This window comes from Lepidochelys kempii, chromosome 10 (genome assembly GCF_965140265.1).
Source record: "Lepidochelys kempii isolate rLepKem1 chromosome 10, rLepKem1.hap2, whole genome shotgun sequence".
NCBI classification, from domain to species: domain Eukaryota; kingdom Metazoa; phylum Chordata; order Testudines; family Cheloniidae; genus Lepidochelys; species Lepidochelys kempii.
Genome location: NC_133265.1, coordinates 20,004,062 through 20,108,157, shown reverse-complemented (window position 1 = coordinate 20,108,157; position 104,096 = coordinate 20,004,062). Strand labels below are relative to the sequence as shown.

The following is a 104,096-nucleotide window of genomic DNA, read 5'->3' as shown; positions in this document are numbered from 1 at the left end:
GCCAAAGGAGAGATCTGTGTATTGTACTAATATGGCCCCCCCATTACTATAGTAGCTGAGGGACAGATAGAGGAATTTAAAGATGCAGATAAGCACTTTTGAAAACCCCAGTAGGTGCCTATCCACATCTTTAGGAGACTAAATATCTTTAAAAATTTGTCTCTGACAGCCTCTGTCTTTAATGTATTTATCCTCAATGCTCTTATGAGGTCAGGCAGTACTATTATCCCTATTTTACAAATGGGGGACTGAAGCAGAGAGGCAAAGGATATTGTTTACACTTGAAAATTTACCAAAGTATCTATTTTGGAATAGCTCCCTGTGTGGACACTCTTATTCTGGAATAAGTGTCCCCAGGGGGTCTTATACTGAATACAGTATTCTGGAATAATTACTCTGGTAAATTTCAAAGTGCAGATAAACCCTCTGACCTGCCCAGTATCACACAGGATGTGTAGAACAAGGGCTTGAACCCAGGACTTCCAAATGCTAGGACAGTGCCCTAACTACTGGACCCTCATTCATCTCTCAGGCCTTGCTCTGAAGCACATTTTGCATGTTAGTACACTGTCACTCTCTCTCCCCTCCCCCCGCCATGGGCCTGAAGACTTCCTGAAACCTTCAGCATCTACTGTGCTGCTCCCACTCCAGGTCTCTGTGCTTAGGCCCATTCTCAGCTCAGCAGTTTCAAGCCTGACTGCCTCAATCTCCCTTCTTCCTGCACGCTGGGTCACCAGCCATATGAGCTGCAAAGCCAAACTTGGAAGCATGTTTACAGAATTAGGGTTGGACTGTAATAAGTGGCTGACCAGAGAAATCAGCCAAACACCAATTCAGTGTTAACTCTTTAAAATCATCCTCTGTTGTAGCATCTCTCAGCCTAATGGCCCCAGCTGGGTTCTCATTTAATCAGTTTGGTCTTTTTATAAACAGAATGTGGCTGCCCTCTGAATTCCTTGGACTCACTGCTGCTGGCTGAAATGGGGCTTGGGTTCACTTTTTTTTTTAAGTTACTGATCTGAATGCATATTCACCGCCTTGGAATCTACACCCAAGTTATTTCCTGGCCTTCAGGGCTTGCTCTTTAAGGATCATCTGTCCTAAAATCTAAAATGTCTAACTGTCTGCTCTCACTTAATTGTGTCACATTAACTTGCCGTGCTGTGTGTGCGCTCCTGCTGGACTGCTAGCACGCTTTCCCAGCTGCTGGAAGTACCAGCGTGTCTGTGGGGCTTCTGTGGTGCCTGTCCAATAGTTCCTGGCACTTCCCTGAACGGGGGGTTGCAGTCCAGCTGGAGCACTGCAGCCAGTGCTAAACGACTTCAAGCTAGTACGTGAATGTGCAGAATTAGCAAGGTATTGATCATTGTATTAAATACCTCTTCTAAAAGGCTTCAAAATTGCACGAGAGGTATTGAGTATGACCGCTAGTCTCTGAGAAGGATACATAAAGGAAAACGTCAACAGTCATGTGTAGCCTAAAAGAAAAGTCCTCAGAGTTGTTTAGCAATGAACAGTATATGATAAAGCAGTGGTTGGTTCTCCAACTTTTTTTTTTTCACGGCCCACTTGAAAATTGCTGAGGGTCTCGGACCACTTAATGATCTTTCCCAATGTTGTTCATGCCGTTAGCTAACTATTGTAAACCTTAAAAACCGCACACAACTCATATTAATATCCGTAGTCTTACCTTTCTAATGCGATGGATGTGCCCTCTCACCCCCACCACAGCAGCCCCGGAGCTGGGGCTGGGAAGGAGGGCCATCTCTTCCCAGCAGCGGCAGCCCTGGAGCTGGGGAAAGTCGCCTCTTTCTCTGGCCGCCGCAGCCCTGCAAGTCCCAAACTTCCCTGCCGCCTCTTCTCACCCCACTGCCCTCCCACCTACCCCCTATTCCTCCCAAGGCCACCACCTTACCTTACATGTGCTTCTTCTCCAGGGTCCAGGCACCTAATTAGTGGAGCCATGCCCACGCAGCTTCACTAATTAGGTGGGTGGCCCTTCGTTCTCTCGTGTGCCACCATCCAGGTGCTCGCCTTAGAGGGAGCTATCTGCGGACCACTGGTCCACAGACCACAGTTTGAGAACCTCTTTGCTAAGGAATATAAAGAATTAAATGTTGAATTTTTCATACAAAATCACTTTGTAATTTGACTTTTTTCAAAAAGGTATGTGAATACTAACAAGGTCAACAGCAGCTTAAGTTCCTGCTCAGTATATCAGATTGCACCCAACTGATTCCTAAAGAGAAATACTTAAATGTAATGATGTATAACCTATTCGTGTTTGTGTCTGAAGTGCGTATAAAACAATAACAGTTTGACTTCATTTGAACAATTGATACTTTATTTTTGAAAAGTGACTGAAGAAGGCACTTCCATTTTGTGACCAGTGCATCAGGGTGTAGCATCCAGGAAAAGAAAATGCCTATACTGTATTAATTGAACAGGAAGACGAAAGGAAGGGTCGGCTGGATTAGGAAAGGATTAGCTGGCCAATGGCTCTCTGTAGCATAACTGCACATATACTCTGTCCATTGGGATTTAAGTTGACTCTCTCTCTCTCTCGAATTTGCATTTCTGACTGAGTTCTCAAGGTGAATTACTCAATGTAAACCTTTTCAAAATACCTTTCTTAATAAAATAAGTTTTTGCAACACCTAAAACTTCCATTTATACATTGGAGAGAAGGCAGCTGTGTGCTTATCATTGCCATCAGAGTGGGTGGGTGTGGCATTGGAACTAAGTTGATTTATGCAGTGCTAAATATTGTATTCTCTTCCACCTTGCTGCAGTGTAGTTTGTGAGCGTGTTATCTATTCACTGGCTTTCGTTCCATTGAAATCTCCATCTCTTGCATCAGCTTCCTCTTCTGAACCTTCTGCTGCATTTTCAATTATTCTTCTGCCTCCAGATCTACGGGAGGGGGCAAAAGATGCTGGCTCATTTCCCCTCCTGCATAAGAAAACAGGCTTTAGTTTGTTTAAACTCTTTACACATTAAGACTGGACGAAGTGTACAAAGCCCAGTAACTGCATCGGTGGGATTGAAGATCGTAAATGCAAAGTAGTCAGGGAAGTTATGGCTTCAAGGCAACTTTCTGTAGCCCTTGTTGGTACTTTGTATTGGTGTCTATGGCTGGGTGGGGCTTTTGAGTCTGTGTAACATGGGACTGTAACTGGAGTTCTGACTTTGTTCATGCAAAATTGCAGCCCCCAGTGTAGCTATTGCACTTGTTTGTTTTGAAAAGCTCAGTCCAAACAGAGAGACTAAGTCACTCATTTTGCACATAAAGGTGTGGTGTTGCGTGTATGTGAAGGAGGGGAGTGGAAATGCAAGTACTTGGATCTAGCAGCAGTTGGAACTGCATCCCTGCTGCCAGGGGAAGATTCAGAGGGATTGCCCTGGACTTCTGAACAGAGCATGAATATACCCTTCCTGTTGAAGGCCTTTAGTGTGTTGGAACTGTAATATTACAGCTGCTTTTCTGCAGTAGTCACACCTCCCACCACAGAGGTGCACAAGGGTTTATCTTTTTCTATCGTAGCGAATGAAGAGCTTCCCTCTGCTTGCTTAGTAGGTAGGGAGGGGAAATTGATTTGTGTAGAACAGTGAAGCTCCCGCTCCCTGCATGCACCCCCTTAAGGACTCTACCACTGTGCACAGGAGTGGAGTGCCGCTCATTCAGCACTGAGCAATGCACTCCTTCCTCCGCAGGGACTACATCCATGCCTCTCGTTAAATTAATGGGATGTGCGTTTCACAGAGAAGCTCATTGAATGCACTTTCTTCCAGCTTGCTCCTTTTCCCCACCCCCCCAAAATCTCACCGTCACAGACCAAGCATGGAGAATTCCCCCCACATCCTAGTTTCATTGTGGGGCTAGAGTATAAGAGGTGGGGGGGAGGGGAGAGAGAGAGGAGAAGAAGCAAGGTACTACAAGTGGCAGCTTAGAAGTAAAAACAGCTTCTCAGCCATAGTGTTGTTACTTCAACATGACAGTAAAATTGCTAGTAAAATGGTGGCTGCTATCACCTTCCCATTGTTAAGCAAACCTTCTGTAAAGGCTTGAGAGCTCAGATATAAGCAAGGAAATTCATGATCACTGAACAATGTGCAAAGATTACTAATGTGAGGCTAAACATCCAACTACTCATTTTGGGGTATAGCAATCATGCCTAAATACTTAAGGTTTCTTTTGTCCTAGCAAAAGTCTAAGTCAGTTTCACTTATACTGAAGCCACTAATCAAGCCCAAAAGTAAATCTACCATAATGGGTAAGCATGTGAGAATGTTAGCTGAATTCTAAAGTTGTTAGAAGGGTACAAAAAGCCTATTATGTCCATTGTGACACTCTGTGGTATCTAGGCTGCTCAGTATGTCACTACCCTTAAATTAAGCTTTCATTTTGATGTCCGCTCTCTCTGCTACAGCAAGCAATTAACTAGCCACTAAAACCTAGTTTGAGAACTAGTTAGTTATCCTGTCACTGATAACATGCAATGTAAAACAAAGGGGGCATCCATTTCTGTTCTGTTACACACTTGGCAAACAGCTCTCTCTCCTGTACAGTTTGTCTCAATCTGCAACATTTAAGATTCACTTCTACTGTTTAAGATATCAAAGGTGCTAAAGTGCTGGTCTTGTAAATGTCCAATGAATGCACTGAATTGGGGGGGGGGGAGCCCTAAGCTCTGTAGTAGATACAACCTCAGACTACTATACTTACTTTGACTTCAAAGAGTTGCATCAGTGTGACAGAAGAATTTGGGATGGGAGAATAATAATGGGGCTGGACTGAAGGGGGACGAGCCCAACCCAGACTTGCAATGAAACCTCCGCCTAGATTAGATAATGCAAACTACACATATCCTAACACGCTATAGACCAAGCCCTAGTTTACATATATAAATTGCAATAATGGCACTGAAGTCCAGGTTGTTAAATTGGTGCAAACCCCTATGTAATGCTTATTTCAGTTTAGCTTAAATCATGCTTCTTAAACTAACTGGGATATAAACCAGGTTTATATTTATTTAAGAATGTCCACACAGTCATCTGTGCTGGTTTACCTAAAATCAACTTTAATCACACCACTAGATAGACTGGTGCAGCTTTGCATGTGGACAAAGGGCAAAAGGGAAATTGTTATGCCAGAGGTAAAGCCCCCCCATGTCTACTGCAAGATGAAAACCCCTTGCGAAGCACTTCGTTTTGTTTGTATTTCGCTTTCCATTTAATCGAGCTTTGGACAAGCACTTCTACACCTCAGCCGCTAACTGTATAGCCCTGCACTCATCACATGCAAACATGTTAAATTGATTTAAAGGCAGTTGCTAGGACAAAATGTCATCTTTAAATATTTGTGTAACAAGAACAAAGCCCCATATTTGTAAAAAGAGAAGATCCACAAATATTACAGAATGCTATTTGCTTAGCATCACTTCTGCAGGTGTAAAGTAAGATGCTATTTAGCTTAAAGCATCAAAGCAATACGACTTCAATAGGGTATTTCCATGCGTTAAACAGCAGTGACTCTATCCTATCTCAGAACACGTAGGCATGCCTCGTAATATACACAAATAGCTGCTCTATACGTTATGTATAGTAGCTATTCAATACAGGCATATATTGATGTGCTTTGGAGGGCAGGAGCTTATCCTTAATCTATGATTAGATTGCTTTGTTTGTATGGCAGACTTCATGCAAATTTTTTTTCCAAAGCACATGTAAGATTAGATATTTTTACCAACTGATTACATTAAAGAATTCACCATATGAAATGTGCATTGGTAGTACTGTGAAATTCTAACATGCTGCAATATCTCTGTTCATATCCATGTGCCTTTAATGGTTTCAGCTGTTTTAATTAATCAAAGCTATATTTTGTTTGCAAAACTTCCATGTTTAATGGGGACTTTAAAAAGTGCAAGGAAGACTATTTTCATGCAGAAATTTTAAAAAAGAGCAACTCATATGTCTTCTGTCAGCAGAGCTTATGAGAAAAGTGAGAATGCAATGTTTGCAAATCCATGTCATAACACAACCTAGCTGTAAGAAAGATGAATAACTGACAAACAGCTGATGGAAAAGAGTTATTGTAATATTTGTCTCCTTTGATACAACAAATTGATGACAAGATATCCAAGCCTTCACAGTTTGCAGAAATCTCACATAAAAATTACTTGAGCAAAAGGAAAATGGAAATTTGTGCACCACAAGCTAGCTGCAAAGTTGAAGGCATGATACCTGCTTAGTCACTGCGAAGGTTCCTGTGTCCCTCTGAAACAGAGATAGAGAGTCCCGAGCAGTTATGCTAAGCACATGGTCATTATCACTTTCAGTTAAGTTACTTTAAAATAATTAAACAAAGTATATCATAGCATATTATTGAAAACCCTGGTGAGCAGAAATGAGCCTTGGACTGCATTATGAAAATGTACTACCCCTACGTCTAGCAGTCACTTGGACAATAGCTGGAAGGGTTTGATTAGGCAGATAGTTTAATTTTTTTAAAAAATTTTTATTAAAGAGCATGAACTAAAGTTACCCAGGAAGATGTTGTAGGGGCAGCTGTTTCTCCTTTAACCAATTGGTCTCTTTGTTCATGCCACTGGTATCACAGGCTCGACAGCTGTATTAAAGCTTAGGAGTGCATGACTACTGTATTATTTGGCGTGTTATATTTAATGAGAAAATGGAAGTGGCTAGTTTGACACTTTTCTCAGTTACACAGTGATGCTGAAACCCGACTGGTCAATGTATGAAATAGGGAGGCAACTTGGGCAAGTGTCACAGGGTGCATGTGGTTTGCCTTTGCCCTGGTTTACACTATAAACTTACCTTGGTATAACAATGTCACTCGGGGGTGGAAATCCACCCCCCTGAGCGACGCAGTTATACCAGCCTAACTCCTGGCATAGACAGTGCTATATGGACAGGAGGACTTCTCCTGTGGCCCTAGCTACTGCCTCGGGGAGGTAGAGTACCTACACCGATGGGAGACACTTTCCTGTTGGCATAGATGGTGTCTTCACTAAGCGCTACAGCATCAAAACTGCATGCTGCAGCACTGTAAGTGTTGACAAGCCCTTTGACTCCCTACAGAACTTCAAGTCTCTGAACTTCAGGGGTATCACTTCAGTCATCTCTCCAGTGTGAGTGGGGCGAGGAGGGACAGGTGACTAGCTTTAAGAGTGCTAACTAGTACTGCACATAATAAATATCATGGCAGGCAGGTCCGTCGATGGCTACTAGCCAAGATGATCAGGGATGCAACCCCATGGTCTGGGTATCCCTAAACCTGACTGCCAGGAGCTGTCCGGGACTGAACAACAGGGGACAGATCACTTGATAAATTGCCCTGTTCTGTTCATTCCGTCTGAAACATCTGGCACTGGCCCCTGGTAGGAAGACAGGATACTGGGTTAGATGGACCACTGGTCTCACCCAGAATGGCCATTCTTATATGTTCTTAATATCACCCTCAAGGGTCTCAACTCCAGCATAAGATTTTCAAAAAGTCACTGTTGGCCTAACTCAGCTCCTATTCAAGCCAATAGAAGTTTTATCATTAACTGCAATGGGAGCAGAGGTAGTTGAGTGCTGAATGCTTTTGAAACATCTCATTCCTGAAGGGTGAATCCCTGGCCCTATTGAAGTCGAGAAGAGTGTTGCCATTGATTTTGATTGGGTCATAATTTCACCTCAAGTCTTTGACCCATGAGTAGCATTTTTATGATGTTAATTGGGCGGATGTGGGGAACCCATAACTCCCCAGCATCAACAGGGTGTTTCTTCTAAACTAAGTTTCTTTCCTCAAATTCTGCTATAGTTTAGAATTCTAAATCTCTCCTTAGTAGACAGAAAAAAGCTAGTAAAAAACAAAGCCACCCTACCTGAGTTTGCTCTTCAGTGAAGCCATCTCCCGGCCCATGGCCTCGTTACTTTCAGCTGCTTCGTCCAACTCTCTCTGCAGTTTCCTGCGGTTTGCATTGATGCGCTGGGCCTCTTCCTCTGCCTCTTCCAGCTGTCTTTTCAGTTGTTTTACTCGGGCGGTGCTCTTATCGGCCTGAGCGAGAAGTAAGAGTAATGCTTAGAGTCTTGAGTTTCCTTTAAAGAGATCAGAGCATTTTACGTTCCTCCATCTGCACCCCTTTATTCACGATGATGTACTTTCCTGACTCTCTACACTTGCAAGTATCTGCTGTGGCCGCTATTGTGACATTCCAGTAAGATTAGCTTTGCTCTTTTGGACTGCATGTATTTGATATGTCTCAACTGAAATTAACACTTTAGGTTCTGAGATGAAGAGTGGTCTCTGTGAAAAGCTCAGAGGGCTACAGGAGGCCAGTTGGGACAGGCACCTGAACCCAGTAAGTTATGACCCAGTGCCAGGTTAGGCTGTTCTGGCTGGTTGGCCAGGACGTCGGCGGAAGGACTCTACATAGAAGTCCAGCACAGGCTGAAATTGTGGAAAAGCAGCATCACTTGCCCCATAACCTCAGCCGTGCAGAACACAATGCCATCCACAGCCTCAGAAACAACTCTGACATCATAATCAAAAAGGCTGACAAAGGAGGTGCTGTTGTCATCATGAATAGGTCAGAATATGAACAAGAGGCTGCTCGGCACCTCTCCAACACCACTTTCTACAAGCCATTACCCTCTGATCCCACTGAGAGTTACCAAAAGAAACTACAGCATTTGCTCAAGAAACTCCCTGAAAAAGCACAAGATCAAATCCGCACAGACACACCCCTGGAACCCCGACCTGGGATATTCTATCTACTACCCAAGATCCATAAACCTGGAAATCCTGGGCGCCCCATCATCTCAGGCATTGGCACCCTGACAGCAGGATTGTCTGGCTATGTAGACTCCCTCCTCAGGCCCTACGCTACCAGCACTCCCAGCTACCTTCGAGACACCACTGACTTCCTGAAGAAACTACAATCCATCAGTGATCTTCCTGATAACACCATCCTGAGAAGCCCTCTACACCAACATTCCACACAAAGATGGACTACAAGCCGTCAAGAACACTATCCCCGATAATGTCACGGCTAACCTGGTGGCTGAACTTTGTGACTTTGTCCTTACCCATAACTATTTTACATTTGGGGACAATGTATATCTTCAGATCAGCGGCACTGCTATGGGTGGGGGAGAAAACCTGGATTTGTGCTGGAAATGGCCGAACTTGATTATCATACACATTGTAAGGAGAGTGGTCACTTTAGATAAGCTATTACCAGCAGGAGAGTGGGGTGGCAGGAGGTATTTTTTCATACTTTGTGTGTATATAAAAAGATCTTCTACACTTTCCACAGTATGCATCCGATGAAGTGAGCTGTAGCTCACGAAAGCTTATGCTCAAATAAATTGGTTAGTCTCTAAGGTGCCAAAAGTTTACTCCTTTTCTTTTTGCGAATACAGACTAACACGGCTGTTACTCTGAAACCTGTCAAAGTTTTCATAGTATTTATCTATAAAGAATGTCATTGAGATCTTAAATGAAAGCCAGGATAACACTGGTCATTAATATCATTGTGAAATGTATGTAAGGAATTTATGTATATACTGAAAAATATTTTTTAAGTCTGAATCCAGGCAGGTTGACAAACAGGTTTTTGCAAGACAAAGGATGTAGATTCACCCATCTGCCTTGGTTCACATGCACATTAAGCATTGTAAGCCAACACAATGGAACCCCCCCTTTGCATTCAAAGTCAAAATGAGGATGTAAAGTCAACATGAAGTCTGCATGTCAGGGAATAAAGCCGGGGGGAGGGTGGGGGGAGGAGCATCCTGACTCTGGGGACCAACAATGAATTTGGGAGGATATAGAAATGCAAAAGGACATTACTTTATCCTTCACCAAGGAAGCAAAAAGGGCAGTGCTTTTGGCATTCCTGAAAGAGATCACAGCCAGGGTGGTGGGAGATGCTGGGAGATTCTCTCACCTAAGGCAAACTACTTTAGACCAGGATTTAGCCTGTTAAAGAGGAGTTTAGACTCTAGGAAGCATTATACTTTGTTTTATATGTACCCATTTATGTCTCCATTATTATCTTAAGATCTCAGAGCTGCGAGGTTATTAGGAGCAGATCCTCACTTGAATCCAACAAGCTAGTGTATGTCCCCTCTGGGGATAGCAAACCTGGTAGGACTTGGGTTGGCGTATGCCTAACACTAGCCTGCATAAAGGTCTGGAGGCTAGGTAGGCAGTGCTTGTGTCAGGGAGCACAGACGACTACTTCATGCTAGAGGCAGGTAGTGATGAGGTGCCTCACAAGCCTGGGTATTCACAGCAGCCCCTTCCTCCCCTGCTGGATCCCCATCACAGCGTGCATTACCTGGTCCTTGTATTGTTCCGCTTGCTTTCTTTCATCTTCAACCTGCAGCAAGGCCTCTTTCAGCTTCTTGTCCTTCTGACGCAGTGTCTTGGCTGTGGTCTGCTTCTCTCTGCAAATGACAGCATGACACTTACTGATCTGGAAAACGGAGAATTCTTAGGAGCACAGGGCTTGTGAAAAGAAGCATGAGTAGGTTTAGGTTGGATATTAGGAAAAATCTTTTTCACTAGGTGGGTGGTGAAACACTGGAATGCGTTACCTAGGGAGGTGGTGGAATCTCCTTCCTTAAAAGTTTTTAAGGTCAGGCTTGACAAAGCCCTGGCTGGGATGATTTAGTTAGGGACTGGGTCCTGCTTTGAGCAGGGGGTTGGACTAGATGACCTCCTGAGGTCCCTGAGGTCTATGATTCTATGAGTGATCCTCATATTAAAAGCCTTCCTCAGAATAATGCTATTGACTTTTGTAAAAACTGAAGGAAGCAGCAGCTTCTCCCATGGGTCAACTCATTATACACCTGTCCTGTGTGTGTTTCTAGATGTGAGAGCAGGGAGCGTTTGCCCGCCCTGGTATCTTTGTATAGCCATCTGCCACATTTCTAATGGTTGGGATTTTTTGTTTGTTTTGCTTTTTTGAGGTGTTGTGTTTTTTGTTTTTTTTTACTAGTTATTTACTAGTTTTCTGCTTACAGCCAAACCCTGCTTCTTTAGTCAGAAAGTGAATAAAAATGGGGAACTGCAAGAGTGTTTTTTGGGGGAAGGACAGAACACTTTCCGTCCTCCCCAGATGGCAGGTGTGGAGCAAGTGCTCAGCGCAGCTCTACTCCAGCTCATAGCTTACTAGGTCTTCTCCATGCAGGATTATGGTCCAGCAGATCTATGCATCCTATGGAGCCACTGGCCTGGCCCCTAACCCTGCTGGCCTGTTCACAATCCACTCCCCTCTCTCCATGTATTCCCACTGGACAGCTTGGCTTCATAGCATGCGAGAGATGCAGTGTTGGCTCATTTTACCTGTCCCTACTCATGCATCATTTCCACTGTGATTTAGGCCTCCTGCTGCCATAGAATGGAGTCATTTACCACCTCACCTGTGCAGGCTTTTGCCAATTAAATGGGCTAGAAAAGAGAGTTAAGACAGACAGCAGCCTGGCTTCTTATCACAGGCAATTGACAACGGCTGGGTATTCTCAAATATTTACTTTGAATAGTCTACAGTTCTCAGAATCACACTAGTGTCTGAGATAACAGCTGCACTGAGAGAACTAGAGGCTCTGGCCTGATGCAGACACCAACAGCGCCCCCAACCTGCAACAAGCAAATGCAGCTGAGAGTCCAAAGTGACGACTGTGCAGACCCACACCACTGACCACAATCCTGGACAGTTTGGCAGCTAGTTGGCTATGCTGCACTGGAGGTGCAAGAAGGATGGCAATTACTGTATGTGCACAATGAGGCCTGAAATGATGCCCAGTTGCATCAGCATGCGTAAAGGGCCAAGTCTAGCCCCCAGCCAGAATAAATGGTCTGGTCCTTGTTGTATTGAGACAGAAGGAATCTTTCCCTTTGTCCTCAAATTTCAAAACTCTGCTCCGTCCCCCTGCTTAAATGTTACCCTCCGTTGATAGTAGCCTGGGGAGAGAGGGGAGGAGGTAAATAGAACCAGACAGCCATGCACCCTGGCAGGCAGAGAACTCCCTTGAGGCTGAGTACCATGCTAACTAGACACCTTTACAGAACTTGCTGTCCTGCCAGTGGAGTCAGGATCTGGCCCAAAACAACAAGACTATAGTGCTAATGAACTGGTCCTACTGCCAGTATAGAATGTAAAGGAGGGTAAACCAATAGGTTTCTACGGAAACTACTCTGAAAACCTAGAGAATAAGATGCTTCATCTAGGCTTTTTGGCAAGCCTGTACAATTCTACAGCAGGGAAACTGTTTTCTATTACATTCTAGAAGACTTTTCAATAATAAATCCTTCCCAAAGCTGGTCCTATGCAAGGTTTTGATACGAACCAATCATTTTCCAAAGAAACACTGCTCATGTGTGTGAGACTCTTTACCAAACCTTAATGCCACTAATAGGATCCTGGAAAACCTTTTAGTATTTTTGGTATTCATATATTAAAACATGGGTAGTCAATAGGTGGAGTGTTGGCCAAACCCAGACTGCCAGACACGTTTGAATGGATAGTGAAAGCTTTTTATTTACTTATTACCATTATTATTGTTGTTGTTTTTGTATTATTTTCTCTGAAGTCTGGACTTTGACTATACCTTGACCAAGAAATTTGGACCTTGACAAAAATAATTGATTATCTGTATTAAAATTAAATAAAAGGATGGCTTTGTCAGTGAGGGCTGAGTTGTAGTGTCCAAGTACCTGGATTCCTGTTCCACTTGGTCCTCAAGCTGAGAAATTTTGGCCTCCAGAGAAGCAATTGTAGCCTTAAACTTGGACTTCACAGCTCCTTCCATTTCCTGCAGTTTACTCTTCAGCTCTTTGTTCTGCCTCTCCAGTTGCTGCCGAGCGCTTTCATTCTTCTGTGCCGCAGCGCGCTCTGTTACCAACTCATTATTCAGCTGCTCTGACTGAAATATTTAGGGAGAGCCCTTTAAAATCTACAGCTGTTACCTTAGACTTGGGAAAAGGGAGTTAGAGCAATTTAATATAAAATATGAAGTCTCTTTCTGGATGCTCTCTGAAGGTGTGTCCAAAAACAAGCTCACCCTTGGATGGGTACAGACAGAAACACACATGTATCAATAATACATACGTACACCTTACACCCCTCTTACTTATAGACACACTCAAATGGACTGTACCTGCTGTACTGCTTTCCTGAAGCGATCACTCATTCCCTCCATATTACTTTGTTCCTCTTCTAGCTCTTCCTCCAGTTGGGAGATTCTAGCTTCCAGACGACGTTTCTCATCCTGGAGGCTAGTCCTGTAAATTTAAATTTGTAAAACATGTAGTTTTTGGTTTTGAGCAGTTGACCATGTCTTGCAACACACTGGAAGGTGCTGAAGACTCATGGAGAACCTGGAAGTATTCTTGAAATGAGTCTTGTGCTGCCATCTTATTTATGTTCCTGGAGACCTCACTTGCTCCTCCCTGCTGGCCTTCATATCTATGAGTAACTTATAAGTAGTCCCAATGATTTTAATGAAATTAGCCACATATTTGTAACTAAGCATATATGTATGCGTTGGCAAGGTTGGAGCTACAGATCGCTTTTCAGGACAGAAACATTGGCTACTGAGAGGTATTTAGCAAGGCTTTGGTACACTTGAAAATAATTACCAATTCTTACCTCCCAGAAGCAGCACTTGCAAGTTCTTCAGCCAGTTCCTCTTTCTCCAGATCAGCCTGTTTGCGAGCCCTTTCGGCAGCAGCCAGATCCTAGGGGAAACAAACAGCCAGTGTATTAAAGAAATGAAGAGGGTTAAACAAAGTACAGTCCAAACATGGAGTGAGAGACTGATCAGCCATGATGTCTCTTTAAACCCAACCTCTGTCAGATGTTTCTGTCACCAGAATATCAATTTATGATTCTATAGTCATAGACTAATGGAACAAAAATATGCATTACCCAACCCGTGCGCAGTTTGTGTTTTATTGTGCTTCCAGATACAAGGATTGTATCCATTTAAAACATGATGAAAGATGTCAGGAGTACAATATTATTGAAAAGGTCATAAGGGTTGTAACAGACAGTACATTTTTCTTTTCCATCCAGTGAAAAATATCTTCTTATAGGCTAATGGTTTTAAAGGAAGCTCTTGGCACTCAGCATCTCTAAGCACCGTGGCCCATTTAAATGGAAGCCATGTGCCTAAATTCCTTTGAGGGTCTGGGCCTTGGTTTTTACTGAGGTCCACAGAACCTGTTATAAGAGGTTCTGACTGTAGCTTTCCCTGCACCATGGCCAATATCACTTCTTTTTTCTTTAATGATTTGGTTCCCTCAGGTACAACTCTGTTTTGTTCCCAAAGATCTTGTGCAGCCTGCACTCTAGTACTCTCTAAGAGTCACACTTTACCTCTTGCAGCTGCATAAGTTCTGCTTCCAGGTTCTTGGCTTTTTTCTCATTTTCTCTAGCGGTCGCAAATATCTCTTCTCTTGCGGCACGGGCATCATCAAGCTCTCGTTGGAAGTCCTTCATCTGACCCTGGTTTCAGACGGTTAAAAAAAAAAAAAGGATGGATTTGTATTTGTCTGTGTTTATCACAGTTTTGTTGAAAAGAAAATTGAACAAAACAAATACTAATTTCCATGTAATTACAAAACTGTCCATGTGGACCCTTCTGTCACGCACTAACAGTTCCATAATGCACTTTGATTTACTCTGCTTTGAAACAGGACTGGGAACTTTTAGTGCACAGTTACAGCATCCACCCAGATAGTTAGTATGCTACAGGCTATCGTGCTGTAGATTTATACTCCAGCTTGCCGCACACTAACTCACCATCTAGACAATCCCTTCATGTGTTTAAGAGTTGTCCTGTCAAGTCTCAATCCTGCCCTCGATCACTGATCATTATATACAACGTCTTTGAAAACTGGCTACTATTCATGCAGGTGCAAATGTGATAGCTGGTTTTTCAAAAATACACAGTGCTACGTCCATGTAGTGGAGAGCCAATTTTGAGTCCTATCGACACATCTGGCCTTTTTTGCTTCACCTCTTTGATGGAACCCTTAGGTTTTCCACAGAGATGCCAATAGCACATCCGTGCTGATCAATTAGTTGTGGCATTTCTGTCTACTGCAAAACATGATATTTTTCACTCTCTAAGCCAGCTACCTCAAGGTCACTCAAATTACATTAACTAAGCATTTTGGATCTGGGGTCTTGATTCAAACCCCTCTCTAATATTATATCTGTTATATCTATTTAGCATCGAGGTCACAAATGACATCTAATTTCCACTTGCTGTTATACAAGTCACATCAATGACCCAACAGAAAACTATTCAGTCTCGGGAGCCACAAACCTGTAGTTTACGAAGTTGCTTAATGGCTTCTTCCCGAGCCTTGTTAGCAGAGTCAGCCTGACCTTCCAGATTCTTAATGTCAACTTCTAATTTCTTTTTAGCTGCAGTTGCCAGGCCACGTTGCTTACGCTCATCTTCCAGTTCTGTTTCATACTCATGGAGCTAACCAATAGCAAAGAAGATTTTCTTTAGGATTACTAGTACACTTTAGCACCCTTAGACACACTTTACTTACTCCCGACTTATGTGTACTATGCTGTTCTAGGGGCTTGCCGACAGGTAATAAAAGCTCCAGTAGTTTTACAATATCACTGACTGCTGAAATAAATCCTCGTTTGGCTCAAATACTGGAGTTCGGGGTGGTAAAAGACCAAAGTTTGATTCTGTCCTGAGGGATACATGTGTAGTACAGTTGATGAATGGAATATTTGTGTTGTAGTCACAATATCACCTCTACCAACAGGTTCAGCATTGTTTGTTTTCCCTGCCAGAATTTTTGGATCAGTTCACTGTCATTAATGATTCATCCAGGGAAGCCAGGTATTATATTTGGGACCTATCTTTTACTACTTGCACTGAAAGCCTGGGGAGCATTTTAGCCATTATGTCAGAGTTCATTATTCAGGTGATTTACACTAAATGGAATCTCACTGTTAAATCACTATCTTCTACAGTCAAATTCCTTATACTGAAATACCCACGAGCATTAACACTGCTATAACTGCAGCTTATTTTTTAAGCAAAGCAAAATGGTCTATATAACTTTTATTCACCCAAGCAGAAGGAAGAAGAATGTTTGGTTCTTATTATCCTGAAGCACTTACTAATAATGGTTTAAGCCAGGGGATTTGCAGTTACTTTGAGTAAGCATTTACAGTGTCACTGATAACGAATTATACCTGTTTAAGCAGCTGTCTCCTCTTCTCCTCATTCTGTTCATCTCGAGCTTGCAAGTCTCTTTCAAACTGTCCTTTTAGGGCCTGCATGTTAACCTCCAATCTGAGCTTGGCATCTTCAGTAGCCTGTAGCTCATCCTCCAGCTCTTCTAACTGTGTCTTCATCTCCTCCACTTGTTGTTCCAGGGCACGTTTGGACTTCTCCAAATCATGGACCTTTCATGCAATGAGAAATCAATACAATGTTTTTACTGATTGTAATCAATCTAAAAATACATGTAATGTAATGTGATCATTCTATAGCATGGAAAAAATTGGAATATACGAATTGTGGAGAGAGGATGGATTAAGTTTCAAGAGCACACACAAAAAAGTGGCAAACTAGCATTTTTTGTACCCTTATAAATCTATTTTAAAAGGCAAAATTCAGCTTATTCATAGACTGAGACCCTGGATACCAAATGTTATCCTAGGATTCATTTTTAGTCTAAACACCAACAACTGTGAAAATAAACCCTTAGTGGTAGTGATGTGATCATGCTGCTAGAATAAGAGATAGGAAGAAATATCCCCTTTCAAATCAAGTTAACAGGGTTCCTTTTAATTTTTATTTCCTTCTGAAGCTCTTAGCTCAAAGACACAGACACCTGTTAGAGCCATCACACTGCTTTGGATCCTGTCACAACTGAACTCTGCCAAGTCAGCTGTGGACATATCTTTTATTCACAGTGGTAGCTGTCGGCAAAATCAAATCCAATTAATCAATTCAGATTTGTGAACTGCACAACTTGGAAGCTGCTTACGGGGTTAGCAAATACTTCTCAATCTCTGCTTTAATTTTGTCTTCTCTCAGAAATGAGGCAAATAGTCCTCTTCAAGATCAATAACTTGCTGTTGATCAAGACTAAAGAAGGCTTGTAAGCATAATTCATTGCTGAGTCTCTGATAGGACTGGATGCAGATGGAATTGCTCACGAAATTCTGCATAAAACTTCTGACACTGTTGAATGGATTTTACACTGTGAAGAACTTTCCACACTGAAAATGTAGATCTTTGTGTTAACTATTAATTTAAGTGATTATCCCTGAAATAGTTATATGGGATATATATTGTGAGACTTACATTCTTGCCTACATCATCCTTGGAGCTAACTAGATCTTCCATTTCCACTTTCAACAATTTGTTGATTCTCTCCAGTTCTTCTTTGGCTTCCAAAGCTTCCTCAAGAGCCCGGGCCAAGGACAAAGCTTTTGTTTCTTTTTCTCTAGCTTCAGCTTCTGCTCTGTCCCTTTCGTCTGCATATTTGGAAGAGATGTTTTTCTCTTCAGCAAGCATCTATAAATCAATAATATAAAAATGTTCAGTTTGAGCACAGTAATCCTATTAATACAGAAAGCCATTAAGTGTAGGGTTTTCTATTGCATTAGTCTTGTCGATTACTAATGACTACAGAGAAAGGCCCCTGTATATGCAGATACAAAATTAATCATGGCGTAAATAATGCAACTTTAATCTTTTTCTATAACTATGTTAATTCCCACTCAACAACTTACTCTCTGCACCCATGACTCCCAGCAGAGTTAGGTTATAACATGAAGGGAGTTGACCATAAGCTCATACCTGATCAAACTTCTTCTGCTTTTTCTCCAGGTTGGAGACCAGCTGGCGTTGGTTGTCCAAGTCCACTATCAGATCATCCAGCTCCTGCTGGAGTCTGTTCTTGGTTTTTTCCAGTTTGTCATAAGAAGCAGCTTTTTCCTCAAACTGCTGCGTGAGCCCTTCAATTTCCTTCTGGAGCTTCTTTTTGCCTTCCTCCATACTCTCTATTGTGCTGGTATATTCCTGGAGCTTCTTCTTTGAGTCAGAAAGCTGAAATTTGAATTCAAGGAATGAAATAAGTCTGTATAGCAGAGCCACTCTAAGTTTGCACAGCAGTGGGCTGCACCTGACATAGTCCAAGGAACCCACAGGCGTGCACCTAACGCACTCAATATGAGGCTGATGGCAGTCACTCATCTTTAACATCATGAGGCAGCCTACAGAGGCTATAGGCCCATTGCTCCAGACTCCATCATGAGGCGAGTGATCTTGCACCAAGGTATCGCCAGTCGTCCTGTGGTCACACTCTCCTCTGCATTAAAGAGGGTGGCTACTGGCTGCCCTGTAGAATTCCACAGGCTACAGTTGGCCTACAGGTCCTATACTTGGTGCTTCTGGCCTAGTAACAATAGTTCACTGGCTAAGATGTATAGGGATAACTAGAGATCTGTAATCTATGGATCTATTGTAAAGACTGAGCACCAGAGCTAATGTTCTAACTGTGCCACTGTACCTGTACTGTCAGTGTCGAAATATGTCGCTCTAGGTTTTGTTTTGCTTCTGCTTCTTCCTCCAACTGCTCTTGCAGGCTGTTATTTTCCTCCTCCAGTTGGCGAAGCTTGGTAGCTACATTCAGTTTCTGCCGAGTTTCCTCCTGAAGCAGCTCCTACAGAGATCATCATAATAGAACATGGTCATTTTTTGTTCTTTTTCAATATGTTTTATACAGGTTATCCCAGTGGGAAGCCTACCTGTGTATCCTGTAGCTGAGCTCCCAAGCTTGCAACATCCTTAGTGAGTTTGATTGTCTTGGTTTCTGCTTCACTGAGCAAACTGGTAACATTTTCCACTTCAACCTAAAGAAAAATCACATTGAATGTTTTCAGTCATTTTGTATAGCTTCAATCTCATCTACCCCAGCTATGTTTGAGATGGGTCCAGACTGGACTCCTGAATCACAGTTTGAATTTGAATGCCAGGACCAGAAACTGCTCCTGTGCTTCCTGGTCACTTCCAGAATCCAAGAAGAGGCCTGTTTTCCAGTTCAGATGTAATTCAAGACAGCAAAAATCATGTCAGAATGGTGGATGTTGCCAAAGTTTTGCTAAGAGAATTTGTGAGATTTCAGGGCTGTGGAACCAATCCACAGCAGGTAGGCTTATGTTTGGGGTGGAGGTTTCTTGGAATTCTGTCACCTGCAACTTTATTGAACCTCCATTTGTCCAGCACTGCTGTAGAACAGCTCCATGCAAAGGGTGCCTTGCTTTTGTGCCCCACTCCCTCTGTCACGCTCCCTAGTTGAGTGGAGAGGTCTATACCCAATGGAATGCAACTTGTTATGAAGAAATTGATTTGGAAAAGTTGGTTTTCAAATGCAAATACAAAATAAAACCGTATTCTATTTTTACCACATAACCTGCTAAGAAGCCTTTTTTTGCTGCATTTGTGAGTTAACAGTTGTTGGGAATGGGCATTTAGTTAGAAATGAGTAATGGTTTGTACCAGCACCACCATTGTGTGGGACCCAGAATAAGTCAGTCACTCCATATCCAGTTGTCCCACTGAGCCTCTCAGGTCACTGAAGAAGGTATTTCTTACCTGCAACTTATGGACTTTTTCATTGAGTTCCACCCGGACGCGCTCGCCATCGGTGTATTTGGATTGTAGCTCCTGAAGTTGCACTTCCAGCTTCTTTTTTTTGTACTCCACCTCTTGTTTGGCCTGATTTAGTGACCTGATTTCAGTACTCAGGTCAGCATTTTCTTTCTCTAGTGTCTGCTTGGTCTTGTCCAAGTTTACTTTGGCCTGAATGCATAGGGCAAAGAAAAATACGCTGTGTAAAAGAAATCCACAATGTCTAATAGATAAACCCATTTTCAGGGTCGTGGTTTCAGTTTACCCGTTTAAATTGCTCCAGCTGTTCTGTTAGCTCTTCCACAGCCTGACTATGCTTTTGCCTCATCTCCTGGACCTGGGCTTCATGAGTCCGAGTTTCCTCGTCCAGAGCTCTCTTCAGCACTGTGACTTCCTGTTCCCTCTTTGCTCTGGAAAGCAATACACACACGAATGGAACAGCTGGGAGACAATCTAATCACACAGGATACTGTGTTATTGTACAGCTGAGTGATAATAAATAATGGCGGCAGCAGCAGCACGTTTATAGTAGCACTTTAGAATTATTAGTTAATTAAGTGACTTGTCCAATCCTACGTAGGGCAACACTGTCAGAGCCTGAATAAGAATCCAAGAGTTCCTCGCACTGGGGTTTGTGCATGTTGTTCCCTCCAGATGTGCAGATCTTTACATATCACTAGATATGTGTTATGCAATATTTTACTGAAATAGTGCTTTCTGATTTTATGTCTTTTTACAGTGATTTTTGGCTACATTTGTTTTTCTACCATATGCTAGGTCTTTATACCTGAGTTCTTGCTGTGTAGCTGTGCTATCCAATGTATCTTCAAGTTCTGTTTTCAGGGCCTCCAGCTCTTCACCCAGGTCTCTCTTTTGTTTTTCTGCTTTGTTTCTTGCTGCTCTCTCAGAATCCAAGTCTTCCTGGAGATCAGAGATGTGACCTTCCAGCTCACGGATTTTTTTGAGGGCATTATTCTTCTGAGCAATTTCATCTTCAAGCCTGGACAAAAAAAAGTATGATGTAAATATAAAAAAAATTTCAAGTGTGTTGAGCTGTTGGGAGCTGGTGGTATGATTTCAATCCAAATAACCTAAATGAATCCATTGTTTTTTAATTTTAATTTTACTAGGAAATGTAATTAATCTACACCAGATAATAGATAAGATAACACAACATCTTATGTTAGTATAGCTTAAACTGTGTATTTAAGGGTAAGGTTTTCTGAGTGACCTAACTCTTAGTCTTTTAGAAAGCCATAGGAGCTTTTACTATTGACCTCGGTATGAACAGAATTAGGCCAACTCCAAGAGTTTTTGAAAATCCCATCCTAAATATATGTTTGAATGTATGTGCTAGGTTCAGCTTTTAACTCATTGTGCAGACAGTCCTAACCAGCATGGAGAGAGAATGACAGAAGTAGATGCGGTGTCCTCATCTCTTGGATGACATAGACAATTGGGAGGATCACTGGTATCTGCAGAGTAAGACTTTCTCAACTGTTTGACATGTAAGAAACTGGGCCCCCAATGCAGGAAAGAAATATGGAAAGAAGGGGAGGGGAGGCTTGGGAAAATGATTGTTGCACCTGTCTGGAGAGACAGTATCCCAGAGGATATTGAGGTGTGGAAGGATCTTACTGCTCAGTGGGGGCTTGGTGGCCAGTGACATTTCAAGCCCTGATTTCTCATGGCCTGAGGATCCTGCTTCTATTTAAGTCTATCGGAAACCCTCCCCTCCCTCCCCCATTTATTTGAATGATTCATGGTCGGGGCAGACCTGTAGTAATTTGCCGTGTATTTTGTCTATAGCCTGCACTTCAAAGTGCAGAGATCAGATTCAGAGCTGAACTTTCCCAAAGTGTGAGCGGGGATTGGTGTGTGCAGGTCCAGATCTGCACTTTCAGCTAAGGCCCTTCTGTCTGTAGGAGCTGGATACCTAGCAAGAGCGGCCTGCAGCTCTTCCTCCTTTTTGGCCAGCTGCATCTTTAGTTCGGCAATCTGCGCTTGTAGGTCTGCAATCTGCTCATGCAGATCACTAGCTTCTCCCTCTAGCTTCCTCTTTGTTTTCTCCAGTTCTTGTCTGCTCTTCTCTTCTTTCTTCAGTCGCACTGGAAAAATAAGGATTCTTGTCAGGGTAGTGAGTCAGCCCAAGGAATTCTCAAAGTGATCCTGAACATAGGAACGTATACATGGAAAACCAGTGAGGTCACTGTATTTCTCCACTTGCTTATACACGGAATTACAAGTCAATTTTCTTTTGTGGTGAAGGGCTAGTGACTTGCAACTAGCACACAAACTTTACTTTCTGTCCATCCATAAATTATGAGCTCATTGCTCCCCAGTATTCTGAAGCACTACTTTTTGCCATATTTTCTTTGTGCTGACTTCGTAACAAAATAGGGACCTCTGTTTTGCTTATGCATTGTTCCCATCCCATAGCTTTTGTAGATTGGGTTCATTCTCCAAGAAACACAAATGAAATTGTTCATTTCTTTTACCTTTGTCTGACTTGGATTTAAAAAAAATGATTTGTAATAAATGAAAGCCTGGGTTTCTCATAAATATTGTAATACGTAGTTCTAACTGGCCCCAGAATATTGAATCTGGCAAATACCATTTGAAATTAAAAGTGAAAAACAAACTAACAAAACAATTAAAATTACATTTGGGCCTACTTGGAAAGAGCTCACCAGGACGGTCATTAAAAATAATTTTTACTTGGTAATTACTACAGAATTTCTTGTTCCGGAATTTCAGAAAACCTAGATGGTAAATGTATTATCTCTATTTTTTAAAGGAGTCTTTTAAAAATACAAGTCAAATAAGCAATTGATATAAAACCACATTTGGTTTACAATACCTTCCAGTTCTGAAATCATTGATTCATGTTTGTTTTTCAGCTTTGTAAGGTTTTTGGCTTTTTCTTCTTCTTCTGCAAGATTTGTTGTTAAATCACTTATTCTCTCTTCAAGGAGTTTTCTTTCCTTAAGAAAAAGAAGTTTCCATTTACAGATAGAACATATATTATTCATACTTATGAAATGCCAATGTACACACTAAAAAATAAATCAGGTCTTTTTAAATGCCACATTTCCTGACAGTGTCATGTAGCACTTTGATTATAGAGGCAATGGAAAGTGGTGGATGCTTTTTATGAGATGAACTAGACGATTAGATTCTTTATAACCACTCTATGCTAGTAAGCACTTGGGTGCCGATTTAGGAAAGTATTTTAACACATGTGTACTTCAAGTGCATTTCTGAATCATGGCCTTAGGGTTTATGGGTGAAATACCTCCCGTCCAGAGGACCAGCACAAGGCCTATGCATAATTAAAGCCCTCAAAATAGGAGGTAAGTGGTGCATGAAGTGTTGGCCCTCTGCATGAGGTGACCCTATATACTTAGCTTGATGCATAAGAAGTTATACCAATTATCCCAGATTGGGAGGAACACGCAGATATCCTTTAGCAAAGTTTATTGCTCAACTGTCTTATCTCTTAGTATTCAGTTATTTTAGAAAGTAAGTGGTATAGACGTTAATGGAGGTAGCATCAAGACATAGCAGTAATATAGTTAAACAACAGTTAGATGATTATGTACAATTTTACAAGTTAAAAGGAATTAGTAAGTTTTGTGCATAGGGGGAGCTGTCTGTTCTTTCTAGGAGCTAAAGGGGAATGTTTCCACTGATCTTGCTTAACTGCTATGGGGTTTTTTGCTTGGAAATATTTTTTGCCATTAGAGGACTCAAAAAGCCAACAACATTTAGATTTTTAATAAGATTTAAAATGGTCTAGGATAAACATGGCAACGTTGTCACCAGCCCATTCCAGACACGAAGGGCTTACGGCCTGCTAGCTACGTGACTATGAAGTGTTAAGTTATTGTTACCATTGTAGCTGAAGAGGAGATCTTTTCATCTTACATTGATTTTGCACTAAGTAGAAAACTGGGCCCATGACACTGACCTTGGTCAGCTTGTTGTTCTGATCATCCATTACGAGAATTTCGTCTTCCATTTTCTTTATCTTGGCCTCTGCTGTTACTTTCTCAAGTTGTAGTTTTTGCCTTGCAGCTTCTTCTTCTTCCAGCTGGTCCTCAAGGTCCTTTTTGTTGGGGAAAAAAGCCCCCAAAAACATGAACTCTAGAAATGAATGTACTACAGGGCCTATTTCAGGCCTGCCCAAACAGATATGGATATATTAAAAACTTTTCTAGTTTTAAGAAATGGGTGAACCATAAGGAGGAAGGAAAGATTTAGTAATCTAGCTATTTAGAAAAGATACTCTTTTAAATATTTTAAATAGGGATAGGGGAAGAATGTGCCTGTATACTATAAAGAATTACATGGAGGGGAAAACAGCAGAAAAGCATTCCTACTACTGTGTAGCACAGGGGTTCTCCAACTGGGGGTTGTGACCCCTCAGGGGGCCGTGAAGTTATTACATGGGGGGTCACAAGCTGTCGGCCTCCCCCCAAAACCCCTCTCCGCCTTCAGCATTTACAATAGTGTTAAATGTAAAAAAGGTTTTTTAATTTATAAGGGGGGGCTGCACTAAGAGGCTTGCTGTGTGAAGGGGGTCACCAGTACAAATGTGTGAGAACCACTCGTGCAGCGGATACATATTCCATAAAGCACTATATAGCAGCCACTTTCACAGGATCAGTAGTTGCCGATTTTTTTCAGCGAGGTGCAAGTGCATGACCTGTACATAGGTTACAGTACCAGCATTTGTTGTTGCAACTTTTTCTTCTCTGTTTGCAATTGATGACTGCGGTCCTCCTCCTCTTCAATCCTGGCCTCCATTTCATGCAGGATCTCCTCCAGCTCTTGCTTTTTAGCAGCTAGGCGGACTCTCATCTCTTCAGCTTCAGCATATAGCTCGGTCTCGGCCTGAAGCTGTTCCTGAAGGAGATTCTTTTCTTCACATAGCTATGCAGATAAATGGATATGCATTTCAAACTTAGCTCACAAGTTACCCAGTGCTGCTTTCTTTAAGAAATATATGGACAAATGGGAGAGACTGTCCAGAGGAGAACAACCAGAGTAATAAAAAGTTTAGAAAACCTGACCTATGATGAAAGGTTAAAAAAAGTTTGTTTGTTCACTCTTGAGAAAAGAAGACAAGTGGCGACGTGTTAAGTCAAACATGTTACGGGCTGTTATAAAGAGGACGATGACCTATTTATTGTTCTCCATGTCCACCAAAGATAGGACAAGAAGTAATCAGTTTAATTTGCAGCAAGAGATATTTAGATTAGATATTAGGAAAAGCGTTCTAATTATAAGGGTAGTTAAACTCTGGAATAGGTTTCCAAGGTAAATTGTGAAATCCTCATCATTGGAGCTTTTTAAGAACAGTTTAGAAAAATGCTTATCAGGGATGGTCTAGGTTTACTTGGTCCTGTCTCAGTGCAGGAGGCTGGACTAGATGATCTTGTAAGCTCCCCTCCAACCCTACATTTCTATGATTCCATGGTTCTCCTAGATTGCCAGTAAATAGAGATTATTACACTGACAGGAGATCTAGGGGTCCAGGCTCTTGAAGTCTGGCAGTGGACTGCAGAGTGCTTTGGTTCAGGTCCATTGACATTAAGAGGATCAGAAGCATAAGGAGAACAGACCCTTTTGATGTATTTTGTAACATTTAATAAGCTTCTAAAAATAAAATAATTGATAAAGTTTCCAGTAGTGGTCCACAACTGTATGTCACCTGATTATGTTTCAGCTCCAGTTCCTTCAATTCACTCTCTGCTTTTTGTTGCCTTTCCTTTGTTCTCTGTAGCTCCTCATCTTTGGCCTGCATTTCTTCCTCTTGGCGGGTGACTTGTAACAGTGGTTTCACCTGAAAAAACAAGTGTGAATGTTCCTTTTCAGCATTTATTTTAGTGAATGCAATATTTATCAAGGATGCCAGACTGACAGCCCTACAGACGAACTTTTCTATTATGAAGGTAGTGGACAAATACAACACAGTCAATTGCACTGCAAGCTTCCTCACACCATTGAGCTTCAGCAACGCTCATGGAAGGCCACTTCTCTGTTAAAAAGGCTATTTGATTCTTTGGGTCATGTCAGTCCTTTGACTCTCCGGTGAGACTTATGAAGCGGGACAATTAGAACAAGATTTGTTGGGGAGTTGTGATGCAGGGCACCTCTTCACTAACTCATTTCAACTTCTGATATGAAATTAAAGATCTAAACATGCTAATTCTTCTTGTGTGGATCCTTTTCAGGGGCTTATTTTGATCATCTGAATAAAGACCGAATGACCCATACTTTTAATAACATTCCAGAAATATGCTCAAAACTTTTCTGACAATGAGCCTAATCTTAAACCCTCTGAAATCAATGTGACTCTTTTACTGATTACAATGGACTTTGGAGCAGGCCCTATAAATCAGTAAAAGTCCTTCCTCCTAACATGACTTGGAATCCTAGACAATCTCTCTCATTTGGAAGGCTGAAGAGAAATTCACTGAATGACAATCACTTACTTTAGTGAACAGTCTCCACCATTGCCAGTTCCTTAGCTTCAGGTAAGCAGAACAGTTTCTCTGAATGACCTTCATTGCTGTTAACTGCTGCTGTCTCTTGGCAAAGGCCCTGTAATTAAATACAAAGCAACTTCCTTCAAATAATTTGAAAATAGTGAGCACAAGTTGTCTGCACAACACATTTCAAAAAAAGCAACACTGGTGAACGAATCTGTGTGAAAGTTTGGGATGTCTGGTGCAAGCTCTCACTTTAAAAGTGTCTCATTATTTGTGGTACCCGTAGGAAAGGTGGTAATTTTGTCTGTCTTTTCAATATTTTATTCTGCTGTTTTTTACAATGGCTTAATTGTAGAGATGGGATCAAACCACAAAATCCAGATCTGAGTATGGACGTCTCCAGAATCCTGGGTATGCAGGCAGTCAGATCTAGGCTTTTTATTCAGGTCCTCACTCTTTAATCATATCATATTTAAAACTGTTTGCTCAGAAGTCTGAGGGCTTTGATGGCAGGGCCCAAGGGAAGAACCTTTACTGTTAATATTTAAAAAATGGACTTTTACTTCTTAGAGTGCTTAGTTGGGTTCAAATTAATTGGACGTATGGTCAGGTGACTCAAGTGCCCAGTGCTTCAGGTTCAAGCTCTGTATCAATGGGGTTTAACACTTTGCAAATGGCATCAGCTTTATTATTTGTATTGTGGTAGAATCTAGCATTCCTAGTCATGGACCAGAACGCTGTTGTGTCAAGGGTGATACAAAGACAGAACAAAAAAGATAGTACTTACAGTTTACAGTCTAAGTAGTTGAAGTACATCTATTCTATGTAATTGATCTTCGGGGGAAGGAGTATGCCGTCTTATGTAATGTACTGCATCTGATACCTTTGCATTACAGTGGCACCCAAAATGTCACAATAACCATAAACCTCATTTTAAAAAAAAGCCTCAATTTGCAATGCAGATAACTACACACCATAATATACATTGTCATAGACTTATTGTGTTTCTGACAGTGCAGTCTTACTTTCTTGCCAGGTAGCCTCGACTCTGAGCTTGGAAAGCAATAATGATATCTGTGATTTTCAAGTCTCTTTCCTCTTCCAGATGAGCCAGAACACCAGTTCTGAAGAAGATTTTACTTTGTCCAATCCTGTACAAGTTGGGATCAAGTTCTAATGCTTTGATCTATTGGGAGGGAAACAAAGATATTTTGTTGACACTGTCATTACAGTACAGTCTTATGTACTTTTCATTGGAATGGTTTTTACACTGTTAGCAGAAAAATTAACCATTTCCATGTAAAATGTATGTTCCTGACTTCATTAATTTTGGTTGAAAACACTCTGCTCACCATCAATATACAAGCCTGTTTCCCATCCATAAATCCTTTAGGAATAGCATTTGCGGCAAGAATTTCATATCTGTAAACAGAAATGGCATAGAAAAGGAAAACTGATTATTTAGCACAGCCGTGATCTTAGTTTCAGCACAGATGAATGTGTATTACAACACTCCAAATCATATGGTACTATAGCAGTGTCCTACCGCTGGCGGAATTCCTGGAAGACAATTCTGTTAGGGAATCCTTGCCGACAGATACGAATCCCTTCCAAGACACCATTGCATCGTAACTGCTCCAGCACCAAATGGGCATCAAGTTTGCCAGCCTTTGGAATAAAGATATTTTCAGTTTTAGCATATAAAATAAATGAGGAAGGAAGATAGACGTTTGGAAAGTGTATTACTGGCATAGCATTATAATGGAAGATATGACCTATGAGGAAAGGTTAAAAAAATTGGGCATGTTTAGTCTTGAGAAAAGAAGATTGAGGGGAGACCTGATACCAGTTTTCAGACATGCTAAGGGCTGTTCTAAAGAGGATGGGGATCGGTTGTTCTCTGCGTCCCTGAAGGTAGGACTAGAAGTAATCGGCTATATCTGTAGCAAAGGAGATTTAGGTAAAACTTTCTAACTACAAGAGTATTTAAGCTCTGGAATAGACTTCCAAGGGAGGTTGCAGAATCCCTATTATGGGAGGTTTTAAGAACAGGTTGGACAAACACCTGTCAGGGATGGTCTAGGTTTACTTGGTCCTGCCTCAGCATAGGGGACTGGGCTTGATGACCTCTTAAGGTCCCTTCCAGCCCTACATTTCTTTCTATACTTCTATATTACTGTCATCTACAACAGTGTTTTCCAGGCAGTAGGTCATGATCTAGCAGTGGGTCATGGGAAGCTGTACATGGATTGTGGGCCTGCTGTAGAGGCCTCAAGGGGGCAGGTTGGGAGACCAACACTGCCCCACACTCACCCCACAGTGGTGGCTCCTGTCCCGGGAGCCTGGGCCTGGGCCTGACTCCCTTGTCTCGGTGTTGTGACCTGTGTTGAAATCCAGTGCACCAGTTTACAGTGCCACTCACTCAAATTTGGCCTGGCTGCCCCCCTGTCATGATGGAGAGGTGGCCAGGCCAAATCTGAGTGGTTCTGTGACCCTGTGCACCAGGTTGCAATGCCACTCACACAAATGAGGTCTGGCTTTCCCTCTGTCATGACATTAGGGGCAGCTGGGCCAAACCTGAGTGCTGCTGTGATCCCATGTGCCAGGTAACACCACTCACTGCCATTTCCAACACCATGGACAGGAGCTGCCATTGTGGGGCGAGTATGGGGTAGCTTCCTCTCCAACCCATCCCCACTCCTGGAGCCTCCCCTCCGCATGAGGCTGGGATAGGATTTCCTTAGTAAAAAGTCTGGGAATTAGTGGAGTCTACAGTATACTGTTAGAGTTACTAGAACATGACAAGAATAATGGGCTCTGTGCCAAGGTTTTGAAACCTGAGCATTTGAAACGTACCCTTTTTTCATGATTTGGAATGATACAACGGACAAAGTTTGGATTTGTATTCCTTAGGGTGGTCATCAGCTTGGTCAGTTGCTCCTTATAGAGTTGCCCAACAGTACGGAACATGCCCTTCTTGGTTTTTGAAGCACTAGGGAGTGAACTTTCAGTCATCTTTGCCATCTGGTCCAGCCCCACTATGCGGTCCACTGAAACATAAAAACAAGTGTGAATGGAACCTCTCGGACAGACCATCTTCAAAGTTCATTGCTTCTGGCATGATTGCACATATTAAAAGCTAGTATAATCTAACCGTATATTGTGGTACTATATAAAAGTTTAGTGGCAATAGTCATAGATATAGAGAAGATTAAATATCTGGTAAGGTCTACTACTTCTGTGTCAATGCTGAAAATACAACTTCTCAGGGACTGATGACTGAATACATTGCTGTTGAACGCATGGCTATTAATATAGAACACTTAGCCCTTATGTATGGGCTACATTTACATTTAGTCTACAAAAACATTAATGTCTCCTCACAACACCCCTATATAGAATTACCTAGCAAGTTAGAACTGGGAAAACTCCCCACCACACCTCCTGATTCCCACCCCAGTGTTGCACACACTGGACCACACTCTCTTCTGGGTCATTTCCCCTGATTATCTGAATGTTTGGGGTATCCTCCAAGTCCTTTGGAAAAATTAGGGTTCTACTGTTTATATTACACATATGTTTGTACAGCTCCTTGTGATTCTTTTAGATTAAAAGTGCTATGTAACAGAAGATCATACTCGCAGGGGCCAGTGAAATTACGTCTTCTTAGCAATGCCCATGGGACACTCATTTGAGAGGTGGGAGTGAGATATGGATTGTACATGATCACTCTTCAGAAGTAACAATAATATAAGCTGCTCAATGTTACAAGTTCAATAACAGCTACATGCTGAACCTTCATTTTCATGATCTTTTTGGATGGCATTTTTAAGTAAGTAATTGATTTGATGGAGCTTACACACTGTCTCTGAGGAGTATAGTTTGAAGATTTAATAAGTTTAGGGAAAAGGAGTTTAATGCCCTCGGTACCTAACACTGATAAGGGACAGAAAGCCATCAGAATAGTTCCTAAAGGATCATTGTCAGCTCTTTATACAACGTTACAAGCTTAGAGTTCAGATTCATACCATCTTTCCAAAGATCTGCCACAAATTTGTCTGAAGACTGATTCAGCAGAGAAGTCACATTGTCATTTAGTGGATCCATGTTCTTCGTTAGCCAGGCACTTGCACTGTAGTTAACCTTTAGAAAATATCACTCATGTAAAAATCTGTTGTCAGTCAGGAATTTTGCTAGCGAGGGCCCTGAACCTGACTGGGAACTTTGGGCACTACAACTCTCCAAATAATAATAATAATAATAATAATTAATAATAATGTGAAATGCCCTGTGTAGATAGGATTTGCTCACATGGATTAAGGTTGGTACATGCCCAGCTCTTCAAGGTTAATGCACTCATATTTCAGGGCCCCAATCCTCCTGCCATATCCACATCAGTGGACCCCTACTATCTTTGTGAATTTATTTGGCGAATCCAAAGTAGTGGCATTTTGAGAAACACTCAGCTTTGGGCTAACTCTGCTCAGATTGAAATCAGTGGATTTCACCAGGGATGGACTTCAATGGGAGCAGAATTAGACCAGTTCTGAGCGCTTTCTATATGTTACAGAATGAAAGCACTTTTTCAGCAAACTAAGTCACTCTCAGTACTTTGATTCTATTTCTTGGCAATCTATCACATTTTGGCTGTATATTTCACTGTTTGGACATCAAAGAGGTACAAGTTTTATATAGTGAGAGAGCTTAGTCCTGTCCAGTACCCTTCCTGCATAGTGGATTATGGAGAACTCAGTTTTGTCCTTGAGTTGTTTAGGCTTCTGGAACTTGGCATGACTGCCTTGTTCTTGACATAGTTTCTCTACGAAGGATGTATCTGTAGCTTTGGGGAACCAGCACTCTTCATCCAGGAGAGCCAGGACGCCAGGCGGGTTGTTCTGCAACATGAGCAGTAGACACATCAGTCACATGCAATGAAAGAAAACCACCTTCAGTTTCCTCTAGGTTATTTATAATCATACTCTGAAACAATTGAGCCAAAAAGTCTAAGGTTACCCAAACTCCCTGTTGGACTGAGATATAAACATCCCTTATCCTACCTACAGAATGTTGTCCCCCAGAAAGACATGTAATCTTACTGGTCTTTCAATCAGCTCAATGCAAGGTTGCAGATCAAGGCCAAAGTCAATGAAATTCCATTCAATGCCCTCACGCTGATACTCCTCCTGCTCCAGTATGAACATTGTGTGGTTGAAGAGCTGCTGAAGTTTCTCGTTTGTGTAATTGATACACAATTGTTCAAAAGAATTGACCTGAAAATGGGATGAAAGAACTGAATGATTACATTTAAAAATAAATGTACAAGAGAAATTTGAATAGTAAGATAACATTTTGTATCATCTAGTACTTTCATTAGCAATAATCGTTACATTATAAGGGAGTAGATTTTACTACCCTTACCTTGGCTTTACATGAAAATTTACATTAAACTTTTAGACATTAGGTTAACCAGTTATAGTTAAGTTTGTTTTTTCAACTCAATGTAATTCTCAGTAGTTTTATGTAGGTGCCGCTTTATCACTGAAGTAGTACGAGTTTATAATCCACTTACTGCATTCCTTAAATTTCTGAGTACCCAGGTGGACTCTTTACAAACTTCACAGAACAATATTCAGTGTATTCCCACCCCACACAGGTCTAGAGCGCTGCTTAAGGTCCCAGTGCTCCACTGAGGATGGAGCAGGTTGATCCCTGCATCCATACAGAGCCCAGTGGTGCTGCACAGTTGCAGAGGGTCTGCCCACCTGGTTCACAGTGCAGGATCAGGGTTTAAGACTTTTAAAAAAAGACAGATAATGAGACTAACTAAAACGAAAGAGTGAAATACACGAGTGGGAAGTTAAAATGTTCAGATCATCTTGTGCCAAAATAGCACATACCTCAAAAATCTCAAATCCAGCGATATCAAGGATCCCCAAGAAAGAAGCTCCTTGTCTTTTTGTTTTATCCAGAGCTTTGTTCACACGACTAAGAATCCAACGGAACAGACGTTCATATGTTGCTTTGGCTAAAGCCTCTACCGCAAAGTCTGCCTATTAAAGCAGGGCAGGGAAGAAGAAATGAAATGAAAGAACAAATCAAAATCAAACTTTATCTTCCATATAGAACAGTACATGGGGTGCAAGGGATAGAGTTGCCATTTCTCCCCCACACCGATTTTTAAAGAAGAAGGTTAGTGGAGTTAAGGAGATCACAAATTGATACCTGCTCTTTCGTCTGAGCTTTCTGAACAACGTCTCGTCCAACTTTGATCCGTGGTGTTAGAATTGCCCTTGTGAAATCAGTCACATTAATACCACTCAGGTGACACACTTTCTGTGCAGCTACAATAAAGAGAATAAAACTCTATTTCACGCTGGATTTTCTCATGGTAGATCAATAAATGTTCATGCTAGCAGTATGAGTAGTGATGAACACATTATCCCTCCATTCCATGAAAATATCTTCCTCATGCATACGCAAAAGAGACTCCACAAGTGTCATTCACAACACCAGCAGCATATGTATTGTTCAGCCACCTAGGAACTCAAGATCACCAGATACAATGCATGTTAATTTTGTTAATTTAAAGTGTAGAATCTCTTTTTCAATAGTTGCAGCATCAGTGAAAATCAACAATGAAAATGAGAAGACTGGTACAAATTACATTTACTTAACAGTCTGTCTTGGGGTGTGTTTCCACACTGGCAGTGAAAGGATTAATAGGAGTCAGAGAGCAATTAGCACCCCTGGTTGCACCTGGAGGGTGGGTCAGGCCCAATTAAAGTCAAGACCCAGCAAGGGAGAAGCTGGGTGGTTAGTATAAAGAGAAGAAGCCTAGACTAGAAAGAAGGTCAGGAGGAACACTTGAAAGATAGGAGAGTGGTAGAAGCTGCTATGATGATCCCCGAAAAAGAGTAGGAATTGGACTTCTGGGGAGGAAGCTCTGGGAGGTGTTGCTCATTACAAGAGCTGGAAGGAACGTTGTAGAACCTAGAGAGGGCAAAAGGGGCCTACAGATGGACCAACGTAGAAAACAGTCTAGGGAGGCAGCAAGGGGTCTAAAGGAGCAGAACTTGTCTACTCACTACAGTAGTACTGAGCTGTAGAGGGAGGACCTAGGCACCCCTATCAGTGATTGGGGAAAGGTGGTGTGAACCTCCCTCTCACACACATCCTTGAGGCAAGGGCTATGGAGAGCCTTGAGACAAGGGGAGTGAAGATGACAGGGCTCAGAGTTGGGAGTCAGACACCTGATGTAAGGTCACTAGCCAATTGTTTTGTGGGATTCTGTTACCCTGGAAAGGGTTGGACTGAATGCGACCTGGCTGGTGGGCTGAGTGGTGAGAAGAGGCAGAGCCTTGAAGGTCTGAACCAGCTGTCAGCAGAGGGTACTGGATGAGGAGAGCCTGCTATGCTACATTATGCCACACTACGAGGCTGTGCACAAGCAGTGAGTCCACCTTTGACACAGTCATTTTATTATGCTATTCATGGTTTTCAATTTAAATTTTGAGGAGATAAAATTATACCAGTGTCATCTGGCATAGAAGCTTGATCAGTATTTCTCTCCTTCTTGAAGATAATATTACCCAGCTGTAGGACACATGAAACAACCTTCAGCATATCTGTAAAATAAATTAGAGTAAAATGTCAGGAATTCTATCAATAGAAATAATACATATATAATCAAATATGTTCCCTACAAGAGCTATTTTATAGTGTAGACCATATCTTTATAGAGTGTCTCTTGTGGGTTCACCTCCCCTTCCGTTCGTGATTATCAGGGCCATCTCCCTGCCTTGGTGACTGCAAAGCGCCAGGAGCAACTAAAGCAATTGCTTACCGGGGAAGTCATTGATGCCAGTGAAAGGTACAGGCATCATCTCCTCCTGCATGCCTTGATGGGAGATGAGACCTGCCACCTTTATTAAAATAGACACTTTTAAATCCAATCCTGAGAGGTCCTATGCTGAGTTTAGCACCCTCCATTCCTAATGAAATCAGTGGGAGTTGATGGAGTTCACAGCACCCCACAGGCTCAGTTTTGATAGAAGTGGTCAGTAATGAGATCTCCATTGTCCTGACCACCAGGTGTCACTTCAGGTATGAAGACTAACACTACCCCGGGGGGGAGAAGCATACATACAGTGTCATGACAATTAAAACCACAAATCTACTATTAAGATGGTTCTTCTATGTCTGCATTGTGTACATTTTCATGATAGTTTAGGTGGTTGTTCATTTCCCTCTGCCCTGAACCTGCAGGTAATACTAGTATTAACTGCTCAAGGCAGGCCCAATTACTTCAAATTTAAGTAATAATATTTTGCAACTTTTTTTTTTGGTCATCATTGTTGGAAAGTGCCTAAAAAGTAGCGTTAAATGGTCTTTAATAGTGAGCATTTGTGAAGTTCTGTCAGATAGGATGCTTAAAAGTCTGTGCTATGTTTTACCTTTCAAGACCCAATTTTTAAAATACTACTGGATGTTGACAACTGTATTGATGGTTTGGCATTCAAATGGGTTCGGAATGCATGTGATGTTCCCTCTCCAAGCAGCTCTCATGGGATTTGTCACTTCTGACATTGATGGGAAAAAACCTTTTTTTTTTTTGCTGTCTGTGTGACAAATTACAAATGTAGAAATTTCAGCTGATCCACATTTAAGATACATATGCACTACATCTCTGTGTTTGTTCTATGCATTATATTTTGTATATAATCTAATAGTTTATTTTTTCATTCTAATGTACATAGTAACTCTTCTCCTCTTATAACTTATTCCATTTTCAGTCATGGAACTCCTGCCAGTTTAATCACATTCTGGGTGGGACTTTCAAGATGTTCAGTTTGACCATTATTTCTGTGGGGACAGAATTAGGCCAATGCTAAGTGTTTCTGAAAACCTCCACCCTAAAACAACATAGCACTTACATAGCAATTTCTATTTTTGTCAGTCTTTTCAAACATTAAATCAATTAGGCCTCCTTGCATAGCAAATCCAACATTCACCCCAGACATCCTGCTGCATCATCCTTCCCCTTTCTTTTTGTATGAAAAGTTTAGAGAGCTGAGGTGAGGCTGATAATGACTGTTTGCCAGGGTTCTAGTGGTCTCTCTGATCCCAAACCCCATAGATCACCAGCCAGACTGACACACACAGGAGCTGTCTCCTAGTTTTTTAGGGGTTTTCCTCAAGCATTGGCAGTATGAGCAATTTAATCACCATGCTGTTAGCTGCTGACCAGCGCTTGTTATATCATCTCCTACAATGGGTTTCAGAGATTTTATGGGGAATTAATGCTGTTCCAGTACCACTAACTAATTCTGCTTTGCATGCTATGTGGTCCACAATGGAGAGGAGAGCATGCCATGTAGTACAGCTGTCCTCCAACATCATCCCTTATCCATCTGATTATATCTCCCTTGATCATACAGCATTGAGTTCCCATGTTATTCTTGCAGATGGAAAAGAGGCAACTGTATGTCTGGGAAGATTTTCTCTATGGGGAAAACCCTGGATCCATTTCCATGGAATTTGTCTGGTTTTATTCACCTCCTCAGCATGCAGTAGAAGGGAACATAGTGCCATTAGTTCTTGGAGCACAAGTGCACTTTGGAGGGAGAGAGGTATTACCCCATTCAAAAGATGGTGAATCTGAGATAGAGGCTGAATGACTTGCAGAGGGAGTCAAAGGTAGGTTTAGAACTCTGGGATTTCTGGTTCCTAGTCCAGTGACAAGACCATGCATCTCCAGAGAGGCCTGGACTTGAGCCTTGAATAATATTAACTTCCTAATATGAAACTAGATGTTCATTTACATGCAGCTCACATAGTGGCACATCTTGAGAAGACTCCATTGCTGTAAAAGTGTGCACAGGGATTACAGCAATATTTCTTAGAGCTATAAGCTGATGCTTGTAAAAGTACTTGCTTTACTTGACCTAAAGCTTGCTATCAGTTCTTACCATGCTGCTCCTCTTCATTAAAACCCATAATTGTCATGGCTTCCAAGGTCTCCTGGAACATCTCATCATCTTGCTGACCAGGAATAGGCACATTGCCATTAGATAAAAAGGTATAGTTGTTGAAACTTTCCAGCAATAAATCCTCTATAAAAGGTGAAGAAAAAAATCTACTAAGAGAAAAGATAAACACCCCCCCCCCCCCGCATATGAGAAATCTGAATCCCATTGATTGTTCAGAGTATAAAGTCATTTTAAGTTCTCAAATCTTTGGACCGTTAAGTCCATTCCCTTGATGCAAATCAGACCCCCCTCAAAAAAATCAATCAGTGGTTTGACAACTGGGGACTTCCCTGGTGTATGGAATTTTGGGTGGTGTAGAGTTACCAGGACCTAATTTTTCAAAACTTACGAGTGAGTTTGGGTGTCTCCACTCACTGGTAGCTTTTAAAAATGTATTCTCACAGCTGCCAGTGAAGTTGGAATGGCTATAGGAAAGAGGGCATTTGTCCTGGCAATTCCTGATTGCTGGAATGATGCTAAAAAACAGGCGTGTACTATATCCCTGAGCAGTGCTGTGAGCTTCCTGACCATCTGGGATCTGATCCATTGTTTCCATAAAGCTTTTTCAAATTTAATGTTCTAAAAAATCCCACATTTCTACTTGTTTTAGAAGTAGGCCTTTTTAGACCTGGGGACTTGCACCTGATCTATTAGTGGACCCTTCCCTATTTGCGCTGGGGTGACCTATGAACTACAAACCACCAGTAACAGATGCACATAAGTTGGGACATTTCTACAACTCTTAAGTAGAATTGTTTAGAATAGCCAAGTAACTCATTACTTATAGCAAGGATTGAATGAAATTACAGTTTCAGACATTAAGGTCAATTACGGAACTCAGCCCTTCACAACTGCTGCTCAGATAGTCACCTGTCTTAAGCTGAACTTACTTTTCATTTGTTCCCCAGAGCCAGCGATCATATAGTAAAAGATATGAAAGGTCCGCTCATCTCTAGCCTGGCGAATAGCACGAGACTTTTCAAGCAAATCTGGGCGTTATGTAGGTTAAAAAAAAATCTTACTGGCATATTTCACTCCGTGCATCCTAACACTGCCAATTGCCTTTGTACAATCAGTGGCACATGTTGGATGTTAGCATGTCTAACATCCAACGGTCTGATTCTGCAATCACTTGCTACCATATACGGTGCTTATTGATTATGTCAATTGAAATACTCAGAAGAAGTGATATGAATGTTCAGTTGAGTACTTAGTACCATGAGTAGTCCCATTTTATATCTGATCAATGGCACTAAACATGGTAGCATCCGTTTCATGTAGGCCTAGCTGTTTACAGAACCAGGCCTAATCTGAATAGTTTACATGATATCTGTCATGTCATGATGTGATGTCCTTCTTCCTCATGAATAACCAGTCCGGGAATCAGATCCTAGCATAAATCTTTCAACATCAACCAGTGTCTTCGCACCTTTCCAGAAGTACTGCTTTCAAGGTTGGTGTAGGAGATATAAAAGTAAAAAATAATTAACTATTTTAATGAATATCTAATCTGCTAAAATTAGAGTAGGCAACACGTACATATGGCACAGCATCTGCCAATGATGAATTGTGAAGAATAGTGCCGTAATGGTTCTTTTAAGTCCTTGGTTCTACACCAGGGTCTCCTGAAGGAACAGGATCAGACCTTTAGTTCAGGCTGGGGCAAACTTTAAAGCTTTCGGCTTATGAACATCTTCACTGCAATGAAAGTCCCTTATCCTAAGCCCCCAAGTCAGCTGACACAGGTCAGCCACAGGTTTTTAACCGCAGTGTAGACATACCCTCAGTCTGCCATTTGAAATGGAGCAGGGGGGGAAAGGATGTGAAGACCAGGTACGGGACTCTGCAGAATCTGCACCAGAAAACCTGTTTGCAAATGTCCAGCATTTGGACATAGGTGGTGCACTCCAGTGCCAGAAATATTGGCACGGAACAAATATTTTATGAGCTCCAAGGATAAGTCATGTCTGGCAAGGCTGGGTTAGCAGTACAGATACAGAAAAGGTGATTCCAGAGGAATGGAAATCCTCCCATCAGTTTGGCAGGAGAAGTTTAACAAGGGGTGGGGAATTGTAGATTTCAACGCATTCCTGCTGGAGAGCACCTCTTGTCGGTTTAATCCTGATTCCTGCATCTTTCCTATTGTAACTTTGCTGAAGAAAAAGTAAATGTCTTATGTATTGGTATTGAGATAGCACCTAGGCACCCCAGTCATGGATTAGGACCTTGTTGTAGTAGACACTGTACAAAAGACAGTCTCCAACAGCATATTATCACTAGTGTTTTCTTTGAGTCCATCTATTCTAGTACTTCATAGATTTATAGATATTAAGGTCAGAAGGGACCATTATGATCATCTAGTCTGACCTCCTGCACAATGCAGGCCACAGAATCTCGCCCACCCAGTCCTGCGATAAACCTCACCTATGTCTGAGCTATTGAAGTCCTCAAATCATGGTTTAAAGACTTCAAGGTCCAGAGAATCCTCCAGCAAGTGACCTGTGCCCCATGCTACAGAGGAAGGCAAAAAAAACCCCAGGGCCTCTTCCAATCTGCCCTGAAGGAAAATTCCTTCCCGACCCCAAATATGGCAATCAGCTGAACCCTAAGCATGTGGGCAAGATTCACCACCAGATGCCCAGGAAAGAATTCTCTGTCGTAACTCAGATCCCACCCCATCTAACATCCTCATCACAGGCCATTGGGCCTACTTACCATGAATATTTAAAGATCAATTAATTGCCAAAATCATGTTATCCCATCATACCATCTCCTCCATAAATTTATCGAGTTTAATCTAATCTTATATGGGCTTCAATGCCTTAGTACCGAAGCATCTCATACACAATGAATTTATCTGCACAGCCCCATAGAGAGGCGAGGAAGTATTAGCCCTCTTTTACAGATGGGGAAAACTAAGCCACAGGAGTTAAGTGACCTGCCCTAGTCACACAGATACAGAGCTGAAACTGAACCCCTATCTCCCAAGTTGGGTCTTAACCACAAGACATTACCATAACACATGGTTTATTTGACTGACTCTGATAGTAAAGGTTTCAGAGTAACAGCCGTGTTAGTCTGTATTCGCAAAAAGAAAAGGAGTACTTGTGGCACCTTAGAGACTAACCAATTTATTTTATAAAAATTTTATAAATTGGTTAGTCTCTAAGGTGCCACAAGTACTCCTTTTCTTTTTGCGAATACAGACTAACACGGCTGTTACTCTGAAACCTGTCATTATGCAAGGCACTGCATTTAACCGTATGGAGTGGAAATCTATCAACTGAATAAATTGGTTAGTCTCTAAGGTGCCACAAGTACTCCTTTTCTTTTTTCTGATAGTAAAGTATACTCTGATTGGGTGGGATGTTCTGTCAGTATTTTCTGAGATGCTGCGTGGGGAATAGTGTGCTCTGTCCAGATAGCTGAGAAAACAAACTGATTAGTCTGAACAGAAAATGTAAACGTGAGAGTGAGACAAACTGCAAAATTGGTATCAGCATAAATGGAGCTAATTCCCTCCCTGCCCTTTGTTTATATCAGTCTTAGTGATATTTGCCTTTCTTAGGCATGCAAGGAAGTCTGTTTATGTTACTTTTGCTCCCCCTAGTTAGTTTCCCATGGAGCTCACTGAAAAGGATACAAGTTTCTATGTTTGCTCCAACGATGTAGCCGGTGACATCAAAATTAATGCGGATGAACTTACCCTGTCAACGAGAAGAGGACATAGCTTGGGCTCTTTCTGTGTTTTATAGCATATTTTAAGAGGCATGTTACAACATTGTCTGCTCTGTAACAACAGGCCCAATTGCTGCCTCCTGTAGCAAAACCTCCTGGAAAGAGCCTGAAGGGAAGCAAGCCTCTGAGGTTCTCCTTGCAGAGATTTGCCTCTGTTTCATCTGGGTAGTATGAAAAGGAAGGACCCAGGTCTGGCAGGCTGGGGGCCAGTTCACAAACCCCAGGGATCCTGCAAGTGGCCATGGAATTTATAGTTCCACCTTGATTTCTGAAAGGTCAGTGGAGAGATGGTGTGAATCTCTTCTTTCTCCTCAACACCGATCCCTGGAGCCATAGAAAGATATCTTCGGGTTGGGGGGCAGGCAGGGAAATACCATGGCAGTAGCTAATTCTTCAACAAAAGAGGACCCTCCACATGCTGAGCAGGGTACAGATATAACCACTACTATCTTGGCTGTCACTGGGAACTGAACCTGGTACCTCACAAGCTAGGTCAGGAGCATGAGCCATGCTAAAGGGCTAACAGAGGATTATACCCAAACAAGCTGAATATTAGTGACCATTAAAATTCTTACTACTTTTATTTACTTTAAAGTTATAGCTAAGTTAATGGTAAAATGCTCTGGGCTTGAGTCTAGTTATTTTATAAGCCTTCCACTGTTGTAGCATTTCTACCTCCTACTAAAATTAGTGATTTTTGGTTGCAAATGTTTGTTTTTAACATGTAAATTAATATTCTGAGATCTTGCATCCCCAACTCCTTAATTAAAAATCAGAACAAATTTGTTTTCTTCTAATATCTATTATCCATGAAAGAATACACAAGATCATAGCGCTATCTTTACACAGAAGCATCATCTATTTTAAGACTCTTTTAAGAAATAAATGGGACAATCCAAGCCAGTGAAGATCAGAGATCCTGGCTCCATTCGAGACTAAATTATTCAATGAAAACTGGCCAAATGGGAAGGTTACTGAAAGGAAGTGGGCAGTTTTTGAGAATAAAATAAAGTCTATTTTAAGGCTTGTGCACATTTGAGAAGAGTAGTCTGATTTTCCTGGGATTTTCACCCTCATTTTTTACAGTGTAGTATTGTCACAGGTATTTATTGTGAAAGCCACTTTAGTATCTTATCTTAGTAGTGTATTGCAATAAAAAAAAAACCTTGAATAGTGTACCCTGCTTATGAGTGATGTTATGTATCTCCCTCTGTGCCCAAACCACTTATAGTCTCTAGTCGCAGTCTTGGCTCTCTAACTCAAGTTTGTGCTTTTAGTTCTGCAAGTGCTGAGTTCAATCCCTAGTGTGATGGCTGCCATCTTGACCATCACACACGCACACAAGGAGGAAAGGTTGGGTTAATGCTGCTCCCACAGAAGTTACTACTTCATCAAGAGCAGACTTAGATAATGTTTGTTTAAAAAAACCCCAATCCCAGCCTGTATCATGTCAAGTTGAAACTTCATGATTTTCCCTTCTCTTCCTTACAGTCATTAATTCACATGTTAACACTCCTGCTAAATAAGTCATGCCAGAAGAAAACTGACCTTGTTGGCAAAATGTTCTGAAAGTGAATATTAAGCCAAATAGCTCTGGCAGAGGCCAGGTGCGTGTACTGCTAAACGCTGAGTAGACTATGACACAGCCAACTTTTAGTGTGTTTTGTTCTTTTTCTAACATGCCAAAATAATGATTCAGGGAGAAATCCTAAATCACTTCTTTAAGGGGAGTAATTATGGAGAATCTCTTAAAAACAAAACAAAAAAAAAAAACACATCTCCCCCAATGTTTGAGGGTTTTTAGCCATCTGCACACTGTCATTATGGGGCACTCAGAGAGCATTTCTACTACTTACAAATCTGGAGGAGTTGTCGTTCTTCACAGTTTTGGCATTGCCAAAAGCTTCAAGAATCGGATTTGCCTGAAGAAGCTGCTTTTCCAGCTCACCCTAAAATTCAGGCAGATGCAAGTTAACCTTGAATTAATCAGTTATTTAAATGAAAACAGAAAATGCACATACCTGAGAAACTCAAATTGATTTAAGCCTAAGTGTATTTTTGCACTCCTTGTAAATTTATTTTTTCCTCTAGTAATCTTTGTGTTTATTATAATGGTGCACTGCAGTCTATTGCTGTTCTGTACACAAAATAAATAAGACCCTTTTCCAGCATTGTTGCTTGTTGAGGATCAAAGTCTGCTTATCTTTTTAGCCTCTTTACTGATTTGCCTTAATGAAAAGGGTCGTTCTGTGTCAAATATGGATATTTTTACTTTATTACCAGAAATACTTAGAACCTGCTGACTTTTTCCAAGTTAGTGTACTTAGATCTCATGATAGAAAATGATGTAATTAGAAAAAAACTTGCTGAGAATTTTAATGTAATGCTGCACAAAGGTATAAAGCAGATTACACCAAGTCTATTAATCACATTACATGCAGGGCTATTTAGGTTGAATATGGAAATGAATTACTTTATTTCAAAACATGACCATGAATTCCCATGCAAATTTACACACACTCTTATATTGCTCATTTTGATTAGTAATTGTGAATTAAGCAAATCATGCAATGAAAGCAAATATGCACTTAATCCTATTTCTAGCACAATGATGCTAACAATTAGTAATTCTGCCTGAGGCGAGTTGCATCTGAATTCCTCCTCCTCATCTATACTAATCATTCATTGTCACATTCTGAATCCGTATTAACCTTTATTTCCAGGTGTCCTATTCTTTTATTTTTCTCCTGCTATGTGCCGCTCTTTATACAATGCTCTGTATACCACTTCAAACATAGCTTTTAAAGCAGAAATTTCTTGTAAAAGCTTAATATTTTTTTAACAATGTAAATTCCAAAAGTTGCCTTCGTTAACTGTTAACTGAGTACTGAGTCCAGAGGGAATAACTTAGAAAACTACCACTTGCCATGAAACAGAAAAATGTACACTCTGTATACATCTGTTTATAAGGCCATCCCCGATGCAAGGCTAGCTCCCTCTCGATCAAAACATCAGTTTTGTGCGATTAGAAGGTTGGCTAACCCTAACACCCTAGCCCCACCCCTTCGGAGTCCCCTCCCCGGCTCACTGCATTCCGCCTCCCTCGGTGGCTCACTCTCCCCCACCCTCACTCACTTACCCCCTGCCCCAGTTCAGTGAAGGTGGTGTGGAAGGGGGTGAGATCTCTAACTGGGGATATGAGCTCCAGGGTGGGGCCAGAAATAAGAGGTTCAGGGTGCAGGAGGGGGCTCTGAGCTGGGGCAGGGATTTGGAATGAAGGAGTGGGTGAGGGTTTTGGCTGGGGGTGCAGGCTCTGGGGTTGGGCTAGGGATGAGGGATTTGGGGTGCAGGAAGGTGCTCCAAGCTGGGGGGGGGTGGAGCCAAGGGATTCAGAGTAAGGGAGGGGGTTGTGCATTGAGGCAGGGATTGGAGTGCAGGAGGGGTTATGGGCTCTGGGCTGGGGGTGTGAACTCTGGAGTGGGGGTGGGGCCAGGGATGAGGGGTTCATGGTGTGGAAGGGGGCTTGGGGCAGGGGTTTGTGTGCAGGGTGAGGGCTCTGGCTGGGGGTGCAGGCTCTGGGATGGGCCTGGGGATGAGGGGTTTGGGGAGGCTCAGGGCTGGGGCTGGGGCAGGGGGTCAGGGCGCAGGCTTTTCTTGGGCAGCTCCCGGTCAGTGGCGCAGCAGAGCTAAGGCAGGCTCCCTGCCTGTCCTAGCTCCACACTGAGCCCCAGAAGCAACCACAGGCACTGCCCCCCCAGCTCCCATTGGCCACAGTTCTCCGCCAATGGGAATGTGGAGCTGGTGCTCAGGGCATGGAAGGTGCGTGGAGTCCCATGGCCCTCCCTGCCTAGGAGCCGGACCAGCTGGTTGCTTCTAGGGCACAGCATGGTGCCAGGACAGGTAGGGACTAGCCTGCCTTAGCCCTGCAGTACCGCTGACTGGACTTTTAACGGCCCAGTTGGCGGTGCTGACTGGAGCCCCCGGGGTCCCATTTCAACCAGGCATTCCAGTCAAAAACCAGACACCTGGCAACCCTATCCAAACACTATCACTGTCATTCATAGATGCCCTGTACTATGTGTGACAGGGAAGAGGCCTGACTATAGAAAAGGCAACAGCTCATTAACATCTTGCTAAACTCCTCTGTTTGGACATGGTTGGTGTATAGGTGTAGGAGTCCTGGTTATTCAGCTCAGGGTCTCAACCAGGCTGAACTATGAAAATATCTAGCTAGTAGTTTGGAAGAAGAGGAATAGAAATTAGCTAATTTAAGAGCCCTAGAGAAAAAATAACTGCCTGGAAATAAAACCCTGAGAGGTTCCTTGTGCAAAGCTGCTACCATGCTACACTGGGTTGAGCAATTCTTTCCAATTATACTCTGCCATTATAACAACCCCAGTTGTGCCAAGAGCAGGGTTTGATCCTAGGACCTTCTAGAACAGTGGTTCTCAACCAGGGGTATAGGTATAGGTCCAGTGCCCCCTGGGGGGGGTCACAAGCAGGTTTCAGGGGGTCAACCAAGCAGAGCTGGTATTAGACTTGTTGGGACCTGGGGCAGAAAGCCAAAGCCCCACCACACAGGGCTGAAACCGGGGCCTGGAGCCCCACCATCCAGGGCTGATGCTACAGCCTAAGCAACTTAGCTTTGTGGGCCCCCTGTGGCAGGGGGCCCCAGGCAATTGCCCTGCTTGCTACCCACTAATGTGTGCCCTGGCTTTTCTATGCATAAAAACAGCTGTTGTGGCACTGGTGGGCCATGGAGTTTTTATAGCCTGTTGGGGTGGGATGGGGGCTCAGAAAGAAAATGGTTGAGAACCCATGTTCTAGAGCACTGTAAGCACAGACCTCCACTGCTTGAGTTAAAGAAGCAACCTCATTAATGGAGAGCTATAACAGAGCTTTGGATCAGCCACTAGAGTGGTACAATGACCTATACTTTACAGTGTCAAGCCCCACTTGGATAGTACAAATCATTGGTTATCTAATCATAGTTCCAAATTTGCAGCTAGTGTAAGCAGGTATATCTCCACTAACCTCCGTTGTCTACCCTAGCAGTTAATTTAGTCCATCATACATGAGATTTCAAAGCAGCTTGTCAAATGAAATATTAAATACAATCAACAGAGGTTAAATTAACATGATCCTCAATCTTAACCTAAATCTGAGTGGAAATTCATAAGCAACACTGCATCTCAAGAACCACACTAATAAAAGAGCAGAAGACATACTGAAACCCTTTTGTACTATTACTAATTGTAGGAGCAAGTTGGGAAACATGCAAAGTTTTGCAGACAGGCATAATTTTCCATGGTTGTAGGAAAATGCAGAATTATAAACAATATCAAATGGAAAGCATGCAGAGTTACAAATCAATCACACACTGTGATGGATTGGGAATTATTTCACAACAGTCCTAAAAAGTTCAACCTGAAGCACAGAAAGTCTCTGGGTACTTTCATTCAGAAACCATATGGTTAAATTTCAGGCTGATTGGCTCTTTCAGGATCGTGGGAAAATTCATTCAAACTATGAAAATCTGGATACACACACACGCGCGCACACAGAGAAAACGGTGCCACTTGAAAGACAACCCTCTGTGTCAGACTTCAACTTTTCCTGGAGTTTGACACAGTTAGGGTTAATACATGTGAACATTGGTGCTATTGTTGCTTTTTTGTCATGTGATACAAGAACTACATGTTCCAACAAAAATCTTAATTTTTTGGGTGCAACAATAGCATGCAGATCTACACTCAGTGCCTTTAACACACATCGAACAGTCTAAGTTACTCACGTAAGCAAAAGATGGACCTTGCTGTAGTTGAATAATGTGGTATAAAACAAACATCAGTATTTCCATCACACATACATTTGTGGCTCTTTTGTTTTATTTTTCTACATAAAAATAACCAACAAACAGTTTCTCTATACAAATTAAACTGGGGGAAACAAATGGGAACAATCTGTTATAGACATACCAAGAGTCTAACTATAGTGCGCACACGGTTCATTTGAGAAGGAGTTGATTTATAAAAGACCTGATCCAAACTCCATTTGAGTCCAGCAGGAGTTTGTCCATGGACTTCAATGGACTTTGGATCAGGCATAAAATTAGTCCCTCAATACAAACCAAAGAATATTTTTTTCAGGATAAATTCCTAAGCCTCCTCTGGGGCATTTAATGCAGCCAGAGATTTTTAGGGTGAATATAAGTGAGTCAGCAGCCCCAGACATGGAAGTCTTCTATTTGCCCATAGAACAGAGAGCAGTTTGGGTTTTCCTCACCATTCTGCCTCGTCCTTACTTGACAGGATTCATTTTCAGGGGTGAGAGTCTCAGGACCAGATCAGTCTCAGGGCCAGTTCAGTGCTTAGCCCTTGAGTCTTCCCAAAAAAGTATGAGTCAGCACCAGCTGTAGTGGCAAAGTGGCTAGCTGGCCCTTAGGAATGGCCTTGAAACCATTTGTTTGTTTCCCATAGGCCACTGAACACTTACACATTTAGGGCCTGATTTTTCAGAAGTGTTCCACCTCAGGAATACCAGGCCTTTATTCTCAGTTTCTTTTCAGTGAACATAATGCCGGTGAAAGGTGCCAGACTGAAACCCTGGATGCTGGAGTTCTCGATATGTCTGCATAATAGGTATAGGAACAGCAAGGGCAGCACAAGCTTCCCCACGCTTGTTGTGTGCTGTGGATACTTATCTATCAAGGACTGGTAAGACTGTCTCATTCACATAGTCTAAACAGCCATCTAATGGTTCAACTTCCAGTCACTACCAACCTGAACTAAATTTTAACTGATGACCTGAAAAAGAAAAGTGCTTCATATTCTATTATCAAACCCCTGTCTGAGCCAGCCAGACCTGCATGTTGGGCCTAATGCTGCATTCCTGGTACGTGGAAATCTTACTGAAGCAGGCCCATTATGTCTGTGATGGACTGACTATCCCCCACTCATCCTGTAAGGGGTTTAAGACAGGCCAGATGGGCCAATTAAAACAATAAGCAGCTGATTAAGTAAGTAGGATCAGCTGGACAGGAATAGGTGGGGCTTATAAAGCCCAGGAGCTGCTGGGGGGAAAGGTGGACACTGTGAGAAGAGAGGGAGGAATAAGTAGAGCTAGTACTCTTCCTAAGAAGAGGGAGGAGTCTGTTAGGAACTGGTAAGCCTAGGAAGAAAAGGGGCATCTTCAGTAGGAAGAAGCCTAGGGTTATGGCAGTGAGGCTATGAAGAGAGAAGGCACAGACTGCTGAGCTGAGGGAACCTAGGCTAGAACCTGGAAAAGACAATAGGACTGGATTCCCTGACTAGCCACTGGGTGGGGGGCACAGAGGCAGTGAGTGGAAAGACTGCCTAGGACTATTGAGGTGCTAAACCTCCCTGAAGGGGGGAACATGGGCATTAAGACAGCTGGAGGGCTGAGCCATGAAGAGATCACTAGGGTTCCTGAGGCTGAGAGAAGCTGCAGGCAGACAGCAGAGACTGAGTGATGGTGTGCAAACCACAGATGGGAGGGATCTCAGCCTCCAGTATATCAGGAGGAGGTACCAGTCTGGCGGTGAGTGGTGCACCCTGTGACAGTGTCATAAATTTGAATTGCTACAGCTTTTATAAAATTGATGTTGGGTAAACTTTTCAAAAACCTAAAAATTGGATCAACTTCATTTCATCACACAGGTTTATGAAACATTCCTCCTCTTGTGTGAGGTAGGTAGGTTGGTTGACCTAACCCCTAGTGTAGATGCAGCTAAACCAACATGAATTCCTCCACTGAGCTAGCCTCTGCCTCTTTGGGTGGCGTAGATCCTCTACAGTGAGAGAAGAATCCTTCTGTTGCTGTTATGCTACAGAGATGTAGCTGGAATGCTGCGGCTGTGCTGCTGTAATGCTTGTAGGGTAGACATAGCCCTTATCACTTTGAAGATCACTGGGACATAGGCTCCCAGGTGCCTTGCTGCTTTTGATCTTGCTCAAATACTTTTCCCTAGTAGAGCTGAACAATACTATTTAATGGCATTTCTACTTCTTTTTTTAGTTGCCAAGAGGCAAAGGTAGGGAAAATAGGGAACATAACTCCTTGTGAAGCTCATGCAGTCCATTCTAGGCTGTAAATAGATGATATCCCCATGGAAAGCTATGAATACTCTCTTCCAGCTCAGTACATTCTGACTTTGTGCCTAAAGGGATGCCAAACAAAGTTGTTGGTTTTTTTCCATAAACATGAAACTGTGATTGTGTACTCTTAATATGTCAACTATTTGGCAAGACATGGAAGTAGCAAACATTTTGATCACTTAATTGACTTGCTGTTAACATAGCTGGCTAAGTACAGTCCTGATAAACTACAAGTTAAACAAAAAAGGAAAGCAGCAAGCTATTGAATATGGAAGAGGTCACTTACAGTGATACTGGTGTCCTTCTTGCCCTTATGCGAGGAAGCAACAAAAGCCAGGTATTGAATGACCTTCTTGGTATTTTCTGTTTTACCTGCACCAGATTCACCTCTGGGGGGAGGGGATTTAAAAGAGAAAAACACAGGTGACTCTTGGGTTCCCTCCATGATGTGATTAGGTATGTAGGGTAAATAGTAAGAGTGTGAATACTATACTAATCAAGTTCAGCATTCTACCCCAACCTGCCATCTCTTGCACACCCCACATTCTACCTGAATTCAGGATGCCATGAATGCAGTATGAGGGCCATAGCTTTGTTCTTTTTGTATCTTGACTGGCTATTGGTCCATTTAAGGTGATTCTAAGATGTCATGCATGTTTGAAAGACTGTTCTTCTCACTCTGGGAATATTTGAGCATTTATAAAGGGAAGGGGATAAGTCTGCAAATATTCTGAAGTGGGAAGGTGGGGGACTCAACAGCAGTGGCAAGAATCATTTGCACTCCATAGTTTATTTTAATCCTAGAGCTAATTGCTCAGATTTTTTAAAAATCTCAGATAATATGGGAATGATCTGACTCCCCGCAAAGACAGTGGTGAAACTCCCATTGAGCTTGGATCATACAGAGGCCAGGATCTAGCCTAATAAGATTGCTGTGTGCAACTCTCACAGAGGGCTCCTTGATGCAGGGAAACCCCAACTGATGCAGTTCTAGATAGTATAGCAACTGTGAATTGGTACAGTGGGGCTCTATTTCCACACTGACACTCTCAATGGATTTCCAGATCAAGTTTGTTTACGAATAAAATAATGTCCTTCTCCCCCGCCTCCCCCAACAACAGCAAAATCAGCCAAAAATTCAGGATGTGGAAGCCAAGCTGGGTTCTTTTGGACTCCCCAGCTTTGCCGCTAAATTTTTAATACATCTCTATAGCTCTGTTTTCAACACAGCTAAACAGATAAAAGTGAGGGGCACATCTGGCCCTGCAACTGAAACTTAGCTCACTTTACTGAGCATGTGTGAGCCAGAAAAGAATCCAGCTCATTCTGCCCAGAGCTCTGCTGGGCTAACTGTCAAAAGCATCAGACATTTATCTTTTGCACTTGACTCTGAAATCAGACCGTTGGGAGCAGATCTGAATGAGAGGGTACCATTTTTACATAGTCACTTTTCAGAATTGAGCTACACTGTGAGCCCAACTATTCCTTCCCTACACCTAATGTTACTCTACCTTGCCTCTTCTAGATTTCTTTGGCCCTGGTCTCATTTTAATAAAAGGTAGTCTACACAGCAATCCTGGAGTGTAATGGCAGCTTGTGTAGACCTATCTGAGCTAGCTTTAATCTAGCTAGCTTGGGTACTGCCAGTGAAGATGTGGTGGCATGGCTTCAGTGTGGGCAAGCCTGCCTAGAATCCTGAGTAACTACTTGACGTCAGCACAGGCCAGCCACCCCATGCTGCCACGGTCCGTTCTCCAGGACCTGTGACAGTACTTCACGAGCTAGGCTAAAACTAGTCTGGATGTATTTACATGAGCTGAGTCATAACCAGCGATATAACCTAAGGTGTCCCTTTGCGCTCCCCTGGCCATTTGAAAGGGCCTTAAAGTGGGTATGAATATAATTTAAACTCCCTTTAACGCCCCTTCACGCTACCAAACCAGCATCAAGGGATCTTAGGGGCCTGATTCTTATTTAGACGTTGTTTTTTGCATTAAGTGGGTTTACAAAAGCATATACAAACTCCCATTGACATTTAATCAGGTCCTTTGAAGTTGGACCTATTTCACTGCATCAATTATGGTTCTTTTCCTAATTAGGAAATATAACTTTTTCTGTACAATTCCCTCCTATGGTAGGTACTCCATGATAAGTGTTCTTGTTTGCAGAAGTTTAACAAGATTAACAGGCTCCTTTTCACAGGACTAGGTTAGTTTGCACAATTTAGAAGACAGATCCCTCCTTGCATGGGCTTCAGAGTTGAAACATTTCCATGTTTTATTGATAAAAAATTAAGTGTCCTGGGAATGATTCCAAGCTAAGCACACCAATTTGAAATCTTCTGCATACAGACTTTTCAAACAAATCTACCTTACAACTTTGTCTTTTGGAAAAATAAAAAACTTTCTTCTAACAAGCCCTGAGCTTTGAACTATTTCATTTAGGAAAGGTTATTTGCAGTTCATCACTACGTGAACTGCATTTCCTCTCTCCCAGGGCAACAGTGCCCATCACTGGGCTTTCTCTTAAATCCCTGGGAGTATTACCATATATGGCATCATTTTACTTGTAATTATACTATGATACAGCAGCTCTCAAGTTACTTAACATTTTGCTCTGTGCTGTCTCCTTAACCCTTCTTTCTTCCAAGCTGGCTGAACACCATCCTGTTTTCTGCACATCAATTGTGAGGCTTATTTACTTTATTTTGAAGTGGACAATGAAAAGTTTAAATATGCTCCTAAATGTCAAATGCTTTTGCATGCAATAAAAAGATAAGATCAAAGCAGCAGGAAATGGAGTAAAGAGCTATTATAGATCAAGTCTGGTTATAAGAGATGCATCCTCCTATCAAGAGACTGTATCTAACATGCTGCACCTGATCTTTGCTAAAAGACCATGGAGATCAACAGGTCTGATGCGCTGCTATCCATTAAGCAAAATAGGTAGCATCTGTAATCTGAAGGGAACATCATAGTTTCAAGGTTTACAGTTGATCCCACTGATTAAACATCACAATGTGTAAAAACTGATATCAAACTATGGAGGGCTAAAATGGCTTGGCCCAGATTCACCCGTTCCCACCACCCTCACCTCCCCAACCATCTAGGTATTTGTAGGGTGCCTTCTATGTTTTGCTTGTTCAATGTACTGAAATCTTGGTGGCCAGCATCTTGGATGGTGTCCTTTCTGGAACTACTGCCCTGTAGCACAATTTAGCCAAGCACTGGTCCTGCTGACCTGTCATGACATAGTACCCCAAAGAATCACCTTCCAAAACAACTGGTCCTGGGATGCCAAAAATATACTCTATTGCTGTGCCATGCCCTACGGTAGGTAAAGTAGTTGAAAGAAACTCTCTGGTACCACGTTTTCCGCCTGGGTCTCTATAATCTTCACTCCCCTTCCCAGCACCTGGTCACTATCTCCCCCAATATAGGTTTCCAGGTGGGGCTTTGTCTGACAAGCATCTTTTAGGGTTTTAGGATTGAACCCTATACAAGGTGTACTCCACAGCAGAGCCCCTGACCTCCCAGGAGGTGCCTGGCCCTCTCTTGTGGTGATCTATAAATCTCCGCATGTATTTCTGGATTGCTCACAATGGGAGATGGGATCCCATACTCCCACAAGTCGGCCACTGCTCTTTGATCCTGGCCCTGAAGAACTAGACAGATTGGTCATGTATCTGAGACATTCTGAAAGCATAAATCCCACTTCTCTATAATAAAGAGGCAGCACAATAATTATAACTGCAAAGGTAGAAACCTCCTCAGAGTGGGTAATAAAAACCAAATAACACTTATCTCATGAGTCTGTGGACTACAAATGCAACATTTCATCTACCTACAATGCACATCTCCTACCCCACTTCCTTCCAATGAATTATTCTTGCCAAAGTAAAAGCATATTGCTGAGTTTAGAGGCCCTGTCTCTGAAAAGCAACCATTCTTTCCTTTGCTTAGGGGTGCTGAAATTTGTACCCTCTCTTAGCCACTCTTTACCAGTCCTTGTCTGGTTAAGGACTCAATAGGGGAATAAAAGCACACTACTGGCCCTGGTTCTCAGCTGCATTCCAGCCTTTCTACACTAGTCCAGCAGCCGGATTGCTCTGCACCCCCATGGCTGAGCATTACACTGGGCCTATACCTGGCTCTCAGAATCTAGCTGAACTGGTGTAACAGCTCTAAGCTACTGGCATAGGGTGAATGGGGATGTGGCTAGAGCTCTCTACATTCTGGATATTCTGGCCATGTGGAAAGCCTCCTGAAATAAGAGCAATCCCAGGGGCTGCTCTAAATTACACTGGGGGTGCTTGGCATGCTCCACACTCAAGGTACATCTTCGCTACCCGCTGGCTCGGTGGGTAGTGATCGATCTATCGTGTCTCATCTAGATGCGATAAATCAATCCCCGAATTGACGCCTGTACTCCACCTCGGCAGGAGGAGTAAGTGGAGTTGACAAGGGAGCCACCGCGGTCGACCCGCCACCCTGAGGATGGCCAGGTAACTCGAACCAAGATACTTTGACTTCAGCTACGCGAATAGCATAGTGGAAGTTGCATATCTTAGTTCAAACCCCACCCTAGTGTTGCCCAGGCCTGAGAATCTGAGAGGGGTGAGGGTAATGGAAAGCTCTTTATTCCATACTAGCAGTGACTCTGGAGAGGCTCCAAATTGGGCCCAGTGAGCCTACCGTGAAGTTTGCTCAGCATGTGTGCATGCTTGAAAGAGTCCATGCAGCCTCAGTTCAGCAGAAAGCTCTATCCCCTATTCTGGAGCTACACAAGGCGTCTGTATGGGAGAGAAGCCAGGCAGAGGCGTTTGCCTGCACTAGCTGTTGAATTGGCTTTGATGCCTGGTGTATGTCTGTGGTGCCTCTGGGGCTGCTGCACAGGGGATGGTAAAGAGGTCACAGCCCAGCCTCAGTCTCACCAGCTCTTCTGGGGATTAGCTGCCATTTCCTAAACTAGACTGAAGAACAATAGCTTATAATACATAAAAATAGAATTGAAAGTAACATGGCTTGAATTCTCATGGGGACCGTTCTAGTGGGCACCCAGTAGGGCTCTCAGTGATTAAGAGCTCAACAATTTTTTTTTAATCTTGTTTTCCCAGGTTCATAACATCTAACGCCATTACTTTTTTTAACTGAATTTTTTCATGTTTTGTCTCTACTTGAAGGGTGGGTGTGTCTTAAGTTTGAGCAAACTCCCTTCATCCAGTTGAGGTCTAGAACAGCAGGAGAAATTCTAACCATACTCTTTAGTCAAAATGACTAAACCTGATGCACTCAACTGCATATTGATGTTGGTTCTAGGTGCTTAACTCCCATGGAAATGACTCCCATTGAAATTAAAGGGAGTTAGGCACCTACTGGGATTTTCAAAAATGCCATGCCACACATCTCTATGTTCCTAAATACCTTAAAAAATCTGGCCCATGGTCCTTACTGAGGACTAGTGCCTTTGTTTAGGTTGGAGAAAAACTATAAGGGATTGGGAAATCACTTCTGAGCATGCTTATTAGGCAACCGCTATGAAATCCTACTCACTCTCTGTGACATCTGTGTACATTTGTCCCTTCCCATCCACTCTAACCAGTTAACTCAAACTGGAGCTGCTGCTGGGACAACTGGATGAGGGTGATTGTCCTGTAAAGATCTCTTTGAAACAAGCACAGCAAAATCCCCTCCACCCTATCCCTCCAATAAAAAAAAACCCAACAACCCTTTAGCATCAGAAGCAGCTCACAGGTGTGAAAAATACAGTAAATCTTTTTGTCCCAAGAATTTGCACTAAATTCTATAGATTCTAAACCTTCATTTACAGATACATAGGATACTATGCTTTCTCAGTATAAAGCTACAACCATTGCAATGTAAACCCATGTGCTACTACCTTTTAAACCCAGCCCTGCACAAAACAATCTTTAGCCAAACAGCAGAAGTAGTAACAAGTAGGTTCTCATCCGCTCTCTACCTAATGCCCCTAAATGAAGTGTGGGTACCAATTAGGGTTTGAAACTATTTCTGTCAGAACACTGTTAAGTAAAGGCATGGCTTCAATTTAAAACCAAAGAAATTATGCAATAATCCTTCTTTTGGTTGTGTGTGTACACACACACACACACACACAGGTGTATATAACTTCTCTGATACAGCATTGTTGTTGGAACTTTATTACCTTTGCACTTCTTGAATTGTTGCACTTCAAAATGTGCAAATTTAAAAGTTGCTTTCACATATTTTTAGCCCTTAATATAATTTTATATATTGCAATCTGTCTGATCTACTTAATTTTAGCAGCTAGCAACATTAGTTAACAGTCTAGAAACTCCTCAGCACCACAGTTCTTTTCAACAAGTTGACTTAAAAACTTTTAAAGTTGTAAAAGCCAGAACCATTTACACACACTCAGAATCTGGATCTACAACTAACTGATTAAAAAAAAGAAACTGTCTGAGTGGGAATAGAGTAAGGAAGCCTGGTGATCCTGAGGTAACTGAACTGAATGCAGTAAGGAATGGATGCAAAGAAGGTAGCAGTTCAAATTCAGAATAGATTCACTTGCAAGATTCATTTATTTGCTCCACAAACATTTTGTCTCACGAACAAAGTGAATTGGGAGGAAGTATAATTCAGGAGTGTGGAGGAAAGCTAGAGAATCCTTGATTGTGCTGTTTTATCGCAACAAACAGCAGTTACTAAGATCAAAATGCAAGCAACAGGAAACAGCTGATGTGACTGCACAAGGATGTGCTCAAAGATTTGAGAGTGAAGTGTTAAGAAAGATGACAGCGAACAGAAGATTAGATACAAGTCAGCAGTATCCTAGAGCAGAGCTAAAAAGCAATTTGGGGCTGTAGTCAGAGAAGGCACTCACCACTGATCAGGGAAGGAAGAGTCCTTTTCTATAAGATCCTTCAGGAGTCTGCACCTTAAATAGTGTGTAGCCCATTGTACCTCAGTACCAGAATGATGGATTTGAAGGAGTTCAGAGAACAGAAATGGTTTGGTTGTTGGCCTGATGAGGAAAGTTTTAGAGCCCAACATGTAGAACTTGGTTTAAAAACGTGTGGGAACATGACACTTTGTATCCATTTAAAAGCTGTAAATAGCAAAGATGGAGAAGTTATTTAGAGTAGTATGAAGGAATATTACTAGTTGTGATGGGATGAAAATGAGACCTAAATGATAGGCAAGAAAGAGGATTTTGGAAGCAGTGTTTTGGATGTCTGAGCCAGCCCGGGCCCACCCTGTACCGGCAAGTACCTCCTTCCCCCTCCCCAGGATAACAGCGGCAGCCGGGGGCTCTGGCAGCGGTTTAAAGGGCCCTGGGCAGTAGCGGTGACTGGAGCCCTGGGCCCTTTAAATCGTCCCCAGAGCCCCACCACTGCTTCCCCCGGGCTCTGGTAGCAGGGCTCCGGGGATGGGGCTCTGGCTGCCACTACTGCCCTGGGCCCTTTAAATCATCCCCCAGGGCTCCGGCAGGCTCCGGAAAGTGGCAGCAGGGCTCCAGGAATGATTTAAAGGGCCCAGGGCTTGGCCGTGGCTACTGCCCCAAGCCCTTTAAATCTCCTCCCTAGCCCCACCGCTGCTACGCCAGGGCTCCGGTAGTGGGGCTCTGGCAGCAATTTAAAGGGCCTGGGGCTCCAGCCGCTGCTGATAACGCACTAGAAGTTACAGTTCTTCAAAAATATCTTAGCTTTCCTACTGCTTTTGAACTAAATGCAGCTATCAGGAGCTATGTACTGCTTTAAAGCAAAGGCAATGATCTTGCCAGCACACAAGAATTACTCTAAGTATCTGGAAAATCAGCTGCTGTAGTTGTAGAATGGCACAGAGAGGGCACAAATCAATCTGAGATCCAATAAAGAATCCATTTCCTTTCCATTGGGTTGTGTGAAATCTAACAACTTGATCCAACTTTGTCAGTCAGGATGAAGAAACATTAGATTTGCTGCACATACAGGACATGTACTATGACTTTCAGAAATGCAAGCCTTAACAAAAAGGCATGGCTTATTAAGAGATTTCTCCCATAAAAATGCAGACCTTCAAGAGTTAAAACAGGAAGAGATGAGACACAAATGGAAAAATAAACCTAAAGCACAAGAATGGAAGGAGCAAGTACCCATCATAAATTTAGGCTCTGTTAAAGTGACAAGTCTTGTCCTGGGAAAATGAAGTAAATGGACCGTTTATAGTGCCTCATTAATATTCTAAGCATTCTAGTCTCTTTTTTTTAAAGACATCTAGGGCCACATTCTCAGCTGCTGTAAATCGGTGTTGCTCTACTGCAGTCTGTGCCAGTTGAGGGTCTGGCCCATAATTTTAGTCTTTCTTGGACATAGCATAAAACTGTTCCAATGAGTAATTCTCCTCACCTTCCAGGGTCTGAGGCACTGTGGGTCAATGCATTTTCTAAAACCAGGATCGAGGTACATGGTCAGACTCAAGAGATCACACGTTGACTGAGTGACCTCCCACAGAGAGGGTTTGAGTATGACTTCACTGTATGATCTTGACTTCCCTCCAGCTCCTAATATAATCACCATCTTTTGCAACTTATGATGATTTTTGTTTATGAACCACATCCCTATCCCCACTCCCACTGAGACTAACTGGGTGCTGCCTAACAAACACAAAATCTAATGCAATAAAAACAACCAAAAACATTCTGACATTCAAGCAACTAAAGCCAATTGAGGGGCTGCACCCTGACAAAAGGGAGGAGGAGCAGCTCACAGATATGGAATCAAATCTAAAACACCTGTGCTTAAGTCTTAGCATGTTTTGTTAAACAGGGGCAAAGAACAAGCAGAGGGGTTGCAGAGTGCAGTATGTGCCACACAGTAAGGCCCACCTTCCAACCAAGGCTCAACCATCAAATCTCTAAAAGCAGGGGCTACCTGAGTGCAGACACTCATCAGGCCAAGGCTCAAAGAGGAGATTTTGAGAACAGCCAAGGCTTAGACCAATTGGAGCTTTTAAAAACTGTGTCAGCTCCAAGTCACGCTTCTACTCTCTAGGAAGGCAATGTAAAGAATGCAGAGCAGCTATACTATGGTCAGAGTCACTGAGCCCACTGAGTTAACATGCTGATGCATTCTGCATAGACTCCAAGCAACTGAGGAGCCCTGCTACTAAGGTTACTGGTGATCAAGCCTCAAGGGCTTGTGCTGTTCTTGGGAGTTCTTTTCAGGACAGATCCTGTTATAGCCAACACCAGTAGGGGGCAAAATCAACAAAAAAAACATGCATGCTACTCACATATCTCTGTACTGACACCTGACTTGGGACTTTCCATTAAGCTACCACGAGCAAAAAATGGAATGGACACTAGCAAACGTCCATGAGTCTTTGTGTTCCTAAGGGTTTCCTAAACACAGAATTTACCCACCTACGCTCCTCACAAGTCCTTCTGTAAGCTCTGAATTTTCTGAACTTCAGAAGGTCATTGAAATTATTAGTGACATGTTTCCTCCTGCAAATACAACTGCTTTATAATTTGATCAATTTAAAAATAGTTAAACGCCTTTCACAGAAGGCAGGATCCAAAGCCCCTGGATGATGAAGGGACTCTATCCACTGGCTTCAATGGGCTTTGAGTCAGGCCCTGAACCAAGATAAACATCAGATTCTACTTACGTGCACAGAATGGACTGGTCTTCTCGATCTGTGAATAAAGAGAAAAATCCATTAATTAAACAAGAAAAGTTGCACACTGACAGAGCTATTTGCATTGACCAAGAATTCTTTTGAACAAACAGGACCTGCCTGGACCTCCAAACTCTGATGATACAGTCAGTCAAAAATGTTGGGATCACATCTCGGGCAATCTGTCCTAGTGTTAAACTAAGTGCCCCTAACACCAGGATTCTGTACAAAAAGAACAAAAGGTTAAACATTCAAACACCTTTTTAAAATTTAATTAGAGATGAACTGTAATGAGGAGTCCAATGTGCACAGATGATACCCTCTAGAGGGGATCATAACACTGGAAAAGAGTTTGTACTACACTTACCCATAAAAGCCTCCTAACGAGACTAAGTGAATGACCCAATAGATAAGCCACTCAAAGCTAAAATGCTAGTAGATCAGTAGCTTTAGAAGCTGAAGCTCTGGCAGTATAGGAACTATAAAAGTTGGGAAGTGCAAGTAGCCTAAGTAAAGTGCTCTTTCAGTTCCACTGCAGCTCGAGAGGAGATTTCTACCATGAGTGATGAGGACTGTGAGGGAGTGGAAAAGCAGCAGAATGAATGGTAAAGGCTCTGGGGAAGGGCAAGGAAAATTATGCACAAGACTGAGGAGCATCAGGGAGCAGAGAAGACCATAGAAGGGGTTGAACAGGGAGCACAGAAGAGAGTTAAGAGTGATTTTAGGGGTTGGAAGTAACAGTAATAGTCTGGGCTAGGGCAAGAAGGGGATACTGAAAAGTATAAGAAAAAATGTCAAGGGTGCTTAGTAGGGCCAGAGGCAAATAGGGTAGTTGGAGAGGGCTTTACTCTACAACAAACCCTGGAAATCACCTATCCAAAGTTAATCCAAAAGAAACTGGGGCTAGGAGAAACCCCGAAGCAAAGTAAAAAATGAAAACCACCCCGGTGGCAGTTGTGCCCAGGGAACCACCACAGTATCTGTACTGGACAAACCTGAACTTCAGATTTCACAAATGCAAACTGAAAAACAAACCAGAAGTGATCCCAAAGAAATGCAGTCTAGCATTTCAACAGCTTATCTGGGAAAACCTTATCTCAGCCTGATAAGGTAGCTAAGGAGTAATAAGATACAGTAGGAAGTGCTGAGTGTCCCTAGCTCTCAACAATTCAATTGAAGTTGTGTTGTACTGAGACCTCTCAAGATGTACTGATGAACTTACAGTTGGACCCTGATCCACCCTAATCGGAATACCAGAAACTCCCATTGTCTTCAACTGAAGTTACTGGTACCCCAAGGGGAAAGAATCAGGGCCCAGGGCCTGTCTTTGTCATATTTCAGTCTCCTACTCTTCTGCAACTGTTTAAAGATCGAACATCACATTTTAGCATTTTGTAGGGTTCCCATCTGCAGTTACCTGCGTTCTAGGATAAACATTCTGCCAACTTGTGAATGGGCATCATGTCATTAAAACAAATGCCCACAAAGTCTATTGACCCAAATATGATTGATATGTTTCCAGTCAGGAATATTGGAACAGCTATTCATTCTGACATTTAGAGCTCATAATTCAGGGGAGAGGTAATCATAAATATTCTCTGTGCTGAGTTACTTTTAAAAACTGAAAAATAACGTATAGGATCATGTTAGGCAAAATTCTGGAAACCATGAAACATGTCAGATGCTGTTGCTAGTCATTGGTGGCAAGAGTAATTACACTGAGGGCTCAACTCCCACTAGTCTTCTCTGTGGTAGACCCCCAAGGAACAAGCCAACTTCCTTGACAGATTTCACATGAGCTCTGGCTGTTGATTCTGAGCAGAATCCTCAAATACACCTCAAATCCCAATTTTGCTAAGAAGTAGGCCAAAGAATATTCATTGATCAGTTTCCACCATGTAGAAGTACAGCTATGGGGTGCATATTTCTCTGCAGCGGAGTCCAACAGAATTGCCTATATTGCCCTCAACATACCCATAACGCTTATAGCTCTGCAGTCAGACAATGGCTTTGATCAAATCTCATTCTTCAGGGCTTCTGCTATTTGCCCATAGGGGTCAGGTAAGAATTTTTTCCCCATGATACAGGTGTATTCTTTCCCCCTCCTCAACTCCCCCCCCCCCCTTCCTTAGAAATACCTGAGATTGGCCACAGCTGCAGATAGGAACCCTGGGTAGGGCTGACTGGTTCTCTGAGGAGGTACAGAGACTTCTCTTTGTTACTTGCCTGGTTGGTGGGTCTTGCTCACATGCTCAGAATTAAACTGATGACCAGATGTGGGGTCATGAAGGAATTTTCCTCCAGGACAGATTGGCAGGGGCTTTTTTTTTTTTTTTGGCCTTCCTCTGCAGCATGGGGCTTGAGTCACCCACTAGGACCAGCTGGGCATCTCTCTCATTATCAATTCCCTGGCATTTGCAGGGTCCTCAAACATTGCTGGCATCTTGATCTCTCTACCTGTGGCACACAACAGTTCAGTCTCTTGAGGACTGAAGTGCTCTAGTTTAACTAAAGTAATTGGGCTCAATATAGGGGTAACCAGATGAAATATAATGGCCTGTGATATACAAGAAGTCAGACACTAGATGATCTAAAGGTCCCTTCTGGCCTTAAGCTCTATGACTATTATTTTGTAGCACCCACTGGATCTGCCGCTCCCACTGGCTGGGAACTGCAGCCAATGGGAGATGTGGGGACAGCACCTGCGGGCGGAGGCAGTGCACAGAGCCACCTGCCGCGCCTCCATCTAGGAGCAGCTGAGACAGATTGCCATTTGTGGGGAACCATCCAAGGTGAGTGGCCCCCAGATCTGGCACCCTGCGCCCCAAGCCACCTCCTGCACCCAAACTTACTCCCAGAGCCCACGCTCAGCACCTCGTCTCGTGCCCCAATCCCCTGCTGGCCCCACACCAACCAGACTATAACCGGCATTTCAATGAAGATTGAAAATGCTGGTTTATAGAGCTTTCCAATTGGTGAAGTGACAGATAAAATAGCTTTTACTGTATATACAGTACTATTCCAATTGCCCACAAAGTTTCTGTATAGAGTTTAACATGTCATTGGTTTAGCATCAAGGTAGGCCCCTATAATCAATGGACACTTCCTAATAAACTTAGGGCCAAATCCTAAAGTCTTTTCCCAGTTTCAATTGGTTCCTTATTCAGGCAAAACTCCCATTAAGGTCAATGGGAGTTTTGCATAAGTAAAGGCTTCAAAATCTGACCTATAGAATTTACAGTAAAAATTTATAAGAGCCAGGTATGTTCACACTGAGTAGGACCTTTCTCTGTGAGTAGCCACTGATTTTAGGGGGAATGCTTGCAGAGTAACATACTGCTTAGCATGAGTTAGGATCTCTGAATCCGGTCATAAAACAGTAGCTTGCAGAAACAAAACATGATGATGAAATGCTCCAGTGCAACATAAAGCTATTTTAAAAATGAGAAATTGCTGAGACAAAATTAGTTTCTCAAAATCAAGAGGTTTTCCTGCTAACCATAGATTTGTGCTTTAATGCAAGGAAGTTATTTGTCAGATTCTACATCACTAGTTATAAGCAGTCAAATAACAAAATTACAGAAAAAGGTGGATAAGGTGGATAGCAATTTTTAGATTCCTGAAGGTGTAGTACTCAATATTTTTAGAGACCTGTGACATTTTGATGGAATCATTTGACATTGCTAACAGAAACTGGCTTGTTTTAACTATGGGGAAATCCTGTTCTCATTTAGGAAGACAAATTATCATGCAATAAAAGTATATTTATAGGACTGTGTACCTAGTACATGAATCACTGTCTTCAAGACTTCTCTTTAAACACTACTTTAAACATTTTTTTAATCCTGTGACAGGGTTTCTAGCGTGTAACCTGAACTGTGGGACCGCTAAGCCCTCTGTCTCACCAACGTTGGCTCTGTCTTGCACTGTGATCCTGTTGGCAAGCTACAAACCTCTCACAGGTATTGTACACAGATATCCACAGTCAGGGACACACCCAACTGAGTTAGATGAATGCTTCTCCCAGCCACTCATGAACCAACAATAGAGAGGCTTCAGACAATTCTCCCCAGCCTTGCACCCTAGAACTATACCATCTTGCTTTAGTCAAAAGCCTGACCAGTGTAAGTTCATTACCCAGTCCGCCTCTCCCCCAATTTGGAGAGGATACACACAAACCTTTGTAAACTGAGCCAAAGACTTCAACAAAAACACTGTTTTAGATGAAATACAAAACAGATGTATTGACTACAGAAATATAGATTTTAAGTGATTATAAGTAGTAAGCATAGAGATTAAAGTTGGTTACCTAAGAAATAAATGTAAATTTGCAGTCTGAGTTCTATAATCTAAACATGACTTGAATCAAGCAGTTTCTCACCATGATAGATGGTACAAACAGGTCACAGATCTTCAGTACACAGGCTTTAACTCCCCTCCAGCCCAGGACAACCCTCCCTAGTTCAAAGTCTTTATCCTCCAGACATGTTTCCAAGTGTTGAGTTGTGGGGGGAATGAAGCAAGTCATGATATCACTTCCCCTCTTTTATAGTTTTTTCCAGCTTGCTGGAAAGATCTATGCTTCTGACACGGGGGTCTTCCCCCATTGGTAAAGCATTCTCCATTGTCTATGTGCTCTCTCTGAGAAGTCTTCTGGGATGGTCACTGGGAAAGTGAATTCCCTTTAATAGGCCATCAGCACATCTGACTACTCCATTTCTGTACCTGAAAGGTTGGTTGTGGGTGTCCCTACCTCACAACATAGTTCAGTAACACACACATGTAGCAAAAGTTCCTAATTTCACATACAATGATAGCACACACAATCCACTAGGACATTAATGTTCAACAGATGAAGTTTTTCAAAATGATACCTCGCAAGGCATACTTTGTACAAAACATATCAATTATATGACAGTGGTAAATATGGGGGTTCCAGGGTGTTGCTTTGAGGTACAGAGTGCTGCACATCCCCTTTAATTATGTAAGCTTTGCTACTAGGTTACCAACACGGAGTGCTAATTCATACCATATCTAATTAATCAAAGCTTTCTCTACTATATACATATTGTGACCGGGTTGGGCCAGATGGCTACGGGAGAGTGCTGGAAGATAGATATATTAGCCCCAGGTTAAGTAGGTCCCTTTTCCCTGGGTAAGGTAACAGGGAAGGTTCCAGAACAATCAGGAACTTTATGGAAACAATTAAGGTAGTCAGGCTGATTAGAACACCTGCAGCCAATCAAGAAGCTGCTAGAATCAATTAAGGAAGGCTAATCAGGGCACCTGGGTTTAAAAAGGCTCTCACTCCAGTTAGTGAGGGGTGCTTAAGGAGCTGGGAGTGAGAGGACGTGCTGCTGGAGGACTGAGGAGTACAAGCGTTACAAGACATCAGGAGGAAGGTCTTGTTGTGAGGACAAAGAAGGTGTTGGGAGGAGGCCATGGGGAAGTAGCCCAGGGAATTGTAGCTGTCGCACAGCTGTTCCAGAAGGCACTCTATACAGCTGCAGTCCACAGGGCCCTAGGCTGCAACCCGGGGTAGAGGGTGGGCCCAGGTTCCCCCCAAACCTCCCAACTCCTGATCCAACACAGGAGGTTCCACCAGAGGGGAAGGTATCTAGACTGTTCCCTGACCCACATGATGGATCAGCAAAGACTATAGGGATTGTTCTTACTCTTTTTTTCCCCCATGCTGGCCAGTGATAAGGTTATCTGATTGTATGGCAGATTTGAGCCATGAAAGTGGCCAAACTGGGGGCTACTGTGAATCTCTGAGGCAAGCAAAATCCACCAATAAGCACAGGACCCACCAAGGTAGACGAGGAACTTCATCACAATATATATAAAAATGTGGCAAAATAGGGTGAATTTAGCCTCTTAAGTTTGTACGATTCTAAACCGACTTCCATATCACAAATCTAGAAATGGTTGTGGTTGATTCTACTTTATCATAAAATGATATTAAGAGCCTGCTCCCATTCCTTCAATGGTGTAGGATCAGATCCTACAACAATAAGTCCTTTTCTTCATTGAATACTCATGCTGTAAGTAGCGTACTTTAAAAGCTTTAGTTTGTACATTGGTACAAACTAAATAGCTACATTTATTTTACTAAGAAGTGGGTTACTAGAAGGTAATATGATAGGGTGGACTAAAATTTCTAAGTAGGGCTGAGTTGGATTTCTTTTAAGTTGGAGATAGAATTTTTGCTAAAAATAGACTTGTTGTGCATAAACCAAAGCATTTGGTATGTATTGATGATCGCACCATAAAGCCATAAATACCCTAAAGAAAACAGAACAGTAACTCCTAGATACAGAGCTTCCAATGGAATTTCTGAGCCCAGGGGACATGAGAAAATACTCGGATGGGATAAGGCAGCCCAAGATTTTCTAACCACTTCTCTTTTCTTATCCATTTCTGCTTTTGTTCTTCTCCCCATTTTCCCTTCTCTTTCAATCCTTTCAACTGCTAAACAGCAGTACTTAATTCCACCTTTTAGTGGTGCCCTGCTCTCAGTAAAGACTGTGTCCCTCACTCACCATTGACCGTTCCCTCTGCTCTCTCGATACTGTAATAATCATGGTTGATAACAGTAGTGTCTGAGGGCCACCAAGAGTGGGCCCCATTGTGCTAGAATAGCAGATTATCCCTTCCACAGAGAGTTTATGGTCTAAATAGACAAGATGGACACAGGCTGGGGGAAGGGGTAGAACACACCAGCTGAGTGAACAATGTGTGATGGCAGCAAACATCATGTTAGTTCCACAGTAATTTGGGTGGGTAGGTGGAGGGGGTTAGTAAGGAGGAGATAAGCTAAATACACATAGAAAGAAAGGGGGTATGGGGCAACAAAGAAGAAGGTGAAGAGGGTCAAGTAGGTGAAGAGACTGAGGCAGAGAGTTGGAGCAAGCAGCTACTCAGCACAGGGCAGAGACCAGTCCAGTCAAAACTGTAGAAAGTTCTCAATGTCTAGAGGCCCTTGCTTTGGCTGCTTCTGCATCTGCCAGCCAAAGATTTTGGCTGGGTCCTCTCAATGGTTTTCCACTAAGACTGCCTGTGTGTGGGGGAGCAGGGTGGGAGAGACACCACCTGGGTCCCAGTGTCCCCAGAGTGTGTGTGGGGTCTTGCACCTGGGGGTGCAGCAGTCCCTGCTTTGACTGCTTCTGCATCTACCAGCTGGAGTCTGGCTGACCCAAACAGACTGTAACCTCTGGGTGTTCTTTTACTGCCCTGACAGACATCAGCAGAAATGTCCTGAGTTCCCACCTCTGCTCTGGGTGTAATTTTATGTGTCAATCGGAGAGTACAAAATGAAGCAGAGACCATACAGCAGCTCAGGCTTCTTAGAGGCACACCCTATAAGCTAGCATTGGTGTGTATGTCACCACCTGAGTTGGAATGTTGTGAGAAGAGACTTATTGGCATTGAGGGGAACTTGCATAAGGCACCCATAGAATCCTGTTCACTCACATGCACTGGCCCCCAGGGTTTATCCCCATCTTCCCCTCCTCCCACCTGGCAGCCATACAAAGTCATTAGGCTTTCAGCTCCATCTCATTGACCCATGCATTCCCTGAATCCTGCTAATCCTCTTACTGACAAACTAATTGGGAACATGCATGAACAGAGGTTTCCAAAGATACTTTATACCAATAGATTGCAGATCAGCTGTTCTAACAAATGGCAAAAGTTAAGGATGAATGAAGTGAGTCATCACTGTTAAGTCTGTTAAGAGTCATCCTTTCGTTTGAATTAATGGTCAGACCCCAACATGTCTTGTCCTTCAAATAATGTCTCATTTAGTTTTTAGAATTATCCACTTTGGTTGCTATTTCTGCCGCGGATAGCAAGCAGGGCCGTCCTTAGGCATATGCGGCTGCATAGGGCACCTGAAAATTTGGGACAGTACTTCATGCATCCGATGAAGTGAGCTGTAGCTCACAAAAGCTTATGCTCAAATAAATCTGTTAGTCTCTAAGGTGCCACAAGTACTCCTTTTCTTACTGGGTCTTAGTGTCTACCCTCCCGCCTCTTCCTATCCCTGTTCTGACCCTTCCTGCAGGCTCCCACCACAACTGGCTGCTGCAGCCTGGTGAGTCTTCCTCCAGAGGGGATCTAGTAACTTAAAAGTGAAAAAGCCTGCCAGACTTATTAGCACAACAGTGAAACTGTTAAAGAGCCATTTCAGAGTAACAGCCATGTTAAGTGGTAATGAAGCCATTTAACAGGCATTTGCCAACCCCCAGGTATATACTGTCAGTTTCTGAATTTACTGACAAAAACAGTGGTGCATTACTACAATATTTACTCAGAACATGTTAGTCTACAGGACCTTGGTTTAAAATTTACTTTAAAAATATTTAATTAGTGAGTTGGCGAAGATTATAAAATAACATCTCTAAAAAATCCTTGCATAGATTTTTAGATGCACAATCATCTATAGCCTTAAATGCCTGGATCTTCAGACATATAGTTTTGTAAATAAATCCTTCAAAAGACCACCCTTATCTAAAATACACATTTTAATTACTATAATTAAAAACAAACTTGCTTCCAAAGTTTTCCTGTCCTTTCTGTCCATCCCTTTCTTTTTTCACCCCCCCTCCCCCCCGCCTCCCAACCCCACCCAGTGAAGAGAGCCCTTAAAGGGACAACACCCGTTTCCTTCCAGATAGCTGGACAAAGAGTTTCCCTTTCTTTACTTCTGACTATCTGATGAATTAGTTTTAAGAGAAGTCTCCAGCAAAATCAGTACCTAGTAAGATATAAACTCCTTTGTTATGCCTAAAATCTTTGGAAACATATTTTTTAAAAAGAAAAGGAGTACTTGTGGCACCTTAGAGACTAACAAATTTATTTGCGCATAAATAAATGCTACAGCTCACTTTGGTGAAATTTCATAAACATGTCTATTGTTATGGAGATCACACGACGTAAATTAGTGTTCCCTTTTTCTAAAAACAATGAAAAGTGTTATGAACACAGGAAAAGTCTGTGACTGATTAATTTAAAATAATGTCTTTGTTTCAGTGAGTTAAATATGTAGTAATCTGGAATGATTACTTTATGAAGGTTTAAGAGTACATTTAAAATATAAAACCATCTTAGCAATACTAATTAAGAAAATGTAAAACAGAGAAGAGCTGCACCATGTATCCCATACTATTCAGCAAGACAGCTGACTCGCCCTTACTACAAAGTTTTTGAAAATAAATCTCTGACAAACCTCAGGGCATATTAAAAAAACAAACAAACAAAAAAAAAACAAAAAAAAAACCCAACAACCTGTGATGGACATTTTTTTTATTCCCAAATTCAGTACTTTTAATTAGGTTCCTTCTGCATGTCCAGTCTTCACCATCTGGCATGCAGTGGAAAACATGCTTCATTTGCTTTAGAAAGAAATTGCAGGAGAGTGGTTCCTTCCTCCCTACCCCCTCAATATCATTTGCTTCATGTTGGTTCAGGGATTTGGCTGGAAGAGGGTGAGCAGGGTGGGGGAGGGAAGAGAGTGGGGAGACAGTGGGGAGAGGGCAGGGCCTGGGTGGGGTGGGGTGGAGGCCTGGGGTGGAGCAGGAGTGGAGTATGGGAGGGGCTGCAGGCAGAAGCGGTGGGCTGGGGATCTAGCCTCCCCAAGCGGCAACTTCGCTCATCACCCATGACAGTAGGTAAGAGCGAGTCGGCTCCCACGCACCCAGTGCGCACTGCAATCTCCTTAGGTAGGGGTCATATTCTGCTGCCTCGTCCTCCCCCCCCCCCCCCAGGGCTGCCATCGGGCATAGGGGCGTAGGGCCCAAAAAATCCTAAGGTCAGCCCTGATAGCAAGAGTACTTATACTCACTGCCCTGTTGTGAGAATACTTATACATGTGCTTAATTTTACTTATGCAAGTACTTAAAATACATATGTGTTTCCAGGATCTGGGCCTGTGTTTTTTTTTTAAAAAATCCAAAATATTTCTTCCAGGGCCCAATGGCCTTTTGGTTCATAGCCCTTTGTTCTTGGATTTGACATTAACTCAAATAATCTTGCTATAACCATCCTCGGTATTCCCTTCAGAATTGTGGGGACTTTATTTAAGTCTTAGTCTCCCCCCCCCCCCCCCCGAGCGAATACAGATCCAATTTTGTGCCCTAAAACAGAGGTCTCCAAACTGTGTAGTGTGCCCCCCTCAGGGGGCGCAGAGGAGTGTGTGCGTGCTGGGGCCTGGGCCAGCCCTTATGGGAGCATCACAGTGCCACCCAGCTCCGCTCCTGGCCCTGGCTCTTGGTCCTGGCTGTCGGCCCCATGCCTGGGGCTCCGGCCCCACACCCCAGTTGTGGCTCCAGCCTCAGCCCCCTTACCCCGTCCCCATCCCCCCGGAGCTGTGGCTCGGCTCTGGGGGGTGGGTGGGTGTGTATGTGTGCACAAAGACAGGGATAAGGGGAGGGCACAAGGTAAAAAGTTTGGGGACTACTACCCTAAAATCATCTCCACCCCTACCAGTCTTTCTGAAAACCCAAGTTGCTTTCTCTAGAAGCTACTGAGCTGTTTTATTGATATGCCTTCAGTCTGCTTGTAACTCTTGTGTGCCCCAAGGATCTCAATAGACCAGCTAGTTCTGCCTAATCACAAACATGATCTGATGGTTTTTCACAAGGAAGCAGCAAGTTGGCAGCTTTACCATAAAAGGAGAAAACCGACTGAAGCTGTGATCAGACATTGGCTTCTTTACATTTATACTGGCTACACTGCCTAAAGGGGATGTGTCTGATGCAGTCCCATGAAAGTCACAGCAGGAAGATGGCTTTTCATCTGCAGCCCCCTTTCACCATTTTAACTTGTATGAATCTAATAAAAACTTTAAAGGTGCAGGTTCTCTCCCTCCCTCTTCCCCCACTTATTAACTAGTTTATTTTCTTTCATTATTTTTAACCCAAGCTTTCCAAGCAATACAGTTTTTAAAACTGTTTATTTCATGGCTTTTTACATCAATGAAACAAGGTTCCGGAGTTGGCAGGAGGCTGTAATAGATTCTCTTCATCTTTGATTCTTACGGACAGAGCCTTCACATCCATATGCATGCTTTATCCCAATTGTTACTGCTACCCAAGCTGGCTTTGCACATCAGCATTGACCAATACTACTAAACTGACATCCCTCCGTGTTTAAGTCCAATTGCCTTTTGGTGGGGGTGGGGAAGTGATAACCTCACTTTTGTGAAGTACGTAGCTATGTATCTGTAAAGCTGTTTTCTATGTACCTCATCTTTAAGTGTAAGGTTAGCTTGATAGTTTGTCTGCAAGGACATTCAATATTACTTAGTTCAACTCGATAGAGACAGTGCTGTCTCAAGGAGACATTTCATATGTTCTTTCTTTCATTTAGATTAAAGGAAACAAAGTCAAAAGCAGAAAAAAGTTCATGGCTGCTCTCTATGGTGATAACTTGGCATGTTTCTGCCTTATCTGGGCAGAGCCAGAGTGCGTACCATGAATTCGTCTACCTATGCATGCAGAGACAAAATGGCTACATTCACTACTAGTGGCAGTGGGGAAATCAGAAAATTGCCTCCCTCCAGTTCCACTGCCAGAAGAGAAGATCTTGCAAGACTGTTTTGAAAATCTGGGCAGAATCTTAACAGCACAGTGCTTCAAGCACTTACTTGTGCTTAGGGGCAGTCAATGAGCACTTGCTTCATAGTTCTGAACACTTTTCAAATTCACAAGACTTCTTCTGATATCAAATGGGCAATGAGAGAGAGAGAAGGCATTTTGAAAAGCCCCATCAATGGCACAGATCTGGACGATGTCCGGGGCTCTCTGCTTGGTGTCCCCGTCAGGTTCCCTTCATTTAGCCCTGTGATCTCACTCCCGTTCTTGTTATCTCCTTAGTTGTCCCCCGTAATTATTTGGAATCCTGGACCTATGGATCCTCCCCTGAGGCTGGGGGGAGGTCCTGTAGCCGTGGGCGGGCTTCTGCCCACCCACTTCCTGGATCCCAACAGGAGTACTCACCCGCCCCACTTTTACCTGTGTAAATTCGGACTGTTCAGCTATTAGCACACTGAACTGTGAAGTGACGCAATGCTACAGCACCTGGTTCCTGGCCTGCTGTGTGTTCCACCCGGTCAGTACAGTGCTTTATTCACCTGAGTGTATTAGTTTTTCCCCTCCATTATAAAGAGCAGGAAACTTGAATCTCTGATGCACTGCCACAAATTGCATTAACACTCACCAAGAACTCACCAAAAGAGCACGGGGGTGCAAGGGGAAGGAAGAGAGGCTGAAGCAGATTGAGTGAATAATGCATTCAGCTCAAGAGGAGCATTTCTTTGTCTGAGGCTACGTCTACACTACACACCTTTTAGCGACAGGGCTGTGTCGGTACAGCCATGCCGCTAAAAGTTGTGCAGGTAGCTGCCGTTTGTCGGCTCTGTTGCTGACAAAAAACTTCCACCCCCAACGAGCAGCTCTCCTGCCAACAACGCACCGTTCACACGGGCACTTGTCCAGGCAAAACCTTTGTCTTTTGGGCGGGTGGGGATTAAACACCTCTGAAAGACACAAGTTGTGTTGTTCAATTCCCCATGTAGACATGCCTTAGATGGTAGTGGGCTTTTACCGGCAGTTCTAAAGATGCTTGGGCAGAAGAGTATCCATCTGTGAGATGGCAGGATAAATAAGGGGGAGTGAGGCAAAGGTACCATCACCATTAGATGATAAACATTGCAGAAAACGTGTAAGTAGATTCAGAACCCCTTATCAGAATCACAACTCTTTGCACACTGATACTGCTTCTCATTCAAAGATCTCTAACTCCTTTGTGATCATTAATGGATGGAACCACAACATGTCCCGTGAGATATTAAGTATTATTATGCCCATTACGTTTATGAGGAAACAGGGGTGCTCAAAGAGAGTGACTGGGCCCTCGTCACACTGCCAGTGACAGATGGTGCTAGACTGATTAGTCAAGACTCCCAGTCCCCTACTCTGAGGAAGAGCTAATAGATAAGATTTTCAACATCACCTCTGGGATTTAGGTGCTCAACTCCCAGTGAAGTTAATGGGAATTGTGTGTCTATCTCCCAGTCAATATCTCCTTACATTTTTCCCCTCGTTTGAATACACATTTGTGTGGGTTTTGGGCAGGTACCCAAATGTTTAACATCAGTTTTCCTTGGCTATGTTTTTGAGCATTAGAACAAGTCAAAAACTTATCTCAGACCTCATATTTGATGCCTAAATATGAACCAAACAAAGGGGAAGTGCCACTTAGCGAGGACCAAATGCATAATAGAAGAAGAGTTCTCTGCTTAGGTATTTGGATATGCTTTTTACTCCAGCAGCATTACAAACTCTTGGGGGCAGATCCTCAGCCAGTGATGTTGTCATCGTCATTCTGTTGTCTTCCATAGAGCTATGGCAATTTATACCAGCTGAGGGATTGCCCCCTTATGAAAGCAAAGTCCGTCAGCCAAGGATAAGTGAGTGGATTGCCCTGGGCCATGCTGTCCTGAGGAGGAAATATTAAAGCACAATTCTTCACACTTTATAAACATAAAGATACTCCTGGTTTTTAAAGGGCACTGTATGCCTGTTGACTAAGCAAGATACTAAAAACTCACAAGGAAAATATGCAGGGAGTTAGTGCTGCAATGCATGCTTTGCAAACATGATTTTCTGTTTACACTCCAGCTGTAAACATATTTGTTCAAACCCCATATTTGCCGGTGCGTGTCCATACACTTTATATATACATATTCTGTTGCTCACCCGCAACTCCCACCGAAATGCACTTTCACCACTCCAACTGGGGGTGAAGTCTGGTAGAACAAATGGAGATATTTTGAAGTTGGATTCAGATAGGTGTGCAAAGCACAAACAGACAAAAGCACAGTTTTTAAAGTATCAAAAGCAGCTGGGGCTCTCGCTGAAACGGAGAGAATCCAAAATACCATTTACAAATAAATAAATAAAATAAGAAGGGGGGGGGGTGGCCTGGGCTTGTGACAAGATCTCATGGGACTGCTCCTCCCATTGAACTGCTGCTGTGTAGGGTTTGAGTGTTACAGACAGTCAAAGTACATCCAGTTAAAGACTCTTAGGCTCTTCTCATGAACTCATCCCCCTTTTTCTCCCTCCCACCCATCCTCTTCCTCTCCACTGTCAAGAAGGGTAACTTTCAAAGAAGTACATTAATCACATTGCCACAACAGCAGAGATCCTCTCAGAACTGATGCCAGCAACAGGAGTCAAAAACGGGCAGGGTCAACAAACAAGGAATTCTATTTGCCGTTTTAAAAAAACCCACCACAACTCCTAAAACGCCACCCCTCAAACACAACAAGGAACACAGAAACAAACCAAAGTCCTTCAAGGTAAAATCTGTGAGACGAGCAGTTGCAATCTCTCAACAGCAAGTAAATTTCAGGAAGACTGAGAAGGGTGGGGAGGTAGCCAGGAAAAGCAAGAGTGAGGATGCTCTGTAAGCCCATGGGCTATCTCACCAGCTCAGGAAAGAACCGAAGCAGGCCCAAGTCTGTTTCAGGTCCTTGCCTCAGGGCACCATTCCTGTCAGGCGTTAATTTGTGGCTGGTGATGGTGAAGTTGTGAGAGAGGCACCAATGTTTGGCCTTCATCCTTCTCACACACCTCTCCTCTTTCACCTCAGTGCATAACCTGACTGAGTTTCTAGCTCTCGCCACTAGACAGCACTGCGTCCCTAATGGCAAGGGGTAGTTCTGAAATCAGACAAATACAGTACGGACTGGATATGGCATCAATTTATACTGAGTGGGTTACTCTACCATGATTATGCTATTCTGGAAGAGACTTCCCTCGTCTCATTAAGCTAGATTCCAGCATCTGACCCTTGTATGCTTATGCAATAAATTTGAGTGTAAGAGGATTTGATATGCATGTTTTTATAAGAGTAACTGCTGCTATAATTAGGGGAGGGAGGCACATTGTCTGTTATCTTCTCTGTGCATTATGGTGAAGTGTCAAAACTCCCTGCTTTGTATGTCAGACTGTGACCCTATCTTCCATTCCCACTCAGCTGGAGAAGCCAAAGTGGTTTCTAGATAAGAAAAGCAAATTGTGCATTCATCACATCAGCCACAAAGCTAACAAAGGCTGATACAATATGGCAGCTACTTGATTGTCCAGGATTTAAATAGGATTATATATATTTCTACACACTCTGGCCAATGTTTGAAAGTGTAGATGTGTAAAGTTGGACACCTGAATCCATATTTGGGACCGAAGTAAGTGGTTTGATGTTCAGGAGTACTGAGCACTCAGTTTCCACTGAAGTCAGAGGGAGCTGTGAGTGCTCACGTCTTCTGGGGGGAAAATAATAATAATAAAAAAAACCAGCTACTTCCTAAATATGGATTCTGGGACCTCACTTTAGGTCCCCACTATTTGAAACTGTTGGCCTATAGGCAACAGATGTATTTCAACATTAATATCCAACTACATTAAAATACCCTGCTAGGTATTTAAAGTCAGCTGAAGTCTATTATTTATCTACGGTCAGTTAATATAGGCTGCAAGCAGAACCTAACATACTAATTGTAACCCACACACCTTCTGGGTGTAGTGTTCTGTCCATCTAGTGGCACAGAGACCACTTAGCGAGACAGGGATTAATGAGTTTGCTCTACAGCCTTAGCTAACAGCCCTGTGGCTTTTAGCTCACACAGTAGAGGTTCATGCACTAAGCTCCAGAGGTCCCAGGTTCAATCCCGACAACTGGCGTCTGTTGATGTTACATAATCACACAACAAAGCCAGTCTTATACAAGAGGAGCACTGCTTTTCATGGAAAAGCAGGAAATTAGCTTCCTTTGTTGTGTCTTGGGTAGGTCTTGTGAATGAAACAATTGCCACCATTTACGATATTCCAGATTATTGGTTAAGGACTGATAACTTTAATTTTTGATTCCTTATACCTAGCAACTAAGATTATCAATTATATTTCTCAGAGAGAAGGCACAAATACAGCATCAGAACAATACTTGTAGTATCTCATAGAGTTTTGAATAAATTGACTACATAGGAAAATGACACAAATAATACAGGGTGCAAAATGCTTTGCTGAGCTCTGCACAATTTCTCTGAATAGCAATCACATTGTTGTGTACATATGCTTAAGCTTATTACACAAACAATATATTACAAAGAAATTGGTACTTCTCAGTAGCTCAGCTATTGGGCTGCAATACTGCTTTGTAAACATTCCTGGTTTGTTTTCCCAAGTCAAGCAAGCTCAGGGCCCAGTCGGGGAGTTCTTGCTCAGGCAAAATTTGTCGATGAGGACTGCAGGATTGGGCCCTTGAACTTCATTTTTCAATATCTTTCAACATGTAAATGCTCAAACAATCAGGGGACGAAGAGTGCAGTTCATCTGAACCCTAATTTCCTGGACCACATTTGTGGCTGGTTCTGAGACAGTAGACCAATATATCAACTTACCCTGTACTGGTGCAGTGTTATAAACTGATTGTTTTCTATTCCCCACCGCCACCCAAAATCTGTTGTTTTTTCTTAGACTAAAAGCTTTTACAGGTTTATATCTGACTAAAGGCTTTACAGGTTTATATCTGAAAGCAACAAGATGAAATATAGTAGTGACAAAATGCAAAGGACTACACTTATGAAGGAGGAATCAACTGCACAGAGACAAAATGGAGAATAACTGGCTACGTCAGGGGTGAGCAAACTACGGCCCGCGGGCCAGATCCAGCCCATCAGGGGCCACACCCCTGAGCCTCTCCCCACACCCCAACCCCCTGCCCCAGATCCAGCTCTGATCCCCCTCCCACTCTCTAAACCTCTCTAAACCAGAGCACCCTCCTGCACCCCAAACCTCTTATTCCCAGCCCCACTACAGAGCCCACACCCCCAGCCAGAACCCGAACCCCTTCCCACACCCCTGCCCCAGCCATAATCTCCCCTCCCCCTCCACCCTCCGAACCTCTCAGTCCCAGCCCAGAGCCCACACCCACTCCCCCACCAAGCCCAATTTTGTGAGCATCCATGGCCCTCCATACAATTTCTATTCCCCGATGTGGCCCTCGGGCCAAAAAGTTTGCCCACCACTGGGCTAGGTGGTAGTACTGCTGGAAAGGATCTGGGTGTTCTAGTTGATCACAAACTGCATACGAGTCAATAATGTGATAAAGCTGCAAAAAATAGTCTAATATCACTCTGGGGTGTATTAACAGGAGTGTTATATGTCAGATATGGGAGTTCATTGTTCCATTCCACTCTGTAGTGGGGTGGCCTCAGCTGGAATATTGTGTCCAGTTTTGGACATCACTCTTTAAGAAAGATGTGAACAAACTGAAGAAAGAGTCCAGAAGAGAGCAACAAAAACAAAGATTTAGAAAATCTGATCTATGAGGAAAGTTTAAAAAAACAGGACTAGAAACTTAAAAGAAAAGAAGACTGAGGGGAGGAGCTGATAACAGTCTTCAAATATGTTAAGGCAGCGGGCTCCAAACTTTTGAGGGTTGCACCCCCCCTTACTCCCATCCGCACCCTGCCGCCCTCCTGGAGATGGGAGCGGGTCCACGTGTGTGTGTGGGGCGGAGCAAGGCTGGGGATGGGTGTGGAGCCAGGAGAGGGCCTGGGGGCGGGAGCGGAGCCACAGCCGGGCTGTGGTGGGAGCCGGCAGCCAGGCACACAGCCAGATGTGACTCCCCTCCCAGCCCTACTCCCAGCCTCGGCCCCGGGCCGAAAACAGAACCGCAGCCAGCAGTTGAGGCTGGGGGCGGGGCCAGGAGTGGAACCGCACCGAGACTGGGGATGGGGGCAGGTGCTGGGACAAGAGACTAGGAGGGGGCCAGGCGTGGGAGCGGGCCCAGAGCAAATCTGGTGGTGGGGAGGGGAGGGGTGGCGTTCCCTCCCTGCTCCCCTGAGGGGCTGTCCTGGGCCCTGCCACACACCCATAGTCGTTCCTCCATGCCTTCTAGGGGGGTGCGCCCCACAATTTGGGGACCTCTGTGATAAAGACTGTTATAAGGAAGACAGGGATCAACTGTTCTAACTAAGGATAGTTAAGTACGGGAATAGGCTTCCCACGGAGGTTGTGGAATCCCCATAATTGGAGTTTTTTAAGAAGAGGCTAGACAAGCACCCGTCGGGGATGGTCTAGGTAAACTTGGTCTCATTTCAACATGTGGGGGATGGACTAGATAACCTCTTGAGGCCCAATCCAGTCGTTTATTTCTCTGAGTCTATGATAAAACAATGACAGCACGAGTAAGAGGAGGTATGTTACCTCGAAAGTCTCTTCCACATTACTTTTTGGGTCTGATCCTGTTCCCACTGCAGCTCATTCTCTTTATCGTTAGAAGGCTGATTGCATTCTTGATGCCGAAGATAGGACTCCAGCTCCAAAATGTGAGAATGCAACCAAATGATAGTCACCAAGACGTTACTGGATTTCACTTGGCTTCACTTTATTGCAGCACGCACACAGTAACGCTGACCAGGAGTCAGCAAAACTTAGCGGCTAGCCTTGGAATAGTCTCCATGAACAAAGGGAGTTTTTTCCATGCCCGTATTTGCCAAAACTATTTGCTTGACTTTAAACCCTGCCCACATGCCTCCACTCAGACTGGTGAATCGATTGTTTTTCCTTTTTGAGTCACATAATGTTCATGGACCGCAATTCCTGCCAAAGAATTCCTCGGGAAGCTTTAGAAAGCCCATGTCTCTTTTCTGTAATTGAAGAGAGCTATAAATCTTCTTCTGACTGTGCTCCTTTCCTAGATGGAATAAACTTTTATAACAATCATATTCTGCTGCTGCTCAGGGATTTCTAAGTTTTATAAACATTGCTAAGCCAGGATATTTTCCAGCCTTACCTTGCAACATACTCCTGTATGCTGTATCTGCTATAGCATAGATATGGGGTGGCATCTCATGCCTCTTCTTCCCTTTGTACATATCAATAATCTTATCTGAATAGATGGGCAGGTATTTGTATGGGTTTACCACAACACAGAAGAGGCCTGAATATGTCTGCAAGGAAAACCGAATAGAGAAGAATAGTGTAACTCAGAATGTTTCAAGAAACATTGAGAAACATGAAGATCAAACATATTTAACACAATATTTTAATAAGTAAATCACTGTCCTAGACAGCCTTTTATACAACACAACGATGATATAGCCATAGAGAAATCAGAACATATACCTGGGTGAAGTAAGAATTTTCAGTTACATATCCACCTAATCATCTCTAACAATAAGAGATAGCTACAAGAATGTTCAAATGTCAAGTTCGATAAAAACATCATACTTTGCATACCACGTGCCATAGTTCATGACTGCAGTTACTTTGCTGGGGTTGCACAGGGTGAATGGGCAGAACTGGCCACCACCATTCTTAGTGCTTGCATGTACATGGAAATGCCTATGGATCTGTATATGAGCAATTTCAATGAGCTGAAAAACATTACAGTCTCTGTTTAACCAGATAGCAATTCACTAAATTAAAATCTCAGGATAATTGGGAAAAAACTTGAAACTGACTGATTTTTTTTTAAAGTAGGGTGGTATGTATATAATGTAGAGCTGGATGAATACTACAAAGGCTGTTTGCAAAAAATTCATTCTAGTTCCAAATTGCTGCTTGGTCAGACCACGTAAATGTCCTTATTACCTGGCTTTGGGGTTTTTGTTAACACAAGAGTTTAGGAAATGATTCTTTACATGTGAATAAGGATATTCACGCAAACAAGAACATTGACTATTTGTTGTTCATCATTTGCTTTTCATTATGCTTTTATTTTAAAAGGTTTCAGCTATCCAATCAGTAGCAGAAACAATAGCACATGACATAAGTGACTAATCATGTACCACAAATAATGAATAGCAGGTAGTCAAAGTGACCAGTTTGCAAGCACTTCACAGGCTGAAATTTGTTTGCATGACTGTGGCTAGCTAGCAGATTTCAGTATCCGCTCTTAAACAATTCACAAGTAAAGAACTATAAACCTGTCTGATCATTTATTCATAATCAAAACTTCATGTTAGATTTAAAAAAGAAAATGAGAAGGAAAAAAGTTGTGTTGTAGAACTGGAACTACAATCATTTACGAATTTAACATCTTCCAATTATTTTAATTTATATTTATATAGATGAATTATTATTGGACAGTTTTTAAATATACCATTTGAGTTATTTCACAGGAGACTGTTTCTATTTGATCTTTTCCTTCCTGAATCTAAGGAATATGTTTGAGTACAGTAGCCATCACAAGAACCTCCAAAATGTGACCACGCAAAGGCATCTCTGCAGGCTTGTGTCCTTGAGCAGAGACTTAAAATATGGGCACAGGGATTTCCCTTTCTTGACTATATTAGGAAACAGTACAAGTTTTAAATACAGACTGAACACCGTATATGGTATTAGGCAAACACAGAAATAGCATCCATCAGTTTGCAGTGCTGATCAACAGGTTGGTTACTTGCACTGTGCAGGAGAACTCCTGTGGTCTAATTCTGGTTAGGTCAAAGGATCCCAGTGCTCACACGTCTACTACCTTTGGAAACTCTACTGCTGCATTTGCATGTTCTTATGTGAGATATCAAGGAAAGTATGGTCAAGCTCTTCACTTCCTTCAAGGTCCCTACGCTAGAACTGATAGGTCACTAGTTACTAACACTGGATTCTCTTTGGCACTGGAGTCTTGAAGGGAAGTCCCAACTCCAAACATTCTGAAATGATCCCGTATACTGGAAAGAGAGAAGAGCTCAGAACTAAATGGATAGTGGGGTTTCTTTCAGACTGGGCAAATATTCAGTTAAAAAAAAATCTGTCTCAAACTCCTATAAACCAGTATTGAAGGACTATATATGTCTAAAACAATTAGAAGTTTTAAATAACAGTTTAAGGTTACATAGTGATTGAAAGATTGATTCCCTCAAGGCTTTTAAAAGCAAGGACAGCTGGGCAACTTTATCTTGCATACCTAACATCACTTCCTCCCCCCGAAAAAGCATGCAGACTTCCCATTTAAGAACAGTTCTAACTTAGGCTTCAATTCAGCTAGGTACTTAAGAATATACCTGACTTTGAGCATGTGACTTGTCCTACTGGAGTCAGTAGGATAACTCATGTACTTTGAATTAGGCATGTGCTTAAGTACCTTGTTGAATCAGGGCCTTAAAGAGTAAGAAGTTAATAGTGAAGTGGTTATTTAGGCAGGGAGACAATATGAGCTACTGATCCACGCACAGGACTCCGGACTTCTAATCTTAGCTCTGACAGGCTCTGTCTGATTTTGGGCAAATTACTTGAGATCTTCCTTTCCCAGCTTGTGAAAGCTCAGCTACAATCCCAGGTCACCTACCTGGTGAGGATATTGAGAAGGAGAATTAGTGAATATGAAGCACTCTGTAGGCAAGATTTTATGATAATCTATCACAGGGTTAAAAGATATTTCTGCATGGGTTAAATCAAGCTGCCAGCCCCAACGATACAGTCTGCCCAGACAGTGGGATTCAGAAGCTCAAGTCACCCACATGCCAGTCCACAGAGGGTCTGGAGCTGGCAGGCACAGCCCAGAAAATAGTTTGGGCCATCTAGGGATGGGCGCAGGGCCATGGCACCCTGGATACATGTTGATTCAGTGCATCTTCTGGGCAGCTTCCACTCATGGGACTCCTACCAACCACAGGCTGTTTAAAACTCCTCCTCTGAGAAAGTGCAGATGTTACTCCTGCCCCCGCCTCCCTAGGAGGTGAACGCCCCTTTGCCACAGCTGTCCTTGCAGACCCCTGGGAGAGAAGTGAGCCTTTAAAATCTTATGTAAGCGCTAAGGATGTAAACTTTGTGTGTTCCGTTAGTGTTAGAAATATTCCTTCTGCTCTCTCTGTTAAAAAACACATCATTTTCCTTTGAGTTCCGGGCAGCTGGCACATTATGGTTTCTCTCTCATTATGGTTTCTAATCATCTGATTGAGATGCACTTACTGGAATTGGGCAAACTACTTACATCTCTCCTACTTCAAGCCTCAGAAAGACAAATACTAATCTGATACAGCCATGCCCTGGAAACTGAATTTGCTCACCTTGCAATGCCCTAACCTCATAGACAATGTGGAAAGACACAGCCCATAGGTTGTCTTTCCAGTGTGAACAATGGGCCTGACCTTCACTATACTGCTCTATGTGAGCAAATCTCCCACTGACATCAATCCCCCAGCCATGGAGTGAGAGTGCCAAACAGTAGAGTGTACATCCTCGGCCAGGTCCACAACAGGTAATATTGAGATAACTTCACTGAATACAAAGAAGCTATGCTGATTTACACCACCTGAGACTCCGGCCTCCAGTATGTAGATCAGACAGTGGAATTTTACCCTAAAATTTTACCTGTAGTCAGAGAGTTGTGTTAATATGTCTTTTGTTATATGGTTCTAGGATAAAAACTATTTAAGGAAAGACACCATGAGATAATCTGGTTCTAGTCCAAATATATTTTTTCTATATTTTAATACTTACACCCAATTTTTGCCTTAAAATTCAGACAGTATGTTTCCTGGGATTCATAGTGACATCATTTAGTGTTAATGGGAAATTATCAATCTAATCTAATCTACCTACACAAATGGCCTGCTTCTGCTCCCAATAGAGTCAATGGAAGTTTTGTCACTTGTTGCTTGAAATATATATGAAATATTTTACCGATATTCATGTTTATCATCATCCTTTGATCTAGGATTGTGTAGGACTTGGTTGTTTAGAAGGCAGATTCTATTTTTTCTGAGCAACATGAAATATGATAGCAAGAGGAAGGACAATTTTAATCCTTATTTCTTTCTTAATTTTCCATGATGCTCTAAAATAGGCTTGGAGTTTTTCCAGAAAATAGCCACTTTAGGAGTGTCTGCTACAGTGAAAGCAGTAAAGGTTCTATCTTCTTCCAGTGCCTCAGCCTGCCCCAGGGAAAACAGAAGCAAATGAGCCATTCTCATTCAAGAAAACTGAGCACTGAGCACTCGTGCTTAGAGTTTATGTCTGTGAAGTGCTCAAATCATATTTTCTTAAATAAGATAATGCCAGCAGGCAATAATAATAGCAAAATCAACAGCACCGTTGGCTTAAATGCTAGTTCTGCATGGTCAGATTGTTTTTCCTCTGATAATATCCCCATTTCAAATACTTTTAGTAAGCACTAAAAAAAAGGACATATCTTAACCTTTTCCTCAAAGCTTATTTGCAGGGAGCTTTTATCATGCTTGATCAATTTTGTTGTTGAATGTATATTAAAAAGGCAATATAATGTAAATGGACAGGGCAGGTAATTTGAACTTTCTATTCAAGTTATCCTTATCTATAGCAAAATGAGGAGTCCACATTTCATTAGAGATGTTCTTCAGGGAAAAAGATTTTTTAAAAACAACTTAGGTCCAATTCTCCTCTCAGTTATGTCGATGTGTTCCAAAGAAGTCAATGCATGCATTGCATGACTAAAAGTGAGGAGAGAATTCTTCCGATTAGTTAAGGAATGAATGAGAATGAAGCTAGGAGCTCTGTTTAAATGCCTCCCACTTTTTCTGAACTATAAGCGAGTTCACTAGTATTAAGCGCTTGAGTAAGGATGGGCAGTTTTGTATATCACAGAACAGTAGATGGAAGCTATTGTTCCTTACTGCTGCAAGAAATAGTGAGCCATTGTACTGCAAATTACATTAATTAATTTGTGTGTTAAATTAACACCATCATATTGAAATCTAGTTAAATGAGAAAGTTTAAAGTAGTTTCAGATACTATGCTTGCTCTTGTGTCCCCCGTCAATTTTTTCTGATTTTTACAATCACATTTTCCTGTTCATAAAAATATTTTTCTCTCCTCTTTTGCTACATGTAAGCCCTGTAACAAGGGAAACTGAGTAGCTATGTAAGAGAAAGTGGAACTGACTATTCACAAGTGCTGTCGAATGAGCAAAGTAAATACACAAAAAATGGATACAATTTCCCCCTCTAGTTTCTTTCACTTAGTTATGTTAGGTGCTGTTTGTAACAGCAGCAAGACATTTTAACAGAAGTGTGATTTCTAAATTGATGGTGTCCCTTCAATGACGCTTTAACAAACAGTTCAATATTTTCCTCTCTCAGATTAGAATCTAATCATAACCTCAAATGCTGGAACTTGCAATAGTGAACTTCTTTCAGAGATCTTGATTTTGCTAGGTTTATCAAGCTCCCAAATGAAAGGCACCAGATTTTACACCTCTTAAAAGGTTTTATCTGATGATTAATAAGTCTCTGTGTAGCACTGCATAACTACCTAATTTTCTGCCTGATTTCCTACCTTCCACTTTAAGGATTTTCATGTTACTAATGAGAAAGTTTTAAAAGAAACAGTAAAATCTGTCAGATCAGCTCCATATTTCCATCCAATCATTGGTGACAAATATCACAGCAGCACAATTTACCCATCTTGGGGCATTATACTGCTGCCCAGCACCACAGTATCTGAGTGTCTGCCACATAAAATCGAGAGCAATGGTGAAGTCCCTACTGGATATCATGGAGTCTCTTGTTCTACAATTCAGTAGATGTAGTTATGTTTAATTATAGGATTTGGTAATGATAAAATACATCTGTGCGGACTGGTGGATGGAAATATCTTGGCTGTACAAGTCCAATGCACAGGAACATCAAGAGAATTCCAAATTGTTTTGATCAGTAATTTGAACAAAAAGGGGAAACATTTTAGACGAAGAATGGAATATACTGAACAGAATTATGGTCCTGATTTATCAGAGCACTTAAGCTTACGAGTAGTTCTATTTGATTTCCAGTGGAACTATTCATGTGTTTAAATTTAAGCATGTGCTGAAGTAACTAGCTGAACTGGAGCCTGTGTGCTGATTTATACCCTAGCAACCCACACTAACTTCAAAGGGAATATTGCCTGAGAAAGGACTGCGGGATTAGGCCCTAAAGGTGGGTAGTGTTTTGGTGGTGGTGGGTTTTTTTGCGGTGGGGAGAAGTAAGTCTGAAACACTTGACTTGGGAGCTGACTCATGCTTCCATTGAAGTCAATGAGAAAACCCCCCACTGATTTCAATAGGAACAAGATTGGGGCTCCGTTTGATTAGCAGGAGTGTTTTAAGCAAGACATGAGAAGTAATTCTTCTGCTCTACTCTGCACCGATTAGGCCTCAGCTGGAGTATTGTGTCCAGTTCTGGGTGCAACATTTCAGGAAAGATGTGGACAAACTGGAGAAGGTCCAGAGAAGAGCGACAAAAATGATTAAAGGTCTAGAAAATATGACCTGTGAGGGAAGATTGAAAAAACTGGGTTTGTTTAGTCTGGAAAAGAGAAGAGTGAGGGGGGACATAACAGTTTTCAAGTACATAAAAGAATATTACAAGGAGGAGGGGAAAAATTGTTTTTCTTAACCTCTGAGGACAGGACAAGAAGTAATGGGCTTAAATTTCAGCAAGGAAGGTTTAGGTTGGACATTAGGAAACATTACCTAACTGTCAAGGTGGTTAAGCACTGGAATAAATTGCCTAGAGAGGTTGTGGAATCTCCATCATTGGAGATTTTTAAGAACAGGTTAGACAAACACCTGTCAGGAATGGTCTAGATAATACTTAGAATCGTAGGACTGGAAGGGACCTCGAGAGATCATCTAGTCCAGTTTCCTGCACTCATGGACTAAGTATTATAAATCCTGCCATGAGTTCAGGGGACTGGACTAGATGACCTCTCAAGGTCCCTTCCAGTCCTATGATCCTATGATCAGTACCGGATTTACCATGGCACCGGGCCCACGGCCCACTCTTCTCCGCCCCACCCCATTCTCTCCTGCGGGGGCAGAAGCTTGGTGCTGCCTCCTGGGGCTCCTGATGCAGCAGGGCAGGCTCTGCCAGCAGCCAAGCTCCTCCCCGACCACTTCCCCCAGCATGCTGCGTTCCCGCCCCTTCCCCTCTCCCTGCCGCCAATCAGCTGTTTGCTGGCAGGAGGGAGGGGGAAGAGCGGAGCCTCAGCATGCTCGCTGCTCCAGAGAGAGGGAGGAGAAGAGGAGGGGCCAAGGCCTTGGGGAAGGGGCTGGAATCGGGGTACACCCCCTCAAGCCCCCCTGCCGTGAGCACCCCCACGATCCGAGCCCACACCTTCTGCCCACCCTGACCCCTGCACACACCCCTAGCCCCCTGCTCAGCCCCCTGCCCTGCCTCTTGCACCCCCCCACATACCGAGCCCCCCCCACACCCCATGCCCTGACTCCTGCATCCTCCTACATCCCCACCCCCATCCTGAGCACCAAACGAGAGCTCCTGCACCCCCCCCAAATTCCCACCTACACCCCTCGCACCAAACAGGAGCTGCCCCAGGTAAGCGCTCCACACCCCAACCTCCTGCCCCAACCCTGAGCCCCGTCCGTCACCCTAGCTCCTGGCCAGACCCCGTACCCCAACAGTTTTTTACAATATTTGGAAAGATCATTAAGTGGTCCATCGAGGCCCTCCGTGATTTTCAAGTGGTCTGTGGAAAAATAAGTTAGACTACAAGAACAATCAAGGTACCTCACTATTTTCATTTACTTGCTATTACTTATAAGAGGAGGATGAAGAAAAAAAGAATGAAAAATAGGGGTGGGGGGAGATAAGAGAGAATTTTTTTTCCTGTCTGGGTCCCAAGGAGGGGCCCCAAAAATGAAGCTGAGCACAGGGCCAGGGGCCCCCACTAACACTAAATCCACCACTGGCTGTCACGGCACCTGGGCTGGGGATACTGTGTCAGCTGATCCCCACAGTCTCCAACCTACCTGGGCAGTACAGCAGACATGGCCGTGCCCACTAGCTCCTCTCCACTCCCTAGCCCACCCACCCACCCCTTGCTTCCCCCCCTCCCTCCCGCCCTTAAGGCTTAGCCCTCTCACTTTTAAAAATGATTGCTTGCCCCTCCTCCCCCCTCAGGCTTTTCTGGCACCCCTGTTCCCAGGTATCCAGTTTTAGCCTGGAAACTCCAGTAGAAAATGGGACCTGGGTGTCCGGTTAGCAGTGCTGACTGGAAACAAAAAGTCCAGTTATAGGAGTAACCACATTAGCCTCTGCTCCTCCCACTCCCAACACCCACCCCACAGGGCTGGAAGAGAACCTGTCCTGCTGCTGCGGGAGGAGGGGCAGCTCAGTGCAGACAGACGAAGAGAATGGGCTAGAACCAGGTATGCACCCGCTCTATGTGGGCAGGGGTGGGGGTCCTGTTTACTCCCTCCCCAGCCCTGCTGCACTTGCAGTTTACCCATGGACCCTCCCTTGCTCCAGGGACCAACCCTAGCTCCTGCCTCACTGTGCTTTTGCCCCGATCCCCTTTTACAATCATTCCCCAGGGGGCCCCACAAATATGTTTAGTGCTGGGCCCACAAAAAGTTAATCCGGCCCTGCCTATGATTCTATGATTATCTAAGGAAAACCTCCAAAGTCACCACTGTTCTTTCAGAATTAGCAAGTCTTTGGGCCTTCCCCTGAGCTAGTGTGCAACAGAACTACAGAGGCTGTATCCTTAGTTACAATAGGAGAAGTCAAACAGGGGGAAATATAGAATATACAAAAAAGTCAAATGGGAAAATGGATCAAATGCATTTTACATTGGAAAGCGTCAGGAGGAAAGGCATAATCTACACATGTCATTATTGTTCAGAAACACAGAACCTCTGTACTGGCTAAGGTGTGTCAGTTTCATGACAGGACTCGGTCAACATATCAGTAGGTAACAGCGATGAGCCTGAGTTTACTTACATAAATTAGGCCTGAGAAGTATCTCTCCCTTAGATTGTGCAGCACTGAAGCTTCATTGAGGCAAGTCAGCTCTGCCATGTCCTCCACTTTGGAGAATTTTGGAGGGTTCATCTTCTGGATGTCATCCTTGCTGATTGCAATTTTCTTTCCATTTTCTGCCAGCTCAACAATAACCTCATCTCCTTTCTCTTCCTTGATACTTGCTGCTTCAAATCCTTGCTTTTCTGAGGGGACCCATACCAATCTTTTAGCTGTCCAGTCTGCTTGGGCAAGTGGGCTGTTAAGGAAGTTTTTGTCTATAAAGAGGAACTTCTCATCATCACTTAGCTGAGTTTTCTGGGCCATTTTGACTCAAGAGTCACCTGTTGAGAAAGTAAAACCTTGTTTTAAAAGAAGGCAAATGTGAATTCTGAGTTCCAAACAAAACATGGTTAAATAGTGATCACACAGAAATTACATAGTACTATTGTTAGTGTCATGGACATCACCTAGTAGTTCTGAATCTGTCCATAAAAGATGTTTGGGCAGATTTTCATTAATTTATATACGGCTGCCACCATCACTCAATTACCTTAATCCTGTCAGGGCAGAGTGGAGTTCACTAATATCCCTCTAAAACTGTTAATCAGATGGTATTTACAAAACACTATTGACTCTTGCAGGAAATTGTTACTAATTAAAGTCTTATTGGGCATCTGTAAAATCTGACAAGAGCCTAGAAATGTTACAGAAATCTACTACAATTTATAAACTCATATAGACATAGGAAAGCTTGCAACAACATACATGGTTGTATTCTGGATCAGTTTGACTGAAAGATACATTGTAGATAGGAACCACTCATGTCATTGTAGTGCAACAGTGTTTCCCCTTGTGTACCTTTGTGCTTCTAGCACTAAGCATTCTCAATAGAAGGTCACTGCCTCTGGAGTTCACTCCTGCCAATCATTTGGTCCAATAAAAGATATTACCTCACCCACCTTTTTCTAATATCTTGGGACCATCATGGCTACAATACTGCATACAATCTTCTATCTTAGCATTAGCATGGCCATTTTTAGGGTCTCATCCAAAGTTCATTGAAACCAGTGGGAATCATTCCATTGACTTCAATAGTCTTTGGCTCAGGCCTTTACAGAGCAGTCTAAAATTAATCTTCCAGTCCAGGCAGTTCAGGAACTTCAGGTTCCTGAGCATTTAATCTATTTGCTAGGTCTGGCCACTTCTGTTCCTTAAGACTGTATAACTTAGCCCTGGTCTACACTAGGACTTTAGGTTGAATTTAGCAGCATTAAATCGATGTAAACCTGCACCCGTCCACATGATGAAGCCCTTTTTTTCGACTTAAAGGGCTTTTAAAATCGATTTCCTTACTCCACCCCTGACAAGTGGATTAGCGCTTAAATTGGCCTTGCCGGGTCGAATTTGGGGTACTGTGGACACAATTCGATGGTATTGGCCTCCGGGAGCTATCCCAGAGTGCTCCATTGTGACCGCTCTGGACAGCACTCTCAACTCAGATGCACTGGCCAGGTAGACAGGAAAAGAACCGCGAACTTTTGAATCTCATTTCCTGTTTGGCCAGCATGGCAAGCTGCAGGTGACCATGCAGAGCTCATCAGCAGAGGTGACCATGATGGAGTCCCAGAATCGCAAAAGAGCTCCAGCATGGACTGAACGGGAGGTACGGGATCTGATCGCTGTTTGGGGAGAGGAATCCGTGCTATCAGAACTCCATTCCAGTTTTCGAAATGCCAAAACCTTTGTCAAAATCTCCCAGGGCATGAAGGACAGAGGCCATAACAGGGACCCGAAGTAGTGCCGCGTGAAACTTAAGGAGCTGAAGCAAGCCTCCCAGAAAACCAGAGAGGCAAACGGCCGCTGCGGGTCAGAGCCCCAAACATGCCACTTCTATGATGAGCTGCATGCCATTTTAGGGGGTTCAGCCACCACTACCGCAGCTGTGTTGTTTGACTCCTTTAATGGAGATGGAGGCAACACGGAAGCAGGTTTTGGGGATGAAGAAGAAGAAGATGATGATGATGAGGTTGTAGATAGCTCACAGCAAGCAAGCAGAGAAACTGGTTTTCCTGACAGCCAGGAACTGTTTCTCACCCTGGACCTGGAGCCAGTACCCCCCGAACCCACCCAAGGCTGCCTCCTGGACCCAGCAGGTGGAGAAGGGACCTCCGGTGAGTGTACCTTTTAAAATACTATACATGGTTTAAAAGCAAGCATGTGAAAGGATTAATTTGCCCTGGCATTCGCGGCTCTCCTGGATGTACTCCCAAAGCCTTTGCAAAAGGTTTCTGGGGAGGGCAGCTTTATTGCGTCCTCCATGGTAGGACACTTTACCACTCCAGGCCAGTAACACGTACTCGGGAATCATTGTACAACAAAGCATTGCAGTGTATGTTTGCTGGCGTTCAAACAACATCCATTCTTTATCTCTCTGTGTTATCCTCAGGAGAGTGAGATATCATTCATGGTCACCTGGTTGAAATAGGGTGCTTTTCTTCAGGGGACACTCAGAGGTGCCCGTTCCTGCTGGGCTGTTTGCCTGTGGCTGAACAGAAATGTTCCCCGCTGTTAGCCACGGGGAGGGGGGAAGGTTGAGGGGGTAGCCACGCGATGGGGGGAGGCAAAATGCGACCTTGTAACGAAAGCACATGTGCTATGTATGTAATGTTAACAGCAAGGTTTACCCTGAAAGAGTGTAGCCACTGTTTTATAAAATGTGTCTTTTTAAATACCGCTGTCCCTTTTTTTTTCTCCACCAGCTGCATGTGTTTCAATGATCACAGGATCTTCTCCTTCCCAGAGGCTAGTGAAGATTAGAAAGAAAAAAAAAAACGCACTCGTGATGAAATGTTCACTGAGCTCATGCTGTCCTCCCACACTGACAGAGCACAGACGAATGCGTGGAGAAAATAATGTCAGAGTGCAGGAGAGCACAAAATGACCGGGAGGAGAGGTGGCGGGCTGAAGAGAGTAAGTGGCGGGCTGAAGAGAGTAAGTGACGGGCTGAAGACAGGGCTGAAGCTCAAATGTGGCGGCAGCGTGATGAGAGGAGGCAGGATTCAATGCCTGAGGCTGCTAGAGGATCAAACCAGTATGCTCCAATGTATAGTTGAACTGCAGCAAAGGCAGCTGGAGCACAGACTGCCACTACACCCCATGTGTAACCAACCGCCCTCCTCCCCAAGTTCCATAGCCTCCTTACCCAGACGCCCAAGAACGCGGGGGGGGGGGCCCTCCGGCCAACCAGCCACTCCACCACAGAGGATTGCCCAAAAAAAAGAAGGCTGGCATTCAATAAATTTTAAAGTTGTAAACTTTTAAAGTGCTGTGTGGCATTTTCCTTCCCTCCTCCACCACCCCTCCTGGACTACCTTGGTAGTTATCCCCCTATTTGTGTGATGAATTAATAAAGAATGCATGAATGTGAAGCAACAGTGACTTTATTGCCTCTGCAAGCGGTGATCGAAGGGAGGAGGGGAGGGTGATTAGCTTACAGGGAAGTAAAGTGAATCAAGGGGCGGGGGGTTTCATCAAGGAGAAACAAACATAACTTTCACACCGTAGCCTGTCCAGTCATGAAACTGGTTTTCAAAGCTTCTCTGATGCGTACCGCGCCCTCCAGTGCTCTTCTAACCGCCCTGGTATCTGGCTGCGCGTAACCAGCAGCCAGGCGATTTGCCTCAACCTCCCACCCCGCCATAAACGTCTCCCCCTTACTCTCACAGATATTGTGGAGCACACAACAAGCAGTAATAACAGTGGGAATATTGGTTTTGCTGAGGTCTAAGCGAGTCAGTAAACTGCACCAGCGTGCCTTTAAATGTCCAAATGCACATTCTACCACCATTCTGCACGTGCTCAGCCTGTAGTTGAACAGCTCCTGACTACTGTCCAGGCTGCCTGTGTACGGCTTCATGAGCCATGGCATTAAGGGGTAGGCTGGGTCCCCAAGGATACATACAGGCATTTCAACATCCCCAACAATTATTTTCTGGTCTGGGAAGAAAGTCCCTTCCTGCAGCGTTTGAAACAGACCAGAGTTCCTGAAGATGCGAGCGTCATGTACCTTTCCCGGCCATCCCACGTTGATGTTGGTGAAACGTCCCTTGTGATCCACCAGAGCTTGCAGCACTATTGAAAAGTATCCCTTGCGGTTTATGTACTCGCTGTCTTGGTGCTCTTGTGCCAAGATAGGGATATGGGTTCTGTCTGTGGGCCCACCATAGTTAGGGAATCCCATTGCAGCAAAGCCATCCACTTTGACCTGCACATTTCCCAGGGTCACTACCCTTGATATCAGCAGATCTTTGATTGCTTTGGCTACTTGCATCACAGCAGCTCCAACAGTAGATTTGCCCACTCCAAATTGATTCCCAACTGACCGGTAGCTGTCTGGCGCTGCAAGCTTCCACAGGGCTATCGCCACTCGCTTCTCAACTGTGAGGGCTGCTCTCATCTTGGTATTCATGCGCTTCAGGGCAGGGGAAAGCAAGTTACAAAGTTCCATGAAAGTGCACTTACGCATGCGAAAGTTTCACAGCCACTGGGAACTGTCCCAGACCTGCAACACTATGCGGTCCCAACAGTCTGTGCTTGTTTCCCGAGCTCAGAATCGGCGTTCCACAGCATGAACCTGCCCCATTAGCACCATGATGCATGCATTGGCATGATGCAGGGCCCATGCTTTGAGAGAAATTTGTGTCCCTATCCTGATCACTCATGTGACCACACTGACGTCGCCTCCTCGCCCAGTATTACTCTGCCAGGTTCTGGTGCTGCATATACTGCTGGATAATGCATGTGGTGTTTAATGTGCTCCTAATTGCCAAAGTGAACTGAGCGGCCTCCATGCTTGCCTTGGTATGGCATCCGCACAGAAAAAAGGTGCGGAACGATTGTCTGCCGTTGCTCTGACAGAGGGAGGGGCGACTGACAACATGGCTAACAGGGAATTAAAATCAACAAAGGGGGTGGCTTTCCATCAATGAGTATTTCAGGCAGGACTTCACGGAGGGTTCCAATAAGAAATGGTGCACCTAAGTAATTGTTCTTATTGGAAGAAGCAGGTTGGTCTGGCCTCTGATTGATACATGGCTAGATTTACCTCGCTGCACCTTCTCTGTGAGTGACTGCAGTGTGACCTAGAGGAATGAGTCCCCTAGACGGGGGAAGGGGGGAAGCAAATGAGTACAAAACAAATCTGGTCTATTTCTTGTTTTGATCCACTCCATCTATCTTTTACATCTTTGGCTGGCAGCAGACGGTGCAGAAGGACTGCAAGCCATCCACATCTCGTGGCTGCTCGGCAGAAGATGGTGCAGTAGGACTGCTAGCAATCCGTATCGCCTGGCTGCTCACCATAAGATGGTTCAATAGGACTGACTGCAGGACTAAAGAGAATGACCTGGTCAAGTCACTTCTTATGTAGTCCCTGCACCCATGTCTGCCCAGGCGTTCCTGGCCGACGTGGCCAGGAGCACCTCAGACATGACGATGACGGCTATCAGTCCTACTGCACCGTCTGCTGCCACAAGGCAAGGGGTTGCTGCTGCTGTGTAGCAATGCAGTACCACGTCTGCCAGCACCCAGGAGACATATGGTGACGGTTATCTGAGCGGGCTCCGTGCTTGCCATGGTATGGCGTCTGCACAGGTAACTCAAGAAAAAAAGCGCAAAAAGATTGTCTGCTACTGCTTTCACGGAGGGAGGGAGGGAACGGGGGCCTGACGATATGTACCCAGAACCACCCGTGACAATGTTTTAGCCCCATCAGGCATTGGGATCTCAACCCAGAATTCCAATGGGCAGCGGAGACTGCGGGAACTGTGGGATAGCTATCCACAGTGCAACACTCCGGAAGTCGACGCTAGCCTCGGTACTGTGGAAGCACTCCGCCGAGTTAATGCACTTAATGCACTTAGAGCATTTTCTGTGGGGACACACACATTCAAATATATAAAAACGATTTCTAAAAAACCGACTTCTATAAATTCGACCTAATTTCGTAGTGTAGATATACCCTCAGTGTTGTGTGTGCTGGGTGGGAGTAGAGAGAGGGGAATGATTGTGGGGAGAGTGAGAAGCAGAGGGGCCAGGCATGCAGTATGAGGCCATGTCTACACTACAAACTTTGGTCGACGCAAGTTACATCTGCATAAAGCCACCACAGTTGTTATATCACTTGTGTGTGTCAGATCTGGTTTCTTATGTTGACGCTGGGCACACTCACCAGGAGTGCTTGTGTCAGTGCACAGTGAGGTGCACAGTGGGAAAATATCCTGGTGTGCCACCCACCATCGTCCAGTGCATGGTCTTTTGGGAAGTTTTGGTTATGCAATGCAGGGGTGACTGGGAGCAAAGGGACAACTTTCCAGCATGCAGCTGTTTCCATCCCATGTCATCTATACCCCATAATTGTTGCATCTTTTTAAAAAAAATCCCACAAACCCTTGCAGTCCACCATCTCTAACAGAAGCTGGGAGCCTGCTCAGCTCTTCACTATTGACATACGCACTGTAAGCACAGGATGCATGATCGTCTGGTATTTACAGAGCCAGGAGAAGAATCAAAGTACATCAATAGAAAGGGCTACTTTGCTATGGTTATGCAAGTATTTGTGGATCACCAGAAATAATTCACTAACATCAGTGTTGGCTGGTCAAGGAAGTTTCATCATGCTCACATCTTTAAGAACACAGGACTATTCACAAGGCTACAAGCAGGGACTTTCTTTCCCAACTAGCAGATTACCATTGGTGATGTTGAAAAACCAATAATGATCCTGGGGGATCCAGCCTACCCCTTGTTCCCCTGGCTCATGTAGCCATATTCCAGTCCCCTCAACAGTACCAAGGAAAGTTTCAAGGAAAGCAAGTGCAGAATGACTGTTGAATGCACTTTTTCTAGATAGAAGGGATGCTGGTGTTTACTCACAAGATTGGATCTGAATGAAAAACCATCCCAATGGGTATAGCTGCCTGCTGTGTCCTGCATAACATCTGCAAAGCCAAGGGGGGAAAGTTGCTGTTGGGGTGGAGTGGCTGTCTGCTGAGTGTGAACAGTTAGACACAAGGGCTAGTAGAAGAGCTCAACACGGAGCTATACAGCTCAGGGAGGATTTGAGAGAGCACTTTAACAGAGAGTCACAGTAAGGCATTGTGGTACACTGTGCCCTGCTGTTTTGGGGCCAGTTAGGAACTGTGTGGTGCTTGGTGTATATCTTTGAATCTACCACTGTCAATGCACCTGTTAATTTTGCAGTGCTTGCTGTATATTTTTGATTATTACACTGTTCGTCACTTATCCTCTGAGTTGTGTCACACTTTACAGTAACAAGTGGGTGCTTTCAGAACTGCTAGGCACCCTGCAGCACATGTTGTGAACTAATAAAGATGAACTATTTTCCAAATAATAGAATTTTATTCAGTAACAAAACCAGTGCAAAGAAAAATCTGTGCAACTGAAAAGCAAATATATTAAAAAAATAATAAATTAATGGAACAGAACTGTACAAGGGGAAAGACATTCATGTCCATTTTACCTACATATACAGCAACTGTGGCTTTCACAGGTCAGGGTATGTGAAGCTGTGGTTGTCTTAATGTCACCCAGGGTGGAGTGGTGGGGTAGGGATGGGGAAGCTAATGGCAGGTGGAATGTTTGGGGGTGAGTAGGGAGGTGCTGTACTGGAGTTCTCCATGAACTGCAAAGGGAGGTGAGCCTGGGATTGTTGAACCTGTAGGTCCACAAGAGTCTGCAGCACAGAGAAGCCCCATTATCTCCTGGTGTACTTCCCTCTCCTTTTCCTGGTAGGGCTCCTGGGTCTTTCTCCTGTCCACTCTTTCCTTCTCCAGGCTGTCTGCAACGTTCCCCCTCCAGACCCTTTGCTTATGGGCTGATGCAGCACTGATTTGCAGGATCTCATTGAACGTGTCATCCAGAGTCGTTATCTTTCTCCTCCTTATCTGCCTCAGGTGTTTCGCGGATGTGGAGGGGTAACCCCTCATGTCCGCATTGGCAGCAGCTACAGATAAAAGACGCAGAGGTACCATTGTCGATATAGTCACAACGGAACGCAAAAGTTAAGATTCAGATCTCCCTTCCCTTCCTCCCCTAAAGTTTTAAGCAAAGACCTGCTTATTGACACTTCTGCTTTGGAATGCATGTGCATGGCTCCATTCACAGCACCAGGCATATTGATTCTGGCCACCCAGGGGTGAGGGAAATGAGGAGGGATTTGCTCAGTTGCCTGAAACTATGAGTATAGGGCAATGGCACTGAATACTAGCACCATTTCCACAGGCAGTGGTGATTTTAGCTGACATCTCTCTCCTGAGGGTGACAAAGGCACAGACAGCACAGGGGCTGCTGGTGTTCTGAAGCTGCCCAGGCCCAGATGCGGCTAGCTTGTGTACTGTAAGGGTGCCAGCTGACGTTATCGCTGACTGCAGTGGGAAAGTCTGCGGAGAAGAAATACGGCTGCCATCCCTTCAGGAGAGCACTGCAGAGCACCTCCATGAAAGTTCCACTGAGCTCTCTGAGAAGAATTCCAGGGACACCGCTGTGCACATAAACAAATCCCTTCCATTGCCTAATTCTACAGGGGAATGAAAAGCAGGTGACAACACCATCTCTCTTTGTTGTAACATTACCTCTTCCAGCAGGAGTAAATTAATGAAAGTCAGTAACTGTGTCCTGTTAAGTTGTGGGTGCCATCTGTACATCATTGTAATGGGAAATACAATTACACTATTACCTGAGATACATTTCCATGCACTGGGCTCGCCCATGCTCAACTGCTGGGACTGACTGGACTATGGTGGAGTCTAACAGGTCCTGGCTTGCAGCACACCTGGACTCCGTGGTCGCATTTCCCCCATCCTCTGCCTCTTCCTCCTCCACCTACTCCTCATCCTCGCTGTTCCCACCAACGGCCTGTGACTCGGGCTCCTTGGAGGTATACATGGTGGTCTACGGGGTGGTGGTGGTGCAATCTCTGCCAAATATGGCATACAGTTCTTTGTCAGTGGCAGGTCTGTGGCCTGGCACCAGATTGACTGTTTGCCTCTCCCCCGCCTTCTGGTATACCTGATCCAGTTCCTTCACTTTCACATGGCACTGCTGCTGGTCCCTGTCATACCTCTTCTCCTGCATCCGCTGTTCAATCCACTCATAGATGTTCATGTTTCTACTGCTGGTCTGTAGTTGTGCTTGCACAGCCTCTTCTCCCCACAAGCCAAGGAGATCCAATATCTCCTGTCTACCCCAAACTGGAGCACGTGAGGAGCATGTAGCCGGTATGGTCAGCTGGGCAGTTGCACACAACAAAGGAGAGCAGCTGGGTGTCTTGCCAAGCTGGGCAATCAGGAAAAGGCATTTCAAAAATTTCCATGACTTCTGGTCTCTGGGACCCCTGAGCAGTGGAGTTCACAATTGTGATCGGATCTTTTACTGTCAGGCATTGTGAGACAGCTGCTGTAGGACTGCTAGGGCCTATATAAGTAACACACTTGCGCTGCATTGATCTCAGTACTTTGACCCTGGCTCAATGTCACTTGGGGAGGCGGTTTTACTGTGTTGCTGTAAGAGGACACTTATGTTGGTGGGAAACAAATTTAAGTGTAGACATATGCAAATTAAGTCAACACAAGGTGGCTTATATTGACCTAACTTTGTAGTGTAGACCAGGTCTGAATTCCCTCTTTGTTGAAAATATTGATCGATATTAATTATTCTAAACCATGTAAAAACAGACCTAGATAATGGTGATGGGCACTAAACAAGAAATAATGAGAATATGGGGAGTCAGAGGAGGAAAATATATAAGCTAGGGACAATGCTTATTTAGTCCACTTGTCACTTTGAATTGTGAGCTCTCTGTGGATAATGAGGTCACAAAGTAATGCTTAGCTGGACCTTTTCATAAACTGAACTAGGATGAAGGTATGAGTCAAGTACATGCCCAAGGTCCATGCTGGGTCTGTACTACCAATATTGCTACCCATGCTGCCTGAATTCAAGCTGGTTTAGATAGCCTAGCCATTCACAGCTTTTGCTGTGTAGACATACTGTCAGAAGGGCACCAAGACATTTAGAGGAAGGGGTGTGGTAGTTATTGGGCATGCTCAGTAGCTGTCTCTGAAACAATGCAGAAGGTTTCCATTCAGGGCAAGCAGTCTCACAGGTACCACATATTCACCATCTGAGAGCTGAGCCAATCAGAGCTCAGTGGGGAAAAGATTGGGGGATGCGGTGACACTCCTGGGGACTCAGTAGCTGAACAATGCAGGACTTTGATGCGTCTCCTGTGTTCCAGAGCCTGTGCCATTTTGAATCCAAATTCCTTATCTTGCTGGAAGCCAAGGAGACGCCAACTAATGACTCCAGGACAAGAATTGCGACTGGCCATGAGGTTGCTCAGACTACTTTGCTGAAGAGATTAAAGAGTTTGGACCTGCCATTCTCCTCTGGCTCTGAGGAGCCTATGTGATACATATGCACTTCTGATGGCACACTGCAGAGACAGAGAAGTCATCTCTGTGAAAAGATTGGAGGGGAGTGTACATGTGTAGGTGCTAAGGTATTCCTTGCACTGAAACTTACATAACAGCAACCAATTGGTGAAATCTGTATGAGAAAACCCAGTAGAGATACAACAAAATAGCTCTCTAGGAAAAGTTTTCATAAGTATTCCTATTGCTGGTAGCAAATGTCTTTCTATATTAAATGTTATAGTATGAAATTGTATTGCACTTTCTGTGCAGTTTTATTACTTGTTAAAGTCCTGAAAAGACTGAGCTCTTCCCTGTGCTTCTGCAGAGAAGTTGACTGAGGTGCAGGAAGAAGAGGAGTGTATTACCACCACACATAATACTGCTCCTCCTAATCAGTTATATTTGCTCAGTCAAGCAAGAAAATTGGTGAAGCGTTATAGGACTGATTTGGCTGAGAGACGCTTTTTAGGGGCAAGATTATTGTCATTTTGGATTACTGTGTCCGAAATCATCTAGGGAAACTGAAAGCTTTGATGACACTAAAATGACATGATCATAGGTTTATCACTTTTATTTCTTTTTTGGAGGTTTTACACAAAAGATCGACAGAAAAAATAATGTGTGATTAGTGTATATAATTCAGATTTTCAATGCACCACTTTAAAATGAGTAGCAAAAGCCTGCCACATCCCTGTTTCTTGTTAATTCAGAGCTAACAGAGATGAAAGACAAATAAGATATCTTGTTATCTAAATATTTTCTGGGTGCATACTAAAATGCCAATGTAATAATTAAATAATTAGCAAAAGAACAAATTCCTAGACTGCATTCCAAAAAAGGATGGAAACAAACGATTGCCAAACACTACTTCAAACCATCTTAATTCTGTTGCAGTCAGGGAAGAGCCAGATTAAGAAAAAGGTCAAGAGAAAAAAAGAAAGTTAAGAGTTTAGCAGCAGACTCAGACTAACTCTGATATCCATGACTGATGAAGCCAGCTTAATTTACTCTTCCCATACTATTTAGATAGTGACAAATCATCTGTCCAAGGATAGATATGCACACAAAAAGTGGACAGAAAAAATGTAACAAGCCTGAAACTAGTCTTGGAACAGTAGGCCTCATCTAATGTGGTACTCAAAGAGGGCTGGTATAAGCTGGGATGCTGTACCAGCATCCTGTACCCAACTCTAATGGCACTCATGATAAAGCAGCTGCAGTACAGCTCCTTTCCTCAGCTGAAAGTTGTAGCTGCTTTGCTTACTCCCAGCCAGCAGCTTCTTCCAGCACTCTGGTTGATGACCAGATGTCAGCAAGTGGCTGAGCTGGGGATGGCAAGCACAGATAGTTGTAAGCCGTCTCCCCTAGCCCACCACACTCACTCCAGAGCGGGGTGAAAAGGTGGCTGTTTGGTTTGCTTTCCTGCTCCAACAGGTCAGAAAAGAGGTCCCCAGTCAGGTTCCTTGCGGCTGCACCAAGGAAGACAAGGAGGAGTTAAAAGGAGGAAAAGTCAGGGAGGAAAAATGGGAGAAAGGGAAGAAAACAGCCCAGAGACAAAAGGCAGGTCTTTCCCTGGTGAGAATGAATTGAATATTCACAGTATCCAAACAAAAAGTTTGGAGCGAGTTCAAAGACCAGAGTGCTATGGACCACTACAGTCAACCAGTGAGACTACACACAGCTAACCAAAACAGTCCTCACCTGGAAGGAGATGAGAGTCACCGTGAACATAATTGCACAACAATTTTCTGTTTGGCAAAGTGGACACACACTTTAGTATCCAAGTGTCACATGGATCTCTGGGAGTAACATGAATATTACAGTTTAAAGAAAGACTGGGATTTTTAGAGGAGCTGAAGGGGGTTGGATGAACAAGTCTAATTGAAATTGAGTGGAAATTGGTCACCTAACTTCTTTAGACTCCTTTGGAAATCTCAAACTCCACTAAATGACTTTCCTCTAAATGTCTTGTTTTCCTGACACTAGCATTGTCAGAAGAATGAAAGATGGAAAATTCACCCACTGCATCTTGGCACCAGCTGAACCCACAGAGGGGCATAACAGTTTTAGTCTATTTATTCACATAGATTAAGAAAAAGTTCACATCTCCCTTCCTTACTGTGCCTAAAAACAAGTGTTGACAGAAGTCACAAGCATTTTACATGCAGCACAGAATGATACACAGAGAAAGAGGTCTATCCCATTGAACTATGTTCTCCTGTCTCTTCCGATACTTTTCATATGTGAGCTGATTGTTGCTATTGATTCTGGAAGAGTTTTGGCATGCAGTTAATGACTGCTTTGATTTGTTACACAAGAGAGCCAAATTCCACTCTGCGTGAGGCTCCCGCTGAAAAGTACCCAGAAGCTTCAGACAGTGCAGAATACATTGACTTCAATGGGAGGTGCATGTATGTATCCAAGAGTAGGATTTGGTCTACAGTCAGGAGCTCTTGTGTAAGGCAGCTCATGTTAAACTTTCTCGCTGCACCCTTTATGTGTCAAACTTATAGGAAAGTAGATTACGGATAAACAGGACTCAAATTAACCTACATTTTTCCCTCCTCAAAAGACATTTATTAATCCACCGCCGCACTCCCCCAGGTTCTCCAGGTGGTTTCTTTTCTTCCTCCCATTCATGAGCCCTTGATCTCCCACCCGTGTAAGGCAACCCAGCCCACCCAAGCAGGCAGCCAGTAGTCAGCCATCAGCTGTGTGCTGCCATTTGATTCTCCTATGAGACCCACTGCTCGTTTCAAGCACCCTATGACCCCAAGGCTTGGCCCCATAGATCTTGCCTTAATCCATGGCTGCAATTGGGTGCTAAAACAAATCAAACTTTTATATTGTGTGATACAGCATGGCCAGAGGGCAGCAGGAGAGTGTTAGGAGGGAGCCTTACTCCCTGTAGAAGGAAGAAAGTTTGCTATACATTAATTAAAGCACTTGAAGCCAATTAAAGCACCTGAAGCCAGTCACCTGATAAAAACTCCCTGCTTCAATCAGACAAGGGAAGGAGCCGAAGCAGAGTGGATTGGTGTTGGAGTAGAGAGCAGTTTGGAGGGAAACAGAGGAGAGTTTGGAGAAGTGCTGCGGTGGGCTAAGAAGAGCAAGACCCTAGGTAAAGGGATACCTGGTTTGTGCAGAGGGAGGGCAGCAAGCCCCACAAGCTGAAGGGCAGGAGAGGGAAGTAGCCCAGGGGAAGAAACCGCTAGTTCAAGTGGTTTACCGCTATCTGTAGGGCCCTTGGGCTGGGACCCGGAATAGAGGGTGGGCCTGGGTCCCTCCCTCTCCACTCCCCTCCTCTAGGACACTAGTGGGGCAGTTAATACCCCAGTTCAGGGGTGAGAAAGGGTGCCCTGAACCCGCCCCATGAAGAGAAAGAATGAGACCCATCAAAGTAGTGCTGGCAATTTGCCACAATTTGAACATTGGTCTTGCCACAATACTATATGTACAATTATACATAGTGATGTGCTGTAGGGCTCTTGTTAGAAATCCCCACATCAAATTGCCCAGGTTGTGATAGAATCTCCCCCATTCTGGCTGCTGCTCAATCAGTCCTGCTAGAGATGACATCTCTGTAGTTCACAAAACGTTTCTGAAGTGTGAATTTTTTGCCTTTGGAATGCACCAATCAGCAGTATAAAGGAGTGCAGAATATATATTTGTACACAAACACATGTGAAAATGTACCCCTACGTTCTCAGGAGAGGATTTTCTTCCCAGCCCCAGATCATTTCTCCATGGTCTTCATTGCCCTTCCGCACTTTATTTCAAATGATGGAATTTGACTGCTGTGCTTTACAATAAATATACACAGTGTACATTGTTCTTGGAGAAAAGTATAAACATTTTCAGGAAGTGCAATTAATTAAAACTTTGTTGATCAAGTGGCGTTGCTGCCCTGGTCCTGGCTAAGAGAGACTCTTTTTTGTTTAAATGGGAAAGCAATTACTCCTCACCCCTCTTTTCTACAGCACATGCCTCCCAGTATAAAAGGCTTATCACAGGCTTAGGGGAAATATTTGTTAGATTAGTGGCTGCCCATCACCACTTGCACAATATGACTTCCACAAACAACTTCTGTCCTCATAAGGAGTATTGGAACAGAGAACACAGCAAGTAACCAGCTGTTTGGCCCAAATTTCATAATTTCTTGTGCTACGTTAACTCCTTAGAAAGATCTTTCCTATCTCTCCCTCTCTTTTTTTTTTTTTCCTGAGCGGGGAGCTGGGGAGTGGGGAAGTATTTTCACCCCCCAGGCCCTAAACAGAGCTGAACATAAAGAATATTCTTAACAGGAATTCCATGGCTCTGAAGCTGCACTTAACAGCCCATGCCTGGCATCAATTAAAGCATGGGCAGGGGCATAATAGTTTGTTTTCTGACAGGATGAGGTTTAGCAGCTATTATCGCACTCAGAATGCAGGTGACACTGATGTCAGTAAAATCAAACATGAGGTGCCACGCTGCTTTGTTGTCAACCTCCCAACACGTGAAATTCACTAGCCTCAATATATCCAATTTTTTGAAGCAATCAGCAGTAGTGTAGTAGGAGTGGGGGACTGGGAACCAAGAACTCCTGAATTCTAATATTGGCTCTCAGACTTCTCCTATGAGACACAATCTCTGAATGTCCATTTCCCACATGAACAAAGAGGATATTAATATGTATGTTAATTAGTTAAGTGTTAATTTATTAATAGCTTTAACTTCAACTTCTCTTGAGCTGGTTTTAAGCGCTAGTATTTTAACTGTTTCATATCGCTCTTTCTTCTAAACTCTCCATTTAATGAAATTGTCAGTACTGAAAAACTTAGCTTCTATTTTTCTTTTAATTACTTTGATTGCTTGGCAGACTTTCCAGTCTCTTATAATTCAAGTTATTACATAACACTGATTGGGCAACTGACAGCTAGCTAAAGATTTCAAAGAAATCAGAATGATTGCTTTATCTCAGGTTATTACATACATTATCAACTGTAGAAAAAAAGTTAATCGACCAGTTTCCTGCCAAATTTAACTCCACTGTCTGCAGAAGTGAATTTGCCTCATATTACTCTGGAATATGGATGTTTGTTCACTAGAATATAAGCAGCATGTTCTGAGCCATCTTTTAATTAGAGCAGTAAATGACAAGGTCTAGAGAAGCTGTCCCTAATTTCTTATAATATGAACAGGTTTAAAAGAAAAGCCAGCACATACACAACTAACAAATCATAGTAATTTGTAAAGAGCTCTGGATCCACTGCATACATCCATGCATGATGCTACCATATATGGTCATGTTCTTCTCAATACTAACTGTTCCACAAAAATGTAATGATAACAAATTCAAAACAAATACCTTTTAGGGAATAACATGTCCATTGCAAATGTGATTAAAAAAAAATCATTGTTTACAGCCAGAGCAGTAAGTAACATGCACTAAATTAAAACTACCACTCCATCCAGCTTTTAGCTTTTCAGTAGTTAATATTCCAGTCGTTCATTCTTTTGGTTTCAGTGGTTGAGGTTTAAAAGTGATGTTGACTATTAGTAATTCAGAATATTGACACTTTACAAAGTACATTCTTAGGAGCTGATAGCTAATGGAAACTTTTGAATAAGATACAATGTGATTTATTTAAAAAAATGAACATTTTTTGCAATAAAAATATGGGTTACAAAATATCTAACAGTGAAATAACAAATCAGGTTTACTGACTTTTCTATCCCAGGTTGGAAGGTCATATTTTAATTAATTAAAAAAATGATAATATAAAGTCAGTGAGATTTTTTTTCTTCTGGGATACCAATGATGCTTTCTATACTGCCATCTACTGACTTTTTTCTTTATTCACATCACTTTTATTACAAATTTGAGTTTATTGCTTAGTTTCTTCCTCTCAAGGAAAAAAAAAATCTTCAGACCTACGCAGATAAACTTTACTAACAGTGAAGAAATCTGATTTAGCAGTCACTTTTCTTTATTCTTAACATGCAAATCTATGTTGTTATTTATGTAATAATAAAGGTGATGCTTTTCTTTCGTATTTTAAAAGGTATTTTTTGCTACGCAATTAAGCATAAAATTTGCAAAGCTAATTATATTTTAATCAGAAATACATTTACCAGTATATTGTAATCAACTAAATATTAAAACTACGTTATTTTATATATTAGTATTGAAAACATATAAAGAAAACCTACTGCTGAACTCCTACTGTATCTTTTACTAAAGCATCTTTACTGGATACATATTTAAAGTTAATTAGTGCTTGTGCCTGTCATTGTCTGGAAAAGGTGCCATAGAATTGTCAAGTATTATTATATTACACACATCTACTGTGTATTTCTCTACATCTCTATGTAAACAGATGCAGCTATGGCAGTGATATAAAACAAATTCTGAATTTCTCACACCACTTGGCAATTTTGAGTTTACCATGATCTTTCAGTGAATTTTAAACTGAATGTTCTGTTTGCAACATGCAGATCAGGTGTAAGCCAATCAAGCATGTTTTGTAGGTCTGTCACAATACAGTTTAAGTAAAGCAGCAAGTGTTTGTAACCTGAAAGTAATTCACAAATAAATTGCTTTTGCAAAGGTACACAATAGCTTAGATTGCTAAAAGTAACTATGTTAGAAACATCTGTTCACTACCAGCTCCCTCCCCCGGCAGGAAAGTCCTCAGTCACTGTAGTACTTACAAATATCCAAGTAGGGAAGCAGAGTGTGAATTGGAGAGTCTGGAACCTGTACAGCTAACAACTGGAACAGTCCAAATCCTCTCTGGCTTTGCAGCCTCCCTATATAGAGGAGGAGAATCTGGTCAATGGGGAGGGGCCCTAGAAACCACCTCCTGCTGGAAAATCCTCAGTACCTAGGCTAAAAACGAGAGATCGTCAGTCAAGAACCTCGTTCCTGGAGGGGCCCAGTTCAGGGCTGAAGACTCTTCCCCCCAAACTTTCCCTTAGTATTAACAAACACAAAAATCCAAACAGAATTATGTCCTGGGTGTCGCCCCTTATTTCCTGACATCCAATTGCACCTTGTGCAATAGCTCTAGGAGGTGCCTGAAATTAACAGGGTTGTTTCTTTTGCCACTTCCCAGAATGGAACTGGTGTGTTGGACCAAGCAAATGAGACACTTTAACCCCTTCCTGCCCTTACATAAACTATCTCCTCATGTATGCCTCCCAGATGGGGGTCCAGCAAGAGGGGAAAGCCAGATCATGGGTAGCTGTAGTTGAAATCCCATTACAAAAGCCTGTCAGACTATCAGCCTGTTGATGTGGCACTAAGATGGGTTCAGTATGAGTTGTTTGGGAGCGGGAGGTTATTTCCAACACAGCAGCGGTGAGGGGGTGGAGGTCTTTCTCTGTTGCCTTGTGTTTATGTAACATTTAGAGCCTGGGGCTGTTTTAAGCCTTGTCTGTCTCTGGGGCATAATAAGGTTATTTTTCCCAGCTCCCCACCAAGTTTGAAGAAGTTGGTCTTGCTTTTTGCAGCTCAGCCCAGTTCCTGAGAAAGTGTTGTAAACAACTTATCTATATAAAAATACTTCCCTCTGTCCATAAAAGGAAGAAGAGGACTGTTAAATGGCTTGGGCAATGGTCCCTACGATGTAGTGGAAAGAACAGGGGGCAGGCACCAGCTGCTGGGGGAGTGGAGGACAAGGTGCTTGGAGCCAGCCTTGGGAGTGAATCTGGTCCTTGTCAACTCCTCTGAAACCTTCAGTCCTCAGCTGCACCCCCCCAACCCCAGTAGCAAACAGTTTTGTTCAGCAAGACCGGTGCATGGGAGACATCCCAAAAAGGGAAAGCTAGGATCCTCCAGGAATTCCCATCAGCATACCGGATATGAAATACTGAAGCTATCCGCACGCTGCAACAGACTAAATATGGTGCACAGAGCTACCCAGAGAGCCAGAACAGAGTGCTGGCTGAAATGGCATTTATTGACTTCAAATAGTCCCCTCTGTCCCCTGAAATAACCCCCTCTCCCTTGGGAATGATGGGCATCCTCCGTGAAAGGAGGCTGGGCTGTTCATCTTTCAAATCATTAGGACTAAAAACCAGTGTTTC

General features: G+C 43.1%; 1 protein-coding gene across 3 annotated transcripts; it reads right to left on the bottom strand.

The window, feature by feature from the left end:
- Window positions 1–2,322: 2,322 nt before the first annotated feature.
- On the bottom strand, window positions 2,323–103,096 carry MYH11 (myosin heavy chain 11). 3 transcript variants are annotated; one of them, XM_073362342.1, is made up of 43 exons: window positions 102,720–103,096; window positions 85,510–85,871; window positions 76,608–76,764; window positions 57,735–57,762; window positions 48,371–48,473; window positions 45,762–45,782; window positions 41,824–41,916; window positions 39,873–39,936; window positions 37,120–37,218; window positions 36,170–36,313; window positions 33,731–33,826; window positions 32,424–32,542; window positions 32,099–32,251; window positions 31,298–31,471; window positions 30,923–31,096; window positions 30,230–30,344; window positions 29,058–29,251; window positions 27,748–27,869; window positions 27,554–27,623; window positions 27,227–27,387; window positions 26,205–26,313; window positions 25,421–25,552; window positions 24,433–24,639; window positions 23,675–23,812; window positions 22,565–22,688; window positions 21,641–21,812; window positions 20,492–20,704; window positions 19,970–20,114; window positions 19,669–19,875; window positions 18,822–18,926; window positions 18,584–18,736; window positions 17,872–18,120; window positions 17,374–17,586; window positions 16,254–16,466; window positions 15,355–15,516; window positions 14,400–14,528; window positions 13,671–13,759; window positions 13,180–13,303; window positions 12,737–12,945; window positions 10,356–10,464; window positions 7,896–8,068; window positions 6,247–6,279; window positions 2,869–2,952 (listed from the first exon to the last, which is right to left on the bottom strand). In XM_073362342.1, the coding sequence occupies exons 2-42, from the start codon at window positions 85,852–85,854 to the stop codon at window positions 6,255–6,257; spliced, it is 5,832 nt and encodes a 1,943-aa protein (XP_073218443.1). In that variant the 5' UTR covers window positions 85,855–85,871; window positions 102,720–103,096; the 3' UTR covers window positions 2,869–2,952; window positions 6,247–6,254. The 3 variants fall into 3 exon arrangements, with proteins under 3 accessions (XP_073218441.1, XP_073218442.1, XP_073218443.1); XM_073362340.1 differs by lacking the exon at window positions 6,247–6,279 and having other exon boundaries at window positions 2,323–2,952; window positions 102,720–103,095; XM_073362341.1 differs by lacking the exons at window positions 6,247–6,279; window positions 45,762–45,782 and having other exon boundaries at window positions 2,323–2,952; window positions 102,720–103,095.
- Between the last annotated feature and the right edge of the window lie 1,000 nt (window positions 103,097–104,096).

Bases quoted from the DNA above. Each gene is read 5' to 3' on its own strand.
- MYH11 (XM_073362340.1), bottom strand. From the start codon at position 85,854: ATGGCCCAGAAAACTCAGCTAAGTGATGATGAGAAGTTCCTCTTTATA. The intron at 37,219-39,872 runs GTATCCTTTTCA...CATAACGCCCAG, and splicing joins TGGAGCAAACATAGAAACTT to ATTTGCTTGAAAAGTCTCGT. The intron at 22,689-23,674 runs GTCAGTGTCATG...CTTTTTCTTAAG, and splicing joins AGAACAACAAGCTGACCAAG to GAAAGAAAACTCCTTGAAGA.